Below are 144,179 nucleotides of genomic sequence, written 5' to 3' on the forward strand. Positions count from 1 at the left end.
CGGATTGCAGGAAAGAAAGAAAAGAAGGCAATGCAAATGGCCAGGGAGAAACTCCCTGAGCAGAGCACCAAGATAAGAATATTTTCCTCGTCCTGTGGTATATCTTGGCGGAGGTTGGTTTCCTAGCCTGTCTCATGGTGGCAATGACCTCTTGAGATAATCCTGAACACGCTAGGATCCAGGACTCAATGGCCACACAGTCAGGTTCAGGGCCGCAGAATTCTGATGGAAAAACGGCCCTTGAGACAGCAAGTCTGGTCGGTCTGGTAGTGCCCACGGTTGGCCTACCGCGAGGTGCCACAGATCCGGGTACCACGACCTCCTTGGCCAGTCTGGAGCGACGAGGATGGCGCGGCGGCAGTCGGACCTGATCTTGCGCAGCACTCTGGGCAACAGTGCCAGAGGTGGAAACACATAAGGAAGCCGGAACTGCGACCAATCTTGAACTAAGGCGTCTGCCGCCAGAGCTCGGTGATCGTGAGACCGTGCCATGAAAGCCGGGACCTTGTTGTTGTGCCGAGACGCCATTAGGTCGACGTCCGGCATCCCCCAGCGGCGACAGATCTCCTGAAACATGTCCGGGTGAAGAGACCATTCCCCTGCGTCCATACCCTGGCGACTGAGGAAGTCTGCTTCCCAGTTGTCCACGCCTGGGATGTGAACTGCGGATATGGTGGAAGCCGTGTCTTCCACCCACGTCAGAATCCGCCGGACTTCCTGGAAGGCTTGCCGACTGCGTGTTCCTCCTTGGTGGTTGATGTATGCCACCGCTGTGGAGTTGTCCGACTGAATTCGGATCTGCTTGCCTTCCAGCCACTGCTGGAAGGCTTGTAGGGCAAGATACACTGCCCTGATCTCCAGAACATTGATCTGAAGGGTGGACTCTTGCTGAGTCCACGTACCTTGAGCCCTGTGGTGGAGAAAGACTGCTCCCCACCCTGACAGACTCGCATCTGTCGTGACCACCGCCCAGGATGGGGGTAGGAAGGATTTCCCTTTCGACAATGAGGTGGGAAGCAGCCACCATCGAAGAGAATCCTTGGCCGCCTGAGAAAGGGAGACGTTCCTGTCGAGGGACTTCGACTTCCCGTCCCATTGGCGGAGAATGTCCCATTGCAGTGGACGCAGATGAAACTGCGCGAAAGGGACTGCCTCCATTGCTGCAACCATCTTCCCTAGGAAGTGCATGAGGCGTCTCAAGGGGTGTGACTGGCCTTGAAGGAGAGATTGCACCCCTGTCTGTAGTGAACGCTGTTTGACAAGCGGAAGCTTCACTATCGCTGAGAGAGTATGAAACTCCATGCCAAGATATGTTAGCGACTGGGTCGGGGTTAGATTTGACTTGGAAAAGTTGATGATCCACCCGAAACCCTGGAGAGTCTCCAGCGCAACGTTCAGGCTGTGTTGGCATGCCTCTTGAGAAGGCGCCTTGACAAGCAGATCGTCTAAGTAAGGGATCACAGAGTGTCCCTGAGAGTGCAGGACTGCAACTACTGCTGCCATGACCTTGGTGAAGACCCGTGGGGCTGTCGCCAGACCAAAAGGTAGGGCTACGAACTGAAGGTGTTCGTCTCCTATAACGAAGCGTAGAAAACGCTGATGCTCTGGAGCAATCGGTACGTGGAGATAAGCATCCTTGATGTCTATTGATGCTAGGAAATCTCCTTGAGACATTGCGGCGATGATGGAGCGGAGGGATTCCATCCGGAACCGTCTGGTTTTCACGTTCTTGTTGAGAAGTTTTAGGTCCAGAACGGGACGGAAAGACCCGTCCTTTTTTGGTACCACAAACAAATTGGAGTAAAAACCGTGACCTTGCTCTTGAAGAGGAACAGGGATCACCACTCCTTCTGCCTTTAGAGTGCACACCGCCTGCAGAAGAGCATCGGCTCGGTCGGGAGGCGGAGACGTTCTGAAGAATCGAGTTGGAGGACGAGAACTGAACTCTATCCTGTACCCGTGGGACAGAATGTCTCTCACCCAACGGTCTTGGACCTGTGGCAGCCAAATGTCGCCAAAGCGGGAGAGCCTGCCACCGACCGAGGATGCGGAGAGAGGAGGCCGAAAGTCATGAGGAAGCCGCCTTGGTAGCGGGTCTTCCGGCTGTCTTTTTTGGGCGTGACTGAGCCCGCCAAGAATCTGAGCTCCTCTGATCCTTTTGAGTCCTTTTGGACGAGGAGAATTGGGACCTGCCCAAGCCTCGAAAGGACCGAAACCCCGACTGTCCCCTCCTCTGTTGGGGTTTGTTTTGTCTGGGCTGAGGTAAGGATGAATCCTTACCCTTGGACTGTTTAATGATTTCATCCAAACGCTCACCAAACAGTCGGTCACCAGAAAATGGCAAACTGGTTAAGCACTTTTTGGAAGCAGAATCTGCTTTCCATTCCCTTAACCACAAGGCTCTGCGTAAAACCACGGAGTTGGCGGACGCCACTGCCGTACGGCTCGTAGAGTCCAGAACCGCATTAATCGCTTAAGACGCAAATGCAGACATTTGAGAGGTTAAGGATGCCACCTGCGGAACAGATGTACGTGTGACCGTGTCAATCTGTGTAAGACCAGCTGAAATAGCTTGGAGTGCCCATACGGCTGCGAATGCAGGAGCAAACGACGCGCCGATAGCTTCATAGATGGATTTCAACCAGAGCTCCATCTGTCTGTCAGTGGCATCTTTAAGTGCAGCCCCATCCTCCACTGCAACTATGGATCTAGCCGCAAGCCTGGAGATTGGGGGATCCACCTTGGGACACTGGGTCCAGCTCTTGATCACGTCAGGAGGAACGGGATAACGTGTATCCTTAAGCCGTTTGGAGAAACGCTTATCTGGATAAGCGTGGTGTTTCTGGACTGACTCTCTAAAGTCAGAGTGGTCCAGAAAAGTACTTAATTTACGCTTGGGATACCTGAAATGGAATTTCTCCTGCTGTGAAGCTGACTCCTCCACTGGAGGAGCTGGGGGAGAAATATCCAACATTCTATTGATGGACGCGATAAGATCATTCACTATTGCGTCACCATCAGGTGTATCCAGATTGAGAGCGGTCTCAGGATCAGAATCCTGATCAGCTACCTCCGCCTCATCACACAGAGAATCCTCCTGCTGGGACCCTGACCAGTGTGATGAAGTAGAGGGCCGCTCATAGCGAGCTCGCTTAGGCTGTCTGGGACTGTCGTCCGTGTCAGAGCCGTCACCCTGGGATGCATGGGACACCCCCGGAGCCCGGAGCTGTTCCAACTGAGGGGGACCAGGGAGCAATGATTCAACAGTGCCTATGGTCTGAGTTACTGGTCTAGACTGCAAAGTTTCTAGAATTTTAGTCATAGTCACAGACAATCTATCAGCAAAAACTGCAAACTCTGTCCCCGTCACCTGGACAGTATTCACAGGTGGTTCTCCCTGGGTCACCTCCAGCAGGGGCCCCGGCCGAGCAAGTGCCACAGGGGCCGAGCACTGCACACAATGGGGGTCAGTGGAACCTGCCGGTAGAATAGCCTCACATGCGGTACAAGCAGCATAGAAAGCCTGTGCCTTGGCACCCTTGTTTTTTGCGGACGACATGCTGTTGTCTGAGCAATCTAGGAGGGTATATAGCCAAGAATCACCAGCGACCGTTTAGTGCAATGTATAGCATGCAAGCATAAAAATACAATTGTACACTGCGGCACTAGTGGGGTCAGCACCGGAGGTGCCGCTTACCGCCCGCTAAAAGCGGGTGTGTGGTCGCCAGAATCCCGTGCCTGGGTCTCCCAGAACTTGTCTCCCCTCTCCAGCTCAGACTGCACACAGGAATGGCCGCCGGCGTTCTGTGAAGAGGGGCGGACCGTGGGCGTGCCTCAGACAAAGTGCGGGAAACTGGCGTCCCACTGTGCTCAATGTGAGGGCTGGAGTATGTAAAGTAGACTCCAGCCCTCGGCGCTGACGATCTGTACAGCGTCCCGCCCTTCCCCTGACTGGCAGGCCTGGGGGCGGGAACGAAACGAAACTAGGCCGCAAAAGCCGGGGACTCTAGTAATAAGCGCGGCCGTCAAATATGCACGGCCAGCGCGGAAGTCCCCGGCGCACCACAAATCCCAGCCGCGCCGCAGTGTAAACTGCCAGCAGCGGCCGGCGCGGCAGTTCCCAATACAATAACTCCCTCAGCAAGCTGTGGTAGTGTGGCACAAGCGCGCAGCGCTGTTGTCCCCGGCGCACTAACACACCCAGCAATGCTGCAGTGTGCGCGCGGTCTGTACGGGGACACAGAGTACCTTGACGTAGCAGGGCCTGTCCCTGACGATACTCCGCTCCATATCCAGCAGATTCCCCAGGGGCTGTGGATGGAGCACGGTCCCATGTGCCTGGAGACCGGTAAAATCCCACTTCACCCAGAGCCCTAAGGGGGATGGGGAAGGATGCAGCATGTGCGCTCCAGCCTCCGTACCCGCAATGGGCACCTCAACCTTAAACACCGCCGACAAAAGTGGGGTGAGAAGGGAGCATGCTGGGGACCCTAGTATGGGTCCTCTTTTCTTCCATCCGACATAGTCAGCAGCTGCTGCTGACTAAACAGTGGAGCTATGCGTGGATGTCTGACCTCCTTCGCACAAAGCTTGAAAACTGAGGAGCCCGTGATCCCACGGGGGGTGTATAGGCAGAAGGGGAGGGGCCTTACACTTTTAAGTGTAATGCTTTGTGTGGCCTCCGGAGGCAGTAGCTATACACCCAATTGTCTGGGTCTCCCAATTAGGAGCGACAAAGAAAACCTGGTTACAGATTCGCCTTAAGTGTTAACCCCAACCTCCTAAAAAAAACGAAATTAGAAGAGGTTAGGAGGGAGATTTTCCACTTTTTTCTATGGGTTTCACATCCCTGGCAGTGAGGATTCTCAGTCATACGGTGTTGTTGTGTGTAACAGAGCAAATTAATGGCCGACTTTCAGGACTATAGCTAGAAACCCAAGTGTGCAGCAATTTGTGTTACAGGGTTAGAAAAACATGGCTTTTTCCCAAAACGGCACCATACCTGTGCACAGGTTGTGTGGTAATAGACCTAGACTGTACTGAAGTACATGGGCATGAGCTACAATAGCACACCTGCGGTGGACAGAGGATGTGCCGTTAAGGGAACAAAGCAACCAAGTTTCCAACATAGACCTCTATTTAAAAGGAAAGTGGATCTCAAATACTTTAAAATGCCCAAAATAAAGCAGGTACTCAGCCCGAGTCCAGTGCTTGCCCCCAGCCCGCTGATCAGGTCTCAGTGTTTTGGCTTTAGCAGAGACGTCTACCTCGGCACAGCAGCGGAGCTCAATGACTGGCTACAGTGGTGATACACGCTGTCGATGTGAAGTCACAGTTATAGCCAAAACAGACCCAGCAGCAGCGGGGAGCCAGTGCTGCACTCTAGGAGGGAGAGTACCTGCTCAGTTTCATATTTTAGGTATTTTACAACATTTGGAGTCTTATTTGCTGAAAGTGGAAAACCACTTAAGGCTATGTGCGCACTAGGCCGTTTTACCCGCGGATTTACCCACGGTTTTGCTGCGGAAATTTCTTGAGAAATGTTTGAAATCTTTCTGCAGACATTTCCCAGCAAAACCTATGGGAAAAAAAAATAGCTTTGCGCATGGTGCGTTTTTTTCTCAAGAAAATTCTTTGTGAAGATTTTCTTGAGAAAATTTCTTGAGAAAATGTGCATGTCACTTCTTTTCCGCAGGTACCTGCGGAATACCCCCGGTATTTCACTCCATTCACTGTAATGTAATCGTCGCGAAATACCGGGGGTACACCGCAGGTAGCAAATGATGTGCGGTATACCTCCGGTATAGCCGCGGTTTACCTGCGGTAATGCTCATTGCTGCCTGTGGTTTTGCAAGAAGCGATGTCATTATGCCAGGAAGAGGAAGCAGAGCAGAGTAAACACAGACGTCACACACTCTGGATGCCGCACAGAAGCACTTCCGTGTGACATCCGGCGGGTGCCCGTGCAGTCTGTGTCCCGCTCCAGCCCCGCGGCTGCACGCACAGCAGTGTCAGTGTCTGCCCGCAGTATCGGCAGCTTGTCATCCTGCAGCGCATACTGGCGATACTGCTGAGAACGCGGTGGGCATAGAAGGCAGTGACAGCGCTGATGGCAGGACTGCAGGAGATCATCACAGCAGGTAATGATCTCATCTAACCTCCTGATGGCAGCGCTCGTCATCCCCTGCAGTGACCTGGGCTGACCTATTGATGTTAGCTCAGGTCACTGCATTACTCTCCCAGCCAATGGGGAACCTTCTATTCTTCATTGACCGGGACAGCAACTATGGTATGGATCGTCGTGGGACACCCCCCCCCCCCTCCCCCTACCTTATTGGATTATGCCGGACCCGGATTTGATTGTTCTGGTCAATAAATTGGTGAAAGAGGGAATGTGGGGAGTGTTTTTTCAAATAAAACTTTTTTTGTTGTCTATTTTTTATTTCTTACTGACTGGGTTGGTGATGTCGGGTATCTGATAGACGCGTGACATCACTAACCCCAGGGCTTGATGCCAGGTGACATTACACATCTGGCATCAACCCAATATATTACCCCGTTTGCCACCGCACCAGGATGAGTTGGGGCGAAGCGCCAGGATTGGCACGTCTAATGGATGCGCCACTTCTGGGGCGGCTGCAGCCTGCTATTTTTTGGCTGGGGAGTGTCCAATAACAGTGGACCTCCCTAGTCTGAGAATATCAGACCCCAGCTGTCCGCTTTACCTTGGCTGGTGATCCAATAAGGGGGGACCCCACGTTTTTTGTTTTAAATTATTTAATGTAAAATAACAGTGTGGGGTGCCCTGTGTTTTGGATTACCAGCCAAGGTGAAGCTGCCAGCTGTGGTCTGCAGGCTGCAGCCGTCTGCTTTACCCTAGCTGGCCACAAAAGATGGGGGGACCTCACGTCATTTTTTTTTAATTATTTATTTTTTGGCTAAATGCAAGGCTAGGCACCCTTTAGTGCCACATGAAAGTCACTAAAGGGTGCCAGCTTAGAATATGCAGGGGAGTGGGACATTATATAGGTCTTTCTCATCTATCTATTCATCTATCCATCTTTACCTCTATCCAATATCTGTCTATCGATTATCTATCTATCTATCTATATTTATTGCAGTTTAGCATAAAAAAACCGCAGGGACCAACCTGCGGAAAAACCGCGGCAAAATCGCATGCGTTTTTCCCGCAGTTTTTTACCGCAGGTGCGGTAATCTTCAACTCCCAGAAGTTTCTCAAGAAATTTTCTTGAGAAAAATCACTTTTCTAGTGCGCACATAGCCTTAAGTTACCTCCTGCTAGTCAATTATATTAAGTGACAGATGAACATGACATGGTTAAAGGGTTGATACGAAGGCAACAATAAATTTTATTTTACATCCCTATTTGATGCTATAATCTAAGCAACTTTCTAATATACTTTTATTAAAAGTTTCTTTAACTATACTATCTACCTAATATTCTAATTTTTTTTTCTATTTCCTCTCTGATGACAATTTGTTTGAGAATCCCAGTGCATGCTGGGATACTCAAAAGAAGTGTCATCAGGAGCAGAGTCTGTCTATCACAATTAATATCCACAGTGCACAGCCGGGCTTTATTATGGGCTCAGAACCGTAATAAAATCACAGAGCGGTCTGTGTACCCGGCATGCAGGAGACTAGCGCCACTCCCACCGGTGAGGCCACGATCTCCTTTATGCTGGTACACACATCGCTTTGTGATTACTGTTCTGAGCCCATAACAGAGCTTGGCTGTGCACGGTGCAGATCCATCGTGATAGACAGATATCACTGAAAAAGCAGGGACAGCGGGCACAAACCAGCCCCTGAAACAAGCGTCATAAAGACGCTTCATTTCAGGGAGAAGATAGAGGGTACAGTCACTGCCACAGATTCAGCCCCCTGATGACAGTTTCCCAGCATGCACCTGGATTCACAAACAAATAGTCATGAGAGGAAATAGAAAAAAATTAAAAAAATAGTAGCTAGAGTTAGGGAATTTTTAATACAAATATATTAGAAAGTATCTTAGATGATAGCATCACATAGATAGGGATGTAAAATTAAGTTTACATTTGCCTTCAGACCAACCCTTTAATACCATGCAGATCGCTGTGCATCTTCTACAAACAAGAACATACATCTGTAATAAAAATCATTGCAAAGCAGTATTAATATAATACAGGCACTTAAGAAGTGAGCATCTCACAAGGAATATACCTTTATTATAATCACAAAATCATAATATCTGTACAGGAATGTGTAAGTGAACACTTAGAAATGCAACAATAATTTGCTTCGTAAAGATAAGGTAAATATCATTTGACGGAACTGATTTTTCAAAGAAAATACTTCAAAATAAAACTTTCTTGCTTTCATCTGCACTTGATAAATGCAAAATAGTAAGACACATTAGTGTTCAATTCAGCAAAATATTGCAGAATATCATGCCACAGTCCATTGGAATGGGTCAGGACATGCAGCACTCTTATTAAAAAGCAATAGTATATAAAAAGAAGCCACATGTTAATAAAATATAGAGTGGTTTATCTTGATATTTTCTTTGATTTGAAACACAATTTCATTGTGGAATGCGGTGACTGTCAGTCGATGATCTGAATGTGGAGTAGTCGGCATTCTAGGCTATGGCTTTGGCTTCAGGTAGAAATGCTTCCCAATACTTTATAAGCTAACAGAAGGAAAAAATACATCGTTAAAAACCTTTGTCAAATATGAAGGTATCTATAAAATTATTAAATTATATATTAAAATTATACAATTTAAAAAAACTAAAACCACACTAAACTCAACTAAAAACAAGAGAAAAATTGGCCAACGACAAACAACTCAATAGGGTATTTAAAGGGAATCTGTCACCAGATTTTTGCTCCCCCATCTGATAGAGTAATGTATGTAGAGACAGATATCTTGATTCCAGCGATGTGTCACTTACTGAGCGGTTTGCTGTCATGTTGATAAAATCAATGTTTTCTTTGCTGCAGATCTAGCAGTTATACAGAGATCATGACTATGCCGGACCACCTGGCAGCAGGACGATACTCCGGTAATTATAATCTACTGCTGATTAAACAGTGATTTTATCACACACCGCTGGAATCAGGATTTCTGATACATTATGCTGCTTTCAGATTAGGCATTAAAAATCCGGTGACAGATTCCCTTTAAATGATGCAAAAATTTTGTAAAACCTGAAGTTGCACAAACATTTTGCAACTTTGCTGTTTTAGTTTTGGCCAGCTCGACTAAAGAGTGCAGAGCTGGGCTGGCACCATAAGTTCTCCATCTATTCAGCGCTCTCAGTGATGAGCTTTTCTGCTTACAATCAGCCTGCACATGACTGCTCTACTAAGTCTTTGGTCACGTGCCATATTACTGCCATCATGACTCCCAGTAATGGCCAGTGGTCCTTGACTGACTGCAGTGGTCATATACTGAATGCTTGTAAACTAATCCCAGCAGGATCACTGAAGTGACAACCTTGGAGTTGAGGGGATAAAAACAGGTTCCTAGATTTGCAGCAGGTTGTAGAGATATGTAAAAAGCTGGATGCCTTTATTTGGGATACATACTTCTAATGTGGTGTAAACAAGATATTGTCACCGACCACATGGCTGAAGCTCCGGCCACCCATGGTGTAAACCCATAGAATGAAGCGCTCCCATGACAGTACGCTGTTAATGACGCAGTCAGATTGACAGCAGCACTTAACATGTTAACGTTTGCTTCACCCGTGACTGTTAGAGGCAGATCCAGCTGTGACATAGGCATTATCTGCCTGGCATGGGGCACACTCCAGGCACCTGCTCCTGACTTGCACTGTACATCTACAAGGAATGTTGCTAAGGGGTTAAATCCACAGCATGGTACTATGAAGTGGAGTTTCACAAAGGGATTGCACCATTTTCATTGCATAGTGCTAAATCTGCTTGTGAACACACACATCCACCCCATGTGAAGGAATCCTAAAGCGCAAGATCTTCCACAGTTTATAGTCTCCGAAGTCTGTGATTTTGGATCTGCAATATTACATCCATGAAGGATCTGTACTCACCTGCTGCTGTGTTTGTACTAATGATTCTAAATACTTTATAATTACAGTTTTAAAGTCTTTCACGCGTTCTTTCTACAAGGAAGAGAAAAGGATTCATTGTAAAACGCACAGTACATAAATGCATATGAAATTAAGACCAGAGAAAACTATACAATTATGGGAACTGAAATAAGGAACTTGCCTCAAATCTTCCAACTTCTTTGCGAATAGTTTTAGAGATCTGCTCAAAATCTCGTTCTCCTTGCTGAACCTTTTCTTCCAACTGAAAAGACAAGAAGCCGTACAATGCAAAATAACCTCTAGATTAACCCCGGGCCTCTGAAATGTGCCACAAAATGGACCAGCAGGTGGTAAAACAAGGTACATAGAACAGAACACATAGAAGGAAAGCACCAGGCTACCGGGAATGGCCAAGAGCAGCTTCTATTTCTCAGGTCATTGAGGGCCCCTACATTCAATTCACCTTTAGGTCAGTCACATGGATGTCAGACTAAGGGAACATTATTAGACTATTTAAACCTTTTATAAAATGTACCCCTACAGATCTGGTGTGCCCATGTGAGTGAAGCAATGCAATCGTTTATAGGACAGATATTGCTGTACGCCATCATCTCTGGCAGTTGCATAGCAGTGGTGCACATATGGGACCATCGCTTCAAACTGGCTACCCCAGATCAGTAGCGGTTGCAACAGTATATCCAATTTTTTTGTATGCATATTTTTGTAACGCTAGGTGTAAATTCTTTATTGTGATGAAACAGGATGGGATAAGGATCATTCATAAAAAAAATAAAAACATTTTGTTTTGTAAGAAAGCAAAAAATGATAAAAAAAGGAGCAGTTTAAGAAATTTTAAAGATGGCCAGAAAGAAAGTAATGAAATAAAATAAGGCCAAGTGCACACTACAAAACACGGATATCATAGTTCATGTAAGACCAGGGAGTAGGTGCACATCTACATTATGGCCATTAATTGATACCCTGCAGTAAGTGAATAATTAGTAGTATACATGTAAAAACAAAAACACAAGGTACTTAGTTGACAGTATTTTGATCAAAAGAGCGCAAAAATCACCATCCCACCATGACAAGGTGTACTCCATCAGGATGGTCCCCAACTCTGGTGTCTAGAGATACACGTGTTAAAACCCATCCTGATTTGGTATACCTTGTCATGGTGGGATGGTGATTTTTAGGCTCTTTTGATCAAAATGCTATCAACTAGTATCCTATGTATTTTTTTCATGTACTGTATACTACCACTTACTAAAGGGTAGCCATTCACGTTCTATACTCTAGGCTTTAGGTGTATACTGTGTGCAAGTAGCCTACATTATACGTCTGTATTTTTTCCTGACGTATTTTGTAATGTCGCCATAGCCCCCCCAGTCAACAAATGGAGTCAAAAGTGTGTCGTTTCGACCTCCATCTGGCCAGCATATGCCTGCATTCTTTAAAGGGAACCTGTTTGGGAATTCTTGCTGGCCAAATCGGCAACATAAGTAAAAGCCAAGTGTATTATTCTCTTAAACGTTTCGGTGAGTTACAAAGAAAACATACTTTGAAGATGCAGGTGGGGACCATGGCCAGAAACCAGACTAGTCCAGTGTTGCCCTCAACCCTTACTAGTGCCGTTGTGATGACAGGTCCCTTTCATAGCAGGTACATAGTAGGAGTGTTTGACAGGTTTAAGACTATGTGGTATATAAATCTTTCCAGTGGAACCCTATGATGGACAGATTACTCCACATCCACCCCGACTGCACAGTGTCGGCCATGTATCTTTTGAGTCAACGCACCTGACAGTGGGCAGTGCCTAAGAGATACTCACCTAGGAAAACCTCCCCACCACCATCACAGTGGTTAAAAAAACGAGCAGAAATAGTTTAAAAAAAAAAATAAATAAAAAAAAAATCGGGTATACTCGCTGTCTTACCCCCCCGAATGCAGCTGGGAAGCATTGAGCTCCTGTTCTGAAGCTCATACAATAATTTTCACTCATCTGATCATATACACACTGTAATATTATATCTATCTATAATAAAAATTCATTCTGGCTAACTCTGAAAGGTCTTGGGAAACGTTTTAACCCCCTACTGTATGAGTTTCATAGGCACCCTTGGTGGGCTGCTCGGCAATCTTTAAATTACCTCCACTATGTAAAGCTGGGTTTACACACTGCAACATCTCAAACGACATCGCTGTAACGTCACCGGTTTTGTGACGCAATAGCGATGTTGTTTGCGATGTTGCAGTGTGTGAAACCTATCAGCGACCCGGCCCCTGCTGTGAAGTTGTAATCGTTACAAATCGTTCAGGACCATTCCTAGGTCCTTTGTTTCCCGCTGTGCAGCATGAAGTTTCAGTGTGTGAAGACTTTGCAGCGACTTTGTTAGCAACTTCCCTTTCAAAAGGCTGCTTATCAACGTCCCCAACAACCAGCTAGGTCGCTCTGCAGGTCCGGATCGCTGTTGAGTTGTTGGCCAGGTTTGCCTGTTTGACAGCTCACCAGAGACTTAGCAGAGACTTAGGGAGGTCGCTATTGCGTCACCAAACCGGTGACGTTACAGCGATGTCCTTTGCGATGTTGCAGTGTGTAAACCCAGCTTGAGACAGATACTAAAATAAAAGGAAGAACCTCCAAAAATGTATCTGCAAATCTACAGAAATATTTGTGCATATATACAATTCTGTGAATACAAGAGGAACCAGCAGCACCTCCTTTACACGTCTACAAACATTTCAAAAATGATCCAAAATTAAGATTTCCGTTTTAAGCCCTCTCTGAAAATGTATTTTGTTAGTTACTACATAATCCTGTACATTACAGATTCAATATGACCATACTGCTGTTAAGCCACCAGTAAAGCACTGCATTAATATACAACCCGCCATATATACGGCCTGTAGACAAGAGTAGAACTGTCCAGGTCAGCCGAGAAATGCAGTATTTTATATTAGAACTGCCAAGTCAATATACAGACGAATAACAAGAAATGTGTAGAACTACAAGATCTGAGTATACAGAGGGACCGACACACGACACCAGAGAATAGCAAATGATGAATCGTAGCCTACCTCTTCAATCTCCTTTATGAAGCATGGGAAAGAAATGATCAGAAATTCATTGTTTTAAGCCTTTTGCTTTCAACAACATAAATACCATATATCATGACCAGAAGACTATTTTAGTATGTACTCGCACACAAATTCTCAATAGTAAAATGATATATATATATTACACATACTACACAAAGTTTGTATTTACTCAAACACGACAAAGTGAAGCATTAAGTATCGGCGGGGTCGGTGCTGCTGGCTGCTCTCGCACATGACTGCATACGCATTTCATGAATTTCAGGATGGAAAAAGTAATAGTTAGAAAAAACCTGTGCAAATAACGCATTAGGGGTAAAACATGTACCTCTCGGATTTCATCCTTTGCTTGCTGAAGTTTGTCAGGCTTGTTGGCGATCTGGAGCTTGGCCTCCGCCTCCCGCTTCTTCTGCAGGTTCACCTGGGTATCTTGCCATTTTTGCCAACACTTCATTCGCTGATCAAACACACCCTAAGAATTAAAAAGAGAATAAGAATAAGAATGAGCTTCTGCATTCCTCTCTAGTATTACAACCGAGTCCTACAGGGACATTAAACACGAAAGTATGAAATGTCATAAAAAAGATCTGAATGCTCCAGTGAATGAAGCTTAACAGGTTTATAATGAATAAAACAGGCCCGTGTTATGTTTTACGCACCAGTCCGGGGGAGGCGGCACAGTTGGGCTCTATTCCCCGGATACAGTCAGTAATAATTTGTCCTTTTTGTCCACTGATTGATGATCTGCCTGTCAGGTTTATGTGTTTTGTTTTTTTGTTTTTTTTTTATAGAGAGCAGAATATCCCAGTATATTATTCTAGACGCTAACAATTAACTTTGTATGTGGACATATAGAAGTAGCGGCTGGTCTCCACCTCACAGCTCTACGCGAATACCCTTATTATAAAGATGTCAGGACCTTCTAATACAAGAACTTACATTTTGCGTCCCCCTTACACTGTAAACTGTAGAATTTTGCGTTACTCTAATGTCTGATATCGTAAGTGTCCCCTCTTAACTGTATAGTGTTGCAAAGTATGCTGGCACTATAAAAATCATCATTTTTTAACAATGGAGAAAAGAAACAGATCTAACAGAAAATATAATTTCTTCTAAGAAAATTATTTTCCTATAGAAAATAAGAGGCATTGCATACGGCTTTTATTTTAACATTTAAAAGATTTTTAAAAACCTGTGTGTGCGGTCCCCCCAATTTTGATACCCAGCCATGATAAAGCCCGACAGCTGGGGACTGGTATTTTCCGACTGGGGAGACACATGGTTATTGGGTCCTCCAGCTTAAAAAAAAACAAAAAAAAAAAAACAGCCTGCAGCCGCCCAGGTACTTTACCCTGCTCATCCTAATTGCCCTGGTGCCATGGCAATCTCGTTAAAGAGGTTACTAACAGCCCACAGCTGCCACTAACCCCTAGATTAGTAATGTGAATTAGTCTGAGAGCCCTCCACATTACTAATCTGTAAGAAAAAAACCTCTATTTGAATTAAAATATAAAAAAAAAACCAAAAACAAAACAAAAAAAAACCCCACCCTCTTTCACCAATTTAACAAACCCCCAAAACACTCAGGTCTGACGTAATCCACATGAGGTCCCACGACCATTTCAGCTCTGCTACATCTGATGGCACAGTCATTCTATGGCCGTGCTCTGCCTTCATATGTAGAAGTACTGAAATAGTCGTGGGATCTACTGTGGATTACGTCACGCCTGGGTGTTTTGGGGGGTTAATAAATTGGTGTAAGGGTGTTTTTTTGTATTTTATTTCAAATAAAATGATTTTTCGGTGTGTGTTTCTTTTCACTTAAAGATTAGTAATGGGGGGTGGGGGGGGTCTCAGACTGTTCACATTACTAATCTAGAGCTTAGTGACAGCTGTGGGCTGTTACTAACCCTTTATTACCACCGTACCAGGGCAATCGGGAAGACCTAGGAAAGTGTCAGAATTGTCACATCTAATGGATGCGACAATCCTGGGTGGCTGAAGGCTGCTATTTTTAGGCTGGGGGACCCAATTAGCATGGGTCTCCCTAGCTGGAGAATACCAGCCCCCAGCTGTCTGGCTTCATCATGGCTGGGTATCAAAATTGGGGGGGGGGGGGTTAGGAAACCACACTCCAGTTTTAAATTATTTATTTAAATAAATTAAAAAAAAACCCAAAAAACGCATGCAGTTCCTCTTATTTTGATACACAGCCAAGATAAGCGCATGGCTGGGGGTTGCAGCCGTATGATTTATCTGTGCTGGGTATCAATACAGGTGAGCCTACGCCTATTTTTATACCTCAATAGTGACTCACAGACAGGGTCTGTGATCGCTGTCACACAGGCTAGGTGCACGTCTGACTGCAACCAATCACAGACGCTAGGACTGCTGATGGGCGGGGAAAGCAGTGAATATGTATGAGGCTAGTAAGCGGCCTGGAAGAAGATTAAGAGTCCCAAAAGCAGTTACAGCAGCGACAGACTTCTTTCCAGAGTTGCCAGATCAGGATCATTAGCCGGGGTTCCCTGAGAATCCCGGGCCCAGATCCGGCACCCGAATACTTTTATGTTCAATCTATTTTTATTGTAAACATATCATATTATACATATACAGCATGTGAAACTGAATGACTGACATGTCAAACTTTTTATAAATTGCATAGTAAAGAAATCAGGTTCTCTCAATCTGTCTCAATTTGACCGAATAATGAACACTATTCATCTATAAACCTCAATAAACATCTTCAAATTGGATTCCGACGAGAACCCAGGAAAAGGGAAGGAGAAGAGAAGAGAGAGAGAGAAGAAAAAGGAAAGAAAGGGGGGGAGGAGGGAGGAAAATTAGAAGGGGAAGTGGGGGGGAGGTAGGTAGCAGTGTGAGTAAGCTGGGAAGACGAAGGCAGACACACAAGGGAAAGGGGTGGGTAATTTGATTTGATTAGGGTGGGGGGGGGGGCCGCTCTCTGTCGTCTGAGAATCAGGTGATACTACATTCTTGTCCGGTTCATCCCTGACCATGCTTTACTCCACCAATCTAATAAGATGTTATGGCTCCATTAAACGTTTAACAAAATCTGAAGAATCTTTAAATAGGATCCATTCTCCCCAGGTCCTGCAAAAATTTGTCTCTAGTACCTGCAATGTTGACAGAGAGCTCCTCCATCCTATATATGTTTGCCATTTCAGAGTACCACTCCGAGATAGGAGGGATCGTTGAGGACTTCCAGTACCTAGGTATGACGGAGCGCGCCGCCGCCAGGCAGAAGCGGAGTATGTCTCTCATGATAAGCGATTGAGAATGGTAACATAGAGAGGAGGACTATCTTGGGGCAGTTATCCACTGCCTTCCCAGTTATAAGCTGATAGATAGCAAGGACCTTTCCCCAAAACTGTTTTATTCCATCACACTCCCACCAGATATGCGTCATTGTACCGACGTCTTGCCCACATCTCCAGCACATCGCAGACACTGAAGGGAATATAGTATGTAGTTTAGACGGGAACTGGTACCAACGTGTCAAAATCTTAAAATTTTTCTCCCCTGCAGAGAACGTGACTGACAATTTATGAGTAAATAAGAAACATTTCTTCCACTCATCGGGAGAGAAGTGTTGCTTCAGCTCCTACCCGAATACTTTTAAAACTGCACGGATCCGGACTTTTACAATTGGGAGTCCGCTCATCACTACTGATAATGCCATAAAAGGTCGGATTTCTACTGACCACCCCATCCATAAACACTGTAGGTTTCCCACAATTCATCTCCTCAGTGTGAGCACAGCATTATACCACTATAAGTCACCAATTTGTGGATAGCACCTTCATATCATTATCATTAAATTTCCAGGACTAATCATATTTAAGTCTGTCTATTGGAAAAAAAAAATCTTAAGGTTACAGTATTCTAGATAATAGGATTTAAAAAAAAATAAAAAAAAAAAAGTTACCAAGGTATTTGTGGAAATTTGACTAACTTTGACCAAGACACAGATCATGTGACCAAAGATTGCTCCTTACCAATGCCATATTGCAGAGAAGTGCATGTGAATCGGGTTGCCTTGCGATACACAGGGACTGTAACAAGTAAGTCACAAGGAATCCAACTTTTTCTAATTTTTTTTCAATACAATCTCATTCTCCTGCATCACAATGTGCAGCAGTGAAGAGTGATCTCTGCCACCTGCGTCACGGCCAAAGACACCGTGCAGCCCCCGCCTTGGTCAAAGGCCTGACCTGAGTCCCATCATATTGGTAAGATGCCTAAGACAAAGATAGGAACAGACTATCGAAGTGGCCTCCTCCCTTACTAACACTCTTCCATGAGAAGTGAAGTGGAGCCAGTTATAGCACTGAAGCAGAGAAATGGTGGTGCTGGGCAACTATTTCCAATATTTACTATATAGTAATAACCCTTTTACATATCCAAATGTATTAGTAACTTGAGGATCAATGGGACCCCCCCAATCCCAAGAACGGGGCTCTGAAATGCCTCTTTCAAATGAAGCAATGTCAGCACACCTCCCATTCATTCATTGTAGGACTTCCAGAAAAATCAGTGCGCTGTGCTTGGCCATCTCCAACAGTCCCATAGAAAGAATGGGAAGGTAACACGCATGACTGGCCCCAGCTATATTTCAACGTGACGCATCAGGACTTCTTGGGGGTCATGTTAGCAATGGTGATATGTTCAGACGGACCCCATTGATGTGATGCTTTAGTGAAGAGATATGTGAGCTATTGAACAGATGGTCGTGTGTTGAAATACTTCTGTTGCATGCAGATATTATATACATGTGGTCAAAATTGTTGGTAGCCCTCATTTAATGAAAGAAAAACCCACAATTGTCACAGAAATAACTTGAATTTGACAAAAGTAATAAATAAAAAATCTTTGAAATTACCACGTGAAAGTCAGACATTGCTTTTCTGCTTCCACGGAATTAAAATAAATAAATCTCATGAAATAGGCCTGGACAGAAATGATGGCACCCTCCGTAACTTAATATTTTGTTGCATAACAGTTTGAGGCAATCACTGCAATCAAACGATTCCTGTAACTGTCAATGAGACTTCTGCACCTCTGACAAGTATTTTGGCCACTCCTCAAGAGCAAACTTCTCCAGTTGTCTGATGTTTGAAGGTTGCCTTTTCCAGACGGCATGTTTCAGCTCTTTCCAAAGATGCTCAATAGCAGTTACGTCAGGGCTCATAGAAGGTCCAAGAATATTCCAATGTTTACCTCTTAGCCATTCTTGGGTGTTTTTAGTTGTCTTTTGGTTCATTATCCTGTTCCAAGACCCATGACCTGCGACTGAGACAAAGCTTTGACACTGGGCAGCACATTTCTCTCTAGAATCCCTTGATAGTTTGAGATTTTATTGTACCCTGCACAGATTAAAAGACACCCTGTGTCAGATGCAGCAAAGCAGCCCCAGAATATAACAGCCTCCTCTATGTTTCACAGTAGGGACAGTGTTCTTTTGCTGAAATGCCTCATTTTTCTATCTGTGAACATAGAGATGATGTGCCTTGCCAAAAAGTTCTATTTTTGTCTCATCTGTCCATAGGACATTCTCCTAGAAGCTTTGTGGCTTGTCAACATGTAGTTTGGAAAATTCCAGTTTAGCTTCATGATTTTTTTTTTAACAATGGTGTCTTCCTTTGTTGTCTCCCATGAAGTCCACTTTGGCTCAAACAATGGATGGTGCAATCTGACACCGATGTCCCTTGAGCTTGAAGTTCACCTTTAATCTCTTTAGAAGTTGTTCTGGGCTCTTTTGTTACTATTCGTATTATCAGTCTCTTTGATTTGTCACAAATTTTCCTCTTGCGGCCACGTCCAGGGAGGTTGACTACAGTCCAATGGATCTTAAGGTGGCTTTATACACTGCAACATCGCAAACGACATCGCTGTAACGTCACCGGTTTTGTGACGTTATAGCGACCTCCCCAGCGACATTGCAGTGTGTGAAACACATCAGCGACCTGGCCACTGCTGTGAAGTTGCTGATCGCTACAAATCTTTCAGGACCATTCTTTGGTCCTTTGTTTCCCGCTGTGCAGCATGATCGCTAGAAAGTCTCAGTGTGTAAAGGGGACTTTACAGCGACTTCCCTTTCAAAAAGCTGCTTTACAACATCCCCAATGACTAGCTAGGTCGTTCTGCAGGTCCGGATCGCTGTTGCGTCGTTGGCCAGGTCTGCCTGTTTGACAGCTCACCAGAGACTTTGTAGCGATCCCGGCCAGGTTGGGATCGCTGGTGGGATCGCTAGAAAGTCTCAGTGTGTAAAGGGGCCTTTAAACTTCTGAATAATATGTGCTACTGTAGTCACAGGAACATCAAGCTGCTTGGAGATGGTCTTATAACCTTTACCTTTAACATACTTGTCTATAATTTTTTTCTAATCTCCTGAGACAACTCTTTCTTTTGCTTCCTCTGGTCCATATTGAGTGTGGTACACACCATGTCACCAAACAGCTTTATTTACAGGCCCACTGACTGACAATATTGTAGACACCTGTGATGCCATTTAGTGGACCTACCTTGATTTAACATGTCCTTTTGTAACATTTTCAGGGGTACCATCATTTTTGTCCAGGCCTGTTTCATTAACTTTTTTTTCTTTTTTTAATTTTGTGGAAGCATGGTTGAAAAGCAATGTCTGACTTTCATTTGTTCTTTTTCATAGATTACTTTTGTCAGATCCAAGTTATTTCTGTGACCATTGTGGGTTATTCTTTCATTAAACTAGGGATACCAAAAATTTTGATTGTGCATGCGTATACTGTATATTTTTTTTTAAATGCATAATAATGCACCTACTTTCACAGCAGCAATGAGTCGGATGTAGTCACTGAGGAGCTCTGAAAACACATAAAAATCAGCAAACGCCTGCTCCTGATGTAACTGGTCTATCTTCTCTTCTACTTCTGCCAGCTGTGATAAAGCTCGAGACAGCGCAGTGTGATCCTCGGAGTTGCCCAGCATAGCAGCACTCTTTGCAAATGCAGCTGTGTTGGCTGACAGCTCTATACATTAAGAAGGAAAAGTGACATATCAGACCATTCAGCAAAATTAAATGTGGAAAAACCCCTTATTGTTCAAATAGAATAACTATAAAAAGGGTGAGCTGCAAACATCCTAATAGATTCCATCTCATTATGTATTCTGAGTATTAAGGAGTTCAAACTTTTGAAAGACAAACTGAGCCCGGTTCCTAAAATGTAAAATAAAAATATGCAAAAAAAAAAAAGCACAAACATCCACCCAGCAAGAAAGCAATGAGCAAACCTTTACGGTGGCAGACCAAGGCTTCGACATTGGCGTGCAGTTTCCTAAGTTGTTGATCTAGATTCTCAAATTGCTGCTGTTTTTCTTCAAACCACTGACACCAAAGAAAAAAAAAAAAAAGTTTTTTTTTTTAAAAAAAAGCCCAATTTATCAAGGCACAAAAACTGTTATTAGATTTACTAGTGGTTGACAAGCGGCATACAGCTGGGTGGCTCAACAGACCAAAAAGAATAGAGTCAATAGGTAAATTATCTTATGTTCTACGTCTATGAGCTTAAAGTGCGAATGTTTAACCTCCAATGGCCATCATTATACAGTTCACAAAAACAAAAAAAACCCATCAGCTCTTACGGCATCCGATTCATTCATCTTGATTGTCATTTTGTTGACAGCGTCTGCAGCCTTGTTTACCATCCTCAATAATCCCGCACCACTCAACGCCTGGGTGCTAACCGCTCTCGGCAGCTGCAATTGAATGACAAATAAGGGCAAACAAACCGGTTAAAGGTTAGAGCCTTAGAAGAGAATCAAGCACAAATAAAAGGATGTTCCGTTTTCTCCACTATATTACATTTCAATACAGAGTGGACTCATTTTTTCTGATTTACGGTCTTTCCCATCCCAACGGGAAGCAAGGAAAAAAAAACAGAATTTAATTTACTGACTTTACATATAGATGAACTAATGTGTGGTTTGCCAAAAGGTCAACAGGCAGAGGGTCTCTAAAGCTCAAAGCAGCTAAATCAGGTAGCCAGTATAGGTCTTCCATCACTGTGTAAAAAGAAGGAAAAAATACTGCCAAGTATGAAAAACCTACTTTAAGAGAATAAGAAATCAAATGCAATATAATAAATTAATCAATGAGGTAGACATACTGAAGAATAGTCAAGAGCGCAACTCTCAGCATTGTATGGATGTGGTGCAAACTGGAGACAAATTCGAAAGAAAGGGCGCTCAGACTTGTGGTGCTCATCCCTCTCTATTTTACACAAAAATAATATATGTTTTTACTTTTTGATCCTACATCGCTTTTCTATGGCAACACCTTGCTTCCTTTTCTAGCAGAGACAGCATGTAACCGCTGCAGTCAATCAGGGGCCGCACAGATGATATGGGAATAGGCACAGCAGTGTGCTGGGCCTGGACAACGCCTTTAAGGCTCATTCAGTATGGCTTTGAATACCAAGAACTTCTGCTGCGGTAAAAGACTCAATTTAACAAGAGACACTTACAAAGAATAAGTTTCCCAATGCGGACACCTAAAATATGAAGCTGATTAACATACTGCAGCTACTGGGCAGATATGTTCAGTAATTGTGGATTTCTTTTTTTAATTGGATGTCTGGTTAACCATTCAGGAAATATGCCTGACAAGCTGAATATATTGCCCTGACATGCGACTGTATGCCAAAATTTGTGTTGTAATGAAAATTTTGGGAGGCAGGATCCCTTTAAAAATAAAATGCAGTAGGCCATTCCCATTGAATTGTGGGCATTTAGCAACAAATAGTAGGTGAAACATGGGATCGGGATCAGAATCAGCATGGCAATACACACATACACACTATAGATCATCATGGGAAGGCTCTTCCTATTGGTTACAAAATGCAAGTGAATCCACCAGTGGTTTGGTCTCTTCCAGAACTGACTTTCTAGCTTGGGAGTGTCAAACTCAAGGTCCACAGGCCAAATCCGGCCCACTATATCATGTTGTGACCCGTAAGGTAAAAAAGTAAAAAAAAAAAAAATTCACAAGCCTGTCCAAAAAAAAAGTAGCGCACGTTTTGCGCCATTTTCCGAAACCCGTAGCGTTTAATTTTTCTGGATCTATGGCTCAGTGATTGCTTATTTTTTGCGTCTCGAGCTGGCGTTTTTAACTGTACCATTTTTGCGCAGATGCTACGTTTTGATCGCCTGTTATTGCATTTTGCGCGAAATTTGCGGTGACCAAAAAATATGTAATTTTGGCGTTTGGAATTTTTTGCTGCTACGCCGTTTACCAATCAGATTGATTTTAGATTTTGATAGATCGGGCATTTCTGAACGCGGCGATACCAAATGTGTGTATTTTTTATTTTTTTTAACCCTTTAATTTTCAATGGGGTGAAAGGGGGGTGATTTGAACTTTTAGGTTTTTTATTTTTATTTTTTAAAAAACTTTTTTTTTAACTTTTTTTTATTTTGCTAGTTCCCCAAGGGGGCTATAGCAATCAGCAATCTGATCGCTCTGCCATATCTCCAGATCACAGCTACAGAGCTTAGATCTGCAGATATGCTGCTTTACTTTCAATGCTGGCTGTATTCCGGCATTGAGGGGAAGTGACTCATGTTAGCTACAGGCGTCATCACATGACCCTGTGCTACCATGGCAACTACCAGAAGTCATGTGATCATGTCACGTGACTTCCGATGGGGGTGGGGTAAGTCCGCATAATGGCAGCGCACATATACATCTCGCTGCCAGATTTTGGCGAGATTGTAAGGGGTTAATAGTCACGGGTGGAAGAGATTCCACTCGCGACTAGCAGGCACACATGTCAGCTGTTGAAATCAGCTGATATATGCACGGATCGCCGCGGCCTTTCCACAGCATGGGGCGGGGATTAACCGCACACGATCCATGACATACCCAGTACGTCATGGGTCGTTAAGGGGTTAATTAAAATTTCCCTTTCCAGAACAAAACATAGGCAGAGTATTTGGTAATTATCTCTAGCAGTTCTATGTACACAGATAAGTAATATTTTACAAGTGTAGTCCTCTAACACAAAATGTTTTTCGGACCTGGTCCTTAACACTCAGTGACGTATACAGCATATACTATTACTAGAAAAGAAAAGCCAGCAGGAAAGCAATGTATGGACACTGGAAACTAAAGACCAGTTAACTACGACTGGTGCATTTTACCACTACCATGTGACTCTGCTAGAAACGTTATTTCAGCCAGGAGGTTGCGGTTGATTCTGGAATAATTTGCACCACTTTCGTACCATAAATCATACATTTGTCAGACGGGATTCACTACACCCCAGCTCAGTCTACATAAATGGAGGAGTTGGCCAGGACTAGTGCAACAATGGCAAAGGCTGCAAAATGTTTGTGCAGCTTCAACTTTCAGGAAAATGTCCAACATTTAAAAGCAGTTTATGCCTAAATTTTGTAGAAAAATCCTTGATGAATCGGGGTCTTTTTGTAGAATTAAACTGGGAATTGTAGATGACTGCATTAGAAGGAATCCGGGCACAAAATGTACAGAAAACGCATGTACAATATATAAGGAGAGAAATCTAGGTGCTGTACAATACTAACCTCCGAGCTTTCCAAGAACTGCCTAACATCAGGATCTTGCAGCAGTGCAGGGTGTGTCACAGTTCGTTGAAGATATCTGTTGGGGGTGAAGATGTAATATTACACTTATAACATTATAATATATATTTTGAACACATCACTTTAAAAAGTAAGATGTTAAGCAACATCTCCAAAATTTTGACAAGAGGTTTCATGTAGAATCCCCTATTGGTATTCACTTTGTTTCAGATCAGGAGATACTTGCCAAGTGAATCACTTTCACCCTGTTCTTTCTTCAGAAATGTATCAGCGGCCTTAGAGGTGTTTGGATAAAGTTGAAAAAGTGCACGTCTACCAAGGGCACAGAATGATGGCAGATGGCAACGGCTTTCGTTTCATTATACATTTGAGAATTTATGTTACTAATTAATGAAATGTAGCTCCCCGACACAAGCAGCCGCATATAAGGACACTGCCACCACCAGGTTTTACTGTAGGTACCATGCATTTTTCTTGGTACCCCTCACCTTTGCAACACCATACAGTTTTGAAGCCATGAGTTGCAAAAAGATTTATCTTGGACTCATCACTACACAGTAGAGTCCCAGTAGTCTTAATATTTTTCAGCATGGGCCCCAGCAAATTGTAGGTGGCTTTTTCCACACATGGACTTTAGGAGAGGCTTCCTGTGTGGACAACACCGATGCATGCCATTCCTCTTTAGTGTACACTGTATTGTGTCACGGCACACACTCACATCTATCAGTATGGCTTTCTGCTTCTTTACATAACTGCTGTGAAGTTACATGTTCTCAGAAGATGCTCCCCATTTGTTAACTTCCATGGTTGGTCTATACGTTATCTCTGTGAGATGATTGAAGTTGTATCTTTATTAAATTTTGTATCACTTTTGCTACATTATTGTGACTGATATCAGTTTATCTCCTTGTACCCTTCACCTTTCTTCTGAAAGAAAAAATTTATTCTCTTTCTCAGGTTATGACGTGATGAGCGAGCTCTACCATGCTCAGGTGCTCGGTACCCGTAATGAGCAGTTGTATGCTTAGACGGACTCTACTCGTGTACAGAGTATAATAAAGACTATGTGGAAATGGAGCATTTTTCTGGAACACGTCGACATCTGTGCCTTCCAGTGACAGCTCCAGTCCCTTTATAGCAGTGTTTCTCAACTCCAGCCCTCAGGACCCACCAACAGATCATGATTTTAGGTTTTCCTCAATATTAGACCGGGAATAATTCCATCACCTGTGCAACATTAAGTAAATCCGAGAAACCTGATTGAGGAAAACCTGAAAACATGATCTGTTGGTGGGTCTTGAGGACTGGAGTTGAAAACACTGCTCTATAAAACCTGCTGATGACACTCAATGAGACTAAGCTCAGTGGTCACTTCTGTCTGAGATCATCCTCTCTGAAGCCTTGGATGGTGAGGTACTGTTCATTAATTGTTAGGCGTCGTCTTGGTCTCATGATGTAATGTGAACAGCATGATTAGGAGGACTGTTTAATACCAATTCTAATTGAACCATGAAATTTATTGAGCGATTCATGGATCAGACACTTGTGAATTTTCCCATTAATCTCTTTGTTAGAGAACAGCAAGTTGTGCAAAAAGTACTAGACACTGAACAGTTGGACATGTGCATCCAGAAGTTTACAGAAGGTCACCTGAAAAGGTTAGATGGAACTAAGGATCATCCTTAAAATTTCACCCAAAAGACAAATATCTATATCTTTTTTTAAGTAGTGTATATATACACCCCACACAACTAGTGCAAAAGGCAAAAAGAAGGGAATTTTGTTTACTTACCGTAAATTCCTTTTCTTCTAGCTCCAATTGGGAGACCCAGACAATTGGGTGTATAGCTATTGCCTCCGGAGGCCACACAAAGTATTACACTTAAAAGTGTAAGGCCCCTCCCCTTCTGGCTATACACCCCCAGTGGGATCACTGGCTCACCAGTTTTAGTGCCAAAGCAAGAAGGAGGAAAGCCAATAACTGGTTTAAAGACCAATTCAATCCGAGGAAACATCGGAGAACTGAACCATACCACATGAACAACATGTGTACCCGAAAAAACAGAAAAACCCCGAGAAAACAGGGCGGGTGCTGGGTCTCCCAATTGGAGCTAGAAGAAAAGGAATTTACGGTAAGTAAACAAAATTCCCTTCTTCTTTTTCGTTCCTAATTGGGAGACCCAGACAATTGGGACGTCCAAAAGCAGTCCCTGGGTGGGTAAAAGAATACCTCGTGATAGGGCCGTCAAACAGCCCTTTCCTACAGGTGGGCAATCGCCGCCTGAAGGACTTATCTACCTAGGCTGGCGTCTGCCGAAGCGTAGGCATGCACCTGAAAATGCTTGGTAAAAGTATGCAGACTCAATCAGGTAGGTGCCTGACACACCTGCTGAGCCGTAGCCTGGTGCCGTAATGCCCAGGATGCACCCACGGCTCTGGTAGAATGGGCCTTCAGCCTTGAGAGAACCAGAAGCCCAGTAGAACTGTAGGTTTCAAGAATTGGTTCCTCGATCCCCCGAGCCAGGGTGGATTCAGAAGCTTGCGACTGTTTACGCCGACCAGCGACAAGGACAAAGAGTGCATCCGGGTGGCGCAGGAGCGCCATGCGGGAAGTAGAACCTGAGTGCTCTCACCAGAACCAACAGATGCAAATCCTTCTGAAATTGATGGACTGGACGAGGACACAAAGAAGGTGAGGTGATATCCTGATTGATATGAAAGTGGGATACCACCTTAGGGAGAAATTCCGGAATCGGACGCAGAACTACCCTGTCCTGGTGAAGGACCAGGAAGGGAGATTTGTATGAGAGCGTTGCTAGCTCGGAAACTCTCCTAAGAGACGAGACCGTTACTAGAAGGCCACTTCCCGAGAAAAGCGGGAAGGGAGACCTCTTTCAAAGGCTCGAAAGGCGGCATCTGGAGAGCAATTAGAACCTTGTTCAGATCCCAGGGCTCTAACGGCCGCTTGTACGGAGTGCTGAGACGACAAACTCCCCGTAGGAACGTGCGTACCTGAGGAAGTCGTTTCCGAAAAAATACAGATAGCGCTGAGACTTGTCCCTAAAGGGAACTGAGCGACAACCCTTTTTCCAACCTAGATTGCAGGAAGGAAGGAAACATAGACGATGCAACCGGCCAGGGAGAAACACCCTGCGCCGAGCACCGAGATAAGAATATCTTCCACGTCCTGTGGTCAATCTTGGCGGACGTTGGTATGCTAGCCTGTCTCATGGTGGCAACCACGTCCTGAGGTAATCCTGACGACACTAGGTTCCAGGACTCAATGCCACACCATCAGGTTGAGGGCCGTAGAATTCAAATGGAAGAATGGCCCTTGAGACAGCCAGTCTGATTGGTCTGGTAGTGCCCCCGGTTAGCCTACCGTGAGGCACCACAGAACCGGGAACCACAACATCCTCGGCCAATCTGTAGCGACGAGGATGGCGCGGCCGCAGTCGGTCCTGATCTAGCGCAGCACTCTGGGCAACAATGCCAGAGGTGGCACATAAGGTAGCTGGAACTGCGACCAATGCTGAACTAAGGCGTCTGCCGCCAGAGCTCGATGAGTGTGAAACCGTGCCATGAAGCTGGCACATTGATGTTGTGCCGTGACGCCATTAGATCGACGTCCGGCCTCTGTCAGCGGCGCCAGATCTCCTGAAACCCGTCCGGGTGAAGAGACCATACCCTTTCGGCCACACCCCGGCGACTTAGGAAGTCAGCTTCCTAGTTTTCCACGCCTGGGATGTGAACTGTGGATATGGTGGATGCCGTGTCTTCCACCCACATCAGAACCTGCCGGACTTCCTGGAAGGCTTGCCGGTTGCGCGTTCTTCCTTGGTGGTTGATGTATGCCACCGCTGTGGAGTTGTCCGACTGAAGTCGGATTTGCTTGCTGTCCAGCTGCTGTTGGAAGGTTTGTAGGGCAAGATACACTGCTCTGTGTTCAAGAACATTGATCTGAAGGGTGGACTCTTGCTGAGTCCACGTACCCTGAGCGCTGTGGTGGAGAAAAACTGCTCCCCACCCTGATAGACTCGCGTCTGTCGTAACTATCGCCCAGGATGGGGATAGGAAGGACCTTCTTTTTGACCATGAGGTGGGAAGAAGCCACCACCGTAGAGATTCCTTGGCCGCCTGAGAAAGAAAGACGACTGTTGAGGGAGGTCGACTCCCCGTCCCATTGGCGGAGAATGTCACATTGTAGTGGACGCAGATGAAACTGCGCGAAAAGAACTGCCTCCATTGCTACCATCTTACGTAGGAAGTGCATGAGGCGTCTCAATGTGTGCGACTGGTTCTTAAAGAAGAGATTGCAGCCCGTAGAGAATGCTGTTTGTCTAGCGGAAGCTTCACTATCGCTGAGAGAGTATGAAACTCCATGCCTAGATATGTTAGCGATAGGGTCGGGGTCGGATCTGACTTCAAAAAGTTGATGATCCACCCAAAACTCTAGAGAGTCTCCAGCGCAACGTTCGGGCAGTGTCGGCATGTGTCCTAAGAGAGTGCCTTGACAAGTAGATCGTCTAAATATGGGATCACAGAGTGACCCTGAGAGTGCAGGACTGTGACTACTGCTGCCCTGACCTTGGCGAAGACCAGTGGGACTGTCGCTAGCCGGAAGGTAGAGCTACGAACAGAAGGTGTTCGTCTCCTATAACGAAGCGTAGAAACGCTAGTGCTCTGGATCAATCGGCACGTGTGGATAAGCATCCTTGATGCCTAATGATGCTAGGAAATCTCCTTGGGACATTGAGGCGATGACATGGCGGAGGGATTCCATCCGGAACCGCCTGGTGTCCACGAGCTTGCTGAGCAGTTTTAGATCCAGAACGGGACGGAACGGCCCGTTCTTATAGGCACCGCAAATAATTTGGGGTAAAAACCGTGACCTTGTTCCTGAAGAGGAACGGGGGTCATCACTCTTTCTGCCTATAGAGTGCACCCTGTTTGCAGAAGAGCAGCGGCTCGGCCGGGAGGTGGAGAAGTTCTGAAGAATCGAGTTGGAGGACGAGAAGTGAGCTCTATCCTGTACCCGTGAGACAGAATGTCTCACACCCAACGGTCATTGACCTATGGCAGCTAAATATCGCCAAGGCGGGTGAGCCTGCTACCGACCGAGGATGCGGAGAGAGGAGGCCGCAAGTCATGAGGAAGCCGCCTTGGAAGCGGGTTTTCAGACTGTCTCTTTTTTGGGCGTGACTGAGCCCGCCAAGAATCTGAGCTCCTCTGATCCTTTTGAGTCCACATTGGACGAGGAAAAATGGGACCTGCCCGAGCCTCGAAAAGACCGAAACCACGACTGCCTCCTGCTCTGTTGGAGTTTGTTGTGTCCGGGCTGAGGAAAGGATGAATCCTTACCCCTGGACTGTTTAATGGTTACATCCAAACGCTCACCAAACAGTCGGTCAGCAGAAAAAGGCAACTGGTTAAGCAACCTTTTTTGGAAGCAGAATCTGCCTTCCATTCACTTAACGAGCAGACCAGGCTCTGCTTAAAAACACGGAGCAGCGGAGGCTACTGCCGTACGGTTCGCAGAGTCTAGGGCAACCTGAATCGCGTAAGAAACAAATGCAGACATTTGAGAGGTTAAGGATGCCACCTGCGGCACAGATGTACGTGTAACCGTGTCAATCTGTGTAAGACAAGCTGAAATAGCTTGGAGTGCCCCAAGGGTGAGAATGCTGGAGCCAACGGTGCGCCGACAGTCTCATAGATGGATTTAGACCAGAGATCCATCTGTCTGTCAGTGGCATCTTTAAGTGCAGCTCCATCTCCCACTGCAACTATGGATCTAGCTACAAGCCTGGAGATTGGAGGATGCCGCTTGGGACACTGGGTCCAGTCCTTGACCACGTCAGGGGGCAGGGATAACGTGTATCCTAAGCCGTTTGGAGAAGCGCATATCTGGATAAGTGTGGTGTTCCTGGACTGCCTCTCTGAAGGCAGAGTGGTCCAGAAAAATACGTGAAGCTGACTCCTCCACTGGAGGAGCTGGGTGAGAAATAACCAACATTCTATTGATGGACGCTATAAGATTATTCACTATGGCGTCACCATTAGGTGTATCCAGATTGAGAGCGGTCTCAGGATCAGAATCCTGAGCCGCTACTTCCGCCTCATTACACAGAGAGTCCTTCTGCTAGGACCCTGATGAAACCGAGGGCCGCTCATAGTGAGCCCGCTTAGGCTGTCTGGGACTGACGTCTGTGCAAAGCCGTGACTCTGGGATGCGTGTGACATTCCCGGAGCTGTTAGTTGTTCACACTGAGGGGGGCCATGGATCAATGATTCAACAGTGCCCATGTTGTGAGAGACATGTCCGGACTGCTAGGCTTCTAGTATCATAGCCATAGTCTCAGAAAATCTGTCAGTAAATACTGCAGACACCGTCCTCATCCTCTGGCCATTAGCAGAGACTCCGGCTGAGTTGGATATAATGGGGGTCTATGTAACCTGCCGGCCGTATAGCCGTACATGCTGTACCGGCTGCATAGAAAAACATGTGGTTCTGCACCTTTGTTTTACACAGAGAATATGCTGATAACTCCTCCGCACAATCCAGGAGGGTATATACAACGTGCGACCAAACAGTGCAATGTATATAGTACAAGCATATCTATAAGTGCACTTCTGCACTAGTGGGGTTAGCACCACAGGTGCTGCTTAACGCCTGTTGCAGCGATTGTGTGACTATCAGAATGCCAGGGTCTTCCACACTTGTCTCTGTATCGTACAGAAACTGACACTAATGGCTGCCGGCGTCCTTGTAGAGAAGGAAGCCGTGGGCGTGCCTGAGAAAGTGCGGGAATCCGGTTTCACAGTGCACACAGTGAGAGGGGTGGAGTATGCAAAACATACTCCAGCTCTCAGCGCTGCTGTGCTATGCAGCGTCACGCCCCTACCCTGACTGTCAGGCCTGTGGGCGGTAACGAAGGGAGACTAGGCCCAGAAGCCGGGGACTCGAGTTAATAAGCGCGGCCGGCATATCAGTGCTGGCCGGCGCGGAAGTCCCCGGCGCACCACAAATCCCAGCGGCGCCTTAAATAAAAATGGCAGCGGCGGTTAGCGCAGTAGTCACCCAATACACTAACACACCCAGCAACGCTGTGGTGTGCGATGGCACTAGTGCGGACAGCGCCGCTGTCCCTGGCGCACTAACACACCCAGCAGTGCTGCCGTGTGTCTGCGCGGTCCCCACAGGGACACAGAGTACCTCCATGTAGCAGGGCCATGTCCCTGAAGATACTCCGCTCCATGTCCAGCAGATACCAGGGGCTGTGGATGGAGCACGGTCTCAGTGCCTGGAGACCGATAGAATCCCACTTCACCCAGAGCCCTGTAAAAAGGGATGGGGAAGGAAGCAGCATGTGGGCTCCAGCCTCCGTACCCGCAATGGGTACCTCAACCTTAACAAACACCTCCGACATGAAGTGGGGTGAGAAGGGAGCATGCTGGGAGCCCTGTATGGGCCCTCTTTTCTTCCATCCGACATAGTCAGCAGCTGCTGCTGACTAAACAGTGGAGCTATGCGTGGATGTGTTGCCTCCTTCGCACAAAGCACAAAACTGGTGAGCCAGTGATCCCACTGGGGGTGTATAGCCAGAAGGGGAGGGGCCTTACACTTTTAAGTGTAATACTTTGTGTGGCCTCCGGAGGCAATAGCTATACACCCAATTGTCTGGGTCTCCCAATTAGGAGCGAAAAAGAAAAAGAACAAAAAAAACCCCACAACAACGGAAACTTGTCTGTTTGGGACTCTTGAATGAAAGAAATAGATGCTATCTGCACGTCATCCAACTGGTGTTTTTTCATGATTAATTGGTAGGACAAACTTAGCATTTTTTTTTTTGCACGAGAAAAATGAATGCTGCATTGATGGTAAAATTTAAAAAATGGATGAGAATTGGATCCAGCACACCAAGAAACGATTTTTCTTGTATAACCAAAAAAGGGGGAAACGAAAGGCTGTCTAAATGAGTCTTAATGTCAACAGTTTCAGAAATGTATAATGTATGTTTTGTGGGCGCATTTCTAGACTTCGAGTAAAACATCCAATAGTTAAGCATTACCTTTCTAAAGCAGCTCTCCTCTTTTCCACAAATTCATTGGATGAAGAATCTTCCTTTCCCACTTTAACTTTAGTCATGCCTTTAAAAATAAATATATTAAATAACTAAAATACCAAAAGAATACTCAAATCTGTATTACTTTTCTGAAGGGGCTGATATCATCGCTCATAATTCTGCAAAACCGCTGCGTACAGACAATTATTCAACATGAATTTACATGTGATGTGATTGGCCAATTCTAACCCCAACCTCAGCCCTAATTATAAGAGGGTGGTCACCCTTATGCAACCGCATTATTTTAGCTTTATTTTTAATTCCTCCCTTCTTCACCCCAATTAAAAGTAAGCTTGTAAGTGGTGGTGTGGAAAAAAAAAAAAAAAAAAGATTCCCTATCCACCTATCCTCTCACTAGCAAGAGGGGTGGTAACATAGTGGAAAGTTCCTATAGCTTCTTTGGGGGCGCTGTAAGCTGTACAGGGGAAATATGACCGTAACAGCTTGTGATCCTTCTTCATGTCACTTGCAGTCTTTTCTGCAATCAACACCAGTCACAGAACCAGAAAGTAAAAAAAAAAAAAAAAAAAAAAAAGTTTTCCGACTTCAAAACAAGTGCAGAACAGCAAATACTGCTCCTAAATCCAGGTCTTATTTGAAGTCAAAGGGGGGCACTATCAGTGTGAGACCATTAACCACCTCATCCCCAGGCAATTTTCCGTTTTGTTTTTTTTTTTGCTCACCTTCTTCCGAGAACTGGTACTTTTTTATTTTCCCATCAATTTTGCCATATGAGGGCTTATTTTTTGAGGGACGAGTTGTACCTTTGAATTAAATCCTTAAATTTACCATATAGGGTACTGGAAAACAGCATAAAAATTCCAAGTGCGGAAAAATTGCAAAAAAAGTGCAATTTCACAATTCTTTTGGGGATATTTTATTCACAGTGTTCACTATATAGTAAAACTGACGTGTCTGTGTGATGCCTCGGGTCGGTACGAGTTCATAGACACGAAACATGTATATGTTTACTTTAAGGGGTTAAAAAATTCCGAACTTTGTGGGGGGGGGGGGGGGGGGGAGACTTTTTGTGCTATATTCCGAAACCCGTAGCGCTCTCATTTTTCAATGATCTGGGGCTCACTGAATGCTTTTTTTTGCGTCATGAACTGAGGTTTTTAACAGAACCATTTTTGCACAGCTGCTACATTTTGATTCCCGGTTGTTGCATTTTGCACAAAATTTGGAGTGACCAAAAAAAACGTAATTCTGTTTGAAATTTTTTTTGCCGCTACACCTTTTACCGATCAGATTAATTTATTTTATATTTTGATAGATAAGGTGTTTCTGAACATTGCAATATCAAATGTGTGTGCATTTTTTAACCCTTTAATTTTCAATGAGGCGAATGGAGGGTGATTTGAACATTTAGGTTTTTTATTTAATTTAAAAAAAAAAAACCTTATTTTACTAGTCCCCCAGTGGGGCTACAAGGATCAGCAGTCAGATCGCTTGTGCATTTCTGTTGATCAGAGCTGCATCGCTCTGATCTGTGGAAATGCTGCTCTTCTCTACCAGTCAGCGCTCTCCCAGCTGTAAGAGGAAGTGACTTACAATAGCTACAGGAGTCATCACATTACCCTGTGCTACTATGGCAACCATCGGCTCCACGGGATTTCTGAAAATCCAATTAGTGTTTCCAAAGCAAGAAAGAAGGGAATTTTGTTTACTTACCGTAAATTCCTTTTCTTCTAGCTCCAATTGGGAGACCCAGACAGTGGGTGTATAGCTACTGCCCTCTGGAGGCCGCACAAAGAACTACACTTAAAAGTGTAAGGCCCCTCCCCTTCTGGCTATACACCCTCCCGTAGGAGTACAGATTCCTCAGTTTTAGTACCAAAGCAAGAAGGAGGAAAGCCAATAACAGTTTCAAAAACAAATTCAATCCGATAACATGATCGGAGAACTTAAGAAACAACATGAACAACATGTGCACCCGAAAAACGAAACCCTAAGAACAAATAGGGCGGGTGCTGGGTCTCCCAATTGGAGCTAGAAGAAAAGGAATTTACGGTAAGTAAACAAAATTCCCTTCTTCTTTTTCGCTCCTAATTGGGAGACCCAGACAGTGGGACGTCCAAAAGCAGTCCCTGGGTGGGTAAAAAGATACCACATGAACGGGCTGTCAAACAGCCTCTTCCTACAGGTGGGCCACCGCCGCCTGAAGGACCTGTCTACCTAGGCTGGCATCTGCCGAAGCGTAGGTATGCACTTGATAGTGTTTGGTAAACGTGTGCAGACTCGACCAGGTAGCCGCTTGGCACACTTGCTGAGCCGTAGCCTGATGCCGCAATGCCCAGGACGCACCCACGGCTCTGGTAGAATGGGCCTTCAGTCCAGATGGAATCGGAAGCCCAGCAGAACGGTATGTGTGAAGAATTGGTTCCTTGATCCACCGCGCCAGGGTGGATTTGGAAGCTTGCGATCCCTTATGCTGACCAGCGACTAGGACAAAGAGCGCATCAGAACGGCGTAGAGCCGCCGTGCGAGAAATGTAAATCCTGAGTGCTCTCACCAGGTCCAACAGATGTAAACCCTTTTCAAATTGGTGAACTGGATGCGGACACAAAGATGGTAAAGTGATATCCTGATTGAGATGAAAGGAAGAAACCACCTTGGGAGAAAACTCTGGAATTGGACGCAGTACTACCTTGTCTTGGTGAAACACCAGGAAGGGAGATTTGCAAGATAACGCCGCTAGCTCGGACACTCTTCGAAGAGACGTGACCGCCACAAGAAAAACTACCTTTTGTGAAAGCCGAGAAAGGGGAACCTCTTTCAAAGGCTCGAAAGGCGGCTTCTGGAGAGCAATGAGAACCTTGTTCAGATCCCAGGGTTCCAATGGCCGTCTGTAAGGAGGAACGATATGACAAACTCCTTGGAGAAACGTGCGTACTTTAGAAAGCTGTGCCAAGCGCTTCTGAAAGAATACGGATAGCGCGGAGACTTGACCCTTAAGAGAGCTAAGCGACAAACCTTTTTCCAACCCAGACTGCAGGAAGGAAAGAAAAGTTGGCAATGCAAATGGCCAGGGAGAAAACCCTTGAGCCACGCACCACGCTAAGAATATCTTCCACGTTCTGTGATAGATCTTAGCTGAGGATGGTTTTCTAGCCTGTCTCATTGTGGCAACAACTTCATGAGATAAACCTGAGGCCGCTAGGATCCAGGACTCAATGGCCACACAGTCAGGTTCAGGGCCGCAGAATTCAGATGGCAAAAAGGCCCTTGAGACAGCAAATCTGGACGGTCTGGTAGTGTCCACGGTTGGCCTACCGTGAGATGCCACAGATCCGGGTACCACGACCTTCTTGGCCAATCTGGAGCGACGAGTATGGCTCGATGGCAGTCGGACCTGATTTTCCGGAGAACTCTGGGTAACAATGCTAGAGGTGGGAACACATAGGGGAGTCGGAATTGCGACCAATCCTGAACCAAGGCGTCTGCCGCCAGTGCTCGGTGATCGTGAGACCGTGCCATGAAAACTGGGACCTTGTTGTTGTGTCGTGACGCCATCAGATCGACGTCCGGCGTCCCCCAGCGGCAACAGATCTGCTGAAACACGTCCGGGTGAAGGGACCATTCTCCTGCGTCCATGCCCTGGCGACTGAGAAAGTCTGCTTCCCAGTTTTCCACGCCTGGGATGTGAACTGCGGATATGGTGGACGCTCTGCTTTCCACCCACGTCAAAATCCGTTGGACTTCTTGAAAGGCTTGGCGACTGCGTGTTCCCCCTTGGTGGTTGATGTACGCCACCGCCGTGGAATTGTCCGACTGAATCCGAATCTGTTTGCCTTCCAGCCATTGTTGGAAGGCTCGCAGGGCAAGATAGATTGCTCTGATTTCCAGAACATTGATCTGCAGGGAGGACTCTTCCAGAGTCCACATCCCCTGAGCCCTGTGGTGGAGATACACCGCTCCCCACCCTGATAGGCTCGCATCCGTCGTGACCACTGCCCAGGACGGGGGAAGGAACGACTTTCCCTGTGACAATGAGGTGGGGAGAAGCCACCAACGCAGAGAGTCCTTGGCAGTCTGAGAGAGGGAGACAGTCCTGTCGAGGGACGTCGATTTCCCGTCCCATTGGCGTAGAATGTCCCATTGTAGAGGGCGCAGATGAAACTGCGCGAACGGGACTGCCTCCATTGCTGCTACCATCTTTCCTAGGAAATGCATGAGGCGCCTCAGTGAGTGCGACTGGCTCTGAAGGAGAGATTGCACTCCAGTCCGCAGCGAGCACTGCTTGTCCAGTGGAAGCTTCACTATCGCTGAGAGAGTATGAAACTCCATGCCAAGATAAGTCAGAGATTGGGTCGGGGTTAGATGAGACTTTGGAAAGTTGATAATCCACCCGAAACTCTGGAGGGTGTCTAGTGCCACCTTCAGACTGTGTTGGCATGCCTCTTGAGAGGGTGCCTTTATAAGCAGGTCGTCTAGATACGGGATGACCGAGTGACCCTGCGAGTGCAGAACAGCTACTACTGCTGCCATGACCTTGGTGAAGACCCGGGGGGCTGTTGCCAGACCGAAAGGTAACGCCACGAACTGCAGGTGTTCGTCGTGTATGACGAAGCGTAGGAAACGCTGATGCTCTGGTGCGATCGGCACGTGGAGATACGCATCTTTGATATCTATTGATGCTAGAAAATCTCCTTGAGACATTGAGGCTATGACGGAGCGTAGGGATTCCATCCGGAACCTCCTGACTTTTACGTGTCTGTTGAGCAACTTTAGATCCAGGACGGGCCGATACGATCCGTCCTTTTTTGGGACCACAAACAGATTGGAGTAAAAACCGTGACCTTGTTCCTGAAGAGGGACGGAGGTCACCACTCCTTCCGCTTTTAGAGCGGCCACCGCCTGCAACAGAGCATCGGCTCGGTCTGGTGGGGGAGAAGTTCTGAAGAAACGAGTTGGCGGACGAGAACTGAACTCTATCCTGTACCCGTGAGACAGAATATCCCTCACCCAACGGTCTTTGACGTGTGACAGCCAGATGTCGCCAAAGTGGGAAAGCCTCCCACCGACCGCGGGTGTGGGAATCGGAGACCTCAAGTCAGGAGGACGCCGTTTTGGCAACGGTTCCTCCGGCTGCCCTTTTTGGGCGTGACTGAGACCTCCAAGAATCTGAGCGTCTCTGGTCCTTTTGAGTCTTTTTTGACGATGCGAATTGGGACCTGCCCGGTCCTCGAAAGGACCGATAACCAGACTGACCCTTCCTCTGTTGGGGTCTGTTTTGTCTGTGTTGCGGTAAGGATGAGTCCTTACCCTTGGAGTGTTTGATGATTTCATCCAAACGCTCTCCAAACAATCGGTCACGAGAAAAAGGCAAATTGGTTAAGCACTTCTTGGAATGAGAATCTGCTTTCCAATGTCTCAACCACAGGGCCCTACGCAAAACAACGGAGTTGGCTGACGCCACTGCCGTGCGGCTTGTAGCGTCAAGAACAGCATTAATCGCGTACGACGCGAATGCCGCCATTTGCGAGGTCAATGGTGCTACCTGCGGGGCAAATGCACGTGTGACTGAGTCGACTCGCGCAAGCCCGGCTGAGATAGCTTGGAGTGCCCATACGGCCGCAAAAGAAGGCGCTAATGACGCTCCAATCGCTTCATAGATGGATTTCAGCCAGAGCTCCATCTGCCTGTCAGTGGCATCTTTAAGTGCCGCTCCATCTTCAACTGCAACCAAGGATCTAGCTGCAAGCCTGGAAATTGGAGGATCCACTTTTGGACACTGGGTCCAACCCTTGACCACCTCAGGGGGAAAAGGATAGCGTGTATCTTTAAGCCGTTTAGGAAAACGCCTTTCAGGATAAGCGTGGGGTTTCTGGATTGCGTCTCTAAAGTCAGCGTGGTCCAGAAAAGTGCTTAAAGTACGCTTAGGGTATCTGAAATGGATTCTCTCATGCTGCGAAGCTGACTCCTCCACAAGAGGAGCTGGTGGGGAAATATTTAACATCTTATTGATGTTAAATATAAGATCATTAACTATGGCGTCACCCTCTGGTGTATCTAGATTGAGAGCGGTCCCAGGATCAGAATCCTGATCAGTTACGTCCGCCTCATCACCCATAGATTCATCTCGCTGGGATCCTGACCATTGAGATGAATGTGAAGGCCCGTCATAGCGAGCCCGCTTAGGCTGCCCGGGGCCATCGTCCGAGTCAGAGTCTTCACCCTGAGGTGTATATGCCCGTCCCGGAGCTTGGAGCTGAGGGGGACCAGGGGGCAATGATTGCACAGTGTCCGTGGCCTGAAGTACAGGCCTAGCTCGCAATGTGTCAAGAATTTGTGACATAGTGAGAGACATTCTGTCAGCAAAAGCTGCAAACTCAGTGCCTGTCACCTGGACAGCATTCACAGGTGGTACACCCTGGGTCACGTCCAGCAGAGGCCCCGGCTGTGCAAGCGCCGCAGGGGCCGAGCACTGCACACAATGGGGGTCCGTGGAGCCTGCCGGTAGAAAAGTCCCACATGCGGTGCAGGAAGCATATAATGTCTGTGCCTTGGCACCCTTGCGTTTTGCGGACGACATGCTGCTGGCTCTCTGAATGTGAGAGAGTCTATAGCCAAAGGGCGACCAGCGCTATGTAATACCAAGTATTTGTAGCAACAAAATACTAAGAATAATACTGGCACAAGAGGGGGCTTACCGCCCGCTGAAAAGCGGGTAAGAGGCTGCAGATTCCTTGTCTGGGTCTCCCCGGCTCCCCTCTGCAGCTCAGCGTGTCAGCAGGAATGGCTGCCGGCGTCTGTGGAGAGGGGCGGTCCGTGGGAGTTCCCAAACAAAAGTGCGGGAAACAGTGTCCCCTCTGTGCCTACTGTGAGGGCTGGAGTATGTAAAAACGACTCCAGCCCTCAGCGCTGATGCACTGGCCAGCGTCCCGCCCCTCTCCTGACTGGCAGGTCTGGGGGCGGGAACGAACGGGAGCAGGCCGCAAAAGCCGGGGACTCGAGTTATCAGCGCGGCCGCCGTAAAAGCGCGGGCCGCGCTGAAGTCCCCGGCGCACCACAAGTGCCAGCCGCGCCGCAGTCCCAGCGGCCGGCATGACCGATTTCTAGATGTGGCCAGCGTCCCGCCCCTCTCCTGACTGGCAGGTCCGGGGGCGGGAACGAACGGAAGCAGGCCGCAAAAGCCGGGGACTCGAGTTATCAGCGCGGCCGCCGTAAAAGCGCGGGCCGCGCTGAAGTCCCCGGCGCACCACAAGTGCCAGCCGCGCCGCAGTCCCAGCGGCCGGCGCGACCAATTCCTGGAAGTGTGCCTGCTTCAGCTAAGCTGAATGAGGCCATGGCACAAGCGCCGTAGCGCTGATGTCCCCCGGCGCACTACAACACCCAGCATGCTGCGGTGTGAGCGCCAAATGCACGGGGACACAGAGTACCTTGAGGATGCAGGGCCATGTCCCTGATGTACTCCGCTCCATCCAGCATCTTCTCCAGGGGCTGTAGATGGAGCACGGTCTCAGTGCCTGGAGACCAGTAAATCCCACTTCACCCAGAGCCCTGTAAAAAGGGATGGGGAAGGAATCAGCATGTGGGCTCCTGCCGCCGTACCCGCAATGGGTACCTCAACCTTACAAACACCTCCGACATACAGTGGGGTGAGAAGGGAGCATGCTGGGAGCCCTGTTTATGGGCCCTCTTTTCTTCCATCCGACATAGTCAGCAGCTGCTGCTGACTAAAAACAATGGAGCTATGCGTGCGTGTCTGACCTCCTTGCGCACAAAGCTAAAACTGAGGAATCTGTACTCCTACGGGAGGGTGTATAGCCAGAAGGGGAGGGGCCTTACACTTTTAAGTGTAGTTCTTTGTGCGGCCTCCAGAGGGCAGTAGCTATACACCCACTGTCTGGGTCTCCCAATTAGGAGCGAAAAAGAAAATAAATGTTACAGGAGGGGATTGGGGGATGGGGTGTTAGGGGCAATAATGGTCCATTCGGGGAACTTTCATTCATCTCAACTTATGACATGTGGTGACATTGGGCGGCGATATCCACAGTTAATAACTCTTCCCTCAATAAGATGCAGAATTTCCTCTCCTTGTCCATGGATAGTTCAGGATGTGAGTGAAGAGTCGCTGAAGTGAGAGGCCCTCACTGCTGAATATTTGTTGCAGTACATGGCTTGTCCTCCAGGGCCCCTTCTGGCACAGTCTGTGCTCCCGTGGCTTGCATATCTGTCGGTGCCACCCTCTTTCCACCTCTAGGCTGTGGAACTCAGACCGTTTAAACTCAGGGTCATCCTGTTTTTGCACTGGCATAGGTTCTCCAGATATTGGGCCAGAGGGTTGTTCTTCGGCTGTGACCAGCAGATTGTTAGTTTCTGTGAGTTCTCTAGTTCACTCTTCCATCCCTTCATGTATTGCATATTGCAGCTCTCTTGAGATACCGTATTTTTCGGACCATAAGACACACTTTTTTCCCCCAAATGTTGGGGGAAAGTGGGGGGTGCGTCTAATGGTCTGAATGTAGGGCTGCGGGGAATGAGGGTGCTGCGGTGGAGCAGGTCATCGGGGGCACGAGCAGGCTGTGGCAGCGCCTGCCGTGACTACGTGGGCCCGCTCATTACATATGCACGCCCATCCTCCCGTCCATCTCACCAGCGCTGAAGCCGGGGCTGATAGGTGGGCGGGATGATGGGCGGGGACACGCGCATAATTAACAGCTGGCCGTGATCACCCCTGGCAACTACAGCCTGGAGTGATCATACTCGGCTGTATTCACTGCTCCCCGCGCATCATCATCAGCGCGGGAGGCAGTGAATCAATGTACTCACCGTTCCCCTGCAGCATCGCGATGTCCTCCAGTCTGCCTGCCGCGCTGTGTGGACTGGAGACTAACGGTGCTCACAGCGATGACGTCATCGCTGTGCGCACGTGTGTCTTCACAGCCGCGCCGGCAGACTGGAGGACAATACATCGCAGTGCTGCAGGGAACGTGGCCGGCTCAACACAGCACTGCCGGCACAGACAGGAGGAGGAGCGACGCTGCGTAGAACGAGGAAAGGTGAGTGAAAACGTTTATTTTTTTGTGTGTCGCAGGATGGGGGTATTTGAGCAGGATGATGGGGGTATATGAACAGGATGATGGCATATAGCAGGATGATGAAGGTATATGAGAAGGATGATGGGACCATATACCAGGATGATGGGAGTAAATGAGCAGGATGATGGGGCCATATACCAGGATGATGGCATATAGCAGGATGATGGGGGTTATAAGAGCAGGATGATGGGGGTATAAGAGCAGGATGGGGCCATATACCAGGATGATGGGGTATATGAGCAGGATGATGGGGCCATATGAGCAGGATGATGGGGCCATATGAGCAGGATGATGGGGGTATATGAGCAGGATGATGGGGGTATATGAGCAGGCTGATGGGGGTATATGAGCAGGCTGATGGGGGTATATGAGCAGGCTGATGGGGGTATATGAGCAGGATGATGGGGGTATATGAGCAGGATGATGGGGGTATATGAGCAGGATGATGGGGGTATATGAGCAGGATGATGGGGGTATATGAGCAGGATGACGGGGGTATATGAGCAGGATGATGGGGGTATATGAGCAGGATGATGGGGGTATATGAGCAGGATGATGGGGGTATATGAGCAGGATGATGGGGGTATATGAGCAGGATGATGGGGGTATATGAGCAGGATGATGGGGGTATATGAGCAGGATGATGGGGGTATATGAGCAGGATGATGGGGGTATATGAGCAGGATGATGGGGGTATATGAGCAGATGATGGGGGTATATGAGCAGGATGATGGGGGTATATGAGCAGGATGATGGGGGTATATGAGCAGGATGATGGGGGTATATGAGCAGGATGGGAGCACATACCAGAATGCAGTATATAGCAAGATGGGGCTATACCAGGATGAGGGACATAAATATATATACACACAAGGCAGGAGGATCATTACCAGGATGGGGTACCTTAGTAGAGAATTTGGGGATATTACCCCCATAACAGTGTCAGCAGCAGATCCTCGCCCCATAACAGTGTGTCATGACCACATTTTTTGCTTAAAATTGTATTTTCCTATTTTCCTTCTCTAAAACCAGGGTGCGTCTTATGGTCCGGTGCGTCATAGTCCGAAAAATACGGTACCCTTTATTTGGGCTTTTGCTAGCGTGTTTTGGCAACTTTACTGTACTGGCTGCCGGGGTTCCTAGCTTGCTCTGGCTCAGCAGGGCTTTATGATGGTAGGAGCTGGGGTTGCTGTTCTGTATGTGTGCCTCGTGTGATAGCACTCTTGTGTATAGTGAGCCATAAAGAGAATTGGCCCAGCTCTGCCCAACAAACTATGTTCGAGGTGCTGCAATGGACTTGGAGGAGATATTTGCGGAACGCCAGGTGTAAGACTTTGGCTGGGCTGCCCCGTCTAGTATGCGTAGGTCGCTGGGCCCCATACCCGCTGTCAAATATCTTGAGTCAGACTTTCACCAGTGGTTTGAGGTGATATAGTGGTCTTCTGACGGCATAGAAGGTTCTGCATGCTTTTCCTTTTAGGACCTCTGCTGCTTGCTTGAAGCTCCCAGTTTGGCTTAAAGGGAACCTGTCACCACTTTTTTGGCCTATAAGCTGCAGCCACCACCACCGGGCTCTTATATACAGCATTCTAACATGCTGTATATAAGAACCCAGGCCGCTGTGAGAAGATAAATAACACTTTATAATACCTTATCTAACAGTCGCGCGGTTGGCCATATGGGAGTCTCCGTTGTCCGGTGCCGCCACTTTGGCCATCTTTGTTCTCCTTCTCTAGCCATGGTGCATGACGCGTCAGACGTCATACACACTCACTGGCATGCAGGTTCTGGGCAGGGCAGATCAAAGTATTGTAGTGCGCCTGCGCAGGACCGGTGAGTGTCTATGACGTAGACGCGTCATGCACACATGCTTCAGAAAGAGGATGAAAATGGTCGAAAGAGGCGGCGCCGGCACCGGAGACGCCCATATGGCTACACCGCGCGACCGCGACTGAGGGATGAAGCAGAGGAGGATTTCATAGCTACTGCAAGTCCATTTATGTAAATTATGAATAGACTTGGGCTCAGGCTGCAGCTTTGTCTGACACCATGGCCGTCTGGGAGAAAGCCATCCTCTTCCCTTTCACGCTGCAACAGTTCTCAGTGCTATCACGTCATAGGTACTGTTGCAGATCCCTTAAGGAATTCAAGGAACATGAATATCAGACGGTGAAACGCTGGTCACCAGGCACTCCAGGTTATCGGTCTGATTGCTGGGACCCCTGTAGCTATTCAACTCCGGTTTTCCTGCTGCAGCATGAATTAGCAGTAGAATAAGATGGTCTAAATTATTGGATACTTTCCAAGTCTCACCTGATAAACACCAAAATTTTAGAGGGGAAACGCATCAGGATGGGCAAATTTGTTCCAGCAGATAAGTAACTGGGATTTTTTTTTTTACCGATATATATGCTCTGTTATGTACAAGTGTGGGATCAATCTTTGACCATACATATTTATATCATAATATTACATATGACATTCATTTAGCACTTTTTTGCACTTGGTGGTAGTGGTGGTATCAGATTTATCCTTGACAGTAGAGGCAGAAGACAGGTGGATCCAGCATCTGCTTTATTGAAAATAATTAAAAACGTGAAAAAAACCCATGACTATAATGTAAGTCAAGCAGATGGCCATCTACGCGTTTCAAACATGTAAACTGTTTGGAATCAGGATTACGAACAAATTTACCTGTTTGAAACGTGTAGACGGACATCTGGTCTACTTTCATTATTGTCTTTTTTTTTTTCACGTTTTTAATTATTTTCAATAAAGCCATGTTTTAATCTTATAAAGTGGATGCTGGATCCACCTTTCTTCTGCCTCAAGTTTTCACCTGGTTGCCCGCCAAGTTTCCGGGCACCGCACCTAAATTCAACAGTCTGGTGAGTGGTTCAACTTTTCACGGTTATCCTTGATAGTAGTAGGGGCTTTGAGGGTCAGACGCCGAGGAGCGGTGGCACCCAATACAGTAAGGTGACAACCTCCGCTGACAGGCAGGGACAAGTGTAGGGATTTTTTAGGTCCCTGTTCCTAAAAACATTTTACTATCTGTCAGCTATCATTTAAATAGGAGCTATACTGCACACGCTCATCTTACCCACTACCCAAACTAATACCTCACTGTTTTTCACCACTATATGACATTTGTCTGGCACTTTATTACATGGATATTTTTCTATATGGTTTTAATCAAAATTTTTTTTATATTTAGAGGAGTAAAATTAAATTGGTATTAGGGGCTCTTTCTTTGGCTTTTGTATGTTAGTCCTCTATAGGTCAGATCCCTATGGTTATAGTAGTACTGCCATGGTATATAGGATGTTATTAAAGTCATTCACTGCCAGGTTGACCCCTTGCTGATTTGATGTCTAGGGTCTTGTGTTAAAGTTTACAAGTAGTTCTTGATTCTCAGTTCTGTTGGGCATGTTTGTGTATTCAGTGGCTAACTTTAGGCCACTTGAAGGATGATGGCATGTGGTGGAGACTTGTCAGGTGGAGCTTTTCTGTAGGTGGCTGGTCTGTGGATCTCATGTACATCTATTAGACATTTATGTGGCTGGGATATGCCATCAGTGTTCATTATACTGTGTAAAAGAGAAAGGTGACATTAAAGGCCCAGTCACACACAACGACTTACCAGCGATTCCAAAAACGATGCGACCCGATAGGGATCGCTGGTAAGTCGCTGGTAAGTCGCTGGGAGGTCGCTGGGAGGTCGCAGGTGAGATGTCATAGTCAGATCTTACCAGCGATGCAGGAACAATACAGGTCGCAGCAGCGACCTGTATAACGATCTCAGCAGTCACTGTGACCCTGTCACACAGTGTCAAACACAGCGATGTGTCCTGCCCAGCAGGACATCGCCTTTGAAGAAAATGGCCTGGACCATTCTGCAACGACTAGAGATCTCACAGCAGGGGCCTGATCGCTGGTAGGTGTCACACAACGAGATCGCTAACGAGATCGCTACTGCGTCACCAAACTGTGACTCAGCAACGATCTCGCTAGCGATCTCGTTATGTGTGACGGTACCTTAAGACTTCAGCTACGGTCAGCTCAGAGGCAGCATGCCCAACCATTGGCTATAGCAGACCGGTCATGAGACTTTTACAAGTGCTCTGATCTAGAGGTTAGTGGGGGTTATAAAAAGGTAGCCAGTTAATTTCTAAAGCAAAAAGAAAAATAGACGTGACTATGAAGTAGGAAGGTTAAAAGAGGAATTAAAAAAATCTATTCCATTGCAGAGGACGAGTGCAGATCATTGCCCAGTATCATCCGCCTTGTTGGGGTTTTGTTTTCCCGAGGCCGGAGGTACAGTAATTCTGGGCTGACTATTCTCTGTAAATAAAGCAATGTTACAAGCAGGGCTCAGCTTCCTGCAGCTTCTTCCTTTTCCTTTTAAGTGACTTGTGTGTAATGCTGGCTTGTCCATGGCTTTTTATAACCTCACGCATTGTTTAAACTGCTTATCTCTAGCCCGTGATGACCTGCTTCCTGAGTGCGAGAGAAATGCCATTTCTACAGAAACTCGACTTCCAAAAATTACTCAGAATTATACTGTAGGTTTATAAAACCCTTCATCTCCATGGAAAAACATAAGTGATCCTGCAAAGTCAACACAACCTTACCTACAATACTCTTCTCTGGAGCCGGAGGCACAATATATCCAAAGTGCATGTATTTTGTAGCCAATTTACTATGCAGGCCGAGGAAATCACTAAACCTTCTCTTCACGGAGAACTCGTTCTTGTTGAACATCGAGAGAGACGTCTAGAAGGATTAAAAGCATAATATTGTCAGATCGAGATGTCCCTACAGAATGGTATTTAATATTTACAGAAATGATCTCAATGCAGCGGAGCCATCTGAGGTTAGGTCTGTGGTGCCTATTACTTTAGCCACCTCTCCTCGACTTGTGCAGAACTGATGATGGTTATTCCCCAGCTCTCCAATGTCATACACTACCTCGTATGTAACAATTATGTTACCAAGCAGATTCTGCCATGTCAGGAAATAACAGAGCCGCTTTCCAAAACAGAACCTTAAAAAGGAGTATTCCCATCTCCAGGATCCTATCCCAATATGTAGTAGGTGTAATATTAGCAAATACCTCCAATAAGAAGAAGGGAATTTTGTTTACTTACCGTAAATTCCTTTTCTTCTAGCTCCTATTGGGAGACCCAGACAATTGACAATTGGGTGTATAGCTTCTGCCTCTGGAGGCCACACAAAGTAATTACACTTTAAAAAGTGTAACCCCTCCCCTCTGCTATACACCCTCCCGTGCATCACGGGCCCCTCAGTTTTGGTGCCAAAGCAGGAAGGAGGAAAGTTATAAATTGGTCTAAGGTAAACTCAATCCGAAGGATGTTCGGAGAACTGAACCATTAACCAAAAGAACAATTGAACATGAACAACATGTGTACACAAAAGAACAGCCCGAAGGGAACAGGGGCGGGTGCTGGGTCTCCCAATAGGAGCTAGAAGAAAAGGAATTTACGGTAAGTAAACAAAATTCCCTTCTTCTTTGTCGCTCCATTGGGAGACCCAGACAATTGGGATGTCCAAAAGCAATCCCTGGTTGGGTAACAGAATACCTCGATAAAAAGAGCCGGAAACCGGCCCCCTCTTACAGGTGGGCAATTGCCGCCTGAAGGACTCGCCTACCTAGGCTGGCCTCAGCCGAAGCATAGGCATGCACCTGATAGTGTTTTGTGAAGGTGTGCAGACTCGACCAGGTAGCCGCCTGACACACCTGCTGAGCTGTAGCCTGGTGCCGCAAAGCCCAGGACGCGCCTACGGCCCTGGTAGAATGGGCTTTAAGCCCTGAAGGAATCTGAAGCCCCGATGAACGGTAGGCTTCAAGAATCGGTTCCTTGATCCACCTAGCCAAGGTTGACTTGGAAGCCTGAGACCCCTTACGCTGGCCAGCGACAAGGACAAAGAGCGCATCCGAACGGTGCAGGGGCGCCGTGCGAGAAATGTAGATTCTGAGTGCTCTCACGAGGTCTAACAAGTGCAAATCCTTTTCACATTGGTGAACTGGATGAGGGCAAAAAGAAGGCAAGGAGATATCCTGATTGAGATGAAAAGGGGATACCACCTTGGGGAGAAATTCCGGGACCGGACGCAGGACCACCTTATCCTGGTGAAAGACCAGGAAAGGGACTTTGCATGACAGCGCTGCTAGCTCAGACACTCTCCTAAGTGATGTGACTGCCACTAGGAAGGCCACCTTCTGCGAAAGGCGAGATAGAGAGATCTCCCGCATCGGCTCGAAAGGTGGCCTCTGGAGAGCCGTCAGCACCTTGTTAAGATCCCAGGGTTCTAGCGGACGCTTGTAAGGTGGGACTATGTGGCAAACTCCCTGCAGGAACGTGCGGACCTGCGAGAGTCTGGCTAGACGCTTTTGAAAAAACACTGAAAGCGCCGACACTTGTCCCTTGAGAGAGGCAAGAGACAAACCCTTGTCCAATCCTGATTGAAGAAAGGAAAGAAAAGTGGGCAATGCAAACGGCCAGGGAGCAAAACCCCTATCCGAGCACCAGGCTAAGAAGATCTTCCAAGTCCTGTGGTAGATCTTGGCGGACGTTGATTTCCTGGCCTGTCTCATGGTGGCAATGACATCTTGAGATAACCCTGATGACGCTAGGAGCCAAGACTCAATGGCCACACAGTCAGGTCGAGGGCCGCAGAATTCAGATGGAAAAATGGCCCTTGAGACAGCAAGTCTGGTCGGTCTGGGAGTGCCCACGGTTGCCCCACCGTGAGGTGCCACAGATCCGGGTACCACGACCTCCTCGGCCAATCTGGAGCGACGAGGATGGCGCGCCTGCAGTCGGACCTGATCTTGCGTAACACTCTGGGCAGTAGTGCCAGAGGGGGAAATATATAGGGTAGTCGAAACTGCGACCAGTCCTGAACTAACGCATCTGCCGCCAGCGCCCTGTGATCCTGAGACCGTGCCATGAATGCCGGGACTTTGTTGTTGTGCCGAGACGCCATTAGATCGACGTCCGGCGTTCCCCAGCGGCAACAGATCTCTTGAAACACGTCCGGGTGAAGAGACCATTCCCCTGCGTCCATGCCCTGGCGACTGAGAAAGTCTGCTTCCCAGTTTTCTACGCCCGGGATGTGAACTGCGGAGATGGTGGAGGCTGTGGCTTCCGCCCACAGCAGAATCCGCCGAACTTCTTGGAATGCTTGACGACTGCGTGTGCCGCCTTGGTGGTTGATGTATGCGACCGCCGTGGCGTTGTCTGATTGTATTCGGATCTGTCTGCCCTCCAGCCACCGCTGGAACACCTGTAGGGCTAGATACACTGCCCTTATCTCCAGAACATTGATCTGCAGGGCGGACTCCGTCGGAGTCCAGGTTCCCTGAGCCCTGTGGTGGAGGAAGACCGCTCCCCACCCTGACAGGCTCGCGTCTGTCGTGACCACAGCCCAGGATGGGGGCAGGAAGGATTTTCCCTTCGACAAAGAAGTGGGAAGAAGCCACCACTGAAGGGAGGTTTTGGCTGCTCTTGACAGGGAAACGTTCCTGTCTAGTGACGTCGACCTCTTGTCCCATTTGCGGAGAATGTCCCACTGAAGTGGACGCAGATGAAACTGCGCAAAGGGAACTGCTTCCATTGCTGCCACCATCTTCCCTAGGAAGTGCATAAGGCGTCTCAAAGAGTGTGACTGACCCTGAAGAAGAGATTGGACCCCTGTCTGTAGTGAACGCTGTTTGTCCAGCGGAAGCTTCACTATCGCTGACAGAGTATGAAACTCCATCCCGAGGTAAGTCAGGGATTGGGTCGGTGTCAATTTTGACTTTGGGAAATTGATGATCCACCCGAACCTCTGGAGAGTCTCCAGAGCAATGGTCAGGCTGTGCTGGCAAGCCACCCAGGAGGGTGCCTTGACTAGGAGATCGTCTAAGTAAGGGATCACCGAGTGGCCCTGAGAGTGTAGGACCGCCACCACTGTTGCCATGATCTTGGTGAAGACCCGTGGAGCTGTCGCCAAGCCGAAAGGCAGTGCCACGAACTGAAGGTGTTCGTCCCCAATGGCGAAACGCAAGAAGCGTTGATGTTCGGGTGCGATCGGCACATGGAGATAAGCATCCTTGATGTCTATTGATGCTAGGAAGTCTCCTTGTGACATTGAGGCGATGACCGAGCGGAGAGATTCCATCCGAAACCTTCTGGTGCTGACATGCTTGTTGAGCAGTTTGAGGTCTAGAACGGGACGGAAAGATCCGTCCTTTTTTGGCACCACGAACAAGTTGGAGTAGAAGCCGTGACCATGTTCCTGAGGGGGAACGGGAATCACCACTCCTTCTGCCTTCAGAGCATTCACCGCCTGAAAAAGTGCAGCGGCTCGCTCTGGGGGCGGAGATGTTGTGAAGAAACGAGTTGGAGGACGAGAGCAGAACTCTATCCTGTAACCGTGAGACAGAATGTCTCTCACCCATCGGTCTTGGACATGTGGCCACCAGGCGTCGCAAAAGCGGGAGAGCCTGCCACCGACCGAGGATGCGGTTTGGGGAGGCCGAGAGTCATGAAGAGGCCGCCTTGGTGGCGGAGCCTCCGGCGGTCTTTTTAGGCCGTGACTTAGACCGCCATGCAGAAGGGTTCCTCTGGCCCTTCTCCGACCTGTTTGACGTGGAGGAACGTGACTTGGCCGAAGGCCGAAAGGACTGAAACCTCGATTGAAACTTTCGCTGTTGAGGTTTGTTTTGTTTAGACTGGGGTAAGGACGAGTCCTTTCCCTTGGATTGTTTAATAATTTCGTCCAATTGCTCGCCAAACAAACGGTCGCCAGAAAATGGCAAACCGGTTAAGAATTTCTTGGAGGCAGAGTCTGCCTTCCATTCACGTAGCCACATGGCTCTGCGGACTGCCACCGAATTGGCGGATGCTACCGCTGAACGGCTCACAGAGTCCAGGACGGCGTTCATGGCGTAGGACGAAGAAGGGAATTTTGTTTACTTACCGTAAATTCCTTTTCTTCTAGCTCCAATTGGGAGACCCAGACAGTGGGTGTATAGCTACTGCCTCTGGAGGCCGCACAAAGAACTACACTTAAAAGTGTAAGGCCCCTCCCCTTCTGGCTATACACCCTCCCGTAGGAGTACGGATTCCTCAGTTTTAGTACCAAAGCAAGAAGGAGGAAAGCCAATAACAGTTTCAAAAACAAATTCAATCCGATAACAAGATCGGAGAACTTAAGAAACAACATGAACAACATGTGCACCCGAAAAACGAAACCCTAAGAACAAATAGGGCGGGTGCTGGGTCTCCCAATTGGAGCTAGAAGAAAAGGAATTTACGGTAAGTAAACAAAATTCCCTTCTTTTTCGCTCCTAATTGGGAGACCCAGACAGTGGGACGTCCAAAAGCAGTCCCTGGGTGGGTAAAAAGATACCACATGAACGGGCTGTCAGACAGCCTCTTCCTACAGGTGGGCCACCGCCGCCTGAAGGACCTGTCTACCTAGGCTGGCATCTGCCGAAGCGTAGGTATGCACTTGATAGTGTTTGGTAAACGTGTGCAGACTCGACCAGGTAGCCGCCTGGCACACTTGCTGAGCCGTAGCCTGATGCCGCAATGCCCAGGACGCACCCACGGCTCTGGTAGAATGGGCCTTCAGTCCAGATGGAATCGGAAGCCCAGCAGAACGGTATGTGTGAAGAATTGGTTCCTTGATCCACCGCGCCAGGGTGGATTTGGAAGCTTGCGATCCCTTATGCTGCCCAGCGACTAGGACAAAGAGCGCATCAGAACGGCGTAGAGACGCCGTGCGAGAAATGTAAATCCTGAGTGCTCTCACCAGGTCCAACAGATGTAAACCCTTTTCAAATTGGTGAACTGGATGCGGACACAAAGATGGCAAAGTGATATCCTGATTGAGATGAAAGGAAGAAACCACCTTGGGAGAAAACTCTGGAATTGGACGCAGTACTACCTTGTCTTGGTGAAACACCAGGAAGGGAGATTTGCAAGATAACGCCGCTAGCTCGGACACTCTTCGAAGAGACGTGACCGCCACAAGAAAAACTACCTTTTGTGAAAGCCGAGAAAGGGGAACCTCTTTCAAAGGCTCGAAAGGCGGCTTCTGGAGAGCAATGAGAACCTTGTTCAGATCCCAGGGTTCCAATGGCCGTCTGTAAGGAGGAACGATATGACAAACTCCTTGGAGAAACGTGCGTACTTTAGAAAGCTGTGCCAAGCGCTTCTGAAAGAATACGGATAGCGCGGAGACTTGACCCTTAAGAGAGCTAAGCGACAAACCTTTTTCCAACCCAGACTGCAGGAAGGAAAGAAAAATTGGCAATGCAAATGGCCAGGGAGAAAACCCTTGAGCCAAGCACCACGCTAAGAATATCTTCCACGTCCTGTGATAGATCTTAGCTGAGGATGGTTTTCTAGCCTGTCTCATTGTGGCAACAACTTCATGAGATAAACCTGAGGCCGCTAGGATCCAGGACTCAATGGCCACACAGTCAGGTTCAGGGCCGCAGAATTCAGATGGAAAAACGGCCCTTGAGACAGCAAATCTGGACGGTCTGGTAGTGTCCACGGTTGGCCTACCGTGAGGTGCCACAGATCCGGGTACCACGACCTCCTTGGCCAGTCTGGAGCGACGAGAATGGCGCGGCGGCAGTCGGACCTGATTTTGCGGAGCACTCTGGGCAACAATGCCAGAGGTGGGAACACATACGGTAGCCGGAACTGCGACCAATCTTGAACTAAGGCGTCTGCCGCCAGAGCTCGGTGATCGTGAGACCGTGCCATGAAAACCGGGACTTTGTTGTTGTGCCGTGACGCCATCAGATCGACGTCCGGCATCCCCCAGCGGCGACAGATCTCCTGAAACACGTCCGGGTGAAGGGACCATTCCCCTGCGTCCATGCCCTGGCGACTGAGAAAGTCTGCTTCCCAGTTTTCTACGCCTGGGATGTGGACTGCGGATATGGTGGATGCCGTGTCTTCCACCCACGTCAGAATCCGCCGGACTTCCTGGAAGGCTTGCCGACTGCGTGTTCCCCCTTGGTGGTTGATGTATGCCACCGCTGTGGAGTTGTCCGACTGAATTCGGATCTGCTTGCCTTCCAGCCACTGTTGGAAGGCTCGCAGGGCAAGATAGATTGCTCTGATTTCCAGAACATTGATCTGCAGGGTGGACTCTTCCTGAGTCCACGTCCCCTGAGCCCTGTGGTGGAGAAACACCGCTCCCCACCCTGAAAGGCTCGCATCCGTCGTGACCACTGCCCAGGACGGGGGAAGGAACGACTTTCCCTGTGACAATGAGGTGGGGAGAAGCCACCAACGCAGAGAGTCCTTGGCAGTCTGAGAGAGGGAGACAGTCCTGTCGAGGGACGTCGATTTCCCATCCCATTGGCGTAGAATGTCCCATTGTAGAGGGCGCAGATGAAACTGCGCGAACGGGACTGCCTCCATTGCTGCTACCATCTTTCCTAGGAAATGCATGAGGCGCCTCAGCGAGTGCGACTGGCTCTGAAGGAGAGATTGCACTCCAGTCCGTAGCGAGCACTGCTTGTCCAGTGGAAGCTTCACTATCGCTGAGAGAGTATGAAACTCCATGCCAAGATAAGTCAGAGATTGGGTCGGGGTTAGATGAGACTTTGGAAAGTTGATAATCCACCCGAAACTCTGGAGAGTGTCTAGTGCCACCTTCAGACTGTGTTGGCATGCCTCTTGAGAGGGTGCCTTTATAAGCAGGTCGTCTAGATACGGGATGACCGAGTGACCCTGCGAGTGCAGAACAGCTACTACTGCTGCCATGACTTTGGTGAAGACCCGGGGGGCTGTTGCCAGACCGAAAGGTAACGCTACGAACTGCAGGTGTTCGTCGTGTATGACGAAGCGTAGGAAACGCTGATGCTCTGGTGCAATCGGCACGTGGAGATACGCATCTTTGATATCTATTGATGCTAGAAAATCTCCATGAGACATTGAGGCTATGACGGAGCGTAGGGATTCCATCCGGAACCTCCTGACTTTTACGTGTCTGTTGAGCAACTTTAGATCCAGGACGGGTCGATACGATCCGTCCTTTTTTGGGACCACAAACAGATTGGAGTAAAAACCGTGACCTTGTTCCTGAAGAGGGACGGAGGTCACCACTCCTTCCGCCTTTAGAGCGGCCACCGCCTGCAACAGAGCATCGGCTCGGTCTGGTGGTGGAGAAGTTCTGAAGAAACGAGTTGGCGGACGAGAACTGAACTCTATCCTGTACCCGTGAGACAGAATATCCCTCACCCAACGGTCTTTGACGCGTGACAGCCAAATGTCGCCAAAGTGGGAAAGCCTCCCACCGACCGCGGGTGTGGGAATCGGAGACCGCAAGTCAGGAGGACGCCGTCTTGGCAACGGTTCCTCCGGCTGTCCTTTTTGGGCGTGACTGAGACCTCCAAGAATCTGAGCGTCTCTGGTCTTTTTGAGTCTTTTTTGACGAGGCGAATTGGGACCTGCCCGGTCCTCGAAAGGACCGATAACCAGACTGACCCTTCCTCTGTTGGGGTTTGTTTTGTCTGTGTTGTGGTAAGGATGAGTCCTTACCCTTGGAGTGTTTGATGATTTCATCCAAACGCTCTCCAAACAATCGGTCACGAGAAAAAGGCAAATTGGTTAAGCACTTCTTGGAATGAGAATCTGCTTTCCAATGTCTCAACCACAGGGCCCTACGCAAAACAACGGAGTTGGCTGACGCCACTGCCGTGCGGCTTGTAGCGTCAAGAACAGCATTAATCGCGTACGACGCGAATGCCGCCATTTGCGAGGTCAATGGTGCTACCTGCGGGGCAAATGCACGTGTGACTGAGTCGACTTGCGCAAGCCCGGCTGAGATAGCTTGGAGTGCCCATACGGCCGCAAAAGAAGGCGCTAATGACGCTCCAATCGCTTCATAGATGGATTTCAGCCAGAGCTCCATCTGCCTGTCAGTGGCATCTTTAAGTGCCGCTCCATCTTCAACTGCAACCAAGGATCTAGCTGCAAGCCTGGAAATTGGAGGATCCACTTTTGGACACTGGGTCCAACCCTTGACCACCTCAGGGGGAAAAGGATAGCGTGTATCTTTAAGCCGTTTAGAAAAACGCCTTTCAGGATAAGCGTGGGGTTTCTGGATTGCGTCTCTAAAGTCAGCGTGGTCCAGAAAAGTGCTTAATGTACGCTTAGGGTATCTGAAATGGATTCTCTCGTGCTGCGAAGCTGACTCCTCTACAAGAGGAGCTGGTGGGGAAATATTTAACATCTTATTGATGTTAAATATAAGATCATTAACTATGGCGTCACCATCTGGTGTATCTAGATTGAGAGCGGTCCCAGGATCAGAATCCTGATCAGTTACGTCCGCCTCATCACCCATAGATTCATCTCGCTGGGATCCTGACCATTGAGATGAATGTGAAGGCCCGTCATAGCGAGCCCGCTTAGGCTGCCCTGGGCCATCGTCCGAGTCAGAGTCTTCACCCTGAGGTGTATATGCCCGTCCCGGAGCTTGGAGGTAATTCAGCTGAGGGGGACCAGGGGGCAATGATTGCACAGTGTCCGTGGCCTGAAGTACAGGCCTAGCTCGCAATGTGTCAAGAATTTGTGACATAGTGAGAGACATTCTGTCAGCAAAAGCTGCAAACTCAGTTCCTGTCACTTGGACAGCATTCACAGGTGGTACACCCTGGGTCACGTCCAGCAGAGGTCCCGACTGTGCAAGCGCCGCAGGGGCCGAGCACTGCACACAATGGGGGTCCGTGGAGCCTGCCGGTAGAAAAGTCCCACATGCGGTGCAGGAAGCATATAATGTCTGTGCCTTGGCACCCTTGCGTTTTACGGACGACATGCTGCTGGCTCTCTGCAATGTGAGAGAGTCTATAGCCAAAGGGCGACCCGCGCTATGTAATACCAAGTATTTGTAGAAACAAAATACTAAGAATACTACTGGCACAAGAGGGGGTGAGCCCTGAGGGCTGCTTACCGCCCGCTGAATAGCGGGTAAGAGGCGCAGAATTCCTTGTCTGGGTCTCCCCGGCTCCCCTCTGCAGCTCAGCGTGTCAGCAGGAATGGCTGCCGGCGTCTGTGGAGAGGGGCGGTCCGTGGGAGTTCCCAAACAAAAGTGCGGGAAACAGTGTCCCCTCTGTGCCGATTGTGAGGGCTGGAGTATGTAAAAACGACTCCAGCCCTCGGCGCTGATGCACTGGCCAGCGTCCCGCCCCTCTCCTGACTGGCAGGTCTGGGGGCGGGAACGAACGGAAGCAGGCCGCAAAAGCCGGGGACTCGAGTTATCAGCGCGGCCGCCGTAAAAGCGCGGGCCGCGCTGAAGTCCCCGGCGCACCACAAGTGCCAGCCGCGCCGCAGTCCCAGCGGCCGGCGCGACCGATTCCCAGAAGTGTGCCTGCTTCAGCGAAGCTGAATGAGGCCATGGCACAAGCGCCGCAGCGCTGATGTCCCCCGGCGCACTACAACACCCAGCATGCTGCGGTGTGAGCGCCTGCACGGGGACACAGAGTACCTTGAGGAAGCAGGGCCATGTCCCTGATGTACTCCGCTCCATCCAGCATCTTCTCCAGGGGCTGTAGATGGAGCACGGTCTCAGTGCCTGGAGACCAGTAAATCCCACTTCACCCAGAGCCCTGTAAAAAGGGATGGGGAAGGAATCAGCATGTGGGCTCCTGCCGCCGTACCCGCAATGGGTACCTCAACCTTACAAACACCTCCGACATACAGTGGGGTGAGAAGGGAGCATGCTGGGAGCCCTGTATGGGCCCTCTTTTCTTCCATCCGACATAGTCAGCAGCTGCTGCTGACTAAAAACAATGGAGCTATGCGTGCGTGTCTGACCTCCTGCGCACAAAGCTAAAACTGAGGAATCCGTACTCCTACGGGAGGGTGTATAGCCAGAAGGGGAGGGGCCTTACACTTTTAAGTGTAGTTCTTTGTGCGGCCTCCAGAGGCAGTAGCTATACACCCACTGTCTGGGTCTCCCAATTAGGAGCGAAAAAGAAAAAGCCGACGCCTGAGAAGTCAGAGACACAACCTGCGGAGTAGCGGTGCGTGTGACCGCAGTAATCTCAGACAGACAAGCTGAGATAGCTTGGAGCGCCCACACTGCCGCGAATGCCGGAGCAAAAGATGCTCCTATGGCTTCATAGATGGATTTCATCATGAGCTCTATCTGCCTGTCAGTGGCATCCTTGAGCGATGAGCCATCTGCCACTGAAACCACAGATCTGGCCGCCAGCCTAGAGACTGGAGGATCCACTTTTGGACACTGAGCCCAACCCTTCACTACTTCTGGGGGGAAGGGATAACGTGTGTCATTAAGGCGCTTAGTAAAGCGCTTGTCCGGGTATGCTCTGTGCTTCTGGACAGCATCCCTGAAATTAGAGTGATCGACAAAGGCACTCCGTGTACGTTTGGGAAACCGAAACTGGTGTTTCTCCTGCTGTGAAGCCGCCTCCTCTACAGTTGGAGTTGGAGGAGAAATTTCTAGCACCTGGTTGATGGACGCTATAAGGTCATTTACTATGGCGTCCCCTTCAGGTGTATCTAGATTGAGAGCACCGTCAGGGTCTGAGCCCTGAGCTGCGCCTTCCTCTTCATCCTCTAGAGAGTCCTCATGCTGAGACCCTGAGCAGCGTGATGAAGTGGAGGAAGGTCCCCAGCGAGCCCGCTTCACCGGTCTGGGACTGCGGTCCGAGTCGGAGTCCTCACCGTGGGACCTATGTGTTACCTCAGGAGCAGATTGCTGCGCCAACTGATGGGGACCTGGGGACGAAGAACGCACAGTGCCCTGCATCTGTGTTGTTGGTCTGGACTGCAAGGCTTCTAGTATCTTAGCAGACCATTTGTCCATAGACTGAGCCATGGACTGTGAAAGCGACTCAGACAGTTTGTCAGCCAAAACTGCAAACTCTGTCCCTGTCACCTGAACAGTGTGAACCGGTGTCTCTACCTGAGCCGGGGGTCCCACCAGTGCCTGAGGCTCCGGCTGAGTGAGTGTCACAGGGGCCGAGCATTGCACACAATGAGGGTAGGTGGAACCTGCAGGTAGCATAGCCGCACATGAGGTACAGGTTGCAAAATAAGCCTGTGCCTTGGTACCCTTGCTCTTTGCGGACGACATGTTGTTGTCCTCCAAGAGATAAGTAAGGGATCACCGTGATCACTGAGGGATATATATATAGCCTCAAGTTAACAGTACAGCCGAACTAGCAAATGTATACACAGACAAATGTATACGGCAGACCGGTGTCGCTTACCAACCGCTCTGTGTGGCCACCAGATTCCCTGCCCCGGGTCTCCCTCAGCTGCAGCCAGAAGTTCTCCACCGCAGAATGTGCTGAAAAAATGGCTGACGGCGTTCTCAGAGGAGGAGGGAGGCGTGGGCGTAGTCACAAAAGTGCGGGAATCTGGTGCCCCAGCGTGAGTAGTGAGGGGGGCGGAGGACAGCTCAGTGTACTCCAGCCCTCACTGTCTGCGTCATACCGACCGTCCCGCCCTTTTCCCTGACTGGCAGGCCTGGGGGTGGGAGAATACCATACTAGGCCGCAAAAGCCGGGGACTAAAGTTAAAACCGCGGCCGGCCGGCAGTGCACGGTCGGCGCGGTAGTCCCGGACCCATAACCACGCCGCAGTTGCTGCAGCGTCTGGGCTTAAGGTGCTTTATGCGCCGTCCCAACGGGGACACAGAGTACCTGTGGATGCAGGGCCATGTCCCTGACGATACTCCGTCTCCTGTCCGGCAGCTTCCCCCAGGGGCTGCGGAGGGAGACCGGTCCCAGTGTCTGGATGACCGGATAGGATCCCACTTCCCCAGAGCCCCTAAGGGATGGGGAAGGAAAGCGGCATGTGGCTCCAGCCTGTGTACCCGCAATGGGTACCTCAACCTTAACAACACCGCCGACCTGAGTGGGGTGAGAAGGGAGCATGCCGGGGGCCCCTTTATAGGGGCCCTCTTTTCTTCCATCCGATAAAGTCAGCAGCTGCTGCTGACTAAAAACGTGGAGCTTGCGTGAATGTGTGCCTCCTTCAACACAAAGCAAAAAACTGAGGGGCCCGTGATGCACGGGAAAGTTTATAGCAGAGGGGAGGGGTTACACTTTTTAAAGTGTAATTACTTTGTGTGGCCTCCAGAGGCAGAAGCTATACACCCAATTGTCAATTGTCTGGGTCTCCCAATGGAGCGACAAAGAAATGTAGTATAGTTCTTCTGATCCAGACATGTCACTTACCTCATGTGCAGGACATTGCAGCTTAGGGATCCATGGTTATGACCACTCATGGTGAGACAGTTGCTTTGATCGTAACCATGGATACCCAAGCTGCAATGCCCTGCACATGAAGTAAGATACATGACTAATGAGAAGAATTATTCTACATTTCTAATTGGAGGTATTTGCTAATATTATTACACCTACTACATATTGGAAAAGGATCTTGGAGATTGGAATATCCCTTTAAAGCAAACCTCCATTCTGGGACTGAAAAGTGACTACAGCCATCTCATATATATTGATGAATCCATATTGCCTGCCTGGTGCCGCTGTCACCTCGGCTCATTCTGTCCTTCCTCCAGCTGCTTAAAAAGAGTACTAGTGTGAACTCCATATTTACTTTTTAGGTCCCATGCTGGAGGGAGTGTCAACAGGCTTCTGCCATTTAATCTGAGAGCTGTATGATATAGAGACAGAGCACATGATTCCAGCCATTTATCATTAAATGGACTGCTTGGTGCAGTTTTGACAAAATCTCTATGGTCTCTGCTGTAAATCTACCACTTGTCAGAATGCAGAGCTGTGTATAACCCCGATCACATCCAAGATTGACAGCTTTATGTACACCCTTGGTGGGTGGTTGCATAAGATTAGACTGACTGCCTTGCATGCGACACTTAGTCCTGCAGTCAATCTTCTGCTAACACATTGTATTAAATTACAGCAAGCTGCTGAGCAAGTGACATCGCTGGAATCAGGGTCTCTGCACATACATCATGCTGATCTCAGATTAAATAGCAAAAAATCCTGTTGACAGATTTCCTTCAACCCTGAGGCGATTTTCCATTTTTATCTTCCCTTCTTCCAAGAGCCATGATGTTTTTATTTTTTCGTCAATATAGTCGTACGAGGGCTTATTTTTTATCAGAATTTTGAACAACCCCATTCATTCTGCAACTTCATTGTACTAGAAAATTAGAAAAAAAAATTCCAAGGGCAATGAAATTGAAAGAAAAAAAAAAAAGTGCCATTCCACAATGTTTATTTACCATGTTCACTATATGATAAAAATTGACCTGGTAATTGGATTCCCCAAGACAGAACGAGAAAGTAGATACTGTATAGTTATTTAAAAGTGATTGAAAAAAAAAAAAATCCATTTTTTTTTGCCTTTGCCACCATTTTTCCCCAAGACCCATAATGGTTTCAGTATCTGGGCCTCAGGGACTACTTTTTCTTTGTACCCTGAATTGATGCTTTGGGGTGATTGTGATGTTTTGATCACCCTTTATTGCAATGTTTTGGCAACCCAAAAAAAAATTCGGGAGTTTTGATTTTTTTCTCATTGTGCCATTTACCAACCAAATTTATTTTATTTCATATTTCGGCGTTCATGGGAGGACCGTGGTGACAGGCTCAAGATTCATCGGCTAACCCCAGACTGTCAGCCCATCAGCGTCGCGCAATCATGTCACGGGGGAGACGACAGGAGGGATTAGTGACAGGCTTCCTGTCAGCACATGTTAAATGCCACTATCAGATTGACAGCAGCATTTAACTGGTCCTCCAGAGCGAGCAGAGCGACCAATGATCTTTATTACACTGGTTTCCCTCTGGTACAGACTTTAAAGGGTATAGCAAGTTCCCAACTGCTGGGTGTTCGACCACTGGGACCCCCATCAATTCTGAGTACCAATGCTCGGAAGAGTCCCGTGTGAATGGAGTAGTGATCGATGCCGCTTCATTCATTCTTGTGGTATTATGGGAGTGCTGAAGTGGTCCTGTTAAAGGATGAAGCGTGATCCATTCAGACAAAAAAAAAAAAAACCTCTTCAGAGTCTCGGTTCTCAGAATCAGCGAGGGTCCCAGCTGTTGGACCACCAGCGATCCGAAAGATATTCCCCAACCCACTAACTGGGTATATGAGATAAGATCTGGAGGAGTTTGTAATGATTAATAACTCAGCTGTGCTGTATTCTCTACACAGAGGCTACACAATGAGGGCGTGTTCTCATCTCCCCTGTATGACACCTGCTGCTTAAGGCTATGTGCGCACTGGAAAATGGAATGTTCTCAAGAAAATTCCGCAGGTATTCAAAGATTACCACACCCGCGGTAAAAAAACGCGGCAAACCGCACCCGAAAACCGCATGCGGTTTCCCACGGTTTTACTGTGGTATTGTTCGCGGTATTGCCGCGTGTGGGTTGGGATGTGCTTTATTGCATTCAATGCAATAAAACACATTGAAAAAAAAAAAAAAGTCATTTCACTCTGAGATCGATAGATAAAGAATAGATAAAGAGACAGAAGAATAGATAGAGGGATAGATAGATAGATAGGATAGACAGATAGATAGAGGACAGACAGGGATAGATAGACAGATAGATAGATAGAGGACAGATCGCTGCATTTCCTACGGTCGGCAGTGAGTTCACATTACCGGCCGTGGGAAATGACCGGTAATTACCTCTGCTGTCTCGCTGCGAGGCTGCATTCATTCAGCGCTGTGACAGTGTCAGTCGCGGCTGGATGTAAGCAGCGCTGGACCTGTGGATTACGCCGGAGCTTTGTTTCGGGAGGGGTTAATAAAAGGGTTAACGAGGCTTGTTTGTTTTATTTAAAATAAAGGATTTTTCTGTGTGTTTTTTTCACTTTACTTACGGGTTGATCATGTCAGCTGTCACATAGACACTGCCATGATCAAGCCTGGAGTTAATGGCGGCGATCCGCCACCATTAACCCGTTGTATTACCCTGACCGCCACTGCTACACGGCGGCAGGAAGAGCCGGGGACACGCCGGTGCTGCCGCATAATGGATGTGACAGTCCCGGGACAGCTGCGGCTGATATTCTCGGCTGTGGGAGGTGGGAGTGAGGCGGGGGACATTAACCCTGCCCCTCGCCCTCCCCAGCCTGAGAATACCGGGCCGCCGCTGTGTGCTTACCTCGGCTGGACGGTAAATATACAGCGGAGCCCACGTTCTTTGTTTTCTATATTTCCATTTTCTTTCTATATGTGTTCTATGTCTGTGATCTGTGTGTGTGTTTACTCTCTGCTTTGCTTCCTCTTCCTGTAATGACATCACTTCCCTGCAAAACCGCAGACAAGCGATGTACATTACCAGAGGTAAACCGCGAAATACCGCAGGAAATAACGCAGGAAAACGCAGTGAACCGCACAGAATTTGCTGCCTGCGTTATTCCCTGCGGGATTTCACGATTACATTGGAGTCAATGGAGTGAAACCCCGCAGCGACGTGCGGAAAAGAATTGACATGCAATTGTTTTTGCTGCGGGAATCCCGCAGCAAAACATGCAGCTGTCAAATTCCGCCTAGTACGCACAGGATTTTTTTTTTCCCATAGGTTTTGCTGGTGATTCACTGCAGAGATGTTATGAACATTTTCTGCAGCGAAACATGCAGCAAATCCGAAAAAAATCCGCGGCAAAATCCGGTAAGTGCGCACAGGGCCTAAGATTGCTCAAACTCATACAGGGGAATAAGTACAAGTCTCTGGTATTACCCAGGGAATAACAGATTTGAACTTTAATTTGACAAGCTAATATTTCTGCAACTGAGAGAAATTAAGAAAAAAAAAAAATAACCGTGGTTTGATTCAGCTTCGCAGCCACTATTTTCATGATATGGCCAATTTAATGTGCTCAATTGTGTGAAAAGCCAACTTTAAGACCTTTCTGAGCTTTGCATCTTGGTTTTAGTACATGAATCAATGTAGAGCAACTTCTGTTAAACCATCCTTAATTAGACCAAATAAGTATCAGATACTGTTGATTAGATGTGAACAGAAAAGTATATACACCACTTTGATACAGTAGAGAACCTCCAGGTAGAAAGCCCAAAATTATTTACACAACATATAACATGGTTCCTTATGCTCCATTTTCTACCTCTGGGGCTTCGCAATACCACAATATATTGTATTTCTGTGCCAGCTGCTGGGCTGTCACCACTTCTGATATGTAGAAAGTATACTGTATACATACTCCAGTACGAACATAAAAATAAAGCTACAACTGACCTTTGTTGTCACTTTGTAGGCCATGTAAGCATTCATTCCATCACCTACAATAAAAATATAATCTGATTATTTGTCCCTGACATGGTGCAATGACGATAATAGTATGCAGCACTCACTAGCAGTTATGGTTCTGGTATATTACGCTCATACCTAAGAAGTTAATGAGATCCCTAAAGAATACAAAAAAAATGAAAGAAATCAGTAAAGTTAGTACTTACCAACTTTCTCAGGGTCGGAGACTCCTATTTCTATATCAAAGTAATCTCCATTTGATTCTTCCTCAATCTGAAAGTACAAATCAGTATGAGCATATACATTTAATTTGTAAAAGCAGATTATAAATTGACTATTAAAAAACAAAAGTACATACAGAAAATTACACATCAATAAACAGTTCAACAGTCGTTTCTGAAGTTTTATTATATTACTACTTTATAGTGCAGATACATGCCAGATTATCAGACTTCCTGAACCATCAGATGGAAGAATTACAATTTCATACAATTGATCCTGATTTAATCTGGGAGGAGGATTGTTTTACCATAAGAATAATAAAAAAAATGCTATGATATTGGTGACCTATGCTTATGATATTGATAACTTTTCCTATTAGCAGACCAAACGATGTAGGCTTACCGATCGGCGTTTGTATTGTGCTGCCGATTAGTCAATGTAAACAGAGCCTTAGTGCATAGCAATTTCTGCATGAGCATTGTGTGGAAAAAATTAATTTCTTGCAGATCGGCTCCATCTTCAGCTGGTGGCTGACTTTGCAAACGGGATCGAGCTTATCGAGGAGTTATCAAACTGCAGATAAGGCACAGGACAGAGGAGTCACAAAATGGAGCAAAGCTTTAGGCTATATGCGCACGCTGCCTCTGACCACAAAGATGCAGCGTTTTTATCTTGTGGTGACCACAAAGATGCAGCGTTTTTGGCCTGAAAAAAAACCGCAGGAGTCCTCCACCTGTCAGGCCTCTACTGAAGTGAGCCGCGGGATTAGTGCTGACGTCACTCAGGTGATGTGCGGTGACAGCTGAAGTCCCCGCTGAGCCCGCGCGGCTCATTTTACTTGCGGTCTGACCCTCACAGCGAGCAATCATGTTCTATGGCCGCTCTCTGTGATTGTCAGATGTAGCAAAGCTGGATGCATCATGGGACCTCGTGTGGATTATGTCGGACCTGGAGGGTTGTTTTAGGAGTTAAAGTGGTGGAAGAAGGGGTTTTTTTGTGTTTTATTTCAAATAAAGGATTTTTTGGATGATTGTGTTTATTTACTTTCACTTACAGCTTAGTGATGAAGGGGTGTCTCAAACGCCTGCCATCACTAAGCTAGGACTTCGTGGCAGCTATGGGCTGATGCCATTACCTCAGTATTACCCAGATTGCTACCGCACCAGGGCAATCAGGATGAGCCAGGACTGTCACATCTAATGGCTGTAGCAATTCCGGGCAGCTGCTGGCTGTGAGACTTTATCTTGGCTGGTTATCAAAATTGGGGGGGGAAACCACACATCGTTTTTCTTTAATTTACTGTACGATATAGACCCGCCCACCGGTGTCTGTGATTGGCTGTAGTCAGACAGCTGTCACTCAGTGTGGGGGTGAGTCTGCCTGAAACCAGTCACAGCCACCGGTGAGCAGGGAAGGACTGAATAGGTTATGAGCCTAATGAGCGGCCGGCTCTGGAAGATGAAAGAGCTGCCACGGCAGCAGTGTGACAGCCGCTTGGTGATCGGTGAGTATGAGGCGCTTGCTCCTACCCCATTGCACCCGATTCTGGTCCCCACAGACTACATGGGGAGCAGTATCTGACCAAATACCAGCGATAAATCCCCGCCGACCTGGAGTACAGTCCGAAAAATGCACCAAAACGCATGTAAAACAACAACTTGCATTTTTCATTGCAGTTTTCCACGCCTAATTGAATTCAATGGGTGAAAAACGCCAAAAGAATTGACATGCTGCATCTTTATGGTCACTACAAAGATGCAGCCAAATAAAAAAAAAAAAACTGCAATGTGCGCACAGCAAAAATGAAATCTCATGGACTTTCCTGGGGAAGGAAATTCATGCTGTTTTAAGACCAAAACTGCACCCAAAAAAAAAAAAACGCACCGTGCGCACATACACTTAAGGCTAAGGCCCAGTGCCCACGCTGTGTAGTTTTGACGCGTATTTTCAGAAATCTGCAGCAAAATCTGCATGTCCATTGTGAAGCCAGCAAAGTCTATGGGAATTCAGAAGTGCTGTGCCCACGTTGCTTATTGTTCCCTTGCGCATTTGGTGCAGAAAAAAAAATATCTGCACCAAATACGCAAGGGAAAAATACTTAACGTGGGCAACAGCACTTCTGAATTCTCATAGACTTTGCTGGCTTCACAATGGACATGCAGATTTTGCTGCAGATTTCTGAAAAAACGCGTCAAAACTACACAGCGTGGGCACTGGGCCTAACTCCCCTGCCCAGTCTTATACTCACTTGCCGCAGTCTTCATCTTTTCCCACTATCGCTCCAGTCTGTCTCCGGTGATTGGTGACAAGCCGGCTGCTCCAGTGTTTCATGGAGGTTGTTCTGGCTGAGACTTGCATTGGGAGCTTGTGACGTAACTTCTGACTTCCGGACAGTCAGAAGTTATGGGCACAAGATTGGGCAGAAAAGCGAAGCGGACGCAGGGCAAGTATTACACAGGGCACTAGCATTTATAAGCCTCAGTCCAGCACTGAACATAGGACTGCACTCTGATCATATCCATGCTCGGTCCGTTTTCCGCAGAATAACAGAATGGAGACATTTTATTCTCCATCTTTTCACAGTGTATGAAGATTCGCTCATCGGATCACACTATGCGGACACTCGCATCACACGCTGACCAGAGTCTCAATCGATCTGACTCTCTCAGATGACAGAATCTACGGTCGTGACACCCTGCACTTAAAATGAGGGAGATAATCCTTGTCCCCTGCTCTGAAGAGATCTATGACGCAGCCATATTCACTATGGTGGTGTGCTCCCTGCACTGCAGGCGGCAACATAGAAAAAATATTTAATCTCTGCAGCAAAGAATGTATAATATCTTCTTGCTCTGTTTGTAAGAAAAGCTTAATCTTGACAGAGCTGCTAATGTCCCTAAACTAGTTGTGTTGTATCTTGCATTGTATATCATGGATACAAGCTGCAGAGCCCAGTAGATCGCATGTAGGTATTGTTTCTTAGTCTCATCTGACTGAACAGCTCTATATATTATGCTGCGGTGGATGAATCCAGGAGAACAGGAATACATAATGCCAATGCCTGCCCTTACCTCATCCCGAGAACGATCATAAATAATGGGGGCAGAAATATTAATCGCTTCCATCCGTGGCGTAATGAGTGATGTGGGGGTAACGGGAGTGACGGCAGGACTGGGTTCTGACGAAAGGATAAGGTCCCTCTCAGGACTATCCAGGGAAACTTCATCTGTAGCCTCTACAAGGAAAAATAAGGCAAATAAATAATCTGTCCAGTTTTATAATCATCAATTACAAAAAACCCAAAACATTTAAAATCCCTCCATCCAGCACACATCCCTTATTTAAAGGGAACCTGTCATCAGAAATTTGGCTTTCAACCTAAATGTTTCCCCCTCTGCAGCTCGTGGGCTGCATTCTAGTAAGGTTTCTATACTTTTTGTGCCCCCTTTTAAACCAAAATAAATACTTAATAAAAACTGTACCTTTCGGTTTGAAAATCTTGTAAATTATCCATGGGGGCGGGCCGTGTGGCGTCCGTTGCTGTATCTTACGCCGTCCCCCATTCTCCAAATCATCCCTCAGGACGCCGCCCACTGCGCCCGAGGTCCCGTGCACGCCAGGACACCTGGTGACGTGGTCGCAGGCATGAGAGTATGGGCGGCGCGGTGATTGCATCTCCCATACTCTAACCAAGTTACTCGTTCAGCAGAGCAAGATTTCCCATAGGAAATCATTGCAATGCAGATAATTCGTTCCATAACTTGTTAAATGTCCCATCCTGGTCACACACACACACACACACACACACACACACACACACACACACACACCTTACCTTGTGTTCCATCGCCGGTCTCCTGGGACTTGCTGTTCTCAGGTGCGGGCTGTGTATCGGGTTACCATAACAACGAGGGAGGAACTTCCGCTCCCAGCGTGCTGACGTCAAAGGCAGAGCCGCTTGCCTCTGATTGGCCAGCACGCTGCCTTTGAGTAGTGGTGACAGGAAGTGCCTGCTTCGTCGCTATGTATGCCGATGCACAGTCTGAAGTAGAGCAGTGAACTACAGGACCCAGGAGGCCGGCGATGAAATGGAAGGTACACATATGCTCACCTTACCTTCCGTTCCACCGCCGGTCTCATGGTACTTGTAGTTCGCCGCGAGGCCGTCGCGATGTACCTGGGAACTACAAGAACCATGAGACCGGCGGTGGAACGGAAGGTAAGGTGAGCATAATACTGTATGTGTGTGCGTGCGTGTGTGTTTGTGTGGACTGCAAGTGCGGGTCAGAGCGCGGTGGATGTACGGAACCGGAAGTGTGTGCGGTGAGTATTTTGCTCGTACAGCAGAGCTTTCTCGTAAACCGGGTTACAAATTTACAGAAAGCTTTGCTTGTTAAGCGAAATTCTCGTTAAGCGAGGTACCACTGTAATAATGTAGAAGGTTCTCCTTCCCCAATATCCGGGGACAGCTTACACCTCTGTATTTCCCTATGCACCAAAGCATCCAGAGTGGAAGATGTCAGTAATATACAGCCAATTACTCGCTGAAATGGTAAGTATGGGGGGGAAGGGGGGGGTAGCCATTTAACCCCTTAGATGCCACATCTGTCATCCTAGCAAAATCGCCCACCCAGGAGAAATGAGTGACATTTGAAATCAGACTATTTTGTGATGTCGGTTGCAATATTGCAGTATGAGTAACCATCTCCAATTAAAAAAAAAAAATTAAAAATGATCAGGGTACCATTAGAATTTTCGAAGTAAGGATGGATACTGAGAAATGGTTATCAAACCTAGATCTCACTTGTGATCTAAAAATAAGAAATACAACTGCGGTCACTCCTGCCTCAGCTTCAAAAAAAATAGGAAATGCATTAAAGGGAATCTGTAAGCAGGTTTTTGCCATGTATGCTGCAAGGGTTAACAGAAAATTCAGGGCTGCCTGTTTTGTCAAGATCCCAACTGTTTTTCTATGTTTCTTTAAGCAGCAAGACACAAGCAAGACGTATTGCTCAGACTACAAAGTCACGGCCACCCCCCTGCTGCGATTGACACCTCACTGTCACTGCTCAATCTCTAGTGAGAGCCTGGTGTGGGCGGGACAGGACTCGCAGCTCTGCTAGATGGCTAAATGTAAACATTCTGATTGTGTAAGAACCAATGCACGCACTAATCTAAGTAATATATCAATGGATTCAGGATGTCTTTACCTACATCACACTGCTTTAAGATGAGGTAGCAAAAACCTGGTGACAGATTCCCTTTAAAGAGAAAAGGGAACCCAAGAAAAGCATGACGGGTAGAGTTGATAAAATCACTTTTCTTTGTTGCAGATCTAGCAGTTCTCTGATTGTTGAGCTCTGTATAACCCCACCCACACCACTAACAGCTTTCTAATTGACACTTTGCATAGGCAGAAAGCTGCCAGTTGGAGTTTGGGAAGGGGTTATACAGAGCTCATGAATATGGAGGACTACACTGTGTGCAGAATTATTAGGCAAACGAGTATTTTGATCACATGATACTTCTTATACACGTCATCCTACTCCAAGCTGTATAGTCTTGAGAGCCAACTACCAATTAAGTAAATGAGGTGATGTGCATCTCTGTAATGAGGAGGGGTGCGGTGTAATTACATCAACACCCTATACACCGCGTGCAGAATTATTAGGCAACTTCCTTTCCTTTGCCAAAATGGTTCAGAAGAGATTTGATAGGCTCTGAAAAGTCCAACGTTGAGAGATGTCTTGCAGAGGGATGCATCAGTCTTGAAATTGCCAATCATTTGAAGCGTGATCACCGAACCACCAAGTGTTTCATGGCAAATAGCCAACAGGGTCGCAAGAAGCATGTTGGGCAAAAAAGACGCAAAATAACTACCGATGAATTGAGAAAAATAAAGCGTGAAGCTGCCAAGATGCCATTTGCCACCAGTTTGGCCAGAGCTGCAACATTACTGGAGTATCAAAAAGCACAAGGTGTGCCATACTCAGGGACATGGCCAAGGTAAGGAAGGCTGAAAAACGACCACCTTTGAACAAGAAACATAAGATAAAATGTCAAGACTGGGCCAAGAAATATCTTAAGAATGATTTTTCAAAGGTTTTATGGACTGATTAAATAAGAGTGACTCTTGATGGGTCAAATGGATGGGCCAGAGGATGATCAGTAAAAGGGCAGAGAGCTCCACTACGACTCAGACGCCAGGAAGGTGGAGGTGGGCTACTGGTATGGGCTGGTATCATCAAAGATGAATTTGTGGGACCTTTTCGGGTTGAGGATGGAGTGAAGCTCAACTCCTAGACCTACTCCCAGTTTCTGGAAGACAACTTCTTCAAGCAGTGGTACAGGAAAAAGTCGGTATCATTCAAGAAAAACATGATTTTCATGCAGGACAATGCTCCATCACATGCATCCAACTACTCCACAGCGTGGCTGGCCAGTAAAGGTCTAAAAGATGAAAAAATAATGACATGGCCCCCTTGTTCACCTGATCTGAACCCCATAGAGAACCTGAGGTCCCTCATAAAATGTAAAATCTACAGGGAGGGAAAACAGTGCACCTCCCGAAACAGTATCTGGGAGGCTGTGGTGGCTGTTGCACGCAATGTTGATCGTAAACAGATCAAGCAACTGACAGAATCTATGGATGGTAGGCTGTTGAGTGTCATCAGAAAGAAAGGTGGCTATATTAGTCACTAATTTTTTTGGGTTTTGTTTATGCATGTCAGAAATGTTTATTTCTATATTTTGTGCAGTTATATTGGTTTACCTGGTGAAAATAAACAAGTGAGATGGGAATATATTTGGTTTTTATTAAGTTGCCTAATAATTCTGCACAGTAATAGTTACCTGCACAAACAGATATCCTCCCAAGATACCCAAATCTAAACCACCACTCCAACTTCCAAAAATATTAAGCTTTGATATTTATGAGTCTTTTGGGTTGATAGAAAACATAGTTGATCAATAATATAAAAAAATCCTCTACAATACAACTTGCCTAATAAATCTGCACACGGTGTACATCGCAGCAGGTTTAAAAAGTCCTATAGTGATAATATGCTGCTGATAGAACAGTGATTTTATCAAAACTACAGCAAGCAGCCCAGTAAGTGATATATCTGGCATCAGGGTCTCTGTCTATGTATTAGGCTACTCTCAAATTAGGTGCCAAAAACCTAGTGGCATTCCTTTTACTAGTAACTCCTCACTCATGCTGTTTCGCAGCACGCAGTAAATGAGGATGTGGCTTTGCCCCACCCTCTCTATGCCCTGTACACACACTGATACACATTATCATATCCTTCTCTGTAGCATAGGGTGGCTCATTCGGCCTTTCAGGTCACTAATTCACCCTCTCAGGCATGCGATATGAGGAACGAGTACAATCATGTTTACAGACGTTCTCGATCTTCAGAGATAAAGTGGCTGTATGAAACTGCCCGAGCGGATAATACCAGAGCCAGAACAATTATGACTAGACAAATCAAGGGTTTTGTTTCTTCGCTTGTTCACTTTTCAGAAAGCAAATATACAGTCAATTGCATTACCGAAACATTCAGTCCTAAATTCAAGCCTGGCAACTCACAAAGAACAAAGATACAGCGTATAATAGGGCACAGCGGTCAATATAGGATTACAGATTGCTCAGAGCCCAGTGACCGGACGTTTCACAGATCCAGCCTTCAAGTGCTGCCCTTTGGTATACAAGTAAAAGTGTAACCTCCTGTTTAACCAGTAATCTCCAAAAATTACTATGTAACCAAGAGTGAAGTAGCGTCCACCAAAGAGCACGGCATTAACCTGAAGAAGTAGATTCAGTAACGATATTAGGAAATTCCTTAAAGGAGACGCACAACTGTGGTCACTCCTACCTCAGCTCTGCTCCAACAGGAAAGTGATGGATTAGGATTATCCAGAGGAATATGCTACAAATAGAAGTGCGTCCTACTGCTTGGACCTCTCGGGAATGGGGCGCCTGGTGCGCACCACCGGGAATGGGGGGGGGGGGGGGCGGGCTTTGTGTGCACCACCGAGAAGAGCACACAACCCACTTATCTGCAGGACGTAAGACCCCGAATACAGCGTGCTAACCCCTCAACTCGGTCGCCATAATAATGAATAATAATCTGACCATTAGCGGTCACCCCTCTAGTGATTGCAGTGTGCAACTGGAGACCGCATTGAGATAGATGCAAGTCCCAGTGGTGGATATACAATAGATGTCAAAAGGTAGGACAACCCTTTTAAGAAAATACAAAGCATCTACACAAGTCTTTGGTAAAGTAAAGTGAGAAATCCATGTATGCTCCCATTGCATGACCATTAGTGATGAGCGCGCACCACCATGCTCAGTACCGAGCAGTTGGATGCTCGGATGAGCAGGACTCGTTTACAAAGTATAATGAAATTCAAAGGAGAACTCTTCCAGAAAAATTCTTGAGTTCGCCATTGACTTCCATTATACTCTGGTACTCGAGTCGTGCCCATCTGCTCGTTACGAGTACAGAGCATGGTCATACTCGCTCATCACTAATAACTATTAAAGGGCACTGGCGCTCGTTGCAGCAGCCTCTTCACTGCAATGCCTGGCAAGGTCTGTCTGGTACTGTTGCGAGGTACACAAGTTGAAAGCAGTGGAGTTGTAATGCCAGGCAACATGGCATAGATGTGCGTGTAGGAAGAACAGTAATGGGACTCTACATTGAGCACCACCTACTCTTCAACTGCTTGATAGTGGGGGTACCTTCTGTTTGCAGGTCGTCCTTACATGACAGCACCACCGGAGGTTGCTCCCCTATCCTCTATAGGGACAGGAAACACGCAAGAGGTTAAAAGCCCCTCCCATCCCCCACCTACTCAGTGTTTTTCCTGTCCCTACACAGGACAGGGGCATGCAAGAGGACGCGCAGCTTACCGGATCCAGGGAGAGGGGGGCACAGGCCTCCTGTTCCCAGTTCAAGCGGATCCTCCTGCGGCTGAAACCGATGCACTGGTCCCTCAGCCACGCTGGTATGAGCGGGAGCTCCCAGCTTGGGCCGTATCTACCACCACGGGAGCTCTGGGTCCCCTGCGACAGCGTGCGGTGAGTTCCGGATACAAACACCCGCACGGCACGTCATTCTCCTTCCGGGTCCACGTCACTTCCGGAAGCGGCAGCGTGCAAGGGAGATTTGAACGTTGCAGCGGCAGGGTCGGACCAGGGATGCCGAGGAGACGGTATAGTATAAAGAGGGGGGGGGTGGATCCGGGTGATCTGTGATTTCTATGCGGTTTTACGGCTATGGATGTTATTACCCGGCCTGACGCCCCCCGGGGTCTCCTCTAGTCCACGTAAGTCACTTCCTGATTGCCTCACTGGATTCTCAGCTGTGTGTCCACTGGCTTTATCCTCCCTTATGTCTATTTTAGGGCAGGGACATCTCACCTGTGCCGACGCAAAAGAGGTCGGCCGGCCTGAAGGTGCCCTCTAAGTCACGGCGTTGCCTGGTCTGCCATGTGAAACTGGCAGACTCTTATGTTAAAGACCTATGCCCTGCCTGTATTTCCACCATAGTGACTGAGGAACAGTGTTCCCTTCTGGCACAGATGAGAGGCATGATTCGGGAGGAGGTTCAGGCTTCCGTGGCTTCCCTGACCTCTTCCTCCGCCTCCCAAGGGAAACTTAAAAAGCCACGATGGGAGTTGGACTTCTCTTCCGACGAGGAGGGCTCTTGCTCATTTTCATCCTGAGGACGACGGCGACCGCTCTTCGTCTCCCACAATAGACCGGAAGAGATATGTCTTCAATTCCGGGGATTCGGATATGCTACTTAAAATGGTCAGGAGCACTATGCAGGTGGATGAGCCTGAGGAAGTCGCATCAGTGCAAGATAAAATGTTTACAGGACTTCGGTCTCGCCGCTCTAGGGTTTTCCCGGTGAATTCCCAGCTGAAAGAGGATTCTGGAGGAATGGGAGAACACTGAGCGTGGTCTCTTCATCCCTCGAGACTTTAAATCCCATCTCCCCTATGATCCTGAGGATGTAGCCTTGTGGGACACAGTGCCTAGGATAGATGTCCCTATAGTCAAGATTGCTAAAAAGACCTCGATTCCTTTTGAGGGTTCCTCTGGGCTTAAAGATGCAGTGGACCGCAAGGCCGACGCATTGCTGAAAAAGTCCTGGGAAGCATCCGCCGCTACTATTAAAACCAATATTGCAGCCACATCGGTCGCCAGATCAATGGGCTTCTGGCTCAATGATTTGGAGGACCACCTTAGGCAAGGTACTCCTACTAAAAGCATCATCGAGGCATTACCGCTGTTGAAGAATGCTACTGCTTTCTTGGCTGATGCATAGGCCGAATCGGTTAGATTCGCAGCCAAGAACAGCGTTCTCTCTAACACGGCCAGAAGGTCCCTCTGGCTCAGATCTTGGTCGGGTGACCTTGCGTCTAAGCAAAAGTGGTGTCAACAGCTACCCTCAATCAAGAAATTGTTCTTCCATGCTTTTGCGCCACTCCTGCCACGCCTAAAGAACAGGAGCTTAGTTCCTTGGATGTGCGCAGCGTATTGTTGGCCTATCTGGAGGCAACTAAGAGCTGGAGATTGGACAACTGTCTGTTCATTCAATTTGGGTCCTAACAAGGGCAAGAAGGCTTCCAAGGCTACCCTGGCTAGATGGGTTAAGGCCTTGATCTAATCAGCCTATTCTGGGGTGGGGCGGGACCCTCCCTCTTCCCTTAGGGCCCATTCTACCTGGGCTATGGCCACTTCTTGGGCCTCTGTGGCAGGTGCCACCTTAGCGCAGGTCTGTGATGCGGCTACTTTGTCTAGTCCCAGTACCTTCTGTAAACACTACAGGCTAGATCTGTCGACTTCCGATCGTTTAGCCTTTGGTAGAAAAGTACTTCAGGCAGTCGACCCCCCCCCCTAATCAGATTCCTTTGGTACTCTCCGGTGGTGCTGTCATGTAAGGACGACCTGGAAAATAAGAATTAGACCTACCAGTAATGATGTTTCCAGGAGTCCGTCATGACAGCACCCTTATATCCCTCCCTTTACCCGTTTTCTATTGTACTGCTTCTTGTTTTACGCAGTCTTGTTCTAATAAAATGGTGTTATACCCATCCTGTGGTGGTAATTGGAAAGTCACTGAGTAGGTGGGGGATGGGAGGGGCTGTCAACCTCTTGCGTGTTTCCTGTCCCTATAGAGCAGGGGTCTCAAACTCGGCCGGGTGTACGGGCCGCACACAAAAAATAATTTGAGGGGCCGCATTTTTTTCAGGACAAAGTGACATTGTTAGTGGTACCATTTTTTTCTTTCTATACACCCTTGGATCACTGTTTTTGAACATTTTTCATTTGTCTATTATAACAAATGTGTACTTTTTTTGTATGTGTGTATAATATATATTATAAAACACTTTTATTTACATTTTTTCCCCCTCTTTGTAAGTAATACAGTTTTACAATAAGCACCGCATAGTAATTTTGGCCAACATCTTGTAGTAATGTGCCCCTCCTGTTCCCCATTCTGTAAAAATGTGCGCAACCTTGTCCCCTTGTAGCAATGTCCCCATGCAGGTCCTCTTCTTGCATTAATGTTCCCCCATGCAGCTCCCCTTGTATTAATATGCCTCCATGCAGCTCCCCTTCTTGTAGTAATGTGCCCCATGCAGGACTCCTCCTTGTAGTAATGTGTCCTCATTCAGGTCCCCTTCTTATAATATTGTGCCCCATGCAGGTCCCCTTCTTGTGGTAATGTGCTTTATGCAGGACTCCTTGTGGTAATGTGCCCATCCTGGTCCCACCTTGTAGCAATGTGCCCCATGCAGGACCCCTTCTTGTGGTAATGTACCCTCATTCAGGTCCCATTCTTGTGGTAATGTGCCCCATATGCAGGTCCCCTTCTTGTGGTAATGTGCCCCATATGCAGGTCCCCTTCTTATAATAATGTGCCCCATATGCAGGTCCCCTTCTTATAATAATGTGCCTCATGCAGGTCCCCTTCTTATAATAATGTGCCCCATGCAGGTCCCCTTCTTGTGGTAATGTGCCCCATATGCAGATCCCCTTCTTGTGGTAATGTGCTTCATGCAGGTCCCCTTCTTGTGGTAATGTGCCCCATGCATGTCCCCACACGTACACACACCCTGTGCAGCCTCAGCCAGCAACAGAATCACACACACACACACACACACACACACAAACACACACAAACATTCTGCTCACCTATCCTCCGTCGGCAGCACGCAGGCACGTGGACCCGGTAATGATCACAGCTGCTGTCACCGCTGATCTTTCTGCCGGCGCGTGCAGAGCAGTTCTCACTGCACAACAGCCACTGGCCAATCACAGGCAAGCATCTGAGGTCATATGCAGCAGGTGCTTGCCTCTGATTGGCAGGCGGCTGTTATTGCGTTCTGCAGCGAGAACTTCACTGTGCGCGGCAAAGGCAAAACTGTAAACTGAAGTAAATAGCTGGCGGCTGCGGCCCCTTGCACCGGTCGCCATCTTTACCGGGTCCACGGGCCAGCGGGCCGCAAGAAGCCACCTGAAGGGCCGCATGCGGCCCGCGTGTTTGAGACCCCTGCTATAGAGGATAGGGGAGCAACCTCCGGTGGTGCCGTCATGACGGACTCCTGGAAACATCATCATTACCAGTAGGTCTAATTCTTATTTTTTTCACACCATGAAACCATCACACATTGATGGCATTTTCCAACAAGTAGGATCACTCTTCTTGAGAAATAAATGAGAAATTTACCAGCAAAAAGATCTTCCCGGTCATCAGTCAGAATAACTTCCGTTTGTTTGGGGCCATTAGAGTTTGTACTGATATCTTCTGCAGGAAGACTGGCGGGCTCGGGAGAGGACGGGCTCGACTGGAAAAGAAGAAGAAGAAAAAAAAGTTAAGACGTTTCATTCCACAGGTCTGACGGTGACTATAAAAGAGCTGACTCCAGGTTTTCATAGTAAAATGCATAACGGAAATAGCTTTAGGTGTAAGCACTTTCCATTTCCTAAACCTGGAAACAAACAATAAGTAAGGAAACGCTACATCGCAGGTTATCAGGTCAAAGTCCTCACACCGGCTAAAAACAAGGCAACCCCCGTACCGCAAAACCGGAAGATCCAAGCCCGGCATCTGACAAAGCTGGAGCTGAACGGATAGAAGCAAGAATAATCATTCTCAAAGTAAAGGAAAAAACAACAGATAATCCAGCATCTAGAGGATCTTCAGATAATCAACTTCACTCAAACCATATTAAAACGCACATGTAGCCCCTGTTATAATAAAGGGAAAGTAAGAACACGTCAGCCAGAGGGGCATTTATGCAGGCCTCGCTCCACCACTGCAACGTCACAAAGCAACATATGGGCAAACACTGCACTTACTCAAGTATGCGCCTTTGTTGCCATTTTTAAAATGTCCTGGGGATTTGTTTTCCAAAGTAGGGTGAAAGTTCTTGGGAGGGCGGGGGTGGCCCAAAGAATTCTCTAACATTTAGGCAAGAAATTGGGATGAATTCTAACAAAATTCTGTTCCAGGCTCGCCCAAAATGTAATAAATAATAAATTTAACAGCTCCCTTAAGCGTGCTCCACAGTTTCTACAGATTGGAATGGGTTAACACGCTGCATATTAGCTGTTTTGTTTATGGATCAAAGTTGGAGCATATCCAAAAGACAAGAGAAGGAAAGCTTTTGGCAGAGTCAGTTCCCAATTTGCTTTACTCAGTTTCACTATAGGAGACAAACCAAGTCACAAACACGTCCTCACTGTACTTTTGTGTTTGAGTCATATTTAAGACATAATATATATAAAATCACACACAAACACACACACATAGACTTAAAAATTAAACAAAAAAAAAAAACAACTAAACATGTGAATAGCAGCATAGAACATGTGCCGTATTTTCCGACGTATGAAACGACTGGGCATATAAGACGACCACCAACTTTTCCAGTTAAAATATAGAGTTTGGGATATATCATATATATTCGAGTAAAAGCCAACCCGAGTAATGTGCCCACTGTTTAGTAATGTTCCCTGCTGTAATGTCCCATTCTTTAGTAACATCCCCATTGTTTAGTAATGTCCTCCTGCTGGTTCCCCCCTTGTCCCCTATTATGCTGTAGTTTACACACAATAAAAGATACTCACCTCTCCTCTGTTCCCGCGGTGCCTCCAGCTGTTTCTTGCAGTCCGCAGGCACACAGACCCCTCCATGATAGCGTTCGATGCACGGAGCGGCCACTGCTGGATGTCATCATGACTTTAATGCAGTTGAATGCTTTACAGCGCCACAAAGCATTCAGCTTAAGTAAAGCCATGATGACATCTAGCAGCGGCTGCTCCGTGCATCGAACGCTATCACGGAGGGGTCTGTATGTCTGCGGACTGCAAGAAACAGCTGGAGGCACCGCGGGAACAGAGGAGAGGTGAGAATATTTTTTTATTTTGTGTAAAGCCATGACGACACCCGGCGTTTAAGACAACCGCCGACTTTTGAGAAGATTTTCAGGGGTTAAAAAGTAGTGTTATAAACCGGAAAATACAGTACCTATTAAAGCCCATCTGTGAGACCCAAGGATAGAAAACATGGTCTGAATGAGGCATAAGCAGCATATAGCCTCCCCTAGAAAACAAAAACCCTCAAAGCAGATCTGTCACCTGACTATGCCATCAAAAGGGTAGCAAAAGCAGAGGGACAAGGTGACTAGCCCATTCGCTAAAATGGCAAGAAAAACCATTGTGTCAGATAGTTAAAATGTGCCTTTGAGGGTATGAGCCTGTATTAGATGGGAGCACTGCTCCTTCTCACCAATACCTGCCGGCTCGTTTTCCCCCTTTCGAGAGATTCTCATTACCATTTATTGGCAGTCATGTAATAATCCAGGGATTTCCAAAAGTTTCTGCTAGTACACAACTTTATAATGCGAAAATCATCTGCCCTCGGCTATTAAGAGCACAAGTCAAATGTGGTCCCGGGGCGTGAATATTTAATTATCAATTAAAAAACGAGCAGCTTTCCAAATCACACTCGATTACGGCACAATGTTGCAGTGTTAATGAGCGCGGTCTGCTATTCTGTGGTGTCTCGGAACGGCGGTAAATGGAGGAACATCATAACAGCAGGTTATCCTATATGTGAAGAATTTGTGTAGTGTGTGTGTCGTCTGTCTTACTGAATATGATGCAGTTTACACGTCCAGACTGCAGTGTAGTGGAGGTCGAGCCGTCCAGGGTTTACTGCCCAGTGCCGTCCTGTTCAGCAGGCTCCAAATTACACAGCAATTTTTAATTGGGGGGGGGGGGGGGGGGGGCAAACAAAAACACTGCATTACAGTAACAAAAATCTCATACCCAGGGTGTTTTTTCCACCTTGTGATTGTTAAAAAAAATGCAGCATGTTATTCAGAGATTTCACGGAAAGTTCCCCCAATGAGATCAAATAGCTTTGCATAAAAAAAAAAAAAAAAAAGACAAACCCCCCCCCCCCAAAACCCTGTAAAAAATAAATTTGAAAAAAAAAACAAAATTTCTGCTGTAGTTTTCTGGCCAAAGCCTGCATATTTCATACAAAAATATAAATCAAACAACCCACGGGTGAATATTCCCTTACTGAAGAAAGTGGGGTGATAATTCTAGCGCAATGGGATTTTAATCGGAAAAAACCTAATTGTGAGACACGGATGCTGCACACCTTGCGGGGTTGTGTGACCACAACAACACTAGTTAAAGGGAATCTATCAGCAGGTTTTTGCCACCTCATCTGAGAGCAGCATGATGCAAAGAGGTCCTGAACCCAACCATGCATCACTGAGCTTACTGGGTGCAGCTGTTCTGATAAGAGCTGAGAAAGCTGCACCGGCCCACACAAGGATCTCTGTACAGTGTGTCCACCCATATCCTGTCCACCGCCATTAACTTGAGAACGGCGGCAGCTCAAGTTAATGGCAGTGGACAGGATATGTGTGGACACTGTATACAAAGTCTATAGACCATCAAATGCTAATCAAAGCAGGGCGTGTGTCAGACTAGCTGACCTCTAACTGAACTAATTAGGCAATGATAAATCTCCCGAAGCTAAAATAAACGTTATAGGCAAATAGCACAGTGTGATCTGAGGGGCATCGCTGAAATCTGTGTTAACCCCTGTAGCATGCTGTCTTCAGATTACACAGCAAACACCTGCTCACAGATTCCCTTTAAAGGGGTTATTCGGCTTATTTTGCCCTTTTCTTGTCATTACACTATTGGGCTACATTGGTGCAGGTAAGTAGATAGTAACTCCTTACCTGCCCTGTCAGCCCCTCTCCCCTGCCTCAGAGCGGTCATGTTACTGCTCCTGCCGTGATTTTGCTGCTTCCTGTGATGTCACGACAACAGGGTAGGAGCTTATGGTCGCCTGGTCCATGGGCATCACAGGCAATGTCATGTAGCCGCCCTGCTGGGCAGGTACAGTGTGCCGAATCCAAGCCCCCCTTTCCCCTGCACCCTCCAACACATCCCATAGTGCAGGGGTCTCGCTGCCTGTACGCTGCATGCAGCCCCCATGCTGCTGGCGGCCGCAGGCTAATGGCCCCCTTGCTGAATGTTGCCTGTGGTGTGGCCGTGCAGTCAGCGCTGTATATCAGATGACTGATTCCCGGGCGCTGCGCAGATGGGAGCGCTGTATACAGCTATGAGCAGCCGCCGGACAATCAGAGGCCAGCAGCAGAACATTGCAGTAGCGTATACAGAGCTCGGCTCTACAGAGTGCCCGGGAATCCGTCATCTGATATAAAGTGCTGTCACCTGCGGCTCCTGATGCGGCTTGTGGTGTGCAGGCCCCTTTCTGATCGTGGCCTCTGCAGGGGGTTGTGCAGTCAGCGCTTTATAACAGGTGACAGATTCCCGGGGGCTCTGCAGAGCCAAGCTCTATATACAGCTATGATCAGCCGCTGGCCAATCAGAGGTCAGCAGCAGATCACTGGAGTAGCTGTATACAGAGTGCGTCCCTGCACTGCGCCAGGAAATCAGTCATCTGATATAAAGCGCTGTCAGCAGTGGCCCCTGCACCGGCAGCGATCAGCAAGGAGGGGGCTGCGGCCGCAAGAGGCAGGAAACAGGGCACCAAGGGATCGAGGACAGGTGAGAAGGATGTGTGTGTGAAGAATGGCAGACTAGGGGGCAATTCTACAAGACAGAGCATTGCTACAAGAGGAGGAGCCCAAGGGGACATTACTACAGGATGGGCACAAAGAAAGGGGACATTACTATATTATGGGGGAAGGGAAGGGCACATTACTATATTATATGTGAGGTGATTGTGCTGTTAGATGAGAGAAGCAGGATCACTGCTCTGTACTACCAATGATTGGAGATCCAGAGCAGTGATATCTCATCTGTGCAGCACAATCACCTCACATCCCCCGCACATATAATAGAGTAATGTGCCCATCTTTGCTAGAGCGATGAGAGGTCAGTGCTGGGGAGAATACTGATAGCCAATGAGTGTGCAGGGGGCGGGGCTGGATACTGAGGCCGAGTGGTGCGAGCTCTGACTCAGGTTTAGCACAGGAAGTTATCATGTTTGCTGGAGCTGAATGTAAACAAAGAGCTGCAGAGAATAGAGGGATAATTCAAGAGGAACAAAAGTTAGAAAATAAAAAAAAAAAAATAAAAATGTAGGGGTGTTTTATATAACAATACAGCACAGAAACTGCAAAAAATGTTTTCAGCTAGTGTTGAACTCCTTTAAGCCTTTTAAAAGAAATTTCTTCAGGTTCTCCAGAACAAGTTTCTTAAACTTCAAAACGCATTGAGAATAAAACCACTTCCCGATACCACACATTGGACTTTTCACTATGGATATGAAACCGGCCGTGCAGATAAGGCTACTTTCACAGATCCGGTTTGAGCACTGCGGCTCAATCCGGCTGTGAAACCTATGCAACGGATGCGGCGAAAACACCGCATCCTTTGCATAAGTTTTTACATGCTGCCCGTCCGTTTTTTTCCGGTTGCGGCACGCTACTGAGCATGCGCAGTGGAAAAAACCGCATGCGGCCGCCGCATGTGGTTTTTGCCGCATTGCGCCGCATCCGGCGTCCATAGGCATGCATTGAAAAATGCGCCGCAGTGGCCGAATGCGGTTTTTTTGCCAGAGCAAAAAACGTGCCAGGGAACGTGCCATCCGGCCGCCGCATCGGTTAAATCTGCCGCATGCGGCAAAAACCAGACTGAACGCAAGCCCATGCGGCGCCAATGCAAGTCAATGCTAGAAAAAAACGAAACCGGCAGCAAAAAAAAAAAAAAAAAAAAAAAATAAGAATTATTCTTACCGATAATTCGGTTTCTAGGACCTTCCACGACAGCATAGGAGGTTGTCTCTCCACGCCCTAATTGGGACAGGAAGTTCAAGAGGTTTAAAAAGGACCCTCCCACCTCCCACAGCCAGTGTCTTACAAAGAATCCATAGCATATGAGAAGTACCACACATTCAGGAATATATGAATACAAAGGGGAGGGAATTACCTGCTGTCGTGGAAGGTCCTAGAAACCGAATTATCGGTAAGAATAATTCTTATTTCTCTAGTCCCTTTCACGACAGCATAGGAGGAATACCAAAGAATTGATACCTAGGGGGGGGACCACAGCCTGCAGGACCCTCCTGCCAAAGGCCAAATCCCTGTTGGAATCCAGATCCAACCGATAATGCTTCGTGAAAGTATGGAGCGAAGACCACGTAGCCGCCTTGCAGATCTGCTCAGGGGAGGCCCCTGCCCGTTCAGCCCAGGAGACAGAGGTAGCCCTGGTGGAGTGCGCCGTGAATCCAGTAGGTGGAGAGAGATGCTGAGCGAGGTAGGCATCTCTAATTGCCCGTACAATCCAGTTGGCGACGGTACTCTTAGCCACCTTCTTACCCTTATTGCGGCCAAAGGGCTGGATGACCAGGTTAGAATCAAGACGCCAAGAAGCAGTAACCGCCAGGTAGTGCAACACGATCCGACGGACATCCAAAGAATGAAACACTTCCTCACCCGGAGTCCGAGGATTCTGACAGAAGGAAGGCAGGACGATGGACTGAACGGTGAAAATCCGAAACCACCTTGGGAAGGAAGGAAGGAAGGGTCCAGCTGAAAAACAATGCTGTCATCTCTGATGGTCAGGTAAGGTTCCCTAAAAGACAAAGCTTGAAGTTCTCCGACTCTGCGAGCAGACGTAATAGCCACAAGAAAAGCAGTTTTGTGAGAAAGAGAACGAATGTTACAAGAGCACAGAGGTTCAAACGGTGACTGAGATAGTCCGGTAAGGACCACATTGAGATCCCAGCGAGGCGTCAGGACCCTCTGCCGTGGACAGAGTCTACCAGCGGACACAAAGAACCGACGGATCCAACGATGATCTGCCAGAGCCGTGTCAAAGACAGCACTGAGGGCGGACACCTGAACCTTCAGGGTGCTAGGCCGAAGGCCTAAGTCCAATCCACTCTGGAGGAAGTCCAGAATCTGCGCAATATTAGGCCGAAGGGGGTCAGGAGGCCGAGAACCACACCAGGAGGAAAATCTCTTCCAGATTTTGTTGTAAATACTATTAGTCACAGGTTTACGGTTCTTCTGTAGGGTAGCCACAACTATGTCAGAAAGCCCTTGGGCCTTCAGTGCCCGGGCCTCAGAAGCCAGGCAGCCAAGTTGAGTTTCTGGGGAGCCGGATGGAAAATCGGACCCTGTGACAGTAAGCTGGGGTCCGAACCTAAGAGGACTGGGCCGTCGATTCCGAGCGTCAAGACCAGGCTGTACCAACTCCTCCGGGGCCACAGCGGGGCTACCAGTATAGTTGGGACCCCCTCGTCTCTGATCTTCCTCAGGGCCCTTGCGAGAAGAGGAAGAGGGGGGAATGCGTAAGCGAGGCGAAAGGACCACCTGTGGCAGAAAGCGTCTACCCCTAACGCCCCGTCCCGTGGGTTCAGGGAGAAATATGTTGCGACCTTGCGATTCCCTGCCGAAGCAAAGAGGTCCACCTCTGGAGCACCCCACCTTGCCACCAGAGAGCAGAACACCGCCTGATCCAGACTCCATTCCCCCGGATGAACATCCCGACGACTCAGGAAATCCGCCTGAAGATTTAGTGAGCCCTTCAGATGGACCGCAGAGAGGGAGAGCAGAGATTGTTCCGCCCATTGAAAGATTCGGGAGGACACTGACTTCAGGGCGCCTGAGCGTGTACTGCCCTGATGGCGGAGATGAGCCACTGTTGTGATATTGTCTGAATACACCAGGACGTGAGAGTCCCGGACGAGGTCCTGAGCCGCAAGGAGGGCTTCCCTGACTGCCCTGAGCTCCCGGTAGTTGGAGGATTGGGAGCTGACGTAAGGACTCCAGACCCCTTGAAATGGGGAGTTTGCCACCATTGCCCCCCATCCTCGTAGGCTGGCATCTGTGGTCAGAGTAACTAGGGGTGTCTGAGTCCAGGCAACCCCCACCTGCAGGTTGGCGGGACGCAGCCACCAGAGAAGGGATGAGGAGACGGACCCCGAGAGGCGAAACCGTCTGTTTAGGGATGACGGGAGTCTGTCCCAATGTGCCAGGATATGATCCTGGAGACACCGAGAATGGGCCTGAGCCCACCTGACTGAGGGAATGCAGGACGTCATGGAACCCAGAGCTGACATAGCCGCTCGAAGCGTCGGGCGAGCCTGCCTGCGAAGCTTTGATATTTTGGCTAACAGAGCTACCCTGTGGCCCTCTGGGAGAAAAGATGCCTGTCTGTCGGAGTCCAGCAGCACTCCGAGAAACTGCCGAGTGGGGGAGGGGGTTAATTGTGATTTTTTGAGATTGGGAATCCATCACAGGGACCTGTCCATATGGCTCCGGAGGGTTGGAGCAGATGGAGCCATGAGAAGAAAGTCGTCCAAATATGGAACCAGACAGATACCCTGCAATCTTATGAAGGCGACCACCTCTGCCATGATCTTTGAAAAGATCCTTGGAGCCGAGGAGATCCCGAAGGGAAGTACATTGAATTGGAAATGAAGCACTTCCTCCCCGTGTAGCACCGCAAACCTGAGGTATTGCCTGTGCCCCGGATGGACGGGTACATGGAAGTAGGCGTCTTTCAGATCTATAGAGGCCATCTGGTGGTGTAGACCTATCAGGGGAATAGCCGATTTTACTGACTCCATCTTGAACCGCCGGTACCTGACCTGACGGTTTAGACGTTTTAAATTGATAATTATTCGGACGTCGCCAGACGGCTTCTTGACAAGGAAGAGGCGAGAGTAGTGTCCTACCCCTTCTTCCTGACTCGGGACTGGGGAAACGACCCCCGAGTGCAATAGCTCTATAATCTTTGCGTACAACAGAGCCTGTGAAACCTGCGACGCCAGAGCAGTGACTCGGAGACCCGGACGAGGGGGGGAGAGGAATTCTATGAGGAGACCCTCCGAGACGATCTTCAGAACCCATTGGCAAGTGGTTATGGACCGCCACTGGGGAAGAAACGCCGAGAGTCGTCCCCCCACCCGGGCCGAGTCACTGTTTGTCCTGCTGAGGACGTTGCTGATGGGAAGGGATAAGGATGTTTCTCCCTCTACCCTTGGGATAGCTCCACCTGCCTGCCTTCCCTTTCCCTCTGGGCTGGGAGGCCTGAGGCATCGAGGGACGAAAGGACCGCTTCCTGTTGGGTCTAGGATCGGGCAAGGCCTTACGATCGGTCGCCTTGTCCAGAATATCATCCAGGGCAGGCCCAAACACCAAATCCCCTTTAAACGGAAGGGAGCAAAGCCTCATTTTGGAGGTGGAGTCGCCGCTCCAGGCCTTAAGCCAGAGGGCACGTCTGGCAGAGTTAGAAAGAACCGAGGTCCTGGCCGCCAGGCGGACAGATTCAACCGAGGTATCTGCCAAAAAACTGGTGGCCTTCCTAAGCAAGGGAAGGGATTCCAGTAATTCCTCCCTAGGGGTCCCTTGGGAAATATGAGCCTCCAACTGGTCTAACCACCTAATTAGGGACCTGGATACACAGGTGGAGGCAATGTTAGCCTGAATAGAAGAAGACGATGCCTCCCAGGATCGCTTCATCAGGCCTTCTACCTTCCTATCCATCTGATCCTTCAGTTGGGAAGTATCTTCAAAGGGAAGAGCCGTTTGTTTAGCTACCCTAGCTACCTGAACGTCTACTCTTGGGACCTCCCAATGTAATCCAGAAGGTTCCAGAGGAAACCGGCGTCTAGGGTCACTCCGTACCCGTCTCTCAGGAAATTCCCATTCTTGAGAGACAATATCCAAAATATTGGTATGAACTGGGAATCCTAACTGTTTGACTGACTTCAGGCCAGCAAACATTTCGTCCTGGATTGAGGGAAGCGACTGCACTTCCTCCAATCCCATAGTTCTCCGAACTGCCCCAATAAGATCCCCCAAATCTTCAGAGGGAAACAAAGGACTGGTCATACCCCCCAGAGGGAAATCCTTCATCAGGACCCTCAGAGGTGGAATCAGCGTCCTACTGATCAGACGGGGTCGACTGGAGTCTCCTCTTTTTTGGAGTAGAGGGTCCAGGAGCAGGGCCAGGAGCAGGGCCAGGAGCAGGGCCAGGAGCAGGGCCAGGAGCAGGAAGGGAGGCCAGTGAGGCCCTAATCTCCTGTTTCATCATGGACCGCAACTCGTCTATCAGGGACGGTTGTTCGGCCCTAATAATCTGGTCCGTACATTGCTGGCAAAGCTTTTTATCCCATACTGCAGGGAGCTTTTTTACACAGATAGGACATTTTTTAATTTTTTCCATTCTGTCAGGTCTATCAGGCTTATCGGACTTGTCAGCCTTTTCTGACTTCTCAGGCTTCTCTGATTTTTCATTTCTGTCAGTTTTCTTGGTGGTCTTGTCTTCCTAGAAAACACAGACCAGAGAGCCATAAATCATCTGACTGAGACCTATGTCTGAGGGACCATCCCCCTCCATACTTACAGTAGCAGGGGGCACACTGGGTTCTGCAGATGCAGCTGCAGCGGAAGACATGACCGGGAGCACGGTTGCTTACCATGATCTGTCGTCTTCGCGGCAGCCCTTATGCACAAGGGCCTGCCCCTCCCAGTGACGGTAATCGTTCCCCGCCTCCGGTCCTGGACAGGCCAAGTCACCGTCGGCGTGTCCTCCACGCTGCCTCCGCAAACCGGAAGCGCTCGACCGGAAGTCCGCAAGACCGGAAGTCCCGCCCCCGGGAGCACTTCCGGATCGCTCCAGCAGCGTGCATGCAGGAAGCGGCCGGCGGCTCAGGGAGGACGCCGGCCGGGGAGCTCAACAGCCTGCATCACCCCTAAGGAGGCTCCGGAAGGCTGGAGCAGCGGTCCCCCACAGCGTGAGGGAACAGCAAGGGAGGAGCGGTGAAGGCCCGACCGATGCTGTCCGGCTTAAGGTAACAGGGGAAGAAAAAAAAAAAAAAAAAAAAAAAATTTTACTGTAGTTCGCCGGCCACCACAGCATAGGAGAAAAATAAAAACCTCTCCATCCCCCATGGGGACAGGAAAGACACTGGCTGTGGGAGGTTCCTTTTAAACCTCTTGAACTTCCTGTCCCAATTAGGGCGTGGAGAGACAACCTCCTATGCTGTCGTGGAAGGGACTAGAGAAAACTTTCGTTTTTTCAGCAGAGCGCCGGATTGTGCCGCACTGCTACAGCCGGATGTGTGAAAGTAGCCTTAGCCACTTTCTGCACAATATTTACATTCCCTTACTGTGACTACTGGCCTGTTAGCCCCGAGCTGTGTCATTACAGAGTGTAATATTGCTGTTTGCCTTCACCGCTGGTATTAGTCTATGCTAGGCAGGTATATCACTCCGGGCTATCACCCTGTGACACCATGAGTGCAGTTCCCCGTACTCTGAATTACATGCAATCTGTGTGTTTCTTCGGTGGTGGCATGCGTTTCTTAGTATCAAAAGTATTGGTCATGGTGTCTAATGCAAGGAAAGTCAGGACACCCCCGTGCACACAAGACAGTCTCACCAAGATAATCTAATGTGCATGGTCTCCTATAGGATCTGATTGACTACAGTTGGCTTATGCCTTATATTGACCAGATGTCTAAGGCTCTTAACGCAGCATTCTCCACTGGTCTACAACACAGAACAAACATCTTGAACTTCAGGCTTATTCCTAGAAGAGGCCAGGGCATTTTCAGACCACTTTCCATTAACCCCTTCAGCCTCCGGGCACTTTCCGTTTTTTCCTCCCCTTCTTCCGAGAGTCATAACCTTTTTATTTTTCCGTCAACCTTGCCATATGAGGGCTTTTTTTTTGCGGGGCGAGTTGTACTTTTAAATGAAACCATAAGTTTTACCATATAGGGTACTGGAAAACAGCAAAAAAATTCAAAGTGTGGAAAAACTGCAAAAAAAGTGTGATGGCAGAATAGTTTTTGGGATGTTTTATTCACGGTGTTCACTATATGGTAAAACATATTTGCAGACCCCAAACATGTATAGGTTTACTTGTATATAAGGTGTTAAAAAAATTCACAAGCTTGTCCAATAAAAGTGGCGTACGTTTTGCGCCATTTTCCGAAACCCGTAGTGTTCTCATATTTTGGGATCTATGGCTCAGTAACTGCATATTTTTTGCGTCTCGAGCTGACGTTTCTAATGGTACCATTTTTGCGCAGATGCTACGTTTTGATCGCCCGTTATTGCATTTTGCATAAAACTTGCGATGACCAAAAAACGTAATTTTGGCGTTTGGAATTTTTTTCCCACTACGCAGTTTAATGATCAGATTAATTGATTTTATATTTTGATAGATCGGGCATCTCTGAACGCGGCAATACCAAATATGTGTATATTTTTTTTTTAACCCTTTAATTTTCAATGGGGTGAAAGGGGGGTGATTTGAACTTAGGTTTTTTTTTTTTTTTCCACTTTTTATTTTACTAGTCCCCCCTAGGGGGCTATAGCGATCAGCAATCCTATCGCTCTGCCCTATCTGCTGATTACAGCTATACAGCTGTGATCAGCAGATACGGTCACTTCCCGATTCATTCGGCTCCAGGCCGAGTGAAAACGAAAGTGACTCGTCATAGCTGCAGGCGGCATCACATGACCCTGTGCTACCATGGCAACCACCGAAAGTCATGTGATCACTCACGTGACTTCCGGTGAGGGTGATGGTAAGTCAAAATCATGACCGCGTGTATATACATCTCGCTGCCAGACTTTGGCAGCGAGATGTAAGGGGTTGATGTTACGGGTGGACGCGATTCCACTTGTAACATGCAGGCACACGTCAGCTATTGAAACCAGCTGATATGTGCGCGGATCGCCGCATCCTGCCCGCGGCAGGGGGCGGGGCTTAACGTCACACGCTCCATGACGGATATATCAGTCAAAGGTCGTGAAGGGGTTAATTATACTATTAGTATTAGCACAGCTCAAAAGTCCAGTCCAATCATTTTTTCTGGTCAGGAAACAAAATATAATCTTGATAAACCGCAACATCCCCTGATATCTTAGACCACAGAGTGTTGTGTCATGTGTAAGGGCCCTATACTCATCACATAGAGGTTGGATGGTGATTGTTTGACCTGCAGCCATCTCTCCCGACTCCCCCATACACAGGAACGCTCTGCTCGGCTCTTCTTTAGGAGATTCGCTCTCAGACTCCACTTCAGTGGCTCAGTTCCAGGAGATGAAAAAGATCAGCCGTTGGAAAAAGATCTTTTTCTTCCTCCAATGTCATGTTTCAGTGGGGAGTCAGAAACCTAATGTGTATGTATGGGGGCCTTTTGGACACTCAACTATAATATATGCTTAGGCTAGTTTCACACTTGCGTTGAACGGCATCCGCTGCATTGAGTTGTGTGACGGATGCAACGGATGTGTTGCATTTATTGGCACAACAGATGCAACGGATCATACAAAACAACGGAATCTGTTTTTTTTTTTTTTTTTTCTTTACAGTTTTACCGGCGGCAGACTATTGTGAACGATCAGCTGATCGCTCACAGCAGCCGGCCACTGTGATAAGCTGATCGCTCACAGCAGCCGGCCGCCGGGTGATCAGCTGATCGTTCGGTCGCCGAGTATGTGTGCGGAAGGGCAGGGGGCGGAGTGCGGGGTGTGTGGAGCCGAGCGGCGCCATGGCGCTTAGGACGTCAGTGCCGCGGGGATGTATGGCTGGGGACGAGTGAGTGAGTGAGTGTGTGTACTGCAGGAGGGGGCGGAGCCAAGCGAGGAAGTGTCAGGCTCCCTGCACACGTAGCCAGGGTAAATATTGGGTAACTAAGCAGAGCACTTTGCTTGGTTACCCGAAATTTACCTTGGTTACCAGCGTACACCGATTAGCGCTGGCTCCTTGCACATGTAGCCAGGGTAAATATCTGGTAACTAGGCAACATTAACGGATTCCGCTGTTATCCAAAACGGTGGATTGCAACTGAAGGAAAACAACGCAAGTGTGAAACTAGCCTAACAAATAACCTTATGCCCCTGCAAAGTGCAAGATCCAAAATGTGCGATCCAATGAGCCCTAATAAGCGTCTCTTTTTCAAACACTAGAGGACAATTGTAAAAACTGGGGGAAAGACGACTAAAATAGAAGCCAATACATCCCATTCAGCAGGAATCTGCTCATCTGTCCTCCAGGTTCATCCTTCTGGTTCTGGCCTTGTACTATTTCATGTTCAAACAATGTCTTATTGTAAGAATTACAGATTAAAGGAATTTGTGCATTTGTGTTGACTGGTACACTAACTGATAAAACTCTTTATTCATGTCACCAGTTAGCAGTTTTTTAGTGTGAGAACAAATGCCACCACCTTTTACAGCTCATGTACTGCATTACAAAGTCACCTATTGTCTCCTGACTAGTGATGGGCGGACCTGGACTGGAAAAGTCCGGACCCGCAGAGGTTCAAAAGCTACCAGAGCCCTGGACCTAGAATTCTCAGGGAAATCCAGGTATTGATCCGGATGTCAGGGAGTACAAAAAAGGGGGAAAAAAAAAAAAGAAGAAGAATAAAGCAAGCAGGCTGTACTTACCGAGCCTCAGGCGCAGCTGTAAGGCTACATGCACACGCTGCAGTTGTGTTGTCACAAAAAACTGCACATTTCAGACATCAAAACTGCACGTTGTCCCAAAGAGCATGGAAATGTACCAACCCCCCCAAAAAAAACTTTTAATGAGTCTGCGTTTTTGGTGCGTTTTGGATACGTTTTTTTAATTCTGATTTTCATTCATTTTCTGTGAAAATTAGTGATGGGCGAACTGGACTAAAGTCTGAACCCAGCTTGTTCAAAAGGCACCTGAGTGCCAGGCCCGGAATTCTCAATTCTTATATACATACACAAAACACACACGATAATATTCACTGCCACCTATTGATTGGTATAATATTAAATGACATGGATGTTTTATTTTAATTATTTATTTATCAAACTACCTCATTATGTAGAAGTGATATTTATGAATGCTAATTTATTAAGGTGGATGAAGTCATATCATGATGTCCATCTAATGTAGTATATAATTGGTTATCCAGTCTGCCCATTTTTATCTGTTTGTGTAATTTTGTACGGTGGTGACATCATTATCCCATATATGAATTTTTCGTAAGGGATTTTCAAAAATTTCCCTGTGTCACTCTGTATGTAATATTCAACACATAGCACCTTATGCCGTTTTAATTTTATATTTTTATATATCAATAAAATATTGGTTTTCATAGATGACGTTGTCACTTCATGTTTGGCTGTTTACACACGGCTGATGTTTGATAATATAAAAAATTTGATGTAGGGTCCCCCCCATATTATGATACCCAGCACAGATAAAGCCCACGGCTACAGGCTGCTGCCCCCAGTCGTGCGCTTATCTTGGCTGTGTAACAAAATAGAAGGAAAGACATGTGTCTTAAGTTATTTAAAATATTTTAAAAAGACGGTGTGCAGTCCCCCGCAATTTTGATAACCAGCCAAGTTAAAGCCAGACAGTTGGGGGCTGGTATTCTAAGGCTGGGGAGAGCCCAGTCTAAAAATAGCAGCCTGCAGCCACCCAGGGTTGCCGCACACATTAGAAGCGACAACCCCAGCACTTTACCTGTCTCTTCCCGATTGCCCTAGTGTGGTGGCAATCGGGGTAATTAAGGGGTTAATAGCAGGCCACAGCTGCCACTAAGCTATAAATTAGTTATGGGAGGCGTCTATGAGACACCCTTGCATCACAAATCTGTAAGTGAAAAGAAATAATGGGATGCGACAAATCAGGGTGGCTGCAGGCTATCATTTTTAGACTGGGGGGCTCCCAATAACCGTGGGTCTTCCCAGTCTGAGAATACCAGCCCCCAGCTGTCTGGCTTTATCTTGGGTGGTTATCAAAATTGGGGGGTGGGGGGTGGGAACCGCACGCTGGGTTTTTAAAATTAAATAACTTATAAACCGAAAAAAAAAATAAATTGATACACAGACAAGATAAGCACACAGTTGGGGGCTGCAGGCTGTAGTTGTGGCTTTATATGGGCCGGGTATCATAATATGGGGTAGACCCTACGTCAAATATAACTGTACGATATAGACCCGCAGACCGGGTCAGTGATTGGAAGTGTCAGACATGCTGTCACTCAGCATGGGGGCGCATGAGAATGCAACCAATCACAGTGGTCGGGGGAAGCAGTGAATATGCATAAGCCAAATGAGTGGCCCCGAAAGAAGAAAGGCCACGGGAGCAGTGTGACAGCTGCCCCGGTGATCGGTGAGTATAAAGCACTTGCTACTACCCCTTTATGCCGGATTCTGATTATATGGGGAACGGCATCCAGCCAGATACCAGGAATCAATTTATCGCTGACCTTAGTCGGTGGGGGATTGATTTGAGAGTCCCATCACTAGTGAGAAATGCAGGGACAAAACGTAAAAAGATAGAACATGCTGCATTTTGTCAGCAGTATATAACAAAAACTGCAGACAAAAAAAACCCTGCAATGTGTGCCCAGCAAATCTGAATTCTCAGACTTGCTGGGAAGTAAAAAGTGAACTTTGTTGTAAAAAAACTGCACCAAAACAAAAACAAAAACCTGCAACGTGCGCAAGTAGCCTAAGTGCTCCGCCTTATGTATATGCACTGCTTCCCCGGCTCACTGGCATCTGTGATTGGTTGCAGTCAGACGCGCCCCCACGCTGAGTGACAGCATCTGACACGTCCAAACACAGTTGCTGTTTGCAGGTCTATAGCATACAGAAAAAAAAAAAATTATGTAGGATCTCCCCAAATTATGAAAAAACCCAGCACAGAAAGCCCACAACTACCCGCAGCCCCAGTCATGCACTTATCTTGGCTGTCAATCAAAATAAGAGGAACTGCATACGGCTTTTTTATTTAAACAAATAATTTTAAAATCGGCGTGTGGTTATCCCCCCCATTTTCATACCCAGTTATGATAAAGCCCAACAGTTGGGGGCTAGTATTTTCAGGCTGGGAGACCTATGGTTAATGGGCCCCCAGCCTAAAAATAGCAGCCTGCAGCCGCCCAATATTGCCGCATCCATTAGATGACTGCAACCAATCACAGGGAAAGCAGTGCATATGCAATGAAGTTAATGAGTGGTCCCGGAAGTGAATGAGCGGCCACGGGAGCAGTTACAGACGCACTGGAGACTCTAAGGCTATGTGCCCACGGGGACAGTGTCCTGCTGATATATCCGCAGGACATTCCGCAGGAGCTCCCAGGAAACCGCACCACAACTTCTGTCTGTTTCCATGCTGCGGAATGTCCTGTGGATATGGTGCGGGCATTCTGCATTGAGGCTACAGTACCATTGCTTCGGCACTGCATCCTCAATGCATAACATGTGCTGCAGTGATCGTGAGTTCATACTCCCCTCCATCACGCAGCACCTCGCTTTCCGGCGGCCGGGTCACTGTCAGCGTCTGCAGGAGAAGGTGGGCGGGCCTGAACTAGCTCCGGCGGTCATATGACCGGAGCTCGTGCAGGCCCCGCCCACCTCTTCCTTCCTATACCTGGATCCACCGCGCTCCTGTACACCGGACGGAGAAAGTGACTCCGGTGAGGCAGGTAAGTACATAGGACCCTGCGGAGAAATCCGCAGGAATAATTGACATGCTGATGATTTTTCCGCAGGGAAATCCACATTATCTCCGCTGCGGAAAAATCCGCAGCGTGGGCACAGCAGTTCCCAAATGCCATAGAAATGGCTGGGGAGTAGCTGTGCTGCAGATTTTTGAAAAATCAGCGAAAAATCTGCGGCAAATTCCACGCATTTTCTGCAGCGTGGGCACATAACCCAAGGGTCTGTGCGCACGTGTGCTTTTTTTCTTGCTTTTTAAACTGCACTGTGTCAATGACAAAAATGCATGCCTCGTACTTCCCCAGCAAAGTTCATGACAAGTCAGAATTTCCATCCGCACTTTTTTTTCTTTTTTTAGGCAGCGTTTTGTTTGACACAAATTTGTAAAAATCGTCGCCTTAAAGAAAAAAAAAAAAAAAGCAGCATGTCACTTCAGTGCGTTTTGGTTGCACTTTTCACTTATGGTCTTCTCAATCTTTGAACTCACTGTTTAAAACGCTGCAAAACTGCATCGAAAACGCATGTGTTTTCACAGCTTTTTTTTTTGTCAAAATGCAATGTTACATTTGTCAAAAAGCTGCAGTTTAGTTGTCAAGCCAAAGCGCAGACGAGTGGACATAGCCTAAGTATAGCCACTTGCTCCTATCCTTTTAACCACCATTTGTAAATCGCCAGACTCTGGTCCCAATAGACTTATGAGGATAGGCGTCTCGCCAGATATCCGGGCTCAATCCCGGGCTGGAACTTTTTTTTTTTTTTTTTAAACATTGCTAGACCCATTGGTCCCGGTTACCTGTGAGTCCGCCCATCACTACTCCTGACCCCTTCTATATAACCCCCAAAATACCTTTTGAATTGCTACTACCTGTTCTGGTACATATGAGTCGGAATGGTGCGTCTGAACACATGCGCAGTTGTGTTCTATGCACTGCCTGCAGTAGGGTAGACCAAAGTGCGCCTTCACGAGCCAGCAATGCCAGTGCGATTTTGTTGGACTGTGGACAACGTAGGACGCACCATCCCCATCAATAAAACCCGGAGGATGGCCAATAGGAGCCGATGTGGGGTACAGATGATGCACAAATGACGTCCCTCGGTGTATGTAAATCAGATGGTCCAGTCCGAGGGAGCAATGGTATATTTGGAGTTATACAGGGGGGGGGGGGAATCAGGGTACAATAGATAACTTTGTGTAAGGCCTAAAACACACTTCAGCAAAAAAAACCTGCGTGTCTCTCACGGTCCGTTTTTCGGCTCCGTGTTCCGTTTTTTAGGGGCATTTCTCCGGTACGTATGGCATCTGTGTGATGGCGTATGCGAGCCGTGTGTGCGTGTGGAATGTCTGTATTGACATAAAATACATACGTGTGCTGTCCGTTTATAAAGGCCCGCATTCTTACCCAATTAACATTGTTAATCATTCATCATGAGATCCCGGTGTTTTTGTTTGCCAACAATTGACCTAATAGATTGGTAACAAGTGTTTCAGATTTTGTGATTAAAAACGGACACGGACGATACGTGCTGAACACGACATACTCCGTGTGCGATCCGTGCAGGCACGGACCCATAGACTAAAGCGGGTCCGTGCCTGCGTGCTGCCGGCCAAAAACGGACATGTCGTCCGTGTAGAAAAGCGCACACACGTACTTACCACACCGACACACGTGCCGTGTGATTTTACGTGTGTGTGCCATCTACCATTGAATAACATGTGTCTCCGTGTCTCCGGTACGTGCAAATACGTACCGCACACGTACAAAAAAAACGGATGTGTGTTGCGGGTCTAATGCAGTATAGGAGATGTAAACGGTGGTGGCATTTGTTCACACAAGTTCCCTTTAAACAAAAGTGACCGTGAAAACCGGCTAGCAGAGCGGCGCACACCTTATCTGAGCCACAGTCTTGAGCAATGGTTCAATATCTTCTGAGACAGACATGGGAAGAAACGTCAGTAATCAAGTCACAACGGCTTAATAAATAATTCAGAAAGCTAACAGTCTTCCAACATTACCCAGCACTGTGTGTCATCTGCCTGTATATAAGACAGTGACAGACAGAAGGTACACGTGACCGACGGCATGTGGCCAGAGACAAAGCACGCACTGAGCAAACGGCTACATCCATGGAGCAAATCCAAATATCTACACTAACAAATAGGACAATGGGAGAGGAAGCGACAGCCCTGATATAGGCAGTGACAGTATATACCTAGATATCACAGCCGGGCATTTCTATCGCAGCGTCCACTCATAAATGCCTTGTCACCAATACAAGAATCGCGCTTGAGAGAGCCCTTTATGGGTCATAGGTGCAGGTAGGGACCATACACTCCATAAGGTGCATGGACAGGGCTTGTAATGTACGTCTGCACAGGTCGTCCTCTGATCATTAGCATTATGGGTGTTGTAGTCTTTATATCACGGGCTGTACAGCTTCTTCTACATTACTGTACAACTACACCTTCAAAACAACAACGATAGATTGATCAATGCAGACATCAAAGAAAAGGCCTAGGCATTACCAGGGATCTGTACAAGATAATATGTAGTCATCCCTAGCGACTTGCAGTGCTAATATTTAACATATACACTACACACAAAAAGTTAGGGATAGTGTTGAGCGAGTAGTTAACTATTCGTACTCGCTATGCTGTTAGCGAGTACTGTCCGATACTCACACATTCGTTACGAGTAGTGGGCACAATGTAAGTCAATGGGAAATACTCGCTAAATAGCGAGTAATCCAAAAGCCATACTAATTGCTTCTCACACGAATAGTACGGTCTTTCGGGTTACTCGCTACTTAGAGAGTATTTCCCATTGACTTACATTGTGCCTGCTACTGGTAGCGAATATGTGAGTAGTGGACAGTACTCGCTAACAGCATAGCGAGTGCGAATAGCCAACTGCTCGCTCAACTCTAGTTAGGGATATTTGACTTTTGGGTGAAATTTAAAAGTTCATGCAACAGTGATATCATGAAAGTCGGGCATTTAAGTAGAGGCATGCAATGATCCGTGCTTTCCTTAACCAAGAATCAACAAAAACATTAGTGCATGCCCACATCATCTCCCGCCTCGACTACTGCAACCTCCTGCTCTCTGGCCTCCCTTCCAACACTCATGCACCCCTCCAATCTATCCTCAACTATGTGGCCCGCTTAATCCACCTCTCCCCTCGCTACTCCCCAGCCTCGCCACTCTGCCAATCCCTTCACTGGCTTCCCATCGCCCAACGACTGCAGTTCAAAACATTAACCATGACATACAAAGCCATCCACAACCTATCTCCTCCCTACATCTGTGACCTAGTCTCCCGGTACCTACCTGCACGCAACCTCAGATCCTCACAGGATCTCCTTCTCTACTCCTCTCTTATCTCTATTTCCCACAATCGCATACAAGATTTCTCCCGTACCTCTCCCATACTCTGGAATGCTCTACCTCAGTATATCAGACTCTCCCCTACCGTGGAAAGCTTCAAGAGGAACCTCAAGACCCACCTCTTCCAACAAGTCTACAACCTACAATAGCCCTGAGTCCAGTACACCACTGTGCAACCAGCTCTGTCCTCACCTATTGTACCATCACCCATTCCCTGTGGACTGTGAGCCCTCACGGGCAGGGTCCTCTCTCCTCCTGTACCAGTCTGTTTTGTACTGTTAATGATTGTTGTATGTATACCCTCTTTCACTTGTAAAGCATTATGGAATAAATGGCGCAATAATAATAATAATAATAATAATAATAATAATAATAATTTCCTCATTGAGCCATCATATGAGGGCCCTCACTACACTGGAGGAGATCCACTTATACAGACGCAGGCCTGATGCCTACAGAAGTGGATTACTGATAGAAAAATTATTTCTTATCCTGTTCTCACTTGCATCCAACCTGGATAATATGTTAAGAGAAGTCACCTCAAAATGAAAGACTGGCCATTGTGATGGCTTACACCAGGGAGAGGCGCCAGACTGACCCCTGTACACAAGTGTAGGGGAAAGACCATCAGAAGGACGCTCTGACAAGGCAGAATCTATCAGGGGCTGGAACTACATTATGCACAATTATCCAGAATAACAGCCTGATTTGTTTAAGGAAATCTGTCACTGGGTATTTGCCACCTAATCTGGGAGCAGCATAATGTAGAGACAGAGATCCTGATTCCAGCAGTGTGTCATTTAATGGGTTGCTAGGTGTAGTTTTGCTAAAATCACTGCTTCATTAGCAGGAGATTATCATTAGAGGAGTACTTGGCCTGCTGGCAGGTAGTCCAGCATATTCATGAGCTCCGTATAAGGGTACGGTGCCACTTGTGTATAGCTTCCGATGTGAAAGCATTGGAAGCAATATGCTAATGACCCTCTGCTGTGAGCCGTCATACAACTGTGATACAATCTTGCGATCGGGTCACAGCTGCGGAGAAAAGGGAGGAAGCACTTTCGCCCCATCTCCTCCCCGGCCTGTCTCTGTGTATATCGCACTGCACTCAGATGACATGCGAGTGCAGTGCGATGTATCACACGCACCCATAGACTTGTATGCTCGCATGTGAGCCTAGACACATTGCCAAACACATCATGCTGAGATTCATTCTGCTATGGCATGAGAAATCAATTGCAGATGGAAACTGACCCATCGTATTGCTCTCACTCTAGTGCAAAACTATGTTTTATTGGATTGCACTCATCTGTGCAAAACGCAAGTGGAACCACAGCCTAACTGCTAGATCTGCAGCAGGAAAAAAAAAACATTGATTTTATCAAAATTACAGCAAACAGCTCAGTAAGTGACATCGCTGGAATCAGGGTCTCTGTCTCTACATCATGCTGCTCTCAGATGGGGGACCAAAAACCTGATGACAGATTCCCTTTAATTTATAAAGCGCCTATTAAAGAAAAAATAAAAAAAAATCTTGCAGATATTTTGCCACTAAAATTATATTGACATTTCGTAATGCTGGGAATTAAGTCTCCAGTAACAAGTTGATATGTAAAGGGAAAATAGGGATGAAAAGACAGGAAGGTAATTATACAGATATTGTCCGGATTTCACAAAATTGGATTTTAACTTCAATAACGAATTCACAAGTCATAACTGTCAGATGGGACAAGTCTCGGTACGGCCCCTCAGACTATCACTCACAAATGAGGAGCCTGAAGAAGGCTCAACAAAAGCAGGACGGGATTATCTTGACTGATCAAATAAGTACTGTTTAAGGGCTTGTCTATAAATTATACTGCCTTATATTGAGCCACCATATTCCACAGACATCATCGCACTCCCCAAAGACTCAATCTAAATTCCCTCTCAGCAAGTCTTTGGAGTGTGTGAGGAAACAAAAACTTTGAGACCTTTCAAACTCCTGGCAGATGATCCTTGGGATTTGAATCCAGGACCCCAGTGCTGCACAGCAACAGTGCTAACCACTGAGCCATCATCTAGAGCTAAATTAAGGCAATCACATGCTCAATCCCCAGCGGTCCCAGTGCCATTGCAGCAGTGGTCACTGCTGGTCTCATCACATGAATGTCACTGCTGCTGGGAGGAAGACCAGTGGGGACAGATCATCAACGCTGGAGCCGCAAAGGATTGAAGGAGAGAGAATTGGTAGCTTACCGGATTTTTTGGATTATAAAACAAACTTTGCCTCCCAAACATTTGGGAGGACAGTGAAGGGTGCATCTTATAATGCGACTGTAGCTTACCAAGAGGTGGAGAATGGGCACTGTGCTGGCTGTGGTGGGGGCTGTATGGAGCAGGGTGGTGCGGGCGTCAAATAGTGGCGATCGGAGTCAGCGCGTGCAAAGATGGAGCTCTTGGTTGAGAGCTCAATCTGCCCATGCACCGACTCTGGGCGACATTTCTTTGAGGCCTGCACTGCCAACAGAGCATCTGTGACACCCGCCGCTCCACCCTGCTGCACACAGCCAGCACATGCCCCACTGCAGCATCGCCAAACTCTGCCCCTGCCTCTTGTGACCCCGCTCCACCACCGATGCCGCCCCTCCTCCCGTAAGGCTAAGTTCACACTTCCGTTGTTTTGCATCAGTCATAATCAGTTGTGTGACTGCTGCAACAGATGCACTGCAGATAGTGGCACGACTGATGCTCTTTTTTTTTTGCAGCCTTTTTTTTACTGTTTTACCGGCGGCCGGTAAAGCCGCCGGTAAAACAGGTTTTGTGAAATAGGTTTTGTGAGCGATCAGCTGACCGCCCGCTGGCCGGCTTTTGTGAGCGATCAGCTGACCGCCCGCTGGCCGGCTTTTGTGAGCGATCAGCTGACCGCCCGCTGGCCGGCTTTTGTGAGCGATCAGCTGACCGCCCGCTGGCCGGCTTTTGTGAGCGATCAGCTGACCGCCCGCTGGCCGGCTTTTGTGAACGATCAGCTGACCGCCCGCTGGCCGGCTTTTGTGAACGATCAGCTGACCGCCCGCTGGCCGGCTTTTGTGAACGATCAGCTGATCGCCCGCTGGCCGGCTTTTGTGAACGATCAGCTGATCACCTGGCGGCCGGCTTTTGTGAACGATCAGCTGATCGCCCGGCGGCCGGCTTTTGTGAACGATCAGCTGATCGCCCGGCGGCCGGCTTTTGTGAACAATCATCGTTTACAAAAGCCGGCTGATCAACTGATCATTCCAGCCGCTGGAACTGGAACGGCATTTACAGTCGCTCATGGTTTTTTACTTGCGCATGCTCACAGTAAAAAACGATCTGCCGCACACAAAAAAAAAAGTTACATTCAGCGTCGCTCCCGCCTGACGGTCAGTCAGTAAACGACTGATCCGTTTTGCGGCGGATGTAATGGAAGGCCATCAGTCACAATCTGCCGCTATTAGAAGTCTATGGAGAAAAAAACAGATTCCTGCAAAATGTTTTGCAGGATACTGTAATTCTTCAAGGCGACAGATTGTGAGACTGATGCAAAACAACGGAAGTGTGAACTTATACTCCGATGGTGTCTTAGGCTAAGACTTTTTTTTTAACCTTTTTAATCTCTAAATTGGGGTCAGTCATATAATGAAAAATATGGTATACGCTAATTTCTGGCTGGTAAACAGTAAACAATCTACATCTTTATTTCATAAATAAGTAAATAGACAAAGTAAGAAACTGTAATAGAGCACCTGCTTTGTTCCCCTCCTGGACTTATACAGGAGCTGACAGTTGGTGCTTTAAAAATTCTATGGAGAAGAGACAGGAGAGAGGAGCTACAGAGATTCTACTGCAAGGTCTGCTGAAACGACAGTTCCCGCTCTCCATAGAGCTTTTTGAGCACCAGCCGTCATCTCCTATCCCAGTAATGGGACAACTGCACTCCGTGAAGACAGATTGTACCCAGAAAAGAGATTGAATAATCAGTCCGGGAGGAGAAAGAAATGGACTTCTGTAAGAAGATGTTAGAAAGTTTCTAAATTTCATATGAACTATTCACTTATGGAGAAAAAAAAAACAAAAAAAAACAGTTACTGGTTTTTTGTTTTTTTTTTTATCTCTCACAAATCTATCAACCTTTTAATAACACATTCAACAATGTTTATTTGAAGAGTTCTGTGCGGTGACAGGTCCTCAAGAAAAAAGCAAGAAAACTACAAGAAGCTGCATAGTGATCACTGAGCCGTGACAGAATATAAACAACAGAGGTGGAAAATCCAGGTAAGGGAAACACAGACAGTGCCCTGCCTTATAGAAGGGGAGAGAAGAGCAGAACGTGAAATAAGAGGCCTGCTGGTGGCACGAGGCACAGGAAGAACGGACCTGGAAATCCTGCAGCAGTCACCAGATTGGAAGCCTCATCCATAAGGAGCTCTGCTACCTCATCACCCAGATTTCTGCCTAAAGTGTAAGTTCTTGTGAGCTGCACCGACACCCCAAATGGAAGTATGGCTGGTCTTCTTTGTACGTTTGCCTGGTGAACTGTACAGAGCTGAGGAATATGTTGGCGCTACTCCACACACATCCCTCTGATATCCCTACGGCAGAAGTAAAACAGCGCCCACAGCCCTGCAGTTCTGGATGCCCCTGTGCAGGGCACATACTGGGGTGAGCAGCTTGTGGACTGCTGACCATACAGGTGAATGATATTAAAAGAGTTGTCCTAGCCTCTTAAAGGGATCTGTTACTCGATTCATACGGCCCAAACTACAGAGACTGACCCAGAGTCCGCTGAATGACTGAGGCAGGCGTTTCTCTTAAACTCTCCAGCAGTTCAGAGAAAAGAGTTTGAGCCCTCGTCTCCGGCCATCTCTAGTAGATAGCCAGGCCTCTCTCGTGTGTGTCCATCAAGAGACACTACAGGGGTGTGGGGAGAAGATGGCCAGAGACGACAGTCTCATCTTCCCATAGTTCCTGGTCCGCTCTTCAAACTGTCTCCTGTGAAACACGCCTCGCTGGCATCCTGCAGCCAGACTTGAACTTATGCAGTCCATAACTTGGACATCAGCAATTCCTTTAAAACGGGAAAGATTTAAAAGTGCCTGTAAAAACAAACAGCTTTGCGACTGACTTATTCAAAATTCTGTTCTCCAAGCACATTGGAATTTTCAGTTTCACAGTGTACTGCTTGTTGTCTAGGTTACCGGCCACCTCTGCAGTCTGAAGTAGCAGGATTCTTATGAAAGGACTGTTTACAGCTCTGCTCTGAAGCTGACAGGATGACAACGCTGCGGCGGCCGTCCCCTTTCCCCCGGGGGACCCCACGCGGCGGCCGTCCCCTTTCCCCCGGGGGACCCCACGCGGCGGCCGTCCCCTTTCCCCCGGGGGACCCCACGCGGCGGCCGTCCCCTTTCCCCCGGGGGACCCCACGCGGCGGCCGTCCCCTTTCCCCCGGGGGACCCCACGCGGCGGCCGTCCCCTTTCCCCCGGGGGACCCCACGCGGCGGCCGTCCCCTTTCCCCCGGGGGACCCCACGCGGCGGCCGTCCCCTTTCCCCCGGGGGACCCCACGCGGCGGCCGTCCCCTTTCCCCCGGGGGACCCCACGCGGCGGCCGTCCCCTTTCCCCCGGGGGACCCCACGCGGCGGCCGTCCCCTTTCCCCCGGGGGACCCCACGCGGCGGCTGTCTCCTTTCCCCCGGGGGACCCCACGCGGCGGCCGTCCCCTTTCCCCAGGACCCCACACGGCGGCAGCCCCTTTCCCCAGGACCCCACACGGCGGCAGCCCCTTTCCCCAGGACCCCACACGGTGGCAGCCATTCCAGATGTTATCAGCCGCCTGCAGAGGGATCAGACAATGGCCGTCAGTGACAGGTCAGGTGAGGCCTCCGCTGGCAGCCGTCGGTGGACGGCCCCGGTATAGGTGCGCTCACTGCCCCTGGTGACCGATAACTATCACATCCTGGCCTCCCCCTGGGAGAAGGAGCCGCCGGCAGTCCCGGGGGCCGTAAGGCCGGACAAAGGCGCTCGGTGCCCTCACCTCCATGGTGGACACGGTGCTAGTGAACAGGTCCTCGCCGTCCTCCAGCTCCTCGAAGTCGGCGTGTCTCCCATCGCCCAGCGGAGGCGGCTCCCTCTCTGCTGCCATCTTTCTGTCACTGCAACTCCACCTCCTCCTTTCCGGCTGTCACGTGTAGTCCCGTGACCGCCCCACGTGATCAGCAATAAGAAGCAGGAAGCGACAGGAACCAATCAGGTGAGGCGGAGAGGGAGACGAGCGTCCATGTTTGATGTGGGCAGATGTGTGGGCAGCTGAGCGTTGTCCGCCCTGTACACAGCAGTGTCTGGGGGTGGCAGGAAGAGTATTGGGATGTGTGCACACGAAGCAGAAATATCTGCATCATTTGTGCATCTCTCGGCAGGAAAAATGCAGAGGAAAAAAAATGCCCTTTTTGCTGCGTTTTCAATGCGGTTTTCCATGTACACCAATGAATGCTATAGTGATAGATGATAGTGGTAATAGATATATAGACAGATATTTAATTGCACAACCCCGACATATAATAAAATTGCACCGTCGAGCTTATTGCATAGCTTTTTTATGAATAAATTAAAAAATGACATGGGCTGCACCCTATTTTTGATACCCAGCCAAGGTAAAGCAGACAGCTTGAGGCTGGTATTATGAGAATGGGAAGGCCTATGGTTATTTGTCCCTTCTCAGACTAAAAGTAGCAGCCCACAGCCGCTGCAGAAGTGGCACATCCATTAGATGAGATAATTCTGGAGTTTTACCCTGCTCTTCTTGATTGTCCTGGTGTGGGGTTGATGTCAGTTGTGTAGTGACCAATGATATCAAACTCTGGCGTAAGTAATGGGAGAGGTGTCTATGAAACACCCCCATTGCTAACCCAGTAAGTTAAAAAAAAACCACACTAGTATAGTTTATTTGAAAAAACACTCCTCTACTCTTTCCCTAATTCACCAATTTATTGGAAAAAAAACCCCAAATCAATGCTGTTCAGTCCATGGGCGTACCCAGCATTGCTGGGTACTGAGCGTACTGCTCAGCACTGTGTGCATGCCAAGCACACTAGCTGCAGCAGGAGGCAGCGCACTGTGCTGTGCCAGCCCTGCTGTGTGCCCGGCATGCACACAGTGCAGAGGAGCGCGCCGGCCACCACAACTTCCTTCTTCTCCCTATTCAAATGTATGTGCGTCTTTCAGACGTAAATACATTTGAACAGCGGGTCGGGGCACCGCCCCTGACGTGCAGCAACGTGATGAGATCAGCACATTGCTGACGTCATCACAGTGCTGCGGGCGCCGGGACACAGGAGACATCAGGATCAGGAAGCGGTAAGCGCTCCATGGAGGAGCCGAAGAGACAGGTGTAATTAATGGAGATGTGTGGGGAGGGGCTGAGGACACATAACGGGGAACATTTGTGAAGGAGACACAGCTTTGTGACAGACAGAGGAGGAGCACTGTATTCCGAGGGAGGCAGGAGTGTGTAGTGATGGGGTAGTGTAATTTGTGTCTGCAGGGGGTGATGGGGGGTGCAATGTATTATGTCGGGGGAGGGGGTAATGGAGGGTGCATTGTATTGTGTGTGGGGGGAGGGGTAATGGAGGGTGCACTGTATTGTGTGTGTGTGGGGAGGGGTAATGGGGGGTACATTGTAGTGTGTGTGTGTCTGTGTGTAGGGGATGATGGGGGGTGCATTGTGTGTGTGTAGGGGGTGATGGGGGGTGCATTGTGTGTGTGTGTGTGTAGGGGTTGATGGGGGGTGCATGGTGTGTGTGTGTAGGGGGTGATGGGGGGGTGCATTGTGTGTGTAGGGGGTGATGGGGGTGCATTGTGTGTGTGTGTGTGTGTGTGTAGGGGGTGATGGGGGGGTGCATTGTGTGTGTGTGTGTGTGTGTAGGGGGTGATGGGGGGGTGCATTGTGTGTGTGTGTGTGTGTGTGTAGGGGGTGCATTGTGTGTGTGTAGGGGGTGATGGGGGGGTGCATTGTGTGTGTGTGTGTGCGCGTGTATGTGTGTGTAGGGGGTGATGGGGGGTGCATTGTGTGTGTAGGGGTGATGGGGGGTGCATTGTGTGTGTGTGTGTGTGTGTGTGTGTGTAGGGGGTGCATTGTGTGTGTGTGTGTAGGGGGTGATGGGGGGGTACATTGTGTGTGTGTGTGTGTGTGTGTGTGTGTAGGGGGTGATGGGGGGTGCATTGTGTGTGTGTAGGGGGTGATGGGGGGGTGCATTGTGTGTGTGTGTGTGTGTGTGTGTGTGTGTGTGGGGGGGGGTGCATTGTGTGTGTGTAGGGGGTGATGGGGGGTGCATTGTGTGTGTGTGTGTGTGTGTGTGTAGGGGGTGATGGGGGGTGCATTGTGTTTGTGTGTGTAGGGGGTGATGGGGGTGCATTGTGTGTGTGTGTGTGTGTGTGTGTGTAGGGGGTGATGGGGGGGTGCATTGTGTGTGTGTGTGTAGGGGGTGATGGGGGGTGCATTGTATTGTGTGTGTGGGGGGGGGGTTGGGTCGGTGATGCGGGGGTGCATTGTATTGTGTGCGTGGGGAGATGGTAATGGGGGTGCATGGTATTTGTGTGTGTGTATGTAGTGGGTGATGGAGCGTGCATTGTATTGTGTGTGTGTGTGTGTGTGTGTGTGTGTGTGGAGAGAGGGGCGCGGAGTCATTAATCGAGCTATAATTACATTTAATTCTCTTAAAATTTTCGTTTCATTCACCTTTTCCGTTCTAATATTTTACAACGTGAACGACCATGGCTTGCCCCCTCCTAGTTTTGATCCTGGGTACGCCCATGGTTCAGTCACAGTGCAGGGAATTTGACATAGTCCACAAGTGGAGACCTGAAAGACACACAGAGAGAGAAAAATAAGAAACTGTCCCTCATTCACCAGTTTATTAGGAATTTCCCAGCTCTGATGAAGTTCAGTCCCACGACATTTCTCTATTATATAGATCAAAGTCTATAGAACCTCAGAATGAGGCTCAGAACAAGGCTCCATAGACTTTGAGCAGCAGCCGCTCCCGACTCAGAGTGATAACTGGTGATGTTCCTGATCAATTTTATCTCAAAGTCTATTTGCCATTGGGACAAGAAACTTTTTATCCTGATAAAACACTGGTCAGTACTGTTGACCGATAATATACTGGTGACCCATCTGCCACAGACCCCCAAACAAGTAGAAAGAAGTCACAATTTGAAGGACCTCCTGGTTAAGAGCCATTATGTAACCCATAGGAATAGACTGTTTAAATCCACTGGATCTGGACAAGATTGTTTCCTGTGCAGGGATTGTGTGGTGTATGGTTGTCAGATCAGAGAATACATTTCACGTAACATCACATCTGGTATACTTTGCCACGTGTCCATGCCCCCAAATTTATATTCCCCTTACATCATGCAAATTAAAAACTCCTGCTCATTAGCACATCAGGTATATCCAAGCAGCCAAAGGAACATTGGACCCTTCCACACTAAAAACTACCTAGACATTTTCTTAACCCTAGAACGCGCAAGCAATTCAATCTACCATAGAAATCAAATGACCTAGCAGGCCTGCGAGGCCCCAGGTATGCGTTCTAGGGTTAATTACCATGATTGTGACCCTCAGGCCCTTATTATTTATGGTATTAGAGAAGGGAATGTTACAAAAACTTTGGCCCAAAGAGAAGTCAGGTGGATTGTCACTCTCAATACAATATCACCAATGGGACTAAACGCACTGGCGGACATACCGCATGTGCAGCCGGTGCAGTCGCACAGGGGCCCCGAGCGGGAAAACCCTGATCTCAATCCTATTGAAAATTTATAGGCAAAGCTGAAAAGGCCGGTGCGAACAAGGCGTCCTACAAACATGGCTCAGATACACCAGTTCTGTCAGGAGGAATGGGCCCAAATTCATGCCAGCTATTGTGAGAAGTTTGTGGAAGGAGATGCAAAATATTTGTCCCAAGTCATACAGTTTAAGGGCAATGGTACCAAATACAAATTAAATGAAAGTAATATTTGCTTTTATGTTCCATTTTTGGGGTGGCGAATATCTCAAAATTGGTGGGTCCATGAGAGCTAAAAAACTGGTGTAAAATCATTTACAAATACTATTTGCTAATTTATATAGCATTGTTATATGCCTTGGTCTATGAGATTATCTACTTTTGGGCATGGTGCGAATAATTGTAAACAAATTTTAATTGAATATGAGGTACATCATTTTGGATGCAGTTTTTTAAGACCTGTTTTCTGAACATATTGCTATGTAGCATATTATTGTCACCTGCAATTGGGCATGTGATGTATATAGCCATGTCTATGTAGCGCCGCACAGGGCAGCTGTTTTAACCTACTTGTTGTGGGCCATCGACTGTCATTGTCATGGGCGGCCTAGCCCGACTCCGTTGCCCGAGGCGTACAGAAGATGGCAGGGGAGAGATTTTGGGGGTAGTAGTGTCGTGAATGTCATGACGCCACCAGGGAATCGGCTGCTGTCGCTGTCCTTCGGGGTGGATGGTGGTAGCAGCTATGGATGGTATCGCTCCTCACAGGTGGCCCCAGGGAGGATGATGAGGTGGGTAGTAATGGCGGACGCCGAAGCACGGAGCGTCAGCGCAAGGAATAAAGAGGCAGAGTCCATTTCTGCGGTTCCAGGTTGTTTACTCACTTTTTGTGCTGTGCCGTTCTCCCGGGTAATGCCGGTCACTTGCCATGATGGGCTCCGTCAAACCTGAATCCTTTTAGAGATCAGTCTGGCGTCGTGTTTGGTGGGTTCCCTCTTTGAAGCGCCTGTGCAGTGGATCCCCTGGCTTGAAGCTACTTGGGGACCCGGGTTTTCACAAGTAGTACTCTTGTCCCTATATGCAGGTGCTGCGGTTCCGCTATGGGGTCTGGCATTATCCAAGATCACGGATCCTCTCTGGCACTGTGCTTTAGGGCGCTGTGTGGCCAGGGAAGCTTGAAGCTTTCCCCATCCAGGCAGATTCTGAAAAACCAACGTGGAGTATGATCTTCCCTAGGGTCCTACAGCCCTGAGTGGCGCCGATTCTGAGGGGAGCAGATGCACTCTCCCCACGGCATCCGTGTGAACTCTCCTTTCTTCCACCGGAGCACCCGTAAGACACGTGTGCCCTTTTACTCTCCTGCTGGAGAACTCTCTAACTGTTGTGTTGGCTCCTGACTAGAGTTGAGCGGATCGGCCATAATCCGGGTTCGGCGGATCCGGTTCGGGTTGCTGGCGAAGTCCGGATCCGATCCGGAATGCGCGGCCATGTAAATCAATGGGGAGCCGGATCCGGGATGAGAGAGTGAACGAGAGAGAGAACGAGAGAGAGAGGGAGAAAAAAATAACGGATCCGGATCGTGCACCCCGAATTCCGGGTACTGGTCGGACTCGGACTCAAACCGTGCGGATCCGGATTTTGAGGATCCGAGTCCGCTCAACCCTACTCCTGATTCCTCCTCCTGGATGCACCACCCCCCTCCCAGGTCCTAAGCTAGTGGGACTGGGGCCCCTGTATGAGGGCATCCTGTAAATGCCACTCTGTAGGTAACACCTTTATTACTCTACCCTCGCCCAGTCCCCAGTGGGAACAGGGCAACCTGGTGTGTATTTGAGTGTGTAAGTGGTGACACCGCCACTGACCTCCTCAGGATCCGGGTTTAGAATTACACCCAAATTTGAGTGCAATACTCTGTGGCGACTGAAGCCTCAGGGGTGCCACATCTACACGTGCTTTACACTGTGAATGAGTATGGAAACTGATACACCACGATTGATCCGGGCGGGGGCCGCTGCTGCTTCTGGCTGCTCAGATCCAGGTTACTTCTACGGCTTGAGTGGTGACCGGACCCGGGCTCACACGGCTGTCCGTCCTCACAACCGTCGTAAAGGGGGTATTTACAGGGGATTTTGTCTGTGATGCCACCCGTGGGTTGCGGTGAGGGATGGTGACACAGCCGCTGCCTGGTGATGGGGCACCCGAGGCTGGTGGAACGGGGCAGCTAGATGGGATCCCCTCCACGGGTAGGGGAAGTGTAGTCCCGGGGTCCTGTGTCGGTACATGGGAGTGATGGCTGCTGGAGGTGGCGCGCCGGGTTGGACCGGGGGTCAATAGTGTACTCACAGTTCAGTAATTTCACACAAGTCCAGTAGTAAACCAAGTTGCCAGAGACCGGCTGCCGTTGGAGGATGTATTCGGGTCCCACACCCTGGTTAGTGAACAGGTGGCCTTTCCCCCTGCACGTTATGTTTGTCTCTCCTGTTGGACAACTTTGCATGAAACTGAGAAGTCCACTCCTGGTTCTGTATGTATTTGGGAGCTGTGGCCAGCGAAATCTGACCCTTGGGATCTCTGTGGGTTCTGATGGACACCATATCCCCCGTGTTGGGCTTCTGTTTCGCTCTCTGGGCTTTAGGAGAACAAGGCCTGAAACCTCATCCTCTGCTGGTGAATTAACAAGGGGCATGCAACCTTCCTCGTCCTAGGGTCCAGGCACACAGTCTGTGCACGGCCTCCGGACCGGATTCCCGCTGTCGGCACCGGCGGGCTACAACCCTGCCCCGGTTCACTTTAGGTCTCCCGCGACCGGATCTCCGTCGCCTGTGGCCCGGTTCACCGTCTGCCACCTAGCCAGGTAGTCCAAGGGCCCCTACCCCTGACTACACTGCTGTCAGCTCTCCACTTCTACTTTTCTACTCCACACTTCAACTGTCAAAACTGATCTACTGTGTTCCCACCCCTGACACCTCAGGACCCCTAGGTGGGCATTCTCATCCGCCTGATCCCACCCACTGGTGTGTCCTTATTATCATGAGGGGGTGGCTAGGTTTTTATGGCTATATATTGTACCTAGGTGTGGGTTTTTGGTGGTGACAAGGAGGAGGAACACTTATGTGACTACCTGGTTTTGCCAGGGCGTCACACGATAACTACTAACAATGTTCAAAAAGGGATCAAGTAAGTGTCCATTAGAATACTAATATATCAAATAAGCAAGCCGTTTTCATTATATCGGTGACCCCTAGGGACAAAACTAATAAGTCTATATAGTGTTTGAGGGTTTATTCCCTCTTTTTAATATTTATTTTGGGTGGACTATTTCAAGGAGCATACCGCAGCCACATTAGTGGAATATCTGGCTATATAGTGGCATTGTGTGTTGTGGTTTTTGTAGATCCTTCACTCAGTGCAGCAACACTCATTAGCCTCCAAGTGTAGGACTTTGGAGGGCACGCCAGCGTTGAGCGGGGGGGCCATTTTTGTAAGTATAGGGTGCCAACCTCCACGGCTAGGTAGGGAGAGTCTAGGGAATCTGTGCTGGGCCCCTTTCCCTCAAATATTTATGTGTGACGCCCTGGACAAGCTAAGGGTCACAGGTAATGACATCACCACACCCTACACCCCGGTTAGGCACATCAAAGCTAGACCCAAAAATCCTTGTTGCCTTCCTCCAGGGGCTGATGTTCACACCAGGGGGTGGGCCAGGCGGTTGGTCCCGGCCACCGAGGAGTTCACAGTCCTGGAGGCGGGAAAAATGAGCAGATTAGTTTTGGACGTGAGAGTGTGAGGAGTAAAGTGGTAGTAGAGCAACTATCTGACAGCGTCCGGGTGTGTGCCCCGGACAGAGACAGCAAGGTTAGCAGACGGCGGTGACCGTCTGCAGGAGTGGCCTATCGGAGTTTGCCGTCAGGACCGTGGACGGGCGATGGCCCGGCGGTACCGGACCGGTACACAAGGAGAAGCCAGCACCATTGGCAGGGGCCTTTCGGATCCCGGCAAGGCTTGGAGTCGCCGTGAATTTGCCAAATCTGTCAGTGAAGGGAACCTCCGGGTTTCCAAACAACTAAGTCCCGATTGAAGGCAACAGTCCAACCGTATGAGAGAGACACCGCCACCGCCAAGGCACCAGTTTTCAGGGCCAGCGCCTGCGGGCAAAGAGGGGCTCCACCGGCCCACATCCAGGTCGGGGAGCGGGTTACCGGTGGGAACCCATCGGAATCAACATAGAACATGGGTGCAGGGAGGGACAGTCATCACTAACCTGCAGGAAACAACAACACCGCAGCCGTCCGAGGGACCCGTCCATTCAGCCGCTTGTTTTACCGTGAACTGTGTCATCATTATTGGGCTGAGTGAGTACCTCCGTGCTGTGCGGCACAGCGCTGCCCCTGCGACCCTGCACCTCACCAGGCCCCGCAACCCTCCTGCCATCCACTCCTACTCCATCACCGGGCCCCGGGACAACCAACCCCCTACCCACGGAGGGGAGAAATAACAACAAAGCTGCTCCCTGTCACCGCTCCCGGGATCCCCGTCCAGAGCAGCGGGGGTGTCCACACAATCACCACAACCGTGGGTGGCGTCACGGACAATATCCCCAACACCAAACCACCCCCTTTTCACTCACGGGCGAGGAGCACCGCTCGAGTCCCCGGGATCCGGCCCATCACTCGAGCCACCGAGAAGCAGCAGCCGCAGAGCAGCGGCAGCCGGACCCGAGCAGTGGGAGAGCGTAGCGTCCCCTCCTCCACCCGCGACATATGCTTCTGTGTTTTTGATTTATGTTGTATTTACTCAGGTTTCGTTTTACTATGAATTAATAAAAAAATAATATTTTAAAGGGAATTTAAGTAGTTTTGGTGTAAAATCATCTTAATATGTGTCACGCTCCCGGTGTCACGACACCCCTCCTTACCCACTGATCCAGTCCACGTGCCCACCGGTCACGGCTGCTGCTCCCGCTCGTGCTCTCTGGCGTCCTGTCCCTGGTCTCTTGTGTCTGACTCTGATTCTTAGGCACATGCATTTGTATAGGGCGGGGCCGCGTCCACTCACCTAGTCTTATAGGCCCAGCACTCCTGAAGCAGGATATGACATGTTACAGGGACAGGGTATATAAGACTTCCCTTTCCATGTGGGCGGCGCCTGATCAATGTGCTCTGTAAGCTAGGAGCTCAGGTCCCCTTGTGCTTGGTCTTGTTACTAACACTGTGTCGTCCGCAGAGTCCGTCCGCTGGTCCTGACTTGGTTATTCCAGGAAGTGTCCGGTGACTGTGTACTGAGGATACTGCCATCTCTCGTATGCCTGCACCCGTCACCGATTCCCGACCATACCTGGTGCTTCAGCTTGCAAGTCTCACTGGACCTGGACCCCGTCTGCTATTCCTACGCGGCACCTGAACCTGGTCCCAGTCGTCCCTCTGCCTTACGGATCCCTTTGGACTCTTGCACTCCTTAAGTGGACTTGGACTTTGGACCTCCTGTGTTCCGGCTACCGTGCATTTAGGCCCTCTGGTGGGGTGACCAGACAGTCCCTGTACAGGGGTTAGCTTTTGGTTGCTCCTCCAGGGGAGTCCAGTGCATGGTCCAGTGTATCCACAATCCAGGACATAAGAATATGCCTAATGTGGGGTGGATTGGACCAGTCATTTGGCTATGCATAAAGAAGGAACATCAGACAACAAAAATAATTTTTCTATATATAGAGATTGTAAACTATGAAATGGGTATTCTCATTTCAGAACATTATAGTTTATCTACAGGGTATGCCATAAATGTTTGACAAGTGTGGGTCTCACCTTTAGGACCTGTAACTATCTTGAGAACAGGGGGCACCTGACCTTGGTCCTGTCTTGTGCCACAATCGCTGTCCATGAGGAGGTAGTCACTGATGTGTGGCTTTTGCCATTGACTGCTATAGAAGTCCATAAACAGCTGGACACAGTTGCTTGCATGCATATCAATTATTGAGGTCAGTGCCACAATGTTATCCATGCCCAGAGCTAGGAAACACATTGCATGCAAGATACGTCAGCACAGAAAACAATGCCTTCAACCACATCATGACTAAGAGGGCAACGTTGGACGTTATTTAAAACCAACTCTCACATTGCATCACCCAGCACGGCCGCACACTCTCCTGACAGGAACATTTCTGCTGCATAGAAATACATGCAGCCAACCCGCTCCTGTCAAGAGAGTGTGTGGCCGCGCCGGGTGATGCGATGCGAGTCACTCACAAATGTGACTCCGGGTTAAAGAGGAGAGCTATAGCACTTGACTGGGACTTCCAAGGAAGTTGACAGATCATCTATATAAGGGAATAAAGTTGCCAACAGTGATACAACAAGTTATGTCATCACCGGGAAAAGCAGCACTGACATTGATGGAATGGTACCAATGTAGGAGGTGAGTATACACTGTTTTTATTTTAATTGGGCTCTTAAAAAGATTAAGCTGGGGTTGTCCTATTGAAGACAACCCCATTAAGCTTGATTGATAGTTCTGTTTCGGGGTTGAGTGGAATAGGGAATAGATAATAAATATAGCTTTATCCTTATTGCGCTTTAGAAAATAGAAGAGAATAAGGATGGTAAAGCTGAATTCTGAATATCAGAAAGGTAACATCTGCACCATGGGGGTATATTTGATTTTTACAGTTAGGTCCAGAAATATTTGGACAGTGACACAATTTTCGCGAGTTGGGCTCTGCATGCCACCACATTGGATTTGAAATGAAACCTCTACAACAGAATTCAAGTGCAGATTGTAACGTTTAATTTGAAGGTTTGAACAAAAATATCTGATAGAAATTGTAAGAATTGTACACATTTCTTTACAAACACTCCACATTTTAGGAGGTCAAAAGTAATTGGACAAATAAACCAAACCCAAACAAAATATTTTTATTTTCAATATTTTGTTGCGAAACCTTTAAAGGCAATCACTGCCTTAAGTCTGGAACCCATGGACATCACCAAACGCTGGGTTTCCTCCTTCTTAATGCTTTTCCAGGCCTTTACAGCCGCAGCCTTCAGGTCTTGCTTGTTTGTGGGTCTTTCCGTCTTAAGTCTTGATTTGAGCAAGTGAAATGCATGCTCAATTGGGTTAAGATCTGGTGATTGACTTGGCCATTGCAGAATGTTCCACTTTTTTGCATTCATGAACTCCTGGGTAGCTTTGGCTGTATGCTTGGGGTCATTGTCCATCTGTACTATGAAGCGCCGTCCGATCAACTTTGCGGCATTTGGCTGAATCTGGGCTGAAAGTATATCCCGGTACACTTCAGAATTCATCCGGCTACTCTTGTCTGCTGTTATGTCATCAATAAACACAAGTGACCCAGTGCCATTGAAAGCCATGCATGCCCATGCCATCACGTTGCCTCCACCATGTTTTACAGAGGATGTGGTGTGCCTTGGATCATGTGCCGTTCCCTTTCTTCTCCAAACTTTTTTCTTCCCATCATTCTGGTACAGGTTGATCTTTGTCTCATCTGTCCATAGAATACTTTTCCAGAACTGAGCTGGCTTCATGAGGTGTTTTTCAGCAAATTTAACTCTGGCCTGTCTATTTTTGGAATTGATGAATGGTTTGCATCTAGATGTGAACCCTTTGTATTTACTTTCATGGAGTCTTCTCTTTACTGTTGACTTAGAGACAGATACACCTACTTCACTGAGAGTGTTCTGGACTTCAGTTGATGTTGTGAACGGGTTCTTCTTCACCAAAGAAAGTATGCGGCGATCATCCACCACTGTTGTCATCTGTGGACGCCCAGGCCTTTTTGAGTTCCCAAGCTCACCAGTCAATTCCTTTTTTCTCAGAATGTACCCGACTGTTGATTTTGCTACTCCAAGCATGTCTGCTATCTCTCTGATGGATTTTTTCTTTTTTTTCAGCCTCAGGATGTTCTGCTTCACCTCAATTGAGAGTTCCTTAGACCGCATGTTGTCTGGTCACAGCAACAGCTTCCAAATGCAAAACCACACACCTGTAATCAACCCCAGACCTTTTAACTACTTCATTGATTACAGGTTAACGAGGGAGACGCCTTCAGAGTTAATTGCAGCCCTTAGAGTCCCTTGTCCAATTACTTTTGGTCCCTTGAAAAAGAGGAGGCTATGCATTACAGAGCTATGACTCCTAAACTCTTTCTCCGATTTGGATGTGAAAACTCTCATATTGAAGCTGGGAGTGTGCACTTTCAGCCCATATTATATATATAATTGTATTTCTGAACATGTTTTTGTAAACAGCTAAAATAGCAAAACTTGTGTCACTGTCCAAATATTTCTGGACCTAACTGTATCAATGTAAAGTGATCTCTCCAAGGATGCCTGATTATATATAGTATAGGATGAGGGTCATTACTACATAATGAGGGGGAAACATCCATATCACGAGACCTCTGAGATCCGGTGATGTCACGTCAACTTCCAGTTGAACCGACATCACCGAGGTAGGCTACAGGCTCCTTGAGTGACTGGGCTGTAGTGTCACTGTCGCGGGCGGAGGAGGGGACGCCGCGCTCTCCCACTGCTCGGGTCCGGCTGCCGCGGCTGCTGCTGCTCGGTGGCTCGAGCGATGGGCCGGATCCCGGGGACTCTAGCGGCGCTCCTCGCCCGTGAGTGAAAGGGGACTTTTGGGTGTGGGGATTGGTTATTGTCCGTGACGCCACCCACGGTTGTGGTGATTTGCTGACACCACCGCTGCTCTGTGTGGGGATCCCGGGAAGGATGGTATGGAGCAGCCAGTTGTTGTGTTGCCCCTCCGTGGGTAGGGGTTGGTGATCCCGGGGCCCAGTGATTAGGTGGGTGATGCAGGGCTTGGTGGGGTGCAGGGACGCGGGGGGGCAGCGCTGTGCCTTGCGGCACTGTGGTACTCACTCAGCCTGAGACGTTGACACAGTTTTCGGTAAAACACACGGCTGGAAAGACGGTTCCCACGGACGGCTGCACTTGCTTTCCCCAGTAGGTGACGGTGACGGTCCCTCTGTCCTGCACCTAAGTTGATGATGGTTGCGATGGGTTCCCACCGGTAACCCGCTCCCCGGCTTGGATATGGGCCGGAGGAGCCCTACTTTACCCGCAGGCGCTGGCCCTGAGAAACTGGTGCCCTGGCGGTGACGGTGTCTCTCCGTTACGGTTGGACTGTTGCCTTCAATCGGGACTTGGTTGTTTGGAGACAGACGTCCCCTTCACTGACGGATTTGGCAAATTATGGCGACTCCTAGCCTTGCCGGGATCCGAAAGGCCCCTGCCCTGGTGCTGACTGTTCTTCGTATACTGCTCCAGACCGCCGGGCCACTACCCGTCCGCGGTCCTTCCAGCAACCTCCGAGCAGTCACCCCTGCGGACTGTCACCGCCGTCTGCTGACCTTGCTGTCACAGTCCGGGGCACACACCCGGACCAACTTCAGGCTTTACTACTGTCACTTTTCTGTCACTTCAGCTTTTCTCGTTAGCTCCCCTACTACTTCCTTCTACTTTACTCCCCTAACTTGAACTGCCTGGTTCCTCCCGCCTCCAGGGCTGTGAACTCCTCGGTGGGCAGAGCCAACCGCCTGGCCCACCCCCTGGTGTGAACATCAGCCCCTGGAGGAAGGCAACAAGGATTTTGGTAGCCTTGATGTTCCTAACTGGGGTGTAGGGTTTGGTGGTGTGATGACCTGTGACCCCTGGCTTGCCCAGGGCGTCACATTCCCCCTTAGCAAAATGCAGACCGTCCGCAGGCTGCCCGTCCAACACCGGTTTTATTTTCTGAAAATATAAAAGGTAAACGGTAACATAATATAAATTATAACATCATCCCACAACGGGAGGCACATTTCTTAAACGTTGCAAAACGGTTTACGGTTACGGTCTCCGCTCTCTCCCACCCAAGCAACCTGGCCCTGATGCTGCCCCTAAAACCCAGGCAGCACCCCTTGACCCAAGTCCAGCATAAGTTACCCGAGCGGGATCTGTCCTTCCCCTCCAGAGGGTAGCCACCGGTTCCTGTGGTGGCTGGGCCCCAGCCTGCTCTGCTGAGGGCCCTCCCTCCAACCTGCCTCTCCGGAGATGGCAATGCGGAAACAGTAACGGTAAAACAACTTATTTACAAGCCACTATCGTCTGTGGTTGCCCTGCAAGTTCACGGGCTTGTCCATGGAAAGTTCTCCATGCAAAATTTTTTAAACGGTCCCGACGGGGACAACGGTGCCGGCAACGGCCGGTTTTCTCACAATCACGGTAGGATCAGGTGAAGCTTCGGTAATCATTTTCTTTTACCATTTTCCAACTTTCAAACAAACTTGTAAACATGCTGACTGGTGGTCCCAACGGGGACGGCTGCAGCGGGCATCCGCTGCCCTTACTCCGGGTCCTCAACATCACCTGAGCAAGGGGGCGCGGCGCTCACTCGGGACTCCTGGCTGCCCCTTAGCTTAGCGTCCAGCGCAAACCACCCCCTCTCCCCACAGTGCCGGGTGTACTGCACAATGTCGCCCGGCATTAGGTTACGGCCGGGATGCTCCTCAGGCAGGTGGGCATTCACATCCCGCCGGGCTACAAACACTTCGGCCTCCAGGCCCGGTTCATATATAAACCCATAGCCCCGGTGGACATCAAAGCGCCTCACCTGCCCTTCGTACAGCGAGCCCCGGACACGGAACGTTGCTTGACGGAGGCTCTCCTTCTCTCTAATTGCTTGGGCCACCAGTTCCGCCTTCTTCCTCTCTCTCTCACCGATCTCCAGGCCCAGCGGTACCGGCTCCCTGTCCCAATACGGCGCTGCTGCAAGCTCCGGCGCACGGGTCGGGCCCCGCGGGACATTCTGGACGTTGCCCACTGTCAGGGATCTGGGCGGCAAGTCCCGCGGCGTCTTGGCCTTGGGCGCCGCCTTGCAGCGACAACCCGGCGCTACCTCAGCCGAGGTGTGGGGGATGGGCACAGGGGCTTTCCGCAGCTGGGCCTCCGGCTCGGAACGGTTCATCAGCTCCGGCTCGGGGACTTTTTCTGGAGACGCCTCCGGTATGGTTTTCGGAGCCTTCCAGGGCAACACCTCCGGTCGACTATGGGCTCCGGCTGCAGGTCGGCCCGCCTGGGCGGGCATGCTGGGTAGTGCTACCGGTTACGGTGGTATCAGGCCTAGTGGTGGGGTCACGGCCTCCGAGACGGGTGGCGAGGGAGGCAGCAGGGGGAGAGGGCTTGGACCGGGTCCCGCAGCCGCGATGACCGGCCCTTTCAGGGCATCGGGGCGTGGGTCACTCACCCTCCCTTCCTCCGCTTCGTCCTCGCGTCTCCGCACGGCTGCTATAACATCCGCCATGTCGGTCTCCCACTCCTCCATGAGGAGCTGCTTCCTGACTTGCAGCCGTTGGTAGAGCTGCGCGGTCCGGATCTCCACCCATGCCGCGGTTCCAGGCGCGGGGGCTACGGTGTCGCGGGACGGCATCCACATGCTGCTGGCGGCTTTTCCCAGGAACAAGATGTCTGCAGAGTTCTGGCGTCCCTGCTTTTATAGCTGCTCTCACATGCAGCCAGCCGCCATCGCGTCCCCCTTAGCTTCTTTCCGGCCCCTCCTCTATCGGGGCGGGGTTTTGGCCTTCGCGCCTCTGCTACTCGAGAAGACGCTCGAGCGGGAACTTTTCGCGCCAAAGATGGCGACTTCTGAAATTTTTCAGCCGGATACCTCCGGCGGTTACAAGGCGCACCTCTACCCAACGGCAGAGTGGTAAGATCCTGTTCGTGACGCCAAGTTGTCGCGGGCGGAGGAGGGGACGCCGCGCTCTCCCACTGCTCGGGTCCGGCTGCCGCGGCTGCTGCGGCCTGCTGCTGCTCGGTGGCTCGAGCGATGGGCTGGATCCCGGGGACTCTAGCGGCGCTCCTCGCCCGTGAGTGAAAGGGGATTTTTGGGTGTGGGGATTGGTTATTGTCCGTGACGCCACCCACGGTTGTGGTGATTTGCTGACACCACCGCTGCTCTGTATGGGGATCCCGGGAAAGATGGTATGGAGCAGCCAGTTGTTGTGTTGCCCCTCCGTGGGTAGGGGTTGGTGATCCCGGGGCCCAGTGATTAGGTGGGTGATGCAGGGCTTGGTGGGGTGCAGGGACGCGGGGGGCAGCGCTGTGCCTTGCGGCACTGTGGTACTCACTCAGCCTGAGACGTTGACACAGTTTTCGATAAAACACACGGCTGGAAAGACGGTTCCCACGGACGGCTGCACTTGCTTTCCCCAGTAGGTGACGGTCCCTCTGTCCTGCACCTAAGTTGATGATGGTTGCGATGGGTTCCCACCGGTAACCCGCTCCCCAGCTTGGATATGGGCCGGAGGAGCCCTACTTTGCTCGCAGGCGCTGGCCCTGAGAAACTGGTGCCCTGGCGGTGGCGGTGTCTCTCCGTTACGGTTGGACTGTTGCCTTCAATCGGGACTTGGTTGTTTGGAGACAGACGTCCCCTTCACTGACGGATTTGGCAAATTATGGCGACTCCTAGCCTTGCCGGGATCCGAAAGGCCCCTGCCCTGGTGCTGACTGTTCTTCGTATACTGCTCCAGACCGCCGGACCACTACCCATCCGCGGTCCTTCCAGCAACTTCCGAGCAGTCACCCCTGCGGACTATCACCGCCGTCTGCTGACCTTGCTGTCACAGTCCGGGGCACACACCCGGACCAACTTCAGGCTTTACTACTGTCACTTTTCTGTCACTTCAGCTTTTCTCGTTAGCTCCCCTACTACTTCCTTCTACTTTACTCCCCTAACTTGAACTGCCTGGTTCCTCCCGCCTCCAGGGCTGTGAACTCCTCGGTGGGCGGAGCCAACCGCCTGGCCCACCCCCTGGTGTGAACATCAGCCCCTGGAGGAAGGCAACAAGGATTTTGGTAGCCTTGATGTTCCTAACTGGGGTGTAGGGTGTGGTGGTGTGATGACCTGTGACCCCTGGCTTGCCCAGGGCGTCACATCACAACCTAGCATCTCGCGCTCTCTGCTGCAGAGCACTGCAAGCAGAAGCAATGCTGGGCAATGATGAGCGGGGAAACTCCGCCCACAGCGCAGTCACTCAGGGAGACTGGGGCTCACCTTGGTAAAGTCGCGTCAACTGGAAGTTGATGTAACATCACCGGATCTCAGAGGTCACGGAGCCCGGGGGTCACGTGATGGGGATGAGCAGACCGCAATAGTGCCATTCAGAGGCAGAATGTACTACACAAGGTATTTGACAAAAATATTACCTATGAGTCTTACAATAATGTAATGTGGCCATTAATGCTGAGTAGTGACCCACCCCTTTAAGGACCTTTGGTGACATCATGGTCATGTGACCCTAATGTCACCAAAGGTCCTTTAACTGCAGGAGTCTAGTAGCAGAACTGAATAGGAGAAAGTGTGTGTATGTGTGCAGTGTTTGTATATATGTGTATATGCAGTGTGTTATATACATGTGCATGTAAGTGCATTATCTCTATGTATGTGCAGTGTAAGTATATACAGTGACAAATATAAGGGTAACAATATTTTAAACTTTTCACTTTCAGGCTTCATATCTCACCATCCACTAGAGTTTGAACTTGAGACTACTGTCATTTTATAGACAATCATATCGACTATCTCATACATAAATTTGACTTGCACCTATTAGGATATGATTAGTTATGCAGTATCTTGTTATGTTACTGTTTTGTTACTGCTTTGTTACTGTTTTGCTTCTGGTGTTTGAAAAATCTCATGTTACTGTGTACTGTAAATTACAACAGGAGACAGACGAAAGCTGAACACGCCCAGCAATGCGAGTCACCATACATCCATGGAGTGCTGGAAAAGTCCGCCAGGTTGACAGGACTACCGGAAAAGAAGAATCGGTACATCCAAATATATGTTAAAAAAAAAATGTCTACTTTATTTCCACAAAAGTTAAAAGTCAATCCAAGACATAGTAGCCCTGATGCATTTCTAGTGCAAAGAAGCGCCCTTAATCATAGTATGATGATCTTATCATACACTGAATAATTATGTACACAGACTAACAATGCAATTAGCAAAGAGTAGAAACAGAAGTTAAATACACACACACATTTAAAAGCAAAAAGGATTTGACAGAAAATTGTGAAACACCATAATATATCTTGCAAAAATCTTATGTAAGTGATTTTAAACATGAGTATGTATCATTTCTATATTCTAAACATTATTTCATTATATTAAAAAATGTTTGTCGGCCGTTATAAAAGCGCCAGATGACGGATATAGTCAATGGCGCTCATTTAAACATCTTTAATCACCTGCTGTAAATGCAACCTAAATGTTTGAGTGTGATGGTCTAATATGTTCCCGGTTGGGGCCCCACTTTTAACTTTTGCCCAGGGTCCCACTTTGTCTAAAGACCCAGTCACACAGAACGACTTACCAGCGATCCCGAAAACGAGGCGACCTGATAGGGATCGCTGGTAAGTCGCTGGGAGGTCGCTGGTGAGATGTCACACAGTCAGATCTTACCAACGATGCAGGAACGATACAGGTCGCATTAGCGACCTGTATAATGATCTCAGCAGTCACTGTGACCCTGTCACACAGTGTCAAACACAGCGATGTGTCCTGCCCAGCAGGACATCGCCTTTGAAGAAAATGGCCTGGACCATTCTGCAACGACTAGAGATCTCACAGCAGGGGCCTGATCGCTGGTAGGTGTCACGCATAACAAGATCGCTAACGGGATCGCTACTGTGTCACAGAAACCTGTTTACTAGAAGTGAGGGCAGACAAAGGTAGATATTCTAATGCTGCTCTGCAATCCTGTGACCTTGCCTCGGTGTTTTGGCAGATTTTGTGCAGTGCTGCCTATTGATTTCTCTAGATCTTTTGTGTGTGAGAGGGGGTAAGTTAGTCTAAAGCTGAAGTAATTGTACTGTTATAGAAATCTGGCAACCTGAAGATGTGGTAGAAGAATGCTGTAGTGTGTGGGCAGATGAAGATATTTAAGGTTTGTAAGTGCTCCTGCTTTACCTGGAAGCAGTTGGGTATAAAAGGAATAGAATATAAGTAAATTATATTGTTAATAAAGGTAAACAGCCTAAAATATTAAAAATTACTATGGCAGTATATTTTCTCTATGAAACAATGACTTATATGTAGTCCTCTTGCTAAACTCTCCCCTCTTCAATCCATAATGAATGTAGCAGCCAAGATTATATTCCTCTCTCCAACCGTTACACCAATGCTTCTACCCTGTGACAGACATTGCACTGGTTGCCTATCCGCTACAGAATCCAACATAAATGTATCACTCTGATTCACAAAGCTCTCCACAGTTTTGCACCGTCCTACATCTCCTCCCTCATCTCTGTCTATCATCAAACCCGTGCCCTCCGTTCCACTAATGACCTAAGATGACATTCTCTATAATCCAAACCTCACACACCTGTCTCCAAGACTTATCGTGAGCTGCACTAATTATGTGTAATGCACTACCCAGAGTAATTTGATTAATTCACAATAACCAGAATTTTAAGTGTGCCTTACAAAAGCATTTCTTTAGACTGGCCTATCACCTCACCTCACTTATCTACCGTCACTATTAACGTTTTGCCCTTGCAAAATTTTCTTCCAAATCTGGTCCCTTGGATCATCTGCTTACACCCTCTATGCACTTAATAGCCCCCTGTACCTGTACTTGTACACATACTGGCTGGTGACCAGTTCATGTAGTGTTACGTGATTACCCTATTTGTTATATAGATGGCTGGACCATATGTACCGCCCCGTGCTCGGCCGTAGCCGAGCCACTCGGATCTGGGCTCGCTGGTGGGTGGCTTGAGCACCTCCGGACCCAGGGGCCATGTGGTCACTTCGATCAGAAAGGGGCTGGCTGTTTAGGGGACGTAGTTGTAAGGCCGGAGCTGTGGTTAAGTCCGTGATGCCACCCATGGGATGTGGTGAAAGTGGACACCACCGCTGTGGTTTACGGGGCACCCGGGGGAGATGTTGCGCAGCAAGTTGTTAACCCCTCCGTGGGTAGGGATGGTGGCCCCGGGACCCGTTGGGGAGTGTTTGGCGGTGCAGGGAGATGGGCGGCCGGAGGGTGCTGGTGTACTCACGATTAGAAACACACACAAGTCTCTGGTAAACCAAGGTGATGGTGGACGGTGCCCACAGCCGGCTGCAGTCTGGTCCCCCACCCGGTTGGTGGTCTCTGCCTTTCTCCTGCCCCTGTTTGTGTGATGTTGGACTACCTGCGCCTGCAGCGTCAGGAGTCCGCTCCCCGGCTTCTGGATGTCGGAAGAGCCCTTTGATTGCAGACGCTGGCCTGTGGGATCTCTCTGCCGTGGTGGTGGCTTTCTATCCCCCTCGTTGGGCTGTTGTCTTCAGTCGGGACTTTGGGTGGGAAAGGACCTATAGTCCTGGTCGCAATCAATTAATTAGCTAGCCCCCAGTAGCTTCTGGACCTAGCTTCAGGGTCTGCGTACCCCCCTTTGTGCTCCGGTTTCCAGTTGGTTCCCCTGGTCGGTATCGGCGGGCCACTACCCTGTCCCGGTCCACCTCGTTTCCACCGAGCTGTCTTCCCAGCTCCTGCAGGCAGAGGCCTCCATATGCCTCCTAGCCAAAGATGCCCGGGCTCCAACCCTGGCACCTGTCAGTCAGCTGCAGGCCTGTCACACAGGCCTGACCTCCTCCACTAACAGACTCCAACTAGAAAACTCCTCAACTCAACTGACTGTGTTTCCTGCCTCAGGTTCTCTGAACTCCTCGGTGGGCGTGCCAACCACCTGGTCCGCCCCCCTGGTGTGTCCATCCAGCCCTGAGGGAGGTGACTAGGGTTTTAATGTTTGGCTGGTGTTACCTAGTGAGGGACTGGTGTTGTGCGGGGCTCTATCTGTGACTACCTGGCTGGTCCAGGGTGTCACACTTACATCACTTTTTACTATTTACCTTTTGTGTTACCCCTATTTCCTCACAGATTGTAAGCTTGCGGGCAGGGCCCTAATTCCCATGGGTATCTGTTGAACATTGTGTTCGTCTGTAATGTCTGATATGGTCTATACATGTCCCCTCTGAATTGTAAAGTGCTGCGAAATATCTTGACGCTATATACCGTATTTTTCGGATTATGAGAAACACTTTTCCTCCCAAAAGATTTGGGGAGGAGCACGTAATCTGAATGCAGAGGGACGCGGGGGCTGTGCTGTGGGCTGTGAGGCAGGGGATGCCATTCTGAAAATGTCAGCGGTGCGGGTTTCAAATAATGGCTACCGGAATCTACACGTGCGCAGATGGAGCTGTCTGATTGTCATTGAGCCGAGAACTCCATCTGCACATGCGCCAAATATGGACGCCATCTCTTTGAAACCCGCACTGCCGACAGTTTGTGGATGATCCTCCTGCCTCAGTGCATCTGTGACACCTGCTGCAACCTCTGAAGCATCGCCCTGTTCCAGCACCGCCCCTGCCTCCTGTAACACTGCTCTAGAGTGCTGCTGCCCCCCTCCGGTAAGACACCACCGGATTATAAGATAGACCCCATATTCCCCCCCCCCCTTTTTTTCCTCTAAATTTGGGGCGTGTCTTATAATTTGGTATAAAAACTAAATGTACGGTAAATAAAATTATTATTTTTATTTAACTCAGCTAATCTACAATTAATCTAAAAATCTACAACTCACTGACAAAAAAAAAAAATATCATCAAAAAGCTACAGCCATAAACAGAAATAAGTTATGGCTGGAAAAAATGTGATGAGGCAGAAAGAATGCATGAGGTCAAGAATAGATCAGTCCTTAAGAGGTTAAATTGTCTTGTATGTTAATCCTTGTTATAAAGCAAAAATAAATCCACCGTGATTCACAATAACCCATATTGTACTCACAAAATACAGAAAACCTTTTAGTGACAAACATAAAACCCAGCATTTTCTAGTAATTGAACTCCATAAAACAAGCCTGCTTTTGATATATCCAGAACATTGCAATGACAAAGAATAATGCAAATGACTAGAGCCCTGCTAGATGACACTGACTGTGCTACTGATCACAAGTGGCAAACAGTAAATGCTGCACAGGGCACTGAGTGCATTGATCATGAGGACAAGATGAAGAGTGTTCATTAGCCACGTACACGGTTTGCTGAATATACCATTAAACCGATGTGGACAAACTCTGTCTGTCTTGGAGCCAACAGCAATGCTCTCTAAGATCAGCTGGATGAGGGTCAATTACTGCAAATGAAAACAAATAGAAAAGCTACTTGACAGTGATGTATGAACCTATTGTAGTGCCCCTGAAGCCATCAGGGAGGTACAAGGTACTGTATCCCCACCAGGATGCAGGGCCTACCCCCTAGGGACCCAGAAGACCAGTGCCGGTAACAACCAAACACTCCAGATAATCCCTGTTTTTCCCAAACCCCCCCAGAATGGTACCAGGCTAGGGTTGGACCAATGGATGGCCACCTAGAGGTGGAGCTGTGACGCCCTGGGCAAGCCAGGGGTCACAGGTCATTGCACCACCACACCCTACACCCCAGTTAGGTACATCAAGGCTAACCAAAAATCCTTGTTGCCTTCCTCCAGAGGCTGATGTTCACACCAGGGGGTGGGCCAGGCGGTCGGCTCCGCCCACCGAGGAGGACACGGCTCTGGAGGCGGGAAGTACCAGGCAGATTAGCCCAGGCGGGGCTCGAGTGAAGTTCAGTTAGGGGAGTGAAGGAGAAAACAGCTCAGATGAGCTAAGGAAGGTGAAAGGTGACAGAAAAGAAAGCCTGAAGAGAGTCCAGCTGTGTGCAGGACAGGGTCAGCAAGGTCAGCAATGGCGGTGACTGTCTGGAGGGGGACCGTTTGGAAGTTCCTAGAAGGACCGCGGATGGGTAGTGGCCCGGCGGTCTGGAGCAGTGTACCAAAGGACAGTCAGCACCAGGGCAGGGGCCTCTCGGACCCCAGCAAGGCTAGGAGTCGCCATAATTTGCCGAATCCGTCAGTGAAGGGGACGTAGATCCCCCAACAACCAAGTCCCGATTGAAGGCAACAGCCCAACCATTGTAGCAGAAACACCGCCACCGCCAGGGCACCAGTTTCTCAGGGCCAGCGCCTGCGGGCAAAGAGTAGAGCTCCTCTGGTCCAGCTTGAAGCCGGGGAGCGGGTTACCGGTGGGAACCCATCGCTACCAACACAGAAACTAAGGTGCAAGGAAAAGGGACATCACCGTCACCTACTGGGAGAGCAAGTGCAGCCGTCCGTGGGAACCGTCTTTCCAGCCGTGTGGTTTACCGTAAAACTGTGTCAACGTCTCAGGCTGAGTGAGTACCACAGTGCCGCAAGGCACAGCGCTGCCCCCGCGTCCCTGCGCCCACCAGGCCCTGCATCTCCCATTTCATCACCGGGCCCCGGGATCACCAACCCCTACCCACGGAGGGGCAACACAACACCTGGCTGCTCCGCATCACCATCCCCGGGATCCCCATATTGAGCAGCGGTGGTGAAATCACCACAACCGTGGGTGGCGTCACGGACAATAAACAATCCCCACACCCAACAACCCCCTTTCACTCACGGGCGAGGAGTGCCGCTCGAGAAACCCCCGGGATCCGGCCCACAGCTCGAGCCACCACTGAGCAGCCACCGCCGGACCCGAGCAGAAGGGGTGAGCGTAGTGTGCCGACACCCTCCTCCCCGCCCGCGACAGAGCCAATCCAGTCCACTAGATGACCAGGAGGGAAGGGCAGACAGTGCACAATCGGAGACAGTAGTCAGTAGGAGTCGGTGAAAGAGAGAGGAAGCGAGCAGACGCATTAACTGGAGTGAAACAGTGACATGAGGGCCCAGGCGGTTAGTTGCTGGTGGAGTACGGTGGAGTACTCCCGGTACTACACACCAACGGGGTACAGAATCCTAGCCCAGGCAGACCTGATAAAACCAAAATAGTGAGGGGACCATCAAGGACCTTACTGACCTTGAAGTTCGGGACACAGTAGCAACTGGAGAACCGGTGACAGGACCAGAGACTTCAACCCCTTTAGCTTGATCTTGGGCCATGGTAACTTGATGGATGAATGCTTGGTAGAAAGATCGATCTTGTGCATGCCTAGATAGACCCTCCTTCTTCTCTGCCATTATCTGGATAGTATCAAACCATCGGGTTGCTGGTCTTCATCTTCGCCTTGTTCCTTCTATTTTTCCAACCATTAGGTATGGGAAAGTACAGTCCTTTAACTGAGGAAGTGGGAGAGTACTTGGCTGCTGTGACCACTAAGTTATAGGGGTGTTGCTGTGACTGCTGGCCTGCCCTAAGTATTGAGAAAATTATTGAGGATGCTTTGCCGATTGGGGAAGTGCAAGGTTTGCTCTGTTGTCTGGTCAGGTGGAGGTGAACAAGAAAAGCACAATTTGGGCTGACAAATAGAGCTAATGGATACTTCGATTACTAAAATGGTGGTGGGGCAGGGCCTGATGCGACTGCTGGGTAACTTATACTTGAATGTGTTGCTTTCTCTAATAGTGAGGTATGTCATATGTAATACGAGAGGGGTATTGGGGGTATACAGCTACAAGTATCATTAATGAAAACTATTCTAAAATAGGTTGCTATATCAACCACAAGTCAAGTATCATGCTAGTGTGTCGCCCAGGGTTATGGGGTACTCGGTCCCGTGCGGTATAACTGGGGAAAATGTCACTTTGCTGGCCGTTGCTCGGGCCCGTGCCCTGGGTGCTTTTTAATGTGGGAATATTTACAGGGCATTTTTGAATAAAGTTGACATGTGACGCCACTTGCGGTGTTGCGGCTATGGGGATGGAGCCACCGCTGCACAGTTTTCACTACTGGGGCTGGTATTAGTGGCAGCCTGGATGTTAGGCCCTCTGCAAGCAGGGCCAGGCCCCAGAGGATAGGTGTGGTAGATGGGTGTTGAAAGAAGGTAGGCCACACAAGGGGTTGCAGTGTAACTGGTTCCTTTACTCACAGTAAGCTGGAAACTGGTCACCTGAGGCCGGCTGGTCTTAACAGCAGGTCTCCTTAGTCCAAGTGCCGGTTTAGTGACTTGGTGGCTTCTTTCCCATGCACCTGTCTTTGGTTGGTGGGTCCTCGTGTCTTGGAGCGGCTGGGGGTCCCCTCCTGGTTGTCTTCTACAGCAGTCTGTATGACGGTAGAGTGAACCCTGTGGCCTGTTAAAATAAAAAATCTTTTTCTGACAAATTGGGAGACAATGACCTGCCCAGCCGACACCCAAATGTCTAAAGAGCATGTGGCAAAATCTTGTTACTATGGCGGTAGTATGCTTTTATGGATTGGTTGGATTAGTGTGTACCTATCTGCCCAACAGTGCCAAATCAGCACCAGCACTTTGTGTTGCTACCACAGCATTGCACCCTCATCCAAGCAACTTTCCTCTACACATTTGAAGTGATGGCCCAGGGAGGCCTCTGGCTGTGTAGTCGTGGCCTCAGTGAATGCAAGGCACAACCCTGGCTCCACCACTCCTTCAATGCTGGGGACTGACTTGGCAGGACAATGTGTGTCAGTATCTTCAGCAAAAGGTACACAAACAGTCCTCAGGCAGAAGTTGATGCCAATAAAAGATAACATTTATTGTTCACAGATACAATCCGGACAGCACGGCAATTCCTGTGGAGCTGGGGACAACCTGACCAAACGCGCCCTCTAGTGGGGATATGCCCTGGGTACTCCGCTTCTCCGGGCTCCCACTCCTAGGTCAAGCACACACCTGACCCACACCAGCGGAATTAGACCTTGAGGTTGCGTACTCCTCCGTTACTCCGGCGTCCCCTGATGTTCCGCTCAGACACACGGCCACCGATGTCACACACTGCTGTCCCGGATCCGACTGCCTGCTACACACACAGCCCTTCCCTAGACATTCAGCCGACTCCTCCTTCCCCGGTGGCAACAGCCGTCCCACCCGGCCACTAGGGGGTGCCCTAACACTACAACACATTACAATAATAAAAATCAACATTTTTAATAATGACAATTCCGGGTAAACGATGCTGGTACTAGTAGGGGGTAGGCCCACCCACTACATGCCTCCCCTCTTAAAATCCGAGCCTCCCGGCATGGCTCTTCTTGTAAAACACACATAACGTACATAAAACCTTTGATCTCCTTCACAACGCAGAGGCACCAGTTCAGCGGCGCTCCCGATCTGTAGGTAGCGCCCAGAGACGCAGCAGCGCTCCCGGTCTTTAAGCAGCGCCCGGAGGCTCAACAGCGTTCCCGGTCTTAGGTGGCGCCCGGAGGCTCGACAGCGCTCCCGGTCTTTCGATGGCGCCCGGAGGCTCAACAGCGCTCCCGGTCTTTCGATGGCGCCCGGAGACGCAACAGGTTTCAGAACTTGCAACAAAAACTTCTGCCGGTTAAACAACACTACCGGACTTCAAACAGGGTGACTGAAGAGATTTACTCTGGAGGCCAGGACCGCTTCCACTCCTCCGCCTGTGCCTGGATATAGGCTCCCAGAGACTGCCCCGGCTGGCGGCGGATCCTCCGAAAGGACAAGGGGGCAAAGGGTGGCTCCGCTGACGCAGCTGCTTCAGCTCCTCGCGGAGGCGATGGCGTCGCTACCCGGGATGGTGGTGGCGCGGGTGGCGGCGTGTCCAGAACGATGACCGGTTTATTGGTCACATGTTGACTCACGGTTACCACTGGGGGAACCTTCTCCGGGTCAGATGATGCTTCCGGAGCAGCGGGCAAGGTGCGCCGGGAATGAGAGGGCGCGGGCTGGACCGGTCTGGAATGACTCCGGCGTCGCTCCTGCTGCTCCTCCCACTCCAGCTCCTCCTGCCACTGGGCCGCTTCCCGGGCGGTTGGCATCCGATTAACGGCAACGGCAAACAGGCCGTGACTTCCTGCGTCCGGCAAGAATTGGACTTTCTCGCCCGGCCAAAGTGTATGGAGTCGCTTGGGCAGCCCCTCCACATCCAGATGGACTCTATTATAGAAATAGTCGTCCCCGGTCTCTACTTCTCGGATGAACCCGTATCCCTCCTGCTGGTTAAATTTAACCACCACTCCGGTGGTAAACTGCAGGGCCAGCTCCTCGCCGCCGGGACCGGACAGCATTTCCCGGACGACGGTTTCAGCCATCAGGCGTTCTCTGACAGGGTCGGGTACCGGGGATGGAGCTCTGGGGTGCTGCACAGGGGAAGGGACGATGACCGGATCCCACACAAAGCCCAGATGATCCTCCTCCGGCTGCTCAGCTAGCTCTTCGGCCGGCACTCCATATGAGGCAGTTGGTGCGGCAGCGAGGGTGCCCGGCTGTAGGGTCTCCCACGGGGGACGCATGGCGTAGGTTGCCCGGACCTCCGTGATCGTGCCACCGGTCTTTGCATCCCACGTTGTTTTCCAGGACACCTTTTCGGGCCGTGTGGAACCTCCCGGTCCAATCGGCAGGTCCACAAGAGAGGCTTCACTTGCAGCCGCAAACTTAGGCCGCCCACGGCCTAGACTAACCAGAGCCATGGTGGTGGCGAGCTCTTCCGGTTGTCCCGTCCTCTTCATGTCTGTCTCTGTTGGCGATATGACTAATGGCGACGTTGTCAAAGTTGAGACTGAGGGAAGAGGAGGCGGACCTTCGTTTCCCGCTCTTAAACAGAATCCTCCCCCAGCCTCATGCATCCTCTTAACTCCTCCGCGGCGGTACTTCTTTTTCTTCCGAACACCGCCCACTTCGTATCTTTTCTTCAATGCCCTGGAACTGGCGCCTCCCCTCTTTGGGCGGAGTACTCTGTACCTCTTCCTCGGTACCGGCCAGCCCCAGGCTCTTCTTTCGGCGCCAACTTTTCGCGCCTTTTCTTGTACCCGGTCCAACGCTACGGGCACTATGTTCTCTTCCCACCAGGGGACTGGAAATCTTCCCTCGTAGTCGGGATCCTGTGTCTCAGGCACGACCTGATCTCCAGCTTCTTGGGTCCCTGGCAGGGGACTCGCATCCTGCCGACTACGCCACATGAAGTGATGGCCCAGGGAGGCCTCTGGCTGTGTAGTCGTGGCCTCAGTGAATGCAAGGCACAACCCTGGCTCCACCACTCCTTCAATGCTGGGGACTGACTTGGCAGGACAATGTGTGTCAGTATCTTCAGCAAAAGGTGCACAAACAGTCCTCAGGCAGAAGTTGATGCCAATAAAAGATAACATTTATTGTTCACAGATACAATCCGGACAGCACGGCAATTCCTGTGGAGCTGGGGACAACCTGACCAAACGCGCCCTCTAGTGGGGATATGCCCTGGGTACTCCGCTTCTCCGGGCTCCCACTCCTAGGTCAAGCACACACCTGACCCACACCAGCGGAATTAGACCTTGAGGTTGCGTACTCCTCCGTTACTCCGGCGTCCCCTGATGTTCCGCTCAGACACACGGCCACCGATGTCACACACTGCTGTCCCAGATCCGACTGCCTGCTACACACACAGCCCTTCCCTAGACATTCAGCCGACTCCTCCTTCCCCGGTGGCAACAGCCGTCCCACCCGGCCACTAGGGGGTGCCCTAACACTACAACACATTACAATAATAAAAATCAACATTTTTAATAATGACAATTCCGGGTAAACGATGCTGGTACTAGTAGGGGGTAGGCCCACCCACTACACATTCCTAGTAGGAACTTGCAACACCGAACCAAGCATTCTTGATGGGTAGCTTTCAGTTAATAAGATCACAACCCAATGCTTTTCCATTTGATTTGTGTTATACTAAGAGTCCATGCACACAGTCATACACACACTGTGTGCCTCTCTTGGATGACTCTCTATGGCACCCTATTATAGAATATTCTTTGTTGCAATAAACCATCCATTGGTGTATGATTTTTTTCTTTTTTAAATAATCCTCTGGAAAGAGTCCTCTGTTTCTCCATGTGAAGGGAGAAACGTTCGGAAGTACCGTACCACCAAATAAACTTCTAGGGGTGCCGTATTACTGAGGCTGCGTGGAGCCATAATCCACCCTAGGCAGGAGCCCTAAGGAATAAAATGCCGTATGTTACAAGTTAGGACATTTCCACCCTGATAAGTTCAACTAGTATAAGTTTTCTGTATTCTGATTAGGTGCAAAGAAGCACTAAAAAGGCAAAGAAAAAAACTATTGATCTAATTGCTCGCAGCATATACTGATGTTTTATCTAGTCCAAAAAATATCACTTGCAGCGGACTTAGTTAAAAGAAAAAGTTTATTTTGTAGGGGTGTTTTATCGTACAAGTGAACAATGTTTCCTTTGTTAATTGTAATTTAATTTTAAACTGATTAATCAATGTGAGAACAAATTGTCTTTTTTAAAATCTGTACTAATAGCTTGTCTAGTTATGTTGGCATGAGATCAATTTAGCTTAATCTAAAAGAAAGTAATATTGATGGGAGCTACAGAAGACCCAATAAGCCTGTAACAACCAATTCATTTGTACAAAGCACCTGATTATCTCACAGAAAATCTCCCTTCACTGGAAGCTTTCCTGAGCAGCAATGTGCTCAATGGTTTACTGTAGCCAGTGTTCCTCTCATGCCCTGTCCCGTCAGAAGACTTGTACTCATAAGGGATTGTTGATGTGCGAAATAATCTTTGCTCAGTGGGTGGCTAGTGAGAAGGGTGGAGAACCAGCTGTTCTGTCCCCACTTAAAGGCGATTGAAGGTATGTAGTTGTGCAGTGCTGTGATAAATCTTACCTTCGTTTCCACTAGGTGAGGCAGACAGGACCAGAGCGCTCCAGAGTTGATGGATTAAATGTGCACACGCTGAGATGAAGCAACTGTGGATTCTTTTCTCCATAAGTTAGGGACATGCATTGGTACAGTGGTCTGAGTACCTAGTACTGAGGTTATCCTGTCTGGTTCTGGTTTTGTCTGGGGGAGATTGAGCACATATATTGCCCTGTCTATTATTCTGAACTGTGTTTCTCTCCATTGTTCATTTATGACTGCTTTGTGGAGCTGGGCCCACCACTCCCTGATCTTCCCACCCAGATTTCGAATCTTTAGCTGCTTTTCACAAGACTTAGGGTATGTGCACACGTTGCTTTTTACCTGCTTTTTACCTGCTTTTTTGCTGCTTTTTCTTCTGCGCTGTTTAATGCCAAAATGGATGTGTTCTTCTATTCAAGCAAAGTCTATGGGAATTTGGGTTTCTTGTTCACACTATGTTGTTCAAAATGCTGCCTTTTTGTGGAGAACTTTGGTCAAAAACTCAGCTTTGCAGTGCAAAACCCAAATGGCAAAAACAATTGACATGTTGCTTCTTTGAAAAGCTGAGTTTTTGACCAAAGTTCTGCCTCAAAAAGGCAGCATTTTGAACAACATAGTGTGAACAAGAAACCCAAATTCACATAGACTTTGCTTGAATAGAAGAACACATCCATTTTGGCATTAAACAGCGCAGATGAAAAAGCAGCAAAAAAGCAGGTAAAAAGCAGGTAAAAAGCAACGTGCGCACATACCCTTAAAGAAGACTTCTGGATGATGTCCCACAAGCCGATCCCTCATTACCCCATACAGCCACAATATAGAGGACGACATGGCCGAGTTTTTCACCAGGCAATCAAATGTGTTGCAGTTCGCCTCCTGGGACACATCTACCAGATTGCTTAGGACATTGTGTGTCACCTGGTTAAATTGGATTATCTGATTAAGTTTCAGACAGTACCTATCCCTCAATTCATCCCTATCTAGCCATCTTGATTCACTGGGTTGTATGAGATGGGAGACAGTCTGTATACCCTTCATTTTCCATTCCCTAAAAAATGTATTGCTAACCCCTTGTAAGAACTCCGGGTTGTTCCAGATAGGTAAGTATTTAGAAATTCTATGTGAGAGTTCGTAATGATTCCTTACTATCTTCCACATTGCTATTGTGTCTCTAAACAGGGACGAGTGTTTGAATTGATGAGGTAATGCCGCCTGATGTGAGTATAATAGAGCCAAAAGGTCCCAGGGTCTGGCATATTCCTTTTCAAGACCTATTGCCGCTTACTGTCCGGAGCCATGGATCCAGTCCACCAAGTATCTAATTAGACATGCTATATTGTATCCTCTAACGTTTGGGAGGTTTAGAACTCCATTTGTGCCGCCCCCGTGCCAGCAGCCAGTGCTGCTCGGATCCGGATCCACGGAACGGCTCGAGGGGTTCTCCGGACCCGGGGGTCGCGCGGACACTCCGAATAAAGGGGGACGTTTTTATTCGGGATTGGTTGTAAAATGTCTGTGACGCCACCCACGGTGTGTGGTGAGATGCAGCACCACCGCTGCTGTTGCGGAGCTCCGGGGACGTTGGGCTGGCAGCTGGATGTTAACCCCTCCGTGGGTAGGGATAGATGTCCCGGGGCCCAGTGGCTTTATGCTGTGGATGGTGATTGCAGGCACCGGCGCACCCGGCCAGGCCGGGGATGTTACTCACGGTTGAATAAAGCGCACAAGTCCTGTGGTAAACCAAGGTGATGGTGGCCGGCTGCCGCAGACGGGTGTATCTGATCCCACACCCGGGCTGGTAGTCAAAGTCTCTCTCATCTGCACTCAGTGTGTTGTAGGTAGGACTTCCCGGTTTGAAACACAGGAGTCCGCTCCCGGTCCTTTGGTTGAGAGCCGTGCCCGTCTGACGCTGACCCTTGGGATCTACGGGCCCTGGCGGCTGCCCTATCCCTCTCTGTGGGTGGTTGTCTACTTTTCGGGACTTAGGTTGGGACAGGACCTGAAATCCTGCCCTCAATTGGTTAATTAGCTAGGCCGTTGGTGCCGGTCCTGGCTTCAGGGTCCAAGTACCTCCTCTGTGTACACGGTTTCTGGGTCGGTTATCCGGTGTCAGTACCGGCGGGCTCCAACCCTGTCCCGGTCCACCTCGGATCTCCAGCAGCCGTCTTCCCATCTCCTGCAGACTCTGGCTACCGTCTGCCACCTAGCCAAAGTGTCAGGGCTCCGACCCTGGCACCTGTCAGCTTGGCACCTCCACTCCAACTTGACTCTAGACTCCTCTTCTCTTATCTAACTGTTTTCCCGCCCTGGGCTCTCTAGACCCCTAGGTTGGCGTTCCCTAACCGCCTGGTCCCGCCCACTGGTGTGCCTGTCCTTCCCTGGGGGGTGACTAGGGTTTCTGGTCAGCTGATTTAACCCCTTTGTGGGATTGGTGTTATGCGGTGGCCTATGTGTACATCTACCTAATTTTCCAGGGCGTTACATTCCCCCTTGGTTGAATACAGACCGTCCGCGGGACGTCTGACCACCACCATTTATTTTTAACCGGAACTGGAAAATAGAAAAAACATAAATGTAAGTATAATAACAGTAAACAATTTCTTCCCTTATGGGAGGCACATTTCTAAAACGTTGCACATATAAATGGAACGGGACGGACCGGGCCACCTTCTTGTTGCTCCCACCCAAACAACCTGTTCCCTGGTGCCACCGCTAAACACTGGTGCACACCCCTTTGCCCAAGTCCAGGAACGGGTCCGGGTGATGCCCACACGGGCCGGGTAAAAATTTCCTTACCTGGCAGTCCTTGTCACGGGTTCCCAAGTCTGGGGACCTCTGGCCTGGAGGTTAGTCACCGGTTTTGGTAGTGACTGGGCCTCGGCCGACTCTACTGCAGACCCTTCCTCCAATTTGCCTCTCCAGTGGCTGCCGTGAGCAAGAAAGGTAGCCATGAATTATTTACAAGGCCCAAAAGTTTTTGGGTTGGCTTTCCAGTCAAAAGCCGTGGTCCATAAAACTGCAAACGGTAACGCTGTTCAACTTTAACTGGGGTAGCCGGGAACCGCTACCTTAACAAACTTCCTTTCTTAAAGATGGTGGAGGGGGGTGGGGGCACACTTGCTCATCCATCTTCCCCCACTTCTTTACGTCGAGGGCGAACCACCCCCTCTCTCCGCAATGCCAGGTATAGGAGACCAGCTCTCCTGGCTCCAGGTCACGATCCGGGTGACCCGTAGGTAAATGAGGGGCCACATCCCTCTGTGATACAAAAATCTCGGCCTACAGGGCCTGTTCATAAATAAAGCCCTATCCTTTTTGGGAGTTAAAGTGCTGGACCTGTCCTTGGAACGTCGGGCCCCGCACCCGGAAAGTTGCCTGCCAGAGGTTTTCCTTCTCCCGGAATGTTCTATTTAGTACTTCGGCCTTCCGCTTCTCCCTGGCCGCGATCTCCGTCTTCAGCTGCTACCGCTACCAATACGGAGTACGGGTTCCACACTCTGCTTCCTCCTGCTCAGGGGCATGGACCATCCGGACGTCCTCACTGCCGGTTACGACCGGGCTCACGTGAAGTGGAAGAGGGCTCCGTTGATCCGCGGCCTGCTCTGCCGCCCTGCAGGTGCATCTGTCGCGGGCGGAGGAGACGTGCTCGCCACACACGGGTCCGGGGCTTCTGCTGCTGCTCGGTGGCTCGAGCGGTGGGCCGGACCTGAGGACTCGAGCAGCGCTCCTCGCCCACGAGTGAAAAGGGGGTGGTTTGTTTTGGGAGATAGTTCGTCACGCCACCCACGGGTCGTGGTGATTATAGGCACCACCGCTGCTGGTGACGGGGATCCCGGGAGAGATGGTAGGGAGAAGCTAGGATGTTGTCCCCTCCGTGGGTAGGGGTTGGTGATCCTGGGGCCCGGTGGTGTAACGGGGAGCCTGGATGGCTGGGGTGCAGGGTTGCAGGGGCAGCGCGGCGCGGTGCCGGATGGCACTGTTGTACTCAGGCAGTCAATGACAGAGTCTCTGGTAAACCAAACGGCTGGATGGACGGGTCCCATAGCCGGCAGTAGTGTTTGTGCTCTCTCCCCGGACAGTGTGATGGTGGCTGTCTTTCCCTGCACCTGGTTAGAATGTTCTGACTCCTGTGGTTGCCCACCGGTAGTCCGCTCCCCAGCGTATAGGCACCGAAGGAGCCCGTTTTGCCCGCAGGCGCTGGCCCTTGGATCTCTAGCCTATGGCGGTGGCTGTATATCCTCACGGTGTGGACTGTTGCCTTCTGTCGGGTCTTTATTGTTAGGAAACCCCTGGGGTTCCAGTCACACTCGGATTGGACCGTTGTCGGTGGCTCCAAGCCTAGTCGGGGTCCGATGGCCCTACCTGTGTGCTTTGCTTCACTCCACTCCCTGGTTCGGTACCGGCGGGCCACCGCCCGACCCCGGTCCTACGGTTCTGCAGAAGTCCACTAACTCCTGCAGACGGCCACCACCGTCTGCCAACCTTGCTGTCAGTGCCTGGGCTCCGACCCAGACACTTGCAGTTTCTACTCCTTACACTTTCACTTCCAAAACAAATCTGACACTTTTCCCGCCTCCAAGCCTGTGAACTCCTCGGTGGGTGGGGCCAACCGCCTGGCTCCTCCCCACCTGGTGTGGAAATCAGACCCTGGAGGGAGGCAACAGGGGTTTTTGTTTGACTAGTGTTACTGTCCAGGGGAAGGGGTGTGTAAGGTGTAATATCTGTGACTACCTGGCTAGTCCAGGGCGTCACATTCCCCCTTGGGGAAATGCAGACTGTCCGCGGGCTGCCCGTCCATCACCGGTTTTATTTTTCTGTAAAAAATAATTTAACATGTAAAACATTTAAACATAAGCATATTTTAGTTCTTCCCTTATGGGAGGCATGGCACTTTAACGTTTTAATGTTAAACCATTTTTAATAATAACGGACGGGTTCATGTTCATCCGCTTCCCCACCCAAGCAACCTAAACCTTGATGCTGCCACTAAGAAATGGGCAGCACCCCTCTTCCCCAGTCCGGAAGCAGGAACTCGGTTCCAGGTCACCCAAGCAGGAACAGGTACGGTGTCTCGCACCCGGCTGTCACTTCAGGGGACCCCACGTCCAGGGGGACCCCTGACCCCCAGAGGATGGCCACCGGTCCTGGTGTTGGTCGGATCCCAGCCTGCTCTGCTGCGGGTCCTTCCTCCAATCTGCCTCTCTGGAGGCGGTAACGGAAAACAGCCCAACAAACTATTTACAAGGCCACAAGTTTGTTGTTGGCCTGCAAGTTCTCAGCCTTGTCTCTTAAAGGGCTAGCGGAAAATCACATAGGGTCCCTATGGGGACAACTTGTTGGCTACGGCCGGTATAATCAACTTGTTGATAATCATGTGACAAACTCGGGTGATTGGTGTTCATTCATTCATTCAATTGAAACAAGGTGCTGAGGGTCCCAACGGGGACAACTGGGTTGCAACGGTGGACCGCTGCCTTTCAACACTCTTCTCTTTAAACAGCGATCTCGTGGCGCAGCTGCCGTAGCTGCCGCTCCCAGCATGGAGCATCTTCAACCTGCTCCGGGTCAACTTGTGTGGGGGACGGGCCCAGCTGGAATCCCTCCGTGGCGGCTATGACCGACACCTTCGATAACGAGGGACCCCGCTGTGACGTGGCCTGTTCTGCCGCTTGGCAGCTACATCCCCACCGTGCCTCAGCCGAGGCCGGGTGTCTGGGAGCGGGCATCGGGACTTGCAGTGCTGGCTTCGGGTCGAAGATCGCCTCCGTTGCGGCCGGGCGGACTGCTGGGGCCGTTGTCATCTCCGTCGCAGCCGGGATGGAAGCCGGGACGGGTGCCAGGGCGGTGACAAAGGTAAGACCCAGGGTCCCCAGGTCTGGGCCCTCTCCCTCTGATGCTGCGGGCTCCGCTACCGGTGACAGGGGTAACGGGTCGGTCGGGGCGGTGGCCACGGGCATGGGCAGTGAGGGAGGTGGCGTGGTGGATGGCAGCAGGCCGGGCCCCTCAGCCGCAGCGGCCGTTCCCTCAGGGACATAGGGGCGTGGGTCGCTTACCCGCTCCTCGGTGACCACCTTCACTTCACATGCCCGCACGGTTGCAAGCAGGCCCTTCATCTCCGACATCCACTCCGCCATCATGGAGTGGACTGTGGCCTGTAGCTCCTGGCACATCTTGCTGCTGGGTCCAGGAATGGGTTTCGGCAGAGTCCTGGCGTCCCTGCACTCTGCGGCGCTAGTTACATGCCGCCATTCTTCACCCGCTCCCCCCTTGGTTCTTTCTAGCACTTCCTCTTTGGGGGCGGGGCTTCACTTTCGCGCCTTCCCTGCTCGGGGAAGACGCTCGAGCGGGAAATCTTCGCGCCCAAGATGGCGGAACTTCAAATTTTTAGGCCGGACGCCGCCGGCGGGGACTGCAAGGCACACTTCTATCGGTAGGTAGATCGGTTCTATCCTGTTCGTGGACGCCAAGTTGTCGCGGGCGGAGGGGACGCACTCGCCACACACGGGTCCGGGGCTTCTGCTGCTGCTCGGTGGCTCGAGCGGTGGGCCAGACCCGGGGACTCGAACAGCGCTCGTCGCCCACGAGTGAAAAGGGGATGGTTTGTTTTAGGAGATAGTTTGTGACGCCACCCACGGGTCGTGGTGATTATAGGCACCACTGCTGCTGGTGACGGGGATCCCGGGAGAGATGGTAGGGAGAAGCTAGGATGTTGTCCCCTCCGTGGGTAGGGGTTGGTGATCCCGGGGCCCGGTGGTGTAACTGGGAGGCTGGATGGCTGGGGTGCAGGGTTGCAGGGGCAGCGCGGCGCAGTGCCAGATGGCACTGTTGTACTCACTAAGGCAGTCAATGACAGAGTCTCTGGTAAACCAAACGGCTGGATGGACGGGTCCCGCAGCCGGCTGCAGTGTTTGTGCTCTCTCCCCGGACAGTGTGATGGTGGCTGTCTTTCCCTGCACCTAGTTAGAATGTTCTGACTCCTATGGTTGCCCACCCGTAGTCCGCTCCCTGGCGTATAGGCACCGAAGGAGCCCGTTTTGCCCGCAGGCGCTGGCCCTTGGATCTCTAGCCTATGGCGGTGGCCGTATATCCTCACGGTGTGGACTGTTGCCTTCTGTCGGGTCTTTGTTGTTAGGAAACCCCTGGGGTTCCGGTCACACTCCAAGCCTAGTCGGGGTCCGATGGCCGGCAGACCACCGCCCGACCCCGGATCTACGGTTCTGCAGAGATACAATAACTCCTGCAGACGGCCACCACCGTCTGCCAACCTTGCTGACAGTGCCTGGGCTCCGACCCAGACACTTGCAGTTTCTACTCCTCACACTTTCACCTCCAAAACGAATCTGACACTTTTCCCGCCTCTAGGCCTGTGAACTCCTCGGTGGGTGGGGCCAACCACCTGGCTCCGCCCCACCTGGTGTGGACATCAGACCCTGGAGGGAGGCAACAAGGGTTTTTGTTTGATTGGTGTTACTGTCCAGGGGAAGGGGTGTGTAAGGTGTAATGTCTGTGACTACCTGGCTAGTCCAGGGCGTCACACATCCCAGCTGCGCCTCAGCCTGGATCGGGTACTGGGGAGTGGCCGGCGTCTTTGCTGACTTCCGGTTGGGCGTCGCCTCTTCTGCGGCCGGGCGGATTGCCGGGGCCGACATCATCGAGTGTGCTGCCTTCTCCAGGATTGCTGGATGATGTCATCTCTGGTGCGGCCGGGCTCGGGGCCGGAGGGGATGTCTTCCGGGCTTTGGTCTTTCACGGGGCTGTTACAGGTGCCTTAGCGGTGGCATGCTCATGGCCCGAGGGCTCTGTTGCCGGCTCCTCGCAGGCAGATGGAATGGGTACTGCTGCCGTGGCTTGTGGCAGTGGACCGAGCGAGGCGCCAGCTACAGGTACGGGCAGCGAGGGAGGTGGCGTGGTGGACAGGGGCAGACCGAGCTCCTCAGCCTGTTGGGCCGGTCCCGGTGGGACATAGGGGTGTGGGTCGCTTACCTGCTCCTCCGAGGTCATCTCCACTTCGCGGGCCCGGACAGCTGCAGCTAGTTCCTGAATCTCGGCCATCCATCTCTTTAGTAGAAAGTTGGCCTGGGCCTGGATTCTTCAGCACATCCGTTCTGTCTGGGCTTCCACCCAGTCGGCAGCCCCGGGGGCAGATCCTTCCATCTTCGGGTTGCCGGACCGATCAGACATCCTCTCGAGGTGGTGTCCAGGAAAGGAAGATGGCAGAGTCCTGGTGTCCCTGCCTCTTATTTCCTCAGATCACATGCCGCTATTCTCGCCCGCCCCCTGCTTTTTCAAGAGCAGTCCTCTGATGCGGCTTGCTAGTTTCGATTTCGGCCTCAGGGTTTTCCTTTTGGCCTTGTTCCCAGGGTGTGGGGCTTCAGTTTTGCGCCTTTTTCTCGAGGAAGACGACGCTGGGCTGTTGTTTTCCGCGCCCAGATGGCGGCAAAGATGGCGGGTTTTCAAAAATTTTGCAGCGGAGCACCGCTGATTGTCCAGAACAAGACGCACTTTCACTGGGTAAGTGAAGGGGTAATAATCCTGTTCGTGACGCCAAGTTTCGGGGTGTGCCGCCCCCGTGCCAGCAGCCAGTGCTGCTCGTATCCGGATCTACAGTACGGCTCGAGGGGTTCTCCGGACCCGGGGGTCGCGCGGACACTCTGAATGAAGGGGGACGTATTTATATGGGATTGGTTGTAAAATGTCTGTGACGCCACCCACGGTGTGTGGTGAGATGCAGCACCACCGCTGCCGTTGCGGGGCTCTTGGGGACGTTGGTTTGGCAGCTGGATGTTAACCCCTCCGTGAGTAGGGATGGATGTCCCGGGGCCCAGTGGCTCTATGCTGAGGATGGTTATTGCAGGGGCCGGCACACCCGGCCAGGCCGGGGATGTTACTCACGGTCGAATAAAGCACACAAGTCCTGTGGTAAACCAAGATGATGGTGGCCAGCTGCCGCAGATGGGTGTATCTGATCCCACATCCGGGCAGGTAGTCAAAGTCTCTCTCCTCTGCACTCAGTGTGTTGTAGGTAGGACTTCTCGGTTTGAAACACAGGAGTCCGCTCCTAGTCCTTTGGTTGGGAGCCCTGACCATCTGACACTGACCCTTGGAATCTACGGGCCCTGGCGGTTGCCCTATCCCTCTCTGTGGGTGGTTGTCTACTTTTCGGGACTTAGGTTGGGACAGGACCTAAAATCCTGCCCTCAATTGGTTAATTAGCTAGGCCGTTGGTGCCGGTCCTGGCTTCAGGGTCCATGTACCCCCTCTGCACACGGTTTCTGGGTCGGTTATCCGGTGTCAGTACCGGCGGTCTCCAATCCGGTCCACCTCGGATCTCCAGCAGCCATCTTCCCGTCTCCTGCAGACTCTGGCTACCGTCTGCCACCTAGCCAAGGTGTCAGGGCTCCGACCCTGGCACCTGTCAGCTTGGCACCTCCACTCCAACTTGACTCTAGACTTCTCTTCTCTTATCTGACTGGCGGGGGGGGGGTTACTAGGGTTTCAGGTCGGCTGATTTAACCCTTTGTAGGATTGGTGTTATGTGGGGGCCTATGTGTACATCTACCTGGTTTTCCAGGGCATTACACATTATCTTTAGAAGCCATCAGCTTCTGTAACCCAATATGTGGCCATTTCCTTCTGCAGATAAAATGCGAGAATGCTTCATTTAGAAATGCTACATCCTTGTGTTTTAAGAGTAGAGGGAGGGTTTGAATGTGATACATTACCTGGATACCGACATCATCTTGATCAGATGAACTCTGCCTATTATGTTCAATGGGAGCTCCTGTCATCTTTTTAGATCACCCGCTATGCGTTTTAGAAGAGGTAGGAAGTTTAGGCCATATAGAGTTCTGGGGACCCTTCCAATTTTCACTCCTAGGTAAGTTATAAATGCTACTGAGATCCCATCAAAAACCTGGGTTTGGTGCTGGTGTGTATTTGTGCCGCCCCGCGGGCTCGGCTGCGATCGCCGAGCCACTCGGATCCGTGCTCGTATGGTGGGTGGCTCGAGCTCCTCACGGACCCGGGGGTCACGTCGCTCTGCAAGGGGGTTTGGCGCTACACGAAGGGACTTCGGCGGGGAGTTCCACGGCCGGGGCCACGGTGATTTGGTAGGGAAGTAAGTTCGTGACGCCACCCACGGGTTGTGGTGAATAGATGGACACCACCGCTGCCGTTAACTAGGCCTCCCGGGGACGGTGTTGCGCAGCTTGTTGTTGACCCCTCCGTGGGTAGGGGAGTGATGGTCCCGTGGGCCCAAGGGAGGTGCTGAGGCGGGGGAATGGGTGCGTGCTGGATGCTGGTGCGGCGCGGTGCGCGGCCAGAAGGCACTGGTGTACTCACTATGACACAATACACTGGAGTCTCTAGTAAACCAAACGGGATGATGAACGGGGCCTGCAGCCGGCTGCAGCTTCTCCCTGATCAGGTTGGTGGTTTCCGCCTTTCTCCTGCACCTCTTTGTGTGAATGTTGGACTCCTATGCCTAAGCAACGGTAGTCCGCTCCCCGGCCTGCTGGGTGTCGGAAGAGCCCTCTTTGCCTGCAGTCACTGGCCCTTTGGGTCTCTATGCCTTGGCGGTGGCTTTACCCTATATGGTTGGGCTGTTGTCTTCGAACGGGTCTTATGTGGGAAAGGTCCTTAAGTCCAGTCCTCAATCAATTGATTTGACTCGGCCCTGTTGGTTCGGGGCTTTGTACTGGCTCTGAGTACCCCTCCTGGTGCTCCGGTTTCCAATCGGTTCCCCGGTTCGGTACCGGCGGGCCACCGCCCGACCCCGGTCCCTGTGGTTCCACCAGCAGTAATCCCAGCTTCTGCAGGCGGCCACCACCGTCTGCCTCCTTGCCAGAGGTGACTGGGCTCAAACCCAGCAACCTGAGTAGACTATTGGCAGGCCTGGTCACAGGTTTGCCCTTGAACTCGACCTCTCTCCTTCACTGTCAAGACTAAACTCTCTAGAACTAGTGTCCTTTTTCCCGCCTCCAGGCCTGGGAACTCCTTGGTGGGTGGATCCAACCACCTGGCTCCACCCCCCCTGGTGTGGACATCAAACCTGGAGGGTGGTGACAAGGTTTTTAAGTTTGGCTGCTGACACCTTTTTAGGGAGGGGGTGTGTGTGCACGGGACTACCTGGGACGACCTGACTAGTCCAGGGCATTACATATTCGGCTTCCCCATATAGAGCAACTCGCAGTTTGTTGTGTTGATCCGAAAACCTGAGTATTCCCCAAATGCTCTCAAACTAGTATCCGCGGGATTTGGTTTATTGGGTCAGAGAGGAAGACCAAGATGTCATCTGTGAAGAAAGTTGCTTGGAGTCGCTTTTTATTTATGGAGATACCCTGAAATATAGTCTGGCCAGATAATAGTCTCACCAGGGGTTCAAGTGCCAAATTAAAGAGAAGCGGAGAAAGAGTACAGCCTTGCCTGGTTCCCTTAAACATCAGGAAGGGGGTCAACAAAAAAACAGGAATGTATACCTGTGCTTTTGGGGACGTGTATATTGCTCGGATATATGTGTAGAACAGGGGTCTCAAACTTGGCTGGGTGTATGGGCCGCACAGAGGAAAAAAATAATTTGGGGGGCTGCATTCTTTGCAGGACAAAGTGACATTTTTATTGGTACTATATATATTTTTTTACACACCTTTGGATCACTGATTTTGAACATTTTTCACTTGTTTATTATAATAAATATGCACATTCTTTGTTTATCCCTTTCTTGTAACTAATAGCGTTACAATTATCACTATATAGAAACTTTGGACATCTATTAGTAATGTTCCCCATCTTGTTGTATAGTGCCCATGCTTGCCCCCTTGTAGTATTGTGCCCCATCCTAGTCCCCATCCTACAGTAATGTTCCCCATCCTTGTCCCCATCCTATAGTAATGTCCCCAGCCTTGTCCCCATCTTATCGTAATGTGCCCATCCTGTAGTAATGTGTTCAGCCTTGTCCCCATCTTATAGTAATGTTCCAAATCTTTGTCCCTTTGTAGCAATCTCCCTATCCTGTAGTACTGTCCCCATCATATTGTTGTCCCATTCTATAGTAATGTGCCCATCCTACAGTAATGTGCCAACCTTGTCCCCATCCTATAGTAATGTCCCCAGCCTTGTCCCTATCCTATAGTAATGTTTCTCATCCTTGTTCCCTTGTAGTAATGTCCCTATCCTGTAGTCATGTGCCCATCCTATAGTAATATCCCCATCCAATAGTATTATGCCCATCCTTGTAATGTCCCCATCCTTTAGTAATGTGCCCACCTTGTCCCTATTCTATAGACATGTGCCCACCTTGTCCCCATCCTGTAGTCATGTGCCCACCTTGACCCTATCCTGTAGTCATGTGCCCACCTTGTCCCCATCCTATAGTCATGTGCCCACCTTGTCCCCATCCTATAGACATGTGCCCACCTTGTCCCCATCCTATAGACATGTGCCCACCTTGTCCCCATCCTGTAGTCATGTGCCCACCTTGTCCCTATTCTATAGTTATGTCCCCACCTTGTCCCCATTCTATAGTCATGTGTCCACCTTGTCACTATTTTATAGTCATGTGCCCACCTTGTCCCCATCCTATAGTCATGTGCCCACCTTGTCCCCATCCTATAGTCATGTGCCCACCTTGTCCCCATCCTATAGTCATGTGCCCACCTTGTCCCCATCCTATAGTCATGTGCCCACCTTGTCCCCATCCTATAGTCATGTGCCCACCTTGTCACTATTCTATAGTCATGTGCCCACCTTGTCCCCATCCTATAGTCATGTACCCACCTTGTCACTATTCTATAGTCATGTCCCCATCCTATAGTCATGTGCCCACCTTGTCCC

At 49.1% G+C, this 144,179-nt stretch overlaps 1 protein-coding gene across 1 annotated transcript; it reads right to left on the bottom strand.

Annotated features, from left to right (window-relative positions):
* Positions 1-8,192: 8,192 nt before the first annotated feature.
* On the bottom strand, positions 8,193-102,092 carry SNX2 (sorting nexin 2). The gene is made up of 15 exons (XM_075324935.1): positions 101,935-102,092; positions 75,222-75,339; positions 65,541-65,704; positions 62,454-62,520; positions 62,236-62,279; positions 45,599-45,740; positions 31,864-31,942; positions 23,774-23,849; positions 20,816-20,929; positions 20,465-20,558; positions 19,997-20,202; positions 13,500-13,643; positions 10,257-10,337; positions 10,076-10,147; positions 8,193-8,692 (listed from the first exon to the last, which is right to left on the bottom strand). The coding sequence occupies exons 1-15, from the start codon at positions 102,040-102,042 to the stop codon at positions 8,642-8,644; spliced, it is 1,560 nt and encodes a 519-aa protein (XP_075181050.1). The 5' UTR covers positions 102,043-102,092; the 3' UTR covers positions 8,193-8,641.
* Between the last annotated feature and the right edge of the window lie 42,087 nt (positions 102,093-144,179).

This window comes from Anomaloglossus baeobatrachus, chromosome 1, assembly GCF_048569485.1.
Source record: "Anomaloglossus baeobatrachus isolate aAnoBae1 chromosome 1, aAnoBae1.hap1, whole genome shotgun sequence".
In the NCBI taxonomy this organism is placed as follows: Eukaryota; Metazoa; Chordata; class Amphibia; order Anura; family Aromobatidae; genus Anomaloglossus; species Anomaloglossus baeobatrachus.

Coding starts and splice junctions, on each gene's coding strand:
- SNX2 (XM_075324935.1), bottom strand. CDS start 102,042: ATGGCAGCAGAGAGGGAGCCGCCTCCGCTGGGCGATGGGAGACACGCC. Junction 10,338..13,499: donor CAAAGGATGAAATCCGAGAG/GTACATGTTTTA, acceptor TTGTCTTTTCAG/TTGGAAGAAAAGGTTCAGCA. Junction 10,148..10,256: donor AAGAAGTTGGAAGATTTGAG/GCAAGTTCCTTA, acceptor TCTTCCTTGTAG/AAAGAACGCGTGAAAGACTT.